Source organism: Carassius gibelio, chromosome B21, assembly GCF_023724105.1.
Source record: "Carassius gibelio isolate Cgi1373 ecotype wild population from Czech Republic chromosome B21, carGib1.2-hapl.c, whole genome shotgun sequence".
In the NCBI taxonomy this organism is placed as follows: Eukaryota; Metazoa; Chordata; class Actinopteri; order Cypriniformes; family Cyprinidae; genus Carassius; species Carassius gibelio.
In genome coordinates, this window is record NC_068416.1 from 6800857 (window position 1) to 6941279 (window position 140423).

At 36.2% G+C, this 140423-nt stretch overlaps 7 protein-coding genes and 5 non-coding genes across 17 annotated transcripts; 9 read left to right on the plus strand and 3 right to left on the minus strand.

The window, feature by feature from the left end:
• Nucleotides 1–2663: 2663 nt before the first annotated feature.
• On the plus strand, nucleotides 2664–18038 carry LOC127986452 (trimethyllysine dioxygenase, mitochondrial-like). Of its 2 annotated transcripts, none has more exons than XM_052588716.1 (8): nucleotides 2664–2749; nucleotides 6362–6524; nucleotides 7022–7198; nucleotides 10983–11262; nucleotides 11652–11771; nucleotides 14767–15003; nucleotides 16380–16518; nucleotides 16810–18038. In XM_052588716.1, exons 2-8 carry the CDS (start codon nucleotides 6368–6370, stop codon nucleotides 16939–16941), a joined length of 1242 nt encoding a protein of 413 aa, XP_052444676.1. In that variant the 5' UTR covers nucleotides 2664–2749; nucleotides 6362–6367; the 3' UTR covers nucleotides 16942–18038. The 2 variants fall into 2 exon arrangements, with proteins under 2 accessions (XP_052444676.1, XP_052444675.1); XM_052588715.1 differs by lacking the exon at nucleotides 2664–2749 and adding an exon at nucleotides 6040–6230.
• Nucleotides 18039–18618: 580 nt separating this feature from the next.
• On the plus strand, nucleotides 18619–27928 carry LOC127986450 (H/ACA ribonucleoprotein complex subunit DKC1-like). The gene is made up of 15 exons (XM_052588711.1): nucleotides 18619–18726; nucleotides 19358–19413; nucleotides 20289–20375; nucleotides 20701–20792; nucleotides 21596–21780; nucleotides 21882–21946; nucleotides 23278–23404; nucleotides 24277–24407; nucleotides 25160–25303; nucleotides 25382–25502; nucleotides 25701–25819; nucleotides 25904–26007; nucleotides 27020–27068; nucleotides 27154–27309; nucleotides 27583–27928. The coding sequence occupies exons 1-15, from the start codon at nucleotides 18648–18650 to the stop codon at nucleotides 27649–27651; spliced, it is 1584 nt and encodes a 527-aa protein (XP_052444671.1). The 5' UTR covers nucleotides 18619–18647; the 3' UTR covers nucleotides 27652–27928.
• Nucleotides 20419–20627, plus strand: LOC127986713 (small nucleolar RNA SNORD17). The gene has a single exon (XR_008160920.1). It is a non-coding gene; the product is annotated as a small nucleolar RNA SNORD17 (small nucleolar RNA).
• Nucleotides 21434–21510, plus strand: LOC127986752 (small nucleolar RNA SNORD83). The gene has a single exon (XR_008160955.1). It is a non-coding gene; the product is annotated as a small nucleolar RNA SNORD83 (small nucleolar RNA).
• On the plus strand, nucleotides 24128–24204 carry LOC127986754 (small nucleolar RNA SNORD83). The gene has a single exon (XR_008160957.1). It is a non-coding gene; the product is annotated as a small nucleolar RNA SNORD83 (small nucleolar RNA).
• On the plus strand, nucleotides 24430–24566 carry LOC127986758 (small nucleolar RNA SNORA36 family). The gene has a single exon (XR_008160961.1). It is a non-coding gene; the product is annotated as a small nucleolar RNA SNORA36 family (small nucleolar RNA).
• On the plus strand, nucleotides 25547–25622 carry LOC127986753 (small nucleolar RNA SNORD83). Its single transcript, XR_008160956.1, has one exon. It is a non-coding gene; the product is annotated as a small nucleolar RNA SNORD83 (small nucleolar RNA).
• Nucleotides 27929–32116: 4188 nt separating the features above from the next.
• Nucleotides 32117–62224, minus strand: LOC127986453 (PDZ and LIM domain protein 4). Its single transcript, XM_052588717.1, has 7 exons — nucleotides 62058–62224; nucleotides 55937–56088; nucleotides 47467–47548; nucleotides 37492–37691; nucleotides 36701–36858; nucleotides 34752–34905; nucleotides 32117–33652 (listed from the first exon to the last, which is right to left on the minus strand). The coding sequence occupies exons 1-7, from the start codon at nucleotides 62199–62201 to the stop codon at nucleotides 33448–33450; spliced, it is 1095 nt and encodes a 364-aa protein (XP_052444677.1). The 5' UTR covers nucleotides 62202–62224; the 3' UTR covers nucleotides 32117–33447.
• A 10177-nt stretch (nucleotides 62225–72401) lies between these two features.
• LOC127986451 (protein phosphatase 1 regulatory subunit 36) lies at nucleotides 72402–81943 on the plus strand. Of its 3 annotated transcripts, XM_052588713.1 has the most exons (12): nucleotides 72402–72572; nucleotides 74732–77359; nucleotides 77932–77996; nucleotides 78131–78223; nucleotides 78305–78393; nucleotides 78489–78558; nucleotides 78689–78787; nucleotides 78932–79063; nucleotides 80411–80462; nucleotides 80605–80813; nucleotides 81366–81572; nucleotides 81658–81943. In XM_052588713.1, exons 2-12 carry the CDS (start codon nucleotides 77336–77338, stop codon nucleotides 81920–81922), a joined length of 1305 nt encoding a protein of 434 aa, XP_052444673.1. In that variant the 5' UTR covers nucleotides 72402–72572; nucleotides 74732–77335; the 3' UTR covers nucleotides 81923–81943. The 3 variants fall into 3 exon arrangements, with proteins under 3 accessions (XP_052444673.1, XP_052444672.1, XP_052444674.1); XM_052588712.1 differs by having other exon boundaries at nucleotides 74732–78223; XM_052588714.1 differs by having other exon boundaries at nucleotides 74732–78223; nucleotides 81366–81563.
• Nucleotides 81944–82705: 762 nt separating this feature from the next.
• On the plus strand, nucleotides 82706–87785 carry sra1 (steroid receptor RNA activator 1). Of its 2 annotated transcripts, XR_008160878.1 has the most exons (6): nucleotides 82706–82871; nucleotides 83791–83907; nucleotides 84418–84632; nucleotides 85486–85594; nucleotides 85962–86181; nucleotides 86267–87785. XR_008160878.1 is itself a non-coding variant. In XM_052588719.1 (5 exons), the coding sequence occupies exons 1-5, from the start codon at nucleotides 82847–82849 to the stop codon at nucleotides 86123–86125; spliced, it is 630 nt and encodes a 209-aa protein (XP_052444679.1). In that variant the 5' UTR covers nucleotides 82706–82846; the 3' UTR covers nucleotides 86126–87785. The 2 variants fall into 2 exon arrangements, 1 of the variants encoding a protein (XP_052444679.1); XM_052588719.1 differs by having other exon boundaries at nucleotides 85962–87785.
• Nucleotides 87786–88365: 580 nt separating this feature from the next.
• LOC127986448 (calcium/calmodulin-dependent protein kinase type II subunit alpha-like) lies at nucleotides 88366–127799 on the minus strand. Of its 2 annotated transcripts, XM_052588709.1 has the most exons (19): nucleotides 127515–127799; nucleotides 126157–126251; nucleotides 115962–116021; nucleotides 114217–114271; nucleotides 112556–112621; nucleotides 112123–112195; nucleotides 108293–108395; nucleotides 104801–104884; nucleotides 103875–103969; nucleotides 103654–103776; nucleotides 103007–103090; nucleotides 102258–102300; nucleotides 100382–100422; nucleotides 97226–97258; nucleotides 96858–96906; nucleotides 94813–94888; nucleotides 93896–93990; nucleotides 91535–91774; nucleotides 88366–90375 (listed from the first exon to the last, which is right to left on the minus strand). In XM_052588709.1, the coding sequence occupies exons 1-18, from the start codon at nucleotides 127574–127576 to the stop codon at nucleotides 91542–91544; spliced, it is 1470 nt and encodes a 489-aa protein (XP_052444669.1). In that variant the 5' UTR covers nucleotides 127577–127799; the 3' UTR covers nucleotides 88366–90375; nucleotides 91535–91541. The 2 variants fall into 2 exon arrangements, with proteins under 2 accessions (XP_052444669.1, XP_052444670.1); XM_052588710.1 differs by lacking the exon at nucleotides 97226–97258 and having other exon boundaries at nucleotides 127515–127797.
• Nucleotides 127800–135229: 7430 nt separating this feature from the next.
• LOC127985417 (homeobox protein CDX-1-like) lies at nucleotides 135230–140101 on the minus strand. Its single transcript, XM_052587422.1, has 3 exons — nucleotides 139537–140101; nucleotides 136801–136949; nucleotides 135230–135771 (listed from the first exon to the last, which is right to left on the minus strand). The coding sequence occupies exons 1-3, from the start codon at nucleotides 139949–139951 to the stop codon at nucleotides 135574–135576; spliced, it is 762 nt and encodes a 253-aa protein (XP_052443382.1). The 5' UTR covers nucleotides 139952–140101; the 3' UTR covers nucleotides 135230–135573.
• Nucleotides 140102–140423: the final 322 nt, after the last annotated feature.

A 140423-nucleotide genomic window follows, 5' to 3' on the forward strand; every position in this document is an offset into this window, starting at 1 on the left:
TAGATTTTGTACTTGGGTTAAGTAGTTTTGATGTAAACATGCAAAACAGCCTGCAGAGTTTTGGAGTGGGAAAATAATTCATGCAATTTGAAAGATTTATAGTTATTGAATGCATTTGGTGCATTTGTAATAAATTATCTGGTGCTGTGCTCACTGTGTGAAGGGTTTTGAAAAAAAAAAAAAACAGTATGTATCAGGATGGAGAGGTCTGAATAACCTAATACCCTAAATAAACAAGTTCATTTATAAAATATGCTACCTTTAGAGAATTAAGACAAGATTGAGGTTATCCAACAATTATATAGTTATATATATATATATATATATATATATATATATATATATATATATATATATATATATATATATATATATATATATATATATATATATATATATATATATATATATATATATATATATAATGATAATTATTATTCTTTTTTTTTTTTTTTTTTGGAAGATTATTTTCCAGAATGTGAATCCTTCTCAAGGTTGATCCTAATTACATGCATAAATTTTGTGAAATATACGTACAATGTATAAACACATATGTAGGATATACAATAAGTGCATTGCATCAAACTGAGGCCACGTAATATAAAGTGGGACCTAAAATGATTATTATTGGGGAGAAGAGCTGTCAAAAGAGCAACTTTCTATGTAAAAGAAAGAGCAACATTTCTATATAAAAATATGCTTTAAAAATTTCCTTATGAAAGGAAAATATATTTACCAACATATTTCTTAAAATATATTGTAATATATTATTTTCCCTTTTTATTTTCTAATATATATTTGAATACATTGAATAATATATTGATGATACATATATTATATAATATATTGCAAAATATACAAAATGAATGCCGCTTTCAATTTATTGCAATATATTGGAAAAAATAAATATTAAATCCCATATATAAGATATGCTTAATATATTACATGATATTTTCCAATATACTGCAATATATTTTTGTTTCATAAGGGTTGGACTGCAAAACCAAACTATTAAACGTTTCCACAGTTATTGCCAAATTTGTCGTCAGCAAAATTAAAACAATATGAAGATACAACACAAAATGTGTTATTTAATTGACTGTAAACTAGTAAACTAAATGCCTTCATACAGGTGGTAGACTCTTGTCTTAACGTCGTTACACCACAATGTTTTAGTTTAGGAGACAAACTAATTTCTAATTTCAGAGTTTTAGTTGTCTAAAATCAGAGAAAACATAACATTATGCGTTTGTCGGATTGAGACGCGCTTTTAAGTCTCTCCAGCTCAGGTCTCTCCTATTGTATAAATACTCCAGACTACATAATTCAGGTCAATCAAGCAGTATCTTACCCTCATGCGGCTGTGCTGTGTTCATAGTGTGTCTTTGGCTCTCTCTCTCCGAGCGCGTTTCTTTTATCAGCGCCGGAAAAAAACAAAAGGTGTCGCCTCCGAGGGCAGGACATATCAGGCTTCATGACGAACACAGACTGTTTCAATATCATCCATTCCTGACGTGCATTCAGCCCAGTGTCAGTGTGTAGCCTATAACCATTTATTATATGCATATGTAGGTATATAGGCTAAGTGTAGACTATGCATGCATTAATTATGCAACAGAGAAAACTAACTCCTGTAGTTTTAACTGTAGTCTGTTTTTTTTTCAGTTTCTTTTTTTTTTTGCGCTGTTTATCAAACATTGATACATTTTTTGTACATTTATCTATAAAAACACTACAATTAGCCAATTCTAAAATAGGCTATGTGCCCAAAATTATTTTATACTCAACATTTTGTGCATTTTGTTAATCAGTTAACAGTTAACTAATCAGTTCAAACCTCCTTTCCCTAACCCCACCCTATTTCGTTTTAAGTGTTTAATTCACAAAATGTAAAACTGTATAACATTTGAGCGCCAATGTTTCAGCTACAAATGAAACTTCTACACTTTTCCACCAGGCAGCGCCATATAACCAGAGTAGTGTGTATGGCTCACGATGGGGGACAGAATAATAATAATAATAATAATAATAATAATAATAATAATAATAATAATAATAATAATAAAACGATTTCATATGATCATTCCATATTTATTATTTATTTATGTATTTATTTATTTTACTTTTTTGGAAAACATATGAATGTGCAAAAAAATCAGATTTTTGTTGACAAACTGAAGGCCTGGCTGCATAAATACTAGCCGTGTCCCAAATGAGGCACTATGCACTGACTGCAGTATACTTATACATTCATTATGCACTCAACCGTGTTGCGTATGAATTATATAAAGATATTTTGTCGAGTCTGATAGCCACTCTCCCTTACAAAAGAATTTAAGTTTGCAAACAAAAATTAAAGTATTGAGAAAAATAAATGTGCTTTATGCAAACAAATATAAAGAATTGCAAAAGCAAATGAAGTATTGCAAGAAGACGTTTTGCAAACAAAAATAAGAAATTGCTAAATTTAAATGAAAAAGCGTAAAAGTAATGATTTTGCAATACATATTTTCCATGGCCACATATATTAATTTATTTGCCATGCTGCTTTTATTTTGCATTTCAATCAAGTTGGTGCTTACAATACTGTTTTTCTCTTTGCGCTTCATGTTTCTGTGCATCTCACTTTCTTACACTGTTTTGACATAGGGGTAGAGTCAATGGAAAGGGGCTTGTACAATAGGACTGGGCACACCTCCCTGGAAGTGATGTAATTGGACCGAGACACAGACGCAGCTCACTGATTCAGGTACTGTCATGAGCAGAGGCAAGCGGGTGGATTGTTTCCTTTTATTCGCTAGAATAAAAAAATGACTTGACTTGACTCGGGGAGATCATCTGTGACTTGACTAATCTCGGGGAGATCAGCTGTGACTTGACTTGACTTGATTCAGGGAGATCAGCTGTGACTTGATTCAGGGAGTTCAGCTGTGACTTGATAAAGGGAGATCAGGTGTGACTTGATTCAGGGAGATCAGCTGTGACTTGATTCAGGGAGATCAGCTGTGACTTGATTCAGGGAGATCAGCTGTGACTTGATTCAGGGAGATCAGCTGTGACTTGATTCAGGGAGATCAGCTGTGACTTGATTCAGGGAGATCAGCTGTGACTTGATTCAGGGAGATCAGCTGTGACTTGATAAAGGGAGATCAGCTGTGACTTGATTCAGGGAGTTCAGCTGTGACTTGATTCAGGGAGTTCAGCTGTGACTTGATAAAGGGAGATCAGCTGTGACTTGATTCAGGGAGATCAGCTGTGACTTGATTCAGGGAGATCAGCTGTGACTTGATTCAGGGAGATCAGCTGTGACTTGACTAGTCTCTGGGAGATCAGCTGTGACTTGATTCAGGGAGTTCAGCTGTGACTTGATTCAGGGAGATCAGCTGTGACTTGATTCAGGGAGTTCAGCTGTGACTTGATTCAGGGAGATCAGCTGTGACTTGATTCAGGGAGATCAGCTGTGACTTGATTCAGGGAGATCAGCTGTGACTTGATTCAGGGAGTTCAGCTGTGACTTGATAAAGGGAGATCAGCTGTGACTTGATTCAGGGAGATCAGCTGTGACTTGATTCAGGGAGATCAGCTGTGACTTGATTCAGGGAGATCAGCTGTGACTTGATTCAGGGAGTTCAGCTGTGACTTGATAAAGGGAGATCAGCTGTGACTTGATTCAGGGAGATCAGCTGTGACTTGATTCAGGGAGATCAGCTGTGACTTGATTCAGGGAGATCAGCTGTGACTTGATTCAGGGAGTTCAGCTGTGACTTGATAAAGGGAGATCAGCTGTGACTTGATTCAGGGAGATCAGCTGTGACTTGATTCAGGGAGTTCAGCTGTGACTTGATTCAGGGAGATCAGCTGTGACTTGATTCAGGGAGTTCAGCTGTGACTTGATTCAGGGAGTTCAGCTGTGACTTGATTCAGGGAGATCAGCTGTGACTTGATTCAGGGAGATCAGCTGTGACTTGATTCAGGGAGTTCAGCTGTGACTTGATTCAGGGAGATCAGCTGTGACTTGATTCAGGGAGATCAGCTGTGACTTGATTCAGGGAGTTCAGCTGTGACTTGATTCAGGGAGATCAGCTGTGACTTGATTCAGGGAGTTCAGCTGTGACTTGATAAAGGGAGATCAGCTGTGACTTGATTCAGGGAGATCAGCTGTGACTTGATTCAGGGAGATCAGCTGTGACTTGATTCAGGGAGTTCAGCTGTGACTTGATTCAGGGAGATCAGCTGTGACTTGATTCAGGGAGTTCAGCTGTGACTTGATAAAGGGAGATCAGCTGTGACTTGATTCAGGGAGTTCAGCTGTGACTTGATAAAGGGAGATCAGCTGTGACTTGATTCAGGGAGATCAGCTGTGACTTGATTCAGGGAGATCAGCTGTGACTTGATTCAGGGAGATCAGCTGTGACTTGATTCAGGGAGTTCAGCTGTGACTTGATAAAGGGAGATCAGCTGTGACTTGATTCAGGGAGATCAGCTGTGACTTGATTCAGGGAGATCAGCTGTGACTTGATTCAGGGAGATCAGCTGTGACTTGATTCAGGGAGATCAGCTGTGACTTGACTAGTCTCAGGGAGTTCAGCTGTGACTTGATTCAGGGAGATCAGCTGTGACTTGACTGTTTATTTTGAATGTGTTTTAATTTCGAGACAATCACAATTAATATATGGACGAAAGGGTACCTCATGAAAATGTTGGCAACTCAAAAGGTTTAATATGTGAATAAATTATTTTATTTTTAACTTACATCCAAGTTGTGTTGAAAGCCAGGTCCCCTGAATTATTTTCTGAGTGCATCTCAGTAGTTGTGTCCCAAATGAAGTACACTATATTTAGCCTACTCTGCCATCCAGTAGACTATATGGTAATTTTATAAGCTTATTTTGTCAAACATCTGACTTTTTTCAGTTTATTAAGTTCCTATGTTCTTGGAGGCATAACTATTTTTTTTGTGATAATTACATTTAAAGTAAACTGTACTTTTAGAGGCCTTCAAGACAAAAGAAAATCTTGTTAAAGCGTACTTTTTATAGCATATCTACAAAAACAGCATGCTTGTTCATTCTGCAATGTTAAATTTGTACCACTAGATGTCAGTAGCCACGCAGGCTGTAAAAATAATACTGCTTTAAGGAAGAGAGAGGGAGGGAGGGTGAGAGAGTTTTTGGTTGCACTTTATTTTACAGTACGTGTACTTACATGTACTTATAGTGTACTTACTTTCAGTGTATTTATCTAAGAAAGTGCTGGTAATACAAGGTAACTACATGGGTTGGGGTTAGCTTTAGGGGTAGGTTCAGGGTTAGTACATAGTTGTTACATAGTTATTGTAATTACTATAATAAGTACACAGTATTTACATGGGGAACAGGACTGTAAAATAAAGTGCTACCGAGTTTTTTATTTGTATTTTTAAGGTGTATTACATGGTATTAAAGTTTTCTGGAAATATTCGGGATGTTTTATTCACATTTTATTTGTCATTAAGAAAATGCCTTTGTTTTCTAATCCACTATCTCCCCAAAAAATTAAAAGTACTAGTATTTAAGGAACAAATAGGCTTATGCTTAACAATTTGGAAAATAAAATAAGTAGTAACATACTAAGTTGTAAGGAAGAAATGTGAAAGCGGCTTTTATTTACAGATGATTATTAATGTACAATTATTTTTGAAGTGCTAAGAATGTGTATAAAATGTTAATGTTATAAAATAAATATAGTTTTAATGTCGATAGTGTAAAGTAAATAACGTTCAATAAGGCATTAACCCGGAAAATATTTGTAAGAAGAATAGGCAGATATTTTCTATTAAAAAAAAAATCGGAAAATCCTACTATGGTAAAGGCTTGGCTTTGCTTATTAATATGAATAAATCCGATGTGATGTTGAGTGGTAATCTTCTGGTGAAGTCTTTGCTGACGACTTGTTAATATTAATTACGTGATGCAAACGTTGCTCGGTAACCTCCAATGGCGAAGCTCTGGTTCATGAATATTAAGTAGCAAGTCTTCACCATAGTAGAATCGGCGGATTTGAGCGCCTGCGTGGACGCCTCATGGAGACAAGGGCGGGGATGAAGTTCAAGTTTAATGATTAATGCTAACAAGTACATAAGAAACGTAAAAGTTCTTAAATTGAAGTTCACCGAGGCTCCACGATTGTCAGCACCGCACGCGCGAGCTTGAAGTCCCGGATCCATCTCGCGTGAGAGTCGAGCGCATCAAGTAAAGCGCGCGCAGACACTGATATACTGTATTACATTGTTATTATCTGTAGTGTTATCCAGTATGAGGCTTTCTGGCTGCATGTGTTGGTGATTAATGCATCATGTGCACGGGTGCTTCTCTCTTTGCAGGTCACCATGGCTTTGATAAGATTGTTGACCAGACTGAGTGAATATGTGCACTTGAAACAAGGTTTGGAGTGCCTGGGAGCCAGTTCTCAGAGCAAGAGATTACAACAGCACACTGCAGCCCATTCATCTTCATGCAACTATCAGCTGCTGCCTGACTGCCTGGGTGAGAGACATGCATTCCCAGACAGCTGCATATACCAGAGTTTTGACATGTGGAAAACTGCCAAGGATCATTTTGTATCTCATTCTCAAGCATATAATTAAAGATAGAGACAATGATCAAACCAGGGTTATTCTAGTTAACTAAAATTTGAATTTGCAATTTATTGCATTTGCAATAAAATTATTGTGAATTGAAATAGAATAAAATATACATATAAAACGTCTAAACTAGTTATATTATAGCTAGTAAACAAGATAACATTTCTTATTTTCGTTACTTGATGCACTAAAAAGGAGTTTTAGATCGAAAACTGGCTGATGAAGATATCTTGAGAACTACAATGTCCATTTATGTAATGTAATTCATGATAGCATGATTATTTTATTTTACACTGATATATGCGCATCATTGCACAATTATATTAAAATGCATGCATGCATAATTAAAGTGAATGCTTGTAAAGAAGTCTACCGAATGCATGTACTGTATTTCTGCAGAGCTCAGCTATGGAGGTCTCGTGATGCACTTTGACTACGTGTGGCTGAGAGATCACTGCCGCTCGGCTTCATGCTACAATGCAAAAACGAACCAGCGTAACCTGGACACTGCCAGCATTGATCTGAACATCAGGCCGTCGAAGAGCAGAGCGGATGAGAACAGCCTCTTCCTCACATGTAAGTGCAGAACAAGGCTTGATCAGTTAAACTGCAACTCATTCAAGAGTACCACTGAATATGGAAACTAGTTCACCAAAGCAAAGTTATTTCTCAAAACATAAAAAGAGCAGAATACCACCATAAAAGTAGGCTGAAGTCATTATTTAGTCATTTTGTCTCCTTTTTCCATGACTATATATTTATAACAGCAGCTCATATGACTCATTCTGCAGGAACCAGCTCAATATTTAGTTATTATGCACTGATGAACCTAATCTAATTCCAAAATTCTGATTAATTTTCTCCAGGTCTGATGTGATGCCACGTGTGTCTTTACTGACAGATATGGATTAGTGCAATTTTTGTTATTGTTGATTTTGCAGCTTGAAAGTAAAGTAATAGTAAAAAATAGTAAAGTAACCATTATACATAGAATCAGTGACTGTATTTACATTTTTTTTTTAAATGCAATGTTTATTTTTTGGCAATGATCATATGAGGCTGAGAAATGCGCAGTCTTTGGAGTCAGATGCACCATCAGTTTCCATCTTTCGCTTGACTGACTCTTTTTAGTTGAGATCGAGATCCATGCGATTTTTTTAAAAATTATTTTCTTGTCTGACTCGTCTAATTGGTTAAGCTCTCATTTATTTATTCCTCATTTCCTGGTAAACATCCTTTCAGAATTGATTCAGAATCACTGAACGTGTCACCTTTACATAGCGTTCACGGTTTTCTGCAAGATTGCTTAATGTTGGCTTTGGAAGATAAGTCGACTTCTTCATGTTTCAGTCCTGGTCCCAGTGTGCTAAGATAAGTTTAAAGCTCTTCCCAAACAAAGATGGATATCTCTTTCTTAAGTAAAGATAAAACTCTGTGAGAAACCTTTGACTCTTACGAAACTCAGCAGACACTGGTGAGATTCACTTTTCAGGCAGCATAACTTTATTATAACACTAAGTTACATAGTAACAGCATTCCACCCTTTCTAGTGACTCTTGTGTCTGTGTTACTTTGGCCCTCGATTGATTGTGTCCGTCGACTGGAGAAATATTTGGTGTTAAGAAGAGGTGTTAACTGTCCTGACATTAGCTTTTTATCAATATTGCAATTTCCCTTTTTTAAGTTGATATAAGATCAAAAAGGGCCCAGTTTACTTTCTTAAAAGCTTCTAATATTACTGTGCTCAATTAACTTAGGATTATACCGAAGAAAAACTTGGCTGCATTCAATACAACAGCTCTTGCATTAAACATTTTAATTCTTGTCAAATAATTTTTTGTGGTCACACTTTAGTTTAGGGACCAATTCTCACTATTAACTAATTATTACTATGACTTTTGCCTAAATAAACTCTTAATTTGCTGTTTATTAGTGAGAAAGGTAGTTGTTAAGTTTAGGTATGGAATGGATTAAGAGATCTAAAATATGATCATGCAGAATAAAACTTTATAAGTACTAATAATCAGCCAATATGCTAGTAATATGCATCCCAGTAAACAACTAGTTAATAGAAAGAATTGCTCCCTAAAGTATAACCGTATTTATTTGTATAGCACTTTTAACAAATAGTTTAAAAAGCAGCTTTTCGGAAAATCACATAAAAAATTTTTTAAAGCCCTGTTTGGACAGGAATTTGGTGTACTTTGAGATTTTAATCCAATCTTTGTTTGTTTATGTTTCTCTCATCTAACCTCTGTTAAAAAATTGCAGAGCAAAAGACTTACTGTTTCTGTTGTAAATATAATAAATATCTATATAAATATTATAAAAATGTAAATATATTTAAATATTCGAGAGCCAAATCACAGGAGTTTAAAAACTGGCCCTTTTAATATCAGCATCAGGTAAGATATTATATGCCTAGATTTCTCTAATTATTTTTGTGGGTTTATTATAAGCTGCCACTTGAAATGTGTTAAAAAAAAAAAAAAAAAAAAGTTAAAATGATGTAATAATTGTTGACTTAAAGATATCTATAAAAGCACACTCCGACCTCTGCTGTTCCACCAAGGGATAGTTCACCCAAAAATGATCCAAATGTTGTTATGTAAGAAATATTGAGAAATGTCTCTGGTTCTTCAATACTCTGTTTCTTCACTGGTGTTCTGTAGAAGAAAGAAAGACATGCAATCCGTGTGATATTATTAATTTGAGCTTTTAAAGATAGTGTGCTAACCATGATGACACCCAAACTTTTAACCTGAGAGGAAGGACAGATTGCAGTATAGTCAATGTGTAAAGAGAAACAATTAGATTTAGACACAACAGATCTAGTTCCAACAAGCAGGGTCTTAGTTTTATTGCAATGTACTTTCAAATAATTCACTGAAAGTCAATCTTTAATTTCAGCAAAACAGCTCGACAAAAATGGCGGAGGAAAAGAACCGGTGGGTTTGGCAGACAGGTAAAGTTGGGTGTCATCCGCATAACAGTGAAAATTAATACCATATTTCCTTAAAATATAGCCAAGAGGGAGCATATATATAATGAAAAGAAACGGGCCCAAAACAGAACCCTGAGGAACACCAGTGGTGACTGTAGATATTCTTGAACTAAAACGCTGACTGAGTCCAGATAGATATGACCTAAACCAAGACAGAGCAGTGCCAGTAATACCAGTGGAAGCTAATCTGTCAAGAAGTATGTTATGTGAGACAGTATCAAAGGCAGCGCTCAAGTCAAGAAGGAGTATAGTTAAAAGCCCAGAGTCAGCTGCCAACAGTAGATCATTGGTTATCCTGACAAGAGCAGTCTCAGTGCTGTGGTGGGGACGAAAACCAGATTGGAATTGTTCATACAAGTTATTATTGGACAGATGTTCATGAATTTGAATTGCAATACACTTTTCAACTACTTTAGAGATAAAAGGTAAATTTTGAATTGGACGAATATTTTCAAAAATTAAATGGATCACCCCCTGGTTTCTTAAGTATGGGTGTAATAATAGCAGATTTAAGAGAAAGAGCTACAGAAGTAGAGCTGGTAGAGGGTCTAACTGACTGTCAAAGATTTAGATTTACCTATCAGACCAACTATCTCTGAAATAGTTGGTAGTGTACAGTAGGGAGGTGTGTGAGTGATAGACTGACAGGAGTCATTGTAAAGAGAACCAGTAATTGGCGATTTAAATTTCAACCTTAGATGTAAAAAAAAGTCAAAAAGCGATCACATAAGTGGAATACATATCATATTGTATTGTTTACCACCAAGAAAAGAGAGTAGACGTCCCATAGCTAACTCCAATTACATTGGAGTATTAATTGGATTTAGCTTTAGTCAGTGCATTTTTATATTTTTTAATATGTTTAGCATACATTTCTTTATGAACAGTAAGGCCAGACCTGATGTACAGCAGCTGTAACCTACGGCCTTTAGTTTTAAGTTCACACAGTTCAGGTGTAAACCAAGGAGCTGAATGTACAATAGAAAGTTTTCACAGGTGCGAATCTAAAATCATGTTCAGCCCATCATCATATTATTTTACCAGTTCATCAACAGTAGAGAAATCAGATTTACTGGAGAATTTGGCAAGTTCATCAGCAAATCAATGTTCTTAATATTCCGAAATGTAATCGGGCGACACAGGTTTACCTTAAAAATAGCCAGTCGGCACAAAATGACACCAGAAATTGATCTGATATGGATAGATCCGAAACAGTACAATTAAACGGTGTTATACCAGAGCAGCAAACAAGACCAAGAGCATGCTAGTGCTCTAAAGCGGTTTAAAGCAGCATTTTTAGCAGCTTTAGGGTTTCATGATGTATACTGTATCTCCTACTGAAGTCATTTCCTCCAGGGCCAGATGGACACATCACACGGTACACTCTCACATGGCTGGCCCAGAACAGCTACGAGGGCCAGAAGAGGAGCGCGGTGCAACCTCGTATCCTGTGGAGCGCTGATATCTACTCCAGCGCTCAGGTGCTTTCTGCAAGCTGGGACAAGTTCATGAGCTGCGACGAGGAGCTGAAGAACTTCCTCAACAACTTCCTGCTTTACGGCATTGCCTTCGTGGAAGGCGTCCCACCAACACTAGAAGCTACTGAAGCAGTGACCCAAAGAGTGAGCCTCATCAGGTCAGGGCCAGTGGTGACGCCTCTGAAATAAGTCAATTAAATCATTCAGACTTGAATGTTATAGATTGTTTGTCATCAGCTTCACATCATCCATTTTTTTACTTTTGTGAAAACCACAAACAGCTAAGAATGTTGTACACAAGCCACATACGCTGGTTTTATGATGCATTCGTGTTTTAGTGTGTGTGTGTATATATATCTGTCTGCTATCTCTTTAATATAAGTATTCAAATCACTGAGTTATCATAAGTCCTTGTGACATGCAGATCGTGCAGCCCTTGTTTCACTGTAACAGGAAGGAGAACCACATCATTTCTTTTTTGATGATTAATTTCGAAGGTTACAATAATAGTTTTCCTCATTAAGATGAAGCAACTCTTTGTTTTCAGGGAGACTATGTACGGGCGGATGTGGAACTTCACTTCAGATTTCTCTCGTGGAGATACAGCCTACACAAAGCTGGCACTGGACCGCCACACCGACACCTCATACTTCCAAGAACCCTGCGGGTAAACGGGAAAATCAAAGTTAGGCTTCAATTAGCCACGAAAAGCCAAATGTGTGTCTGTCAGATCAGGTTTCTGTAGTGCATGCTTAGTCAGTCGGCAGGGAGTCACATTCACATCCTCTCTGTTCTGTTACAAGAGCTTTAATCAGCTAATGACCACACGAGGAACCTAAGATAACCCCTTTGACAGATTTGCATTTATTTTTTACATTTTTCTACCTTTCACTATAAACGGAAAACAAACACTATAGTACTTATTATTAGTTTAATGTTATCTTAATTTTTTGTTTTCCACAAATTGTTAAACGTGTAACAGCTACTCTTTGAAATGTTGCAAGAAATATTAGACTCGCAGCACATAACAAGTATTGTTATGATTGAAAAGACACAATTATTTGTGACTCTGGAGCACAAAAGCAGTCTGAAGCAGTCTATATTTGTAGCAATATCCAACAATATGTACATTGTATGGGTCAAAATTATTGATTATTCTTTGCCAAAAATCATTAGGATATTAAGTAAAGATCATGTTCCATGAAGATATTTAGTACATTTTCTAGCGTAAATATATCAAAACTTTTTGGTTTGTAATATGCATGGCTAAGAACTTTATTTGGACCACGTTAAAGATGATTTGATCAATATTTAGATTTTTTTGCTCGCTCAGATTCCAGATTTTCAAATAGTTGTATCTCAGACAAATATTGTACAATCCTAACAAACCATACATCAATGGAAAGATTATTTATTCAGCTTTCAGGCGAAAAATTGACCCTTATGACTGGTTTCGTGGTCCAGGGTCACATTTATTGTTGGTATCTATGATTTAGTTATTATGTCAAGAAGTAGAAATAAAAACAAACTGAAAAATTCCATTTGCATAATGGTTAGAAGATAATTAACAAAAACATTTTTATTAATCTCGGATGCAAGACAAAAAATACTGGCCGATCTCTGAAATGCATATATACTATAAATCTTGTCAGATTTCAGTTTGAGGCAGTGTTAATTTTGACACGAAATTTTAATTTAGTTTTAGTCTTAGTCTTTTGACTATAATTCTTTTTAGTTTTAGTCAAGTTTTAGTCATCTGATTTGTTTTAATTTTAGTCTTATTTTAGTCGACTAAAATTGCTTGGTATTTTAGTCGACTAAAATAAGACTAAAATCAATAACAGATTTACTAGACAATTTTTTACAGCTGGTATAGGAAACAAACTTAACCAAAATATATAAAACACAAATTCAACTTTATTTCAACACAACTGTGTCTTTATTTCGATTCAAAAGCTTTTATGCAGCAACAAACACTGTCATGATAATGTAAACAATAACTAGCTGCCAATTGACCATCAATAAAAGAAAAATAAAGTTAGGTCCAGGACCTTAAAGCTTACAGCTGAGCTGAACAATAAGTGCATACATTTAAAGTAAATATTTAATAAGTTGGCAGCTAGGTGGATAAAAAAAGTAACAAGATTTTATAAGGTATTAATTTGTCTAGCAATATTGTATGTTTTAAATACTACAATATTGCTAGATTTGTATGTATAATGATAGGATGTGAACATTCATGTTTCACATGACTAATATAGAAATATTTGTGATATTGTCAACAAGTAGAACGTTATAAAATATACTAAACATTAGTATTAATCAAATGTATGTATCATAATATTACGTATTAGTATTGTGCTCTCATCTAACTTGAAGAAGGGGCTATTTTACAGTACTTTTCAGTTCGTAATATTTAATGCTACAACATCTACGCACTGCAGTCTTCCAATTTTGCTTAGCTCAATAAACAAAACAACATCGTTGTGAAATTACATTTGAGAAAATGTCCGGGTGGCTCGTCAGTAAATGTCTTTTCAAATTGGTTGTGTTCTTGCCACGAATGAGCGCTCCGCGTGCTTTACGCTTTGTTTTGTTTTGTTCGTCGTCAAACGTGAAGTGAGCTGTGGACATTTTGTCGCTCTTTTAGACATCACGTCTTCGAATGCCGACTTCCCGGGAGCTCATTTAAAAACTGAAAACCTTTGCTTCACGTCTCAATAAGTCAGGCTCTGATTGGTTCTCTTCTCTCATGCAGTCTGGCCTGTTCTGTTTTGCCGGTTCTTTTGTTCATTCCTCGCATCTCTCCCGTCTGCTGATTTGATTTTCGTCACAGTCTATTTTCGTCTCGTCCTTTATTCGTTGACGATAATGTCAATCAATTTAGTCATAGTTTTAGTCTCCATCAGTGCCTTCTATTTTAGTTTTCGTTTCGTTTTCGTCCGCAAAAATATATTCGTGACGAAAATAATGACGAAAATATTTAGTCAACGAAATTAACACTGGTTTGAGGAGAGGTGAAGCCAAAAGAGTAGCCCAAGAACAAACTGCATAATTACTTCTTTACCATTTCATTGTTGAAATAGTGTGAGTGGTGTTCACAATGAAAATTACAACAAGAGCAAACACTTCAAGTACCCAGATGATGCTCTTATCCACCCGAAACAATCAAGTGTGATTTTATATTGTGCAAGCAAAATTTGCCCGTGGAGACATTTATGAAATTCTGTTCAACTTCGCTAAAGCTAATGTGTGTTTAGACATAATTTGTCCTCAACTGGGAAACTTGCAAAGTGGTGTATAGCATGATATTTGGGATGCATCATTCTGTTGAATAAAAAATGCATGTTATTTCTGTGCCATTAGCAACATTAAAACATGATTGCAAACATGGCCACAAACTGGCGTGAACTTCTTCATGTACTCACCTTCACCTTTTTGTGACTTTAGTTGTACCATCATGGGATGTAGAGCTCTGAGTCTTTGGGATACTTTACCTCTTGATATATGTAATATTTCTAATTTTGCATTGTTTCTTGTCATTTATTGTTTATGTACTGGACATAAATAAAACAAATAATTATTTGTATTATTATTTAATGGTGACTATGGTCCACTTCCTGCTCACATGCTGCTTTTAATATCTTGTTTTGCTCCGTAAGCATCCAGGTGTTTCACTGTTTGAGACATGAAGGAACGGGGGGCCGAACTCTGCTGGTGGACGCTTTCCACGCCGCTGACGCGGTGCTCCAGCGAACGCCCGACAACTTTGAGCTGCTTTCACACGTGCCCATCAAACACGAGTACGTGGAGAACCTGAGTGAGCATCGCAACCACATGATCGGCATCGGCCCCGTGATCAACGTCTATCCGTGGAACAACGAGGTGTACATGATTCGGTATGAGACCTGCAGCTGAAAAACTATCGTGTCATTCATCTTCCCTTATAATATCATGTTTTTTGCACCATTTTATTTGTGACCCTGCAGCACAAAAGCAGTCAGAATTCTCTGGGCTATATCTGTAGCAATAGACAACAATACACTGTATGGGTCAAAATGATAGATTTTTCTTTTGTGCCAAAAATCATTAGGATATTAAGTAAAGATCATGTTCCATGAAGATATTTGGTAAATTTCCTACTGTAAAAAATATATATCAAAACATAATTTTTTATTCGTAATATGCAGTGCTAAGAACTTCATTTGAAAAACTTTAAAGATGATTTTCTCAGTATTTAGATTTTTTTGCTCGCTCAGATTCCATATTTTCAAATAGTTGCATCTCAGACAAATATTATCATATCATAACAAACAATACAAAAATATAATTTATTCAGCTTTTAGGTGATGCATAAATGTCAATTTTGAAAAATTGACCCTTATGACTGGTTTTGTGCTCCAGGGTCACATTTTATTATTATTTTTTAACTTCTGCCATGCACCCTTTGAGCTGTAGTGCATTAGATGTAGTTTGTTATGTCAGTAACATATTTTATGTGTTTATAGTGCCTCTGTGGGTGCATATTTAGATGTACCAACAACATTTATTCCTAAAAGTGTGAGATAAGAGAAAGAGGCTAAATGCATTTTATATTATTACTTCTAGACAAATCTAACACACACACACACAGAAATCTGTATTTCATCCGGGTCAAAACTGACCCGAACACAAAAGGTGTAAGAATTTACCGTATTTTCCGGACTATAAGTCGCACTTTTTTTCATAGTTTGGCTGGTCCTGCGACTTATAGTCAGGTGCAACTTATTTATCAAAATTAATTTGACATGAACCGAGAGAATTGAACCAAGAGAAAACATTACCTTCTCCAGTCGCCAGAGGGCGCTCTGTACTGCTCAGTGCTCCTGTAGTCTACACTGAAGACATAGAGCGCCCTCTCGTGGCTGGAGACGGTAATGTTTTCACTTGGTTCTAAATAAGTGCGACTTATAGTCCGGTGCGACTTTTGTATGTTTTTTTCCTCGTCATGATGTATTTTTGGCCTGATGCTACTTATACTCAGGTGTGACTTATACAGTAGTCCGAAAAATACGGTAGTTTAAATGGTTATATCTCTTCTTTAAACAAAAAAAAGAAAAATAAGTTGTAATCCATTTGCAAAGTCTTTTCCTGTACTGGAAGGTCAGAACTGAACTGAATGCAATGAGGTTATTAAGTTATTAAAGGAAATTAATTTCCTAATGTTGTTAATAAACTTAAAGGTTCTGCTGCATTTCTTCCAGTTTTGTTTGAGGTGTGTTTTCTTGTTTTGCAGGTATAATAACTATGACCGTTCTGTTATTAACACAGTCCCTCATGATGTGGTGCGGCGCTGGTACACGGCTCACAGACAGCTCACCGCTGAACTCAGGAGACCAGACAATGAGCTGTGGGTCAAACTCAAACCAGGGAAGGTATGCTGCACATCTACCTGGGTCGTGTCTTATCATTTAAAAAAAGCATTACAAGCTTTTTGCATTTGACATCATGAGAGATAAAGACATTGCAAAGTACACGCCTGAAGTAGATTGAAACGGAAACCCTGAACTGTGTCACGTTTGATACACGAACATCCACCACATGTTTGGGAATCAGATTGGATAGTTTATGCCGCATCTAAACCGAACTCCCAGAATCAGATTGGATTTGTTCCATGTTGCTGAAAATCAGTGCATGTAAACATACCTACTGTTGTTTTCTCCAAGGTCCTGTTCATCGATAACTGGCGTGTTCTTCACGGCAGAGAGTCGTTCACCGGTCTGCGGCAGCTGTGTGGATGTTATCTGACGCGGGACGATGTGCTGAACACCGCTCGCTCTCTGGGTCTCCAGGCCTGAGCGCTTAATGCTACCCAACCATCATTTACCAAAAAACACCTTGATTTCTCAAGCGTTAGGAGAGCAGAGGATCACAACAGTATTACTTTAGTATTACCAATCATCTCAGCTCTTTGTTTGAAGGATTTTATGATCTTAATTAAATGAGTTTGTTGTAGAGGATGCATCCTTTGATCCATAATGATTTCTTTCCACAGAAAAACAGATGGTAGTACTTTAATTTAAATGATATATATATATGTTTTAGAAATGGTCAGGACATGCATTACCTCCAGAGAATATGAGGTGAAAAGGCACTTACTTTAAAAAGGGTTGTGATATAATGTCTGGTTTTAAGGTTTTGTTCACACAGACAGACTGAAAGATTAAACGCAGAATGATGTCTGAATCGTGGAAATGGTTCACACCAGCATGATAATGTCCTGATTATTTACTCACCCCCAGGCGATCCATGGTGTATTGTTCTTTCTTACTTCAGCTGAAGAGAAATTCAAGTTTAAGAGTAAAACGTGAAATATATTTTTCATCATCTAATGTAAGTGAATGGTGCTCATTGTATACCATTTTCAACGGACCACAATCCGTATCTAGGCAGATTCAAACTAATCCACATGACCCTAGCTGACCAACAAAAGTCCTCTCCAGTGAAGTGATCAGATAATTTGAGAAAAAAGATCGAGAATTATATACTCTTATCTACAAATGTTGGCATTGGCCCAGCTTGTGTGACACTTGCATGTTGTGAGGATCATGCATGAGAAAAGCAAAAAGTTGTAGTTTTTATGTCCGTTTAATTTTCACAATAATGTCTCAAATTAAACTGATACTGTGAACTGTTCCTTTAAATGGTTGTCAACGCTGGTTATTTCTTTAGGTTTGGGCCTTAACAAGTGATATGGGAATGCATGGTTGAGATAATGTTTAAATGCACATGCTGCATTGCATTAATCTTTGCGGGCGTTTATTTCTTTTTTTTATTTTTATTTTTTTTTATCTGTAGTATTCTAACATCCTGTATCCTATATAAAATGATCTCAAATGAATGTATGCACAAAAATACCAATGTTACCTCTAGAAAATAAATTCATCTCCTTGCATTGTTTGTCTTGTTGACTTTAGTCTTAGTTCTTTTTGATTATTTCATTTTAGTTTACACAAGGAACTTACTGTTTGGTTAACACTACACAATGCGCATAATAAAATACAATAAGTATAGACGAGTGCAGGAGGTAGAGGAAAAAAAATCTAATTTTAATATGTAAAGGTGTAGTTTTAACAAATATATGTTTTCGTTTAGTTATTGATTTTTATTCATATTACCTCCACCCTTCCAGAAGATATTTTCTATCTTGACTAGCCTACTACTCTAGTTCACCTGAAACACAAATTGCTTGTGAAATTCATTTTCAAGTTGATTTTAAAGACTTCTTTTATATGAATACAGCTAGTCAATGTAAATGTAAACATAATTTTTGAACGAATTTACATATTTTATAGACGTGTAATAAAACCTGTGATCTGTGACATTGAATTATGTTGAATATTAAAGTGGAAACGTTAACGTTTTGGATTTGTGAAGTTAAAATGTTTTCATTTTGATGGGAAAAGATTTTCTTGTCTCCTGGGAGGAGCCTCTACAGTTCTCGTCGCTGTGATATCGCGATGCTTCTTATCCCGAGATGTGAGATCTGTGCAGTGAAGTACGCATGCGCGCTCACTCACAGTCTCACACGTGCTTCGGTCTTCTGAAGCGCGCAGCAGCAGTGAAGATGGCGGACACAGAAAGTAAGACCATTTTTCACACGTTTGCGTTATTTTAATTAACGTTAAGATTCCTGTGATGTTGCTTAAAATATTTTACTTTGTGTTCTTACTTATAAGTATGATGGGCTTAAGAAGTGTAACTGTAAATCGATCGAAATATGAGTTTTCAACTTCAACCTACGCACGATTAAGAGAATCAATTTAGAAATGCAAGACTTATGTGTGTGCATCTAATTTTAGAACTGTGTTTTACTGACATAACTATTATTGCTTATTTAGGAGAAGTAGGAATTCTAAGTATATTTCCTAACCTGTCGTTAGTTGGCAAGTATTATGGAAAATACGTGTGTTTCTGCTCACGTGAACGCCTGATATCTTGCCCTTTCAAAAATTAAGATGAAAATATATATAATTAATGTAAAAAAAACGAATAAATAGCGCAATGTGGTCTGTATTAACGGTGCTTTAATGTAAAGTATTCGTAGATCAGGACCCGAGAGCCACGTGCTGTCCGCGCGCGCCACGTGGAGCAGCAGCTAGTGCTAACTAACATTACTACTAAAGCTTTGTGTGCGGTTTAACTCGCTTTGCTTTTCACTAAATTAATAATCATGACTAAATGATTTGTGACGGATATTTATTTCTTCCTCAGTTGGATCAGCTAAGAAGAAAAAGAAGACAAAGACGGTCTCAGAAGGAGAAATTGGGGTAATGCTTTTTAAAATGTGCATGCACGTTTATTAATTTTTTTTTATTTTATTTTTTTTAGGTTACATAGCATTTAACTTGCATGCATAGATATACCGTCAGTATAAATCTCTGCTGACACAAACGTTATCTCGATAATGTGATAACTAGGTATGCAACAAGAAAATGTTTACAAGAAATCTTTTTTTTATTTTTTTTTGTTCAAGATGAATAGACATTTAATTTGTTTGTGGTTCTAATGAAATATTTGCAGGGTTTTCCTTGATTTTTTTTTTTTTTTTTTTTTTTTTATACAAGTTAACCGATGACCTTATCTTAAGGTACTTGATTTCCTTTGTACAAAATGAAGATTATGAAATCTTGTTTTGAGATGCAGAACAAAATATTCCCTTAATTCAGAGTAGTTTAATAGAAAATAAGATTATTTTAAGTGTCTTGATTTGAGAACCTATGCTGAGAAAAAACATCCCATTTTGCAGTGCGAGACATTTTTGTGACGTTTTATCGTCCTAAAACCTGAAGAAACCCTCTATGATCCACTTGAATAGACCGATATTAGCTACTTGTTTCTAAGAAAAAAATATTTATGCATTTAACAGACGCTTTTATCCAAAGCGACATCCAGTGCATTCAGGCTATCAAATTTTACCTATCATGTGTTCCCTGGGAATCGAACCCCCAACCTTGCACTTCATAGTGCAATGCTCTACCAATTGAGCTACAGGAACACTAGATAGATGTATTAGTGTGATAATCTATTAGTTTTTGTCTTTGTTTCCAGAATTGATGACTTGTACAGAACTATTGTAGAACTGAATTTTGGTATTGCGACAACACCACTTTCTAATACAACATTTTTTATTTATCGCCATCAGGAGATTCAAGAAAGCGGAGACTTCCTCATCAAACCTGAATCTAAGGTCGCACGCTTGGACACGTCTCAATGGCCGTTACTTCTGAAGGTCGGTGTCTGTTTACCCACAGATCCTTTCACCAAGCGCACGTGTGGCGTGATGAACGTGTTTATCCATTCGCTGAGCGCCGCTGGTTCTGTCCCTCGCCGGCCGTGCGGTCCGTTCTGGGCCGTGGGGTAACAGTGGGCGGGTTTTCCTCGGCTTCTCCAATGTTCTATTGGGTCGACCGCGGCGGGATCTGACACACTGGTGCGAGGGTCAGGCCGGCTCTGACAAAGACGAATAGACGTGTCTGATCACACGTGCAATCTTGGGTTATTGTATAGTGTTTCTGCTTTGTGTTCTTGTGACCTATAAACCTGCTTATCTACAGAACTTCGATAAGCTCAACATCAGGACGGCTCATTACACTCCGCTGCCACATGGCTCCAATCCACTCAAGAGGAACATACATGATTATGTCAGGTAGGAAATCCCGGATCAAGAAGTTCTAGGGATGTAAACAAAAATGGTTGAAAATTGATAAGTGAGGATGTTAAACGATTCATGATACTGTTGGGTGTGGGGTCTTCAGAAGAGTTTAAAATAGGACTGCATGATAAATCAAAATGAAATTGCAATCGTGATAAGACTGTAGCTGCTATTTGCACATCTTTCATTGATGCATGGTTCTGTGTTCAGTAGTAAATCTCCATCCGAAGGCCAGAGGGCGCTCTTATGCTTAGTACACTATGTAACTACAGAAGAGTCTAGTTTTAAATAGGTGAAAAATATAGAAACTCTTCGGTCATTTGAGCGAGATGCTAAGTTAATGGGCTAATCAGATACGATGATCTATGCTAAGCTAAAAGTGCTGCAGCCAAACCCGGAGATCGGCTGAATGGATTCAGAAACGGTTAAACACTTCGTCTCTGCTGTTTCATAAGCATCACCTGCTGGCAGAAAGTGAATTTGCATATCTGAGAAATAAAGACACCTTTTCATTGGTAATTTGCCCTTTTATATAATTGTTAAAATTGTGAGAATCATCTCGAAATATTGTGTATCATATTGCGTGGGCAGTTGAGTGAATCTTTACATCCCTAAAGTATTAGTCATGACACGAAGCCACATGATGTTACGTAGATTGCATTAGCACTCAGTGCAAAGATGACCTGCTATCTATCACCCTTGACTGATGGCTTCTCCAAAAAATGCAAGCGTTTTGAGTTGAACCCTGATTTCCTGCAAGTTTATATAATTTATTTTTTCAAAATCCATCTGCCCAGGACTGGTTTCATTAATCTGGACAAACCTGCAAACCCCTCTTCCCATGAAGTCGTCGCCTGGATCAAGAGGATTCTTCGCGTGGAGAAAACGGGTCACAGCGGCACTCTTGACCCTAAAGTCACGGGGTGTCTGATCGTGTGTGTGGAGCGAGCCACTCGACTGGTCAAGTCTCAGCAGAGCGCCGGTGGGTCCTCCGTTACGCTAACACTTCGAGAGTTATGTGATTTGTTTATACACAGTAAAACTAGTGGCCTCTCCTTACTACTCTTGTGCCGTTGCTTTTAGGCAAAGAGTATGTGGGCATAGTACGGCTGCACAATGCACTAGAGAACGAACACCAGCTAGCGAGGGTAAGTAGGACCCGTGTTCGGCTTTAAACTAGTTCAGATGGGCAGAATGACTTTATATGCACTGGTGTTAGAATTGTTATATTTTCTTTAATTCTAAAGAAAGGTATTATTGTCTAAGAAATTTGTCCCAATAAAAGTTTTAAACTCTAATGAATAAAAATGTTATAGCAAGCTGATGTGTGTAATTGTGACACGGGGATATTCTATGCTCCATCAACAGCACTTGTCGCATGATGTTGGATACCACAATTAATTTTGACTGGTCCTTTAACCCTGTGAAGCCTGAAATATGAAAAATCAAAGGTTTATTGAGCCTTCAGGCAAAAGCTAAAATGTCTGCATATGTATTTTTTGATGCATGAGGCTTTAAAGGCTCATTTTATGATTAAGCAAGAATATGAAGCCCTATATGTGAGGAGTCGCGTCATTTTATTCAGAGGCTCAAAATGATCTAGTTTGGTGCATGTGCTGTTTGTGTGGGCAGAAAGATTAAACCTAATACAGTGCGTTTTGCATGTCTGGGCAGTCAAGTACAGCTAAAAAATCTGTAAATATTTCACAGCAAAAACATGCCATATAACAAGCACGCGTGAACATTTGTGCATTTATACAAAGACCTTTTTTCTTGATTTAAAAAAAAAAAAATCAGCAAAGTTTTGATTGTTGGTCTGTAAAGGTGGGTGGGATGAGTCCAACACAACTGTAAAAACTCATGCAAGACTTTTGTTAATCAGATTAATATTAAAATAAGATTGAAGAAATCTGAATGATTTGAGCACTTATTTTTTTTTTTTTTGTACCAAGTAGCGTTTTGCTCTCCTTACAAAAATATCGTTGCATTGACTGCATGCAACTGTTCAAATTAAAAAGTCTATGACACACAATGTCTAACAGGCGTTTAGTGTGGCACAAAAGATCAACCAGTGAGAAGTTCTTGTTTGTGGTAATTAACAATATGCTGCTAATTTAGTCAATATTGTGTCCCCAAAGACCTTTCTCCTTCAGACTTTGAGATCCTGATGTCTTGAATAAGTTTCTTAATTCGGCACATTGATGTAGGTGTCCTGCGCGGCGGTCCTCTGTTGTGTGTGAGATGATGAGCGTGTTTTATCCATTCTCTGAGTGTCTCCGGGCTCCTCTCTCTCTCTGGTCTCCGGCTCTCAGCTGCAGTGTTCTTCTGCAGCCGCTGGTCTGGAGCCTCATGCAGGTTTGGAGGCCCGGCTTCACCGAAGAAGAGCGGACACATCTGATCACGTACACAGGGACCGCCTGGCTGTAGATGAGACAGGAAGTGTGAGAGCGACTCTGAGTGTGTGTGCTTCTCTCTGCAGGCTCTGGAGTGTCTGACAGGAGCTCTGTTCCAGAGGCCTCCGCTCATCGCCGCTGTGAAGCGCCAGCTACGAGTGCGCACCATCTACGAGAGCAAGCTCATTGAATATGATCCCGAGAGACGACTAGGTAGAAACTTGCAGAAGGTTTCTGCATGAAATCTGCACCTTGTTTCTGTTATTAACTTTTTTATAAAAAAAATAAGGCTGGGTGATAATTTGTTTAACGATAATCTATGGACATTCAAACACGCATGACGCTCACTCAAATCTATAATAACATAATCTTTATATCTGTATCTGTCTATTATTTAATATTTATATTAAAATCTAAAGTGCTATCAAACACGCAACACATTTTTAATAGTTTTATTTTACACTCTGTTGTGCATCAAAAAAATCAATAATAATGAAGTGTTTTGTTGTAAAATTGTTAGCATATATTCTCATGGTCTAATAAGTGGAAAGCATTTCCTTCCCCCATTTATAAGTGTTGGGGTAATGCATTAGAAAGTTACATAAACTGTTTTCTTCAAGTGATTAGTAAAGCAACTCATTATTATTGCATGAGTTATTTTCTAATTAAAGAGTCTTTACAGTTACCAAAAATATAATCTTGTATTTATTCAAAAACAAATTGGCAAAACCTGCTCATGTGTCAAGTAATGCAATGCATAAAATGTAGCGTATGCAATGCAACATTTTAATGCATTACTTTTTAAAAGTAACTTTCCCCAACACTTCATAAGTAAATATAACTAGCATTTGATATGGAAAATATTGTGATTTTAGTTCTTAGTTGTATCACCCAGTTCTATTGTGAATACAGTTGGATGTTGACTCTGACTCTGAAGCCACATGATGAGATGTAGATTGCATTAGCACTCAGTGCAAAGATGACCTGCTATCTATCACCCATGGCTGATGGCTTTCATGCACCGCGATGACTTTGTTTGAAAAGTGTGAGATTTGAGAGTGATTGCGTGCTCTCGTGGCGTGCAGGTATTTTCTGGGTGAGCTGTGAAGCGGGCACATACATCCGGACTCTGTGTGTTCATCTGGGGCTGCTGCTGGGAGTTGGTGGACAGATGCAGGAGCTGCGGCGCGTCCGATCCGGTGTGATGGGAGAAAAGGTACGTCGAGAACTCACTCGCTCTCCAAAGTGTTGAGTTCAGTTCTGGGCTTTATCCCCGGTTCTGGTAATTTATCTTTGGTACAGAAACGGCTGAATGACATCAGAAACATGAAGTGGTTCTGCTTTGACCACCTTCATCAAACTTCAGCCTACATTAAACCTATGGGTGTGGTATATTCACAGAAAAATGATATTTTGCTGAGAGTGTTATTGTGTTGTCTTTGAGTCAAGTTCTTGTTTAATCAGGGAATTAGATTAATAAGATATTTGGCCTAATACCAAGAAAATTAAATCTGTATTAACAAAATTTCATCTTTGCAATACAGAAGCTGCGTCTTAAGTGGCGTTTAGATGTTTTAACACGCTGTTTAATGCAGGACATGAATGCATTTAACCTGCAATTACAAATGCATGAAGAATTTATTAATGTGTTAAATGTGAAACATTGAATACTGATGTTTGAAATTAAATAAAATATTTTTGAATGGGAAATTAAATCCACCAGTAGGTGGCAGCAAGTCATTGCGATTCAACTGAATTGTTTAAAAAGTCGATTCATTCAGGAACTAATCATTGTCATGTGGCTCAGCAATATGGTGTCGAAAATGCATGAACATACAATATTTACTTGCATATAATGCAAAGGTTTAAATGTTTACATCGGAAACTCTTAATTCATCTGTTGCAAGACGTTTGAAGCCCACATTTAAAGCTTATTCATTGGCTGATAGCGGTATTTGTTTCTCCTAGGATAACCTGGTGACCATGCATGACGTGTTGGACGCCCAGTGGCAGTTTGACCACAACAAAGACGAGACGTACCTTAGGAGAGTGATCTACCCTCTGGAAAAACTCCTCATCTCCCACAAGAGGATCGTCATGAAGGACAGCGCGGTATGAAACTGGTTTATGAGTTCTGTATTCCCGACTAGTTTTGTTTGGTCCTGTCTAATGAGGTTTTTTGTGTAACAGGTGAACGCGATATGTTACGGCGCTAAGATCATGCTACCAGGCGTCCTGCGGTATGAAGATGGGATCGAAGTGAATCAAGACATAGTCGTTATAACCACGAAGGGAGAAGCCATTTGTACAGGTGAATGTTAAAACATCTCTCCACCCCAGCATGCATCGTTTGAAGCCACATGATGTGATCTAGATTGCATGAGCATTACTGCAAAGATGACCTTCTATCTATCACCCAAGACTGATGGCTGTGTGAGAAACCTCTTCAGAGGAACCGCCGTCGTGTGGCGTCTTGCAGATTTGAGTAATTGGGTTTTATGTTTCTCAGCGGTTGCTCTGATGACGACAGCCGTCATATCCACATGTGACCATGGTGTTGTCGCTAAAATCAAGAGGGTCATTATGGAGCGAGACACGTATCCGCGCAAATGGGGCCTTGGACCGAAGGTGAGAAACCGTCAGAGAAACCTCGTTGCTGATCTCGGTGAAATCAGTGTTTACATGCTTTCTAAAAAAAATCATGCATTTCAGGCCAGTCAGAAGAAAATGATGATCCAGAAAGGACTTCTAGACAAACATGGGAAGCCCAACGGCAGCACCCCTGCAGACTGGAAAGAGGGCTACGTAGACTACAGGTACTCTTACATCTGAGACCGTATTTAATGCTTTACTTCTAAATAAATGGTGCATTTCCAAATGGAGAACCTAAGGGAGTCTAATAGATTACATTTAAGAATTTCCTTCTGTTGCATCAAAAAAAAATTGTGTAATGGCATGATATAATTACTTTTGATGTCAAAATAGACTGGTAGGATGTGTTAAGGTCAGTAATGTAGTATTGGCACAAATTACAGCTCCATTTTGGTGGAAAACCGAACATTTGTTGCTAAACAGAAGAGAAGCATCACACTAAATAACGTAAAAAGTGTTTAGATTTAACGCACTTTTGAAGACTACTTTACTGAGGTGCATTTACACTGCATTAAGAATTGCATAGTGTTTATTTTTCATAAATTTTTATTTTTTGCATGGTGAATTTTCATAAAACTAGGCAAATGTTGAAAAGGCTAATTCATCCAGAAACTAGGCAAGAGTCTTTATGAATGAGTCTCGCAATCATTGACTTGCATGACAGTGTTGTCAAATGAAACGGTTCATTGAATTGTATAAAATCACTTTTGTAATCGGGTAGATATTTGGGGAAGAACAACCACACTCTTGCTCGTGATATTGATAAATTATATCATATGATCTTAATATAAGTCAAACCCATATAGGAGCACTTTAGCTGGCATATCTTGAATTTTATGGCATTTTAACTGCATTCAGTTGGTTGTCCTGTATGATGTTTGTCAGCATCTGTGTCGATGTATGATGACGTACAGATCTGGGTTGAAGTGGATGCATTAATGTTAATGTGAGATTCGCCTCACGTCTTCTGCACAATTCTGCAGACTGTTATCCCTCTTTGGTCTGCGGTGACCCTAGAGGGAGTCTGTCTGCTAAAGCCAAACCCTGAGCCCAGGACCGTGCTGTCTGCAGCGTGCCGGACAGCCTCTGAGCTCGGTGGACAAACCCTCACACTTCCTGCACACTCGTCAGCTGCATGTGTTCAGCACTAAATGAAGTTTATTTCTCCTCTCCTAGCACACCCAAGGTGAAAAAGAGTGCAGAGGCCGAGCCGACGGCGTCAAAGGTATGATCTCTGGAGCGCTTGGGTACATATGCACGCTTTCACTTTGGTTTGGTATTGAACTAACCACGTGTCTGTGCCGTTCTAGAGGAAACGAGAGGAGAGCGGAAGCGAGAGTGAAGCGGCGGCCGCTCAGGAGACACAGACTGAAGAGGAAATCAAGAAGGAGAAGAAGAAAAAGAAGAAAGAAAAGAAACTGAAGCTGGCAGAAGAGGCTGAGGCTCCAGCAGAGGAAGAAACTGAGGTGAGTGATGTTTCTAAAAAAACCTGTTAAATATGACTGTTAGAATTCAGTGTTTGATGGCTATAATTAATGACACAAATTCAGGGAAAGATGCATTTGAGACAACAGTAGCAGTGGCCTTCAGTAATAGTACGCTAGTTTAAAAAGATGCTAACTTTTAGTTTAACTGAAAATGTAACCAGATATATTAATAGGCAATTGATGTTGAATATAAAAGTTTTTTGTTTTGTTCGATTGACTGCACTAATTCGGAGCATACTCCTTCACACACAGGTTACGGAGAGCGCAAAGAAGAAGAAAAAGAAGAAAAAGTCTAAAGATGCCGAGGCTGGCTCCGAGTGAACAGAGACTCATTGCAGCAGTGGATTTAACAGTAGACTTGTCCAGTGGAAACCTGTTCTTCCACCTTCACCCAGCTGTCAGTGTCCAGAGTTCACGAGTCTGACTGAAAAATGGTTGTGGTTCAGGTTATATATGTATATGTCCAAATGAAACCCATATTGCCTGGGTTTCATTCATGTATTTGAATGGATTTTTTTATTTTTATTGTAAATACAGAAATTGTAATGAAATGAAACATATCTGACTTTGTACAAAAAAAAGAGCCTTATTTCCTTCAGTGTGTATTCAGTGGTTGCTGGCACCCATTCATTTATACGCATTACTTGTTTTATTGAAAATCGGTTTAGTTAATTAAATTTATCTCCATTTCACTAAAGAATTTATAGCTTCCCCCCCCAAAACATATAAATACATTCTCATACAGGAGAATATAGAGATCATATTTGAAAAAGAATATAAATACGGCTGTGAAGTTTATATGGTTAAGAAGTGAGATTAATTTCTACTGGCTTGTAAATCAGTCAGGTCTTCATGCATTTAATGCAGTCTGATATATAATATTAATTGTCATTGATAATCAGTGGGGTCTTTGTCCGAACCATAGGCTTAAAACATTAGTTATCTGCATCACAGAAAATAGACTGTTAATTGCATTGAACCAAGCCAAATAACTGTGTACCTCTTAGTCTAGTTCAGAACATGTAACCACTATTACGGGAGACACTACGGACTTCACAGTTGTCCAGAAGATGATCCTCATCATCACCATCCACAAGGAGGGGAAGCCACAGAAGGTAGTTGCTGAAAGGGCTAGCTGTTCACAGAGTGCTGTATCAAAATATATTCATAGAAAGTTGACGAAGGAAAAAAAAAGTGTAGGAAAAGTGCGCAAGCAACAGTGATGACCACAGTCTTGGGTAGATTATTAGGAAAAGCCGATTCAAGAACTTGGAAGAGCTTCACAAGGAGTGGACTGAAGTCGGAGTCAGTAATCAAGAGTCACCACACTCCGATGTCTTCAGGAAAAGGGCTGCAGGTTTCACATTCCTAGAACCAAGCCACTCCTGAACCAGAAAAAAAATCATCAGAAGCATCTCACCTGGGTTAGGAGTTAAAAGAGCTGTGATCTCACTTATAAAACTAGATTTCATCCTAAAATTTAATGTAGGCACAAAAGCTAGATTTTGCGTACGTCCGAAAGTTTTCGGATTTATAAAACCATACATACACCAGAACCTGCGCAAAAATCCGTCAATCCCAGTCAGGGGAAGATAGCGTGTGTGCGTCTCCATCTCGACTCCTCCCCGAAATCACCATATATGGAGCTTACAATGCCTTGTTTTACCATGCGTAACCTCATCTGCATATCATTTACATTTTTACGTGCATAAAAACTAAATGGTTTAAAGCAGTTCTAAGATATTTTTTACACTGGCCAAAGAGTGTTTAAATTATTTCAACCATGTTGCATCTGCAGGCATGATTCTAGAGCTTTTCTAACAAGTAACAACACGTCTCTTGAGTTTGCAGTTACTTTTTAACACCAACTTAGTGTGAAAATAATCATGTTAACAATCATATAACCTCTGTTTGAGCCCCTATAGTTGTGTGTGTGTGTATCAATGGTGTGTTTATAGTGTCCTGTGGAGTTGATTATGGGACAGTGACCTCAGTGTAATGTCTTCCGTGGAGCACACGGTGGCGCTCCATCCTCGTGTCTCTCGGGCTAATGGTTTAACATACAGCATGAATATAGCTACTATATTCTACTACGCCTTATTCGACTATTATATTCCACAAATGATAACACTTAAAGGATTAGTTTTATATAATGGAGCTGTACCTGCTGTAACAAAACATGTTTATGAATTATGTGTCTTGTGCATAAGAAAGAGACTTTATTATATGGCCCTTCATTTAGCAACTATTTGAAGCCCAAACAGAACAAAATTCTACATTTTCTAAAAGCACACACACACACACACACACACACACACACACAGTCCCTCTATTTGCAAAACCGTACTCTGGGAAGCGTGCATGTTCATGCAAACATTTCGATCCAATCTGTGAAAGAAAAACTGAGTTTAAAAGTTCTGCACTTGGCAACCCGTGTGTCTGGCTGGTTCTGGCTATGCATGAAAGAACATTTATTGTTTTTATTATAGCTTGGAGAGCAGGGGTTTCCCTCCTATTGCCTCTAATGACCTCGGTTAGCACACTTAGGGAACTTTGTTTAGGAAGACCATGACATCAAGAAGTGTTTTGAGAAGCTGCTGGATTCTGTGAAACCACTAATTATACAGCGGTTTGCTCTGCTATAGGATTGCCCTTTTGTCACACAAATACAGTAAAGAAAGAGAAAAACTCAAAGATTGTGCCTTTGGCTGCTTTAGTAGAACCCTTTCTTTTCACCAACAAATTTCAGCGATTTCCACTCACTGGTGGTGGAAAAGATTGTCTAAAAATGATCAAATAGACATCACTGTGTTGGATTTCCAGTTCTATGTCAGGTACCAGATGTTAAAATGAATAATGAAACTATTTTTACATGAAACTACATTAAAGCAAGGAAATACTCCTTTCTCACTTTCTATTTAATGTATGAAACATTCTACTATTGCAGTGATTACATGCAAGAACACATTATGAATCATATCTGTGACGTATGAAATGTTCCGGTATATGCTCATAATTCACTATATTCCTGATTATTCGTTGAATGCAGATATGGAGTAACTTGGAGCTGGCCTTCAGGAGTTTTTGGAGACTCCTTCTGATGGTTTTTACAATGCACAAGGCTTTTGGTTTATTTTTAGTCATGTTGCACAGAATGATCTTCAGATGTCTGCTTCTATTTTTCTGCCCTTAATCGAAACCGTACTCCATCCCAGCCCTCTCCACATCTGCCTTCCACAGTTTTGTCCAAACTTGGTCTTGAGAAGTGTCTGCCAGCACAAGAGAGATCTGCTTCTGTGTGCATGCCTCTGGATCTCCCAGCGAGCTTTTTACCATGCTTCAAAACTGAAATGACCATACATTTCCATGCTGGATTTTATAGAAGGTGCAGCGTGGTCATACCTTGTTTTCCTGGTGCTTCAGAAGTCAGGGGATGCATTTATGGACATTTTATTGAGGAAGAAGGAAGAAATTATCTGAAGAGAAATTCATAAGATATTATTTGTTTATCTAGCTAAGCAACCACAGATTTTCTACTATTGACTTACAATTGGAGATTTTATGCACTTTTGACCGAAAAAAAAATTAACATTTTGACATTTAAATTATTTAATGAAATGATACTTGCTAACTTTTGCTGGATTAGCTATGAGAATAATAATAATAATAAAAAATCATCAGCATGGGATGCATTTGGTAAAAAACAACCGACATAGGAAATTAATGGGAAATGTGAAAGAATATTTAAAATAATAATAATATTGGTAAAAATAGCTCATAAAATTGTATAATATTTTAATATTGCATAGTATCATAAAACACCCCCCTCCCCCAATTAAAAATAAAGATGAAAAATATAATCGACTAAAATATATTAGACTCATTTTCCTGAAAGAATAAAACATGTCAGATGTGGCCCACAAATGAAGAATCCCAGAGGGATACGATTACATTAATACGAATTATGACCCAATGCTTTATTATTTTTTAACAGTTATATATTTTTTGTCAAATGTGAGGGTGACAAAAGTGTTAAAAACTACACAAGGGTCCTACATCGACACGGTGGGAGAAATCTCTTTAGCAGAAACCTATCATACCTGATCATTTCATTTTTGGTTACACCTTTAACGGCAAAGATTTGAGAAGAAAGCCTCATTATTTAATACCAACATGCTGCACGATATTTTTAGCATGACCCGACCTGAAACATTCACTGAGTCAAGTTTGGCAAAAGCGATGGAGAGTCTGAGGGTTTGCCGCAATATTAACCACTGCGTGTTTTAGACCGGGTCATTTTATCACACATGTAGGAACTGCAGGAGTCCTCAAGATGGTGAGGGGTAGAGGAAAAGTAGAACAGGAATGTGAAAAGCAACTGCTTCTGATTATGAGGAGGCCACTGAGCGAGAGCAATGCATCAGAAGTGCAGCTTGACCCTGACAGCTGAAAACACAAACCCTTCTCATTTTACATTCAAACCTCTCAGCTGGGAGAGAACGTGCTCCGTTCAACCATGGAAACTTCTGACTGCATGACCTGCTTTGAAAAAACAAGCCAACTGCAGTGAAAGATGTTTTTAAAACTGACTATTTGCTGTTTTCCAAATGGTTGAATTTTGGCAAATTTTATGAAAACCAACGGGGTTCAATTGAACCTTATCACTTCAGTGCGTCGAAACTTTGCATGCATATTTATGACTGTAAATGAGACACAAAATTCCAAGAAGAAATAAATAGTTTAAACCAGTTTTGAAAACTAACCTGCAACACAATAATGACTACAATTTTGGTGTTTTCTGCACACAATTTTATCATACGGTTTCTCTCACAGGGCAGCACACAAGTCATACAGACTACTTTAATAATACTTTCACGCTGCTTTTTTAGTAGCTTGTACACCATGAGGATTATTCATGTGTGTTCAACAGAATAAAGTCAGAAGAGGTTGGAATGACAAATTATTCCATTAATACGACTATAAGCAACTGTTTTCTGTTTTCTAGAAGATCTGTTAGCATTCAAATTATTTACAGAAGGTCCTTAGTACAAAAAGAAGTCGAGTTATGAGTTACACATTTTTAAAACCCACACATATATATCACTCAAAACCAACATTTTACAGAATTTACAAAAGCCTCATCACTTACAGAGAAGCAAATAGAAGCATATCTACTTCACCATTCTGGTCATCCAAACCATTACAATGAATCTAGTTTAAATCACGTACTGTACGCAGATATGCAAACGCGGTCAGAATTGCTTGCCGACACGTTTGGACCATGTGGCGTTTTTTTTGCATTACTCAAGGAGGTGCTATATTTGAGTTATCAAGAAACATCTAAACCAAATGTTCTCAGGTAGCTTGCTTTATGACAGAAAACACCAAGAAATACCTAAATGATCAAAGATGCTGGTATGTGTGGCCTGATTTAGCAGTATTGTCTTCACCATGATGATAGCTGATGAGAAACCATCCCTAGACATTTCTCCTGAGAATGCATTGCATATTTGCCACAGAAATTGACAGAAAATGATCATTAGGTGTCAAATCATATGCACACACAACATGCACATAGCATAAATTTGCTCAGAGCCAATCAAATGCAGTTTTCGTAATGCTGTCTCCTTTTCTTCGGTTTACAGCAAAGATAAAGTTCGATTTGTTGATGGAAGCAAGAGAGAAAAAAACACGTCTTGGCTTCTCAGCCAAAGAATAAACACAGTGTCCCAAACTTTCTGAATAAATGACTACCATTTCCATTTTCCACATGGCTCGGGACATTCTTCGTGGTCTTTTCGAGCACCTCAGTTCACCACAGCTTTCAGGAAAATAAATCGCTGGTGTGCCACTGGAATGTAGGTGGACAGATGTTGTTTTGTCTATTCAGTTATCTTGCGTTTCAAACTTTCCTCTTAATAAAGCAACACCAAACTGCTCTGTATGAATGTTAGGGAGGAATAAGGTTAACAATCTACAGAGTCTAGGTTAAAGTTGAGCAGGGGCTGAAGAAGACATTTCAGTTTGTTATTCTCATTTCCACTTGGCTGAGACAAATCCTCATGGAAAACCTGTGTGTGTGTGTGTGTTTGGGTTAAAGTGTGTGTGTGTGTGTGCTTAGACCAGTTCCACTTTGGAGTTGGGATACACTGCCACCACGTCGTACCCCTCCGGAGGTTGCACTCGGGCTTTGGCGTGCGTCTCGCAATACAGATTCTCATCGATGAAGAAGTATCCTCTCTGCTTTAGATTCAGCCCGCAGTCGTCACACATGAAGCAGTCGGGGTGATAGAGCTTGTCTCGGGCCTTCACGATGGTTCCCCTGTGATAAGACACTTAAAATTAATCTTGTGAAAACCATATTGAAATTGGACATTGCGTTACCTTGGAAATGGTATTTAAAAATCTTCTGGAGGGCTCCTCCCCCTTAGTGGGTGGAGTCAGGTGTCATGTTACAAAGTGTATTACGGTCTTTTAGAATCAAAACTTTTTATTTTTTTTTGTCTTGACAAAATACATACGGTCACAAAAGAGTCCTAAGATTCGATATTTGGTGGCATTTTTAATATTGATATAGATATTTAGATAGTTGTAAAAGAAAAATACATTAAAAAAATTCTATGGAGTTTTGATGGCACCCAGTGGCTGTTTGTGGTATAACGCCCTAAATAAAATCGATACATTTTTTAAGATCAACTTCAAGTTTGTAACATAACTTATTTAGACATAAGGCATTCATTTTATAGCAATTTTGGATTAAAAAATATTTTGACAAATATTTCTTTTATATAAAATGGAATAAAAAATGGCACATTTTCTTTACTGTAATTTTAACTCCTTCAACTTTTTGATGCTTTTATATTTTTATTTATTTTTAAATGATGAAACGTTCATGAATCATAACAATTTTAATTTGAATAGTGCACTTTCACATCCATATTCAAAAATGGGGGTGGCACTTAAAGAGTTAAAGAAAATGTTTTCAGAAGGTTTATTTTTTATTATCAGCTGGGAATCCACTTCCTTTTATTAATCTCTATGAACAGTCCCACATTTGAAAGCTATAATATCAGTCAACAGGATTTACAGTACAATAAACACACTGTTTCACTCTTCTGTGGAACTTCCTTATCATATGACCTCACTGTTTACTCAGTTTTAGTGGAAACTGTGGGAAAGTGCCAACAGCGCTAGAGTAATATCTGGATCACCTGTGCAGCGGGAGGAACACATGCTTCATTAACAGGTTCATACTCAGTGAACGTGCCACTATTGTTAAAGTCAAAGTTAAAGCTTGTAGGCTCGTGTTCAAAGATATGGAAACAAACACTTGCAATATTGTGCATCTTCCTAAATGTTTATTCAGGGGCTTTTCTCTATGCATTTAAACAAACGGATAAGAAGCACAAGGCCAGACTTACACAATGCCGTTTGCGCAGCGTGTGCACTGCGGCAGCTTCTGTAAGCCGGGGATGGGTGCCAGAGGAGCTGCAATGGGGCTGCCCAGCTTTGGCACGGGGGATCTGACAGGGGAACGCAAGCCTCTGACCCCGTGTCTGTCCACCGGTGAGACCCCTGCAAGGAAAACAAGCTCAAGTCAGGTGCACAGAATACGATATGCTCAAATACAGTGAGTAATCAACTATTCTTCTAAGACCAGGAAGGTTAAAAAAGAGAAAAAGCATGATAGGATCACTTAAAAAAAAGTTGCAGATGTATGAATTCAAAATATTTGAGCAAAATTATAATAATTCAAACACTCAAATTAAATTTTGTTTCTTCATAATGAGGCAGCATAACTGTATGGAGTCAAAATAACGCCTTATTTATACGCAAAAAAAAATTATATTTTGCAAACAAAAATTTTTATATTGAGGAAAATAAATTAGCTTTTTGCAAGCAAAAATAAAGAATTACAAAACATAAATGAAAATAAAAGCAGCGCTGCAGATAAATTAATAGATATGACCATGGGAAATATGTACTGCAAAATCATTGCTTTCGCGCTGTTTCATTTATGTTTTGCAATTCTTAATTTTTGTTTGCAAAAAGCAAATTTATTTTCCTCAATACTTTAATTTTCGTTTGCAAAACTTTATTTTCTTTTGCAAATCGTAATTTTTTTGCGTATATATAAGGCGTTATTTTGACTCCATATAACTGTCTAACGCAATATTGTAAGGCATTACTTTTAAAAGTAACTTTTCCCAACATTGTCTCCAACTATGCTGTTCCATTGATTCACATACAAATTCGCTCTTCTGATAACACTCTTTTGTTTTAAAAACTGAAATAACTCAAAATGTGTGCTCAGCAGCTGTCCCTGGAACAAGAGACGGACGGAAATGAATGTCTTTCACATTTCAGTCCCAGATCAGACGCTGTTCTCCACGCAGGCGTAGCTGAAAATCACAGGTGTGTGTTAGATTCAGGGCATACAGACACCAAGGCCTCCTCCTGTCTTCTCCGTTTCAAGCCCAGAATGCATGAGCTCAAAACCACCCTGCTGCTGGATGAGGAAACATCGGAGAACAATCTGACGGATTAATGTTACAGTGGTGCATCCTCCATCATCTGACTGTTGCTGTGCCAAAGTGAGGTCATTAACTCTGTTATTCCCAACCACTGATGGGACAGGTTACAACTCCAAACCTGTCAACGAATACCACTAATTACACACTTACACACTCGATCTCTGAGTCCTGAGGCTCCGCGGGGCTTTAATTCAGTGTGCGAGAGAATGTGAAGTGTGAGTATAGCGCAGTCTAGGAGCCTCTCTACGGGATCAGGCTTAGACAAAGCACATTTATGGGCTCATATGACATAAAGAACAGCATTTTGGGAGCTTTTTAGCCTGTAAGAGACTACAGAATGATCTGGGCCAAAAGAAAAATCATATGCATTTACTGAAGGCATTTTTAAGGAGCATGATAATTTCAAAATAGTGTGGCATACAACAAAAACAAACAGCAAAGCATCACAGTTTTTATTGTTCCCTTTGCACATACTGATATGAAAAGTTCATGTAGATTCATGTCAAATTTGCTGCATACATTTCTCTAATTTCATTAATTATTGTGTAAAAACAGTCTCTGTTTATTTGCATGTTGTTCCAAACATGCATGACATTATTTCTATCAGAACGGTTATTAAAGCTTGAATATTTGGAAGTGCAAATATTAGTTTATTTCACATGACCAGAAAAATGTGAATTATTAAGACTTTAACAAATACAACTGATAAAACTACAGAAAAAAAAGAAATATGATATATCCATTTTTTAAATCACATTCTCAGAAAAAAAGACTATATTGTAAATAACAATTTCAACATACTTTAGGAGAGAGAAATAAAACGAAGTAACACTGACCGCCGTCCTCAGCTTCCAGGATTCCCTGCAGGTATCTGAAGGAGCCAGATTGTTTGGGAGCTGACACAGGTTCCTCGTAGTCCTGGAGCATCCTGTAGACGTCTGACTGCGTGTCGAAGCCGTTGCGGTTTCCTGATGAATTCACTGGCAGATCAGGGCTGAAACGGAGAGGAAAACACATGCAGATCTCTTCCTCTTCCAGAAACATCTGCCATCCTCAAACACTTTCTCAGTGCATCACGCTATTCATAAAAGCTGAAGGAATGGAAGCCAGTGTCAAACGTTTAAACACAGTAAAGCTGCATACTGCACTAAACTTGCGATTCTAAAATTTGGAAATAATATTTATTACAATTATGTTTTTTCCTGCTGGAAGTTTCCATGAGAGAGATCAGTGTACAGGAGGAATTCATAAACACTGGATTTGTCATCTTCAGAGTAAACAGTGGGATATTTGCTAAATAGGAGTGCAGCAGATGTTCCCTGAAGACTTCACTCACTACCCCGTTCTAACATGAACTATAGTTTTCATAACAATAGGCACGAAGAGCTGTAATATCTTTCAGTCTGACGTGTTTATTGTTGTGAGGACAGGACCTGTGCTGTAGAAGCTCACAATTGCTTCCTTGATCAATCATAAATATCAGTTTCTGGCTGTTGCAGGAGCAGTGTGGTTTGTGCTGGCTTGAAGTTAGCAGTGTACAGTTAAAGTGGAAGCAGAAATGACCTAATTTAGCTCGCGTGATTTTTCTAAATGTTATTCCAAAGAAAAATGCATGTGTGAAGAGCACCTGTGAGGGGAGCCCAGGCTGAGGCCTGCCATCTGCTTCGGTAGGGCACCATTTCCATTATTGTGTGAATACAGGCCGGCTGGATTGTTGTAGGCAGGTCTGGAGGTGCCGTTGTTGTAGGGCACAGCACCTGTGATGGGACTCTTCGGGGACGGACTCTTGGGGGTGGGGCTATAGCCGCTGCTGATTGGTCGAAAGGTCTGTGAAAAAAAAAAAAAGTGATTTGAATTCCAAAAATTCCAAAATACCAATGCAAATTATTAACTGTTTTGCTAAGAAAGCAAATCCTGTCTGAATTAGGGCTGGGATAAACGATTATTTTTTTCGATGCATCGATTAATCTAACGATTAATTTTTTCAGACCGATTCGATTTCAATTATCTCCCCATTAACTGACTACTAACAATTTATACATGTTGATTTACATATCTGAATGAAAAAAAAACATGAATTCCTTAACATTGCAATATATGTTTATTGCTCTTAAAATTACAAAATAAAAGACTGACTAAGAATGCATTACTTTGCACTTGTATAGAGATAGCATTCAATAAAACCTTGAAGCCTTGAAAACACATAGCTTACTGAAACAAGCTTACTGAACACTTAAGGCCTAGCTTACTGAAAAAAATTCTTTCAGATGAAAATATCAACAACTTGATGTCTAGCATTCAATAAAAAAGGTCACCCAAAATACTTGTTTAGAGCAATTGAAAGAATACAGTAACCAGGGCTTTAAGCTAATACAGTGCTTTTCCAAAAAAAAAAAAAAAATTAACAGTGGGAGCCAGCAGCCTGTCATGGAGAAAAAAAAAATCTCTGAATGCTCCACGTAAAATTTTGGCGTTCCGCCCTTTTTCTATGTGTCTAATGATTTTGGTTAATATGCACGAGGGAGAGAGAGAGAGACAGAGAGCAAGACAGTGCTCGTGTAGTTTGAAGACTGTGAGTGCACGAGCGCGCGTGAAACTTTGGTGTTTCGCCCTTTTTCTATCGTGTTTAATGATTTTGATTAATATGCACAAGGGAGAGAGAGCAAGAAGCGCTCGTGTTGTTTGAAGACTGAGAGTGCGCGCGCAGCCGGGGCTCTCTCTCGTATGCGCCCTGTCATCACTCACCGATCAAATAAGGCTCTGACAGCCGCCAAAAAAAAAAGATCAATGCAGAAAAACCCCTGGATTGGTTATATAACGTTGGACAGAATGTTGATCCGGCCATCGCGTATATTCAGCGCACATAAGGTAAACGTTTTGCAAATGTTTTTTAGAGAAATAAAAAAAAGGTCGACGAATCGATGCGCATATTTTGCGTTGACGTATTTTTTGCATCGACGTCATCGATGACCTCGACGGCGTTGTCCCAGCCCTATTCTGAATTGTAGGGACGTTATGATGTATCCCCGAGCCGGTTGAAAATCAATGAAAATGTGGTGATTCAAGTCGGTTGAGATGTTAAACGAATCGTGATGTGAATGTATATGAATATGAATTTAGAAGACTCTTCAGAAGAGTTTACATGGTATTTTCTTTCATTTCGTCTCTGTATAATGCATATTAAAGTAGTTCAGCATTGGTTTGTTTACAGTCGTAGCCAAAAAAACATTGTATCTCTGCTGGTCCATAAGCGCCACCTGCTGGCAGAGAGTGAATCTGCGTCTCATTGAGCCTGTGTGCGTTTAGCATAATTTCATAAAGATAAAGTTGGACTGTTCTGTTTTTGCTTTAAATGCTTTTTTTCTCTATAGGCCCATTTTCTGATGTAAAATGTGGGCATGCTGAAATTTCTTAAATAAATAAATCCAAGCTTTTATTTGATTGTATTTTGGATTTATATGAAAATGTTTCTTTTATTTTTTCTATTCATTTATATATATATTTAATTAAGGATTTTTTTTTGTAATTTTACAAAGAAACGTGCAGCATTTTGACATCTTTTTTAATTTTTAATTTGTCTTAAATTGCGATTTTGTTAAAAAATCATGATAAAATCGTATTGTGAAACCAGTATTGTGAATCGTATCTCATTGTGAGTTGAGTGAATCGTTGTGTATGAGTCCAGCACGATCCATGACTGGAAGAGTAAAACAGCCTTTGACAAGTCTGACATGCACCTAATAAACAGCTTACTTACAAATATGTAAATATTGACAGTTGCACACAATTTCCCATCATACATATTACCTTCAACGGTCAACACAACACTTACACACAATCTATAGCATACATTTTATGACATCAGCAATCATTTAAAGAAACATATTTGTGTTATTGTTTGCAGACGGAGTAGAGATGCCTTTTTTTTGGTAAACAGCTTGTCTGAAGTAGCATATCTAAAGACTAATTCTGAGAAAAGAAGAACTTTTTCTCAGTATGAACGTCTGCCAAATTCATAAGTCTGCATGCCAGAAATACCAGTCCAGTTCATCTACGTCCAGATCAAACAAGCATTAACAAATTCTGATGAAAATTCTGAAGAAATATTTCTATTTTTACTATACATTTTTTTTTAAGTATGTATTTTTACAATATCAGTAATAGATTTTAAGAGATGCATATGATGTGTATATACATTCTTCCTAAAACCTGTAAGTACATGTAAAGCACTTTAGACGGACATGGATTTATAATATTACAAAATGTTTTGTATACATTTACATTTATTCATTTAGCAGATGCATTTAACAAAGGTATACATAAAATATTGTTGCCATACATAATTGCTGCATATAATACCATGTAAAAAAAATCATCATATAAATATTAATGTACTATATGTACATGCATATGTAATACAATTAATATTTTAACTGAGATTGATTTTATGTTTTTTATGTGATTTATGTATTGTAATATATGTTTCTCAGGAGATATTAATTCTCCTGCCAGGCTGTCATTATCTTGTTTTTTAATTAACCTGCCTTGTTAAATAAAACATAGAAAACTTGGAATATTGTAGCATCTTTTCACAATTGTACTGTTTTACTGTATTTTGGTGAGCAGAAAAGACTTCTTTCATAAAATTAAAAACCTTTATTCCAAACATTTGTCTGATAGTGTACCATTTTTTAAATGAGGAATTTTAGCCTGTTGTTTAGTGATTGGTGCAAATCAATTACTGGACCAGAACGAATCAAGAAAATGAATCGGGAATCAACTCTTTAGAGTCAACTTCAAAATGCATGACTTAGCCGACTGTGTTTTACCAAAAAATGACATTTTTATGGGTTTGGAACGACATGAAGGTGAATAAATAACGACAGGATTCTCATTTTTTGGGTGAATAAACGTTCACAAGAGTCAAACTGTGGCTTTCATCTCCACAGCAGGAGGCAGAAAGATTCATCTGCAAACCACATTTTCATCTCTTTCAGGAAGAGGCTCAGTTTTCTGTTGACAATGAAAAGATCTCACAGTACATCCCTCTGTTTTATGGTAAGAAATGTTCCTAGGGCAACAAGTCAGTATGAAAATTACATTTCTCTTCTTGAGTGGACAGAAGCCAGCTCTTCTTAGCAGCTCATTTAAAACATTGAACAAGACTTTTCTATGAGTATGAACGCTATTATAGGTTCATATGCTTTTTATCATGTTATCTGTTCCCTTGAGGACCACTTATAACGTGAAAAACAGAATTCTTTGTCATCTTATCTGTTTAAATAGCCTCACTGAATATGAATAGAGTACATGAGTAAGTGCAGTTTAAGCTCCAACATCTCAATCCAGCTTCTGTGCAAAAATGCATGGCATGCTCTCAAAACAACATAAAGATCAGACTGAAATGATCAGGGATAAAGATAAGCTTGCTAATGGATTCATTAAGTTAACATCAGAATGAGTTGTTTTGAATGTTTGTCTTAATAAATGAATGTAGAAATAGATTGAGGCTGCATCCAACCCATTTCATAACACTATATATATGTACTGTCAAACAATTAATCGTGATTAATCACATCCAAAATAAAAGTTTCAGTTTACATAATATATGGTGTGTGTACTGTGTATATTTATTGTGTATATATATAAATACACACACATACAGTATACATTTTTAAAATATTTACATGCATTTACATGCATATATTTTTATTATATATAAATATATTTTATATATAAACAGGTTATTTGTCTGACATATATACATGCACGTGTTTGTATTTATATAAACATAATAAATATACACAGTACACACACCATATATTTTGTAAACTGAATGTGATTAATCACGATTAATCGTTTGGATGCACTAATATATTATATATATATATATATATATAATAAATAAATACAATCTATTAAATCTATTTTTGCAATTGAAAATATATTTAGTTTCAACCATCATATACCAAAATATACTTCAAAATGTATTTCGGGGCAAGAAAATCTTACACTAGCTAAATGCTAAATGCAATTTGTGATGAAATAGCCTACTTGATTATGTTTTATATGTTTGCACATGTTACAGACAAAAAATATATATTTATATTTCTAGACTAAAACACAAAAATGGCCTAAAATATATTGGTAGAAAATATATACGTAAATGTATTTTGAAATATACTTTAACAAATATGGAAATACTTTTAAATATATATTTTGGTAATTATTTAAAGGGCAAACTTTATTTTAAAATGGTTTTAAAAATATATTAATATTTTTAGACTATAAAACAAAAATATATTGGTAGAAAGTATATTTTAGAAGATATATTGAACCTTTAGAAATCTTGGAAAAGCATGAAGGCAAAACCTCACAGAAAACAAATGCTCAAATGAGATCAGACGCCACAGATTTACAGACTGTGGTAAGATTGGTTCGACCCTAACAGCAGATCATTTATCATCAAACATAAACATTTGTTATTTTATAATTATAAACACTGTTTGAACAATAATTCTGCCACAAGCTGATGAACACTGAAGTGAACAGAAACATTAGGGTTATCTAAAGCATATAAAAATGTTAATATTTGAAAACAATAACAATTCAGACCAATGTAGATTGTTCTGACTATTGCTTGTAAGCAAACACAGAGACTGAAACCCTCGGGGAACATAAATTGAACTAGACCAACACACAGACTGCTCGTCCTGCTACAGATACTGTTTACAGCTCTACGGAGGACGCAGCATCCAGAGACAAGTTTGGCAGAAATCATCTTGTTGCTAAAACCTAGCTGTTAAGGGCCTCTGTGTTGATGCACGCTCCTTTACTTCACGTCTGACTCTAAAGGGTGTAACTGCAATAAAAATGTCAGATTTACTAGTCTACACATCTGGAGTATAGCTTATAAAAGTGCCAGCTTTCTAGTCTAACACTGAAAACCATTCATTTGTACCTCTGTACCTTTTTAACCATAAATTTCCACTATATAAGCTTACATTTTTGTTATTTAATAAATCTGGATGAGGCTTTTGTCTCATTAAATTGATTTATTTAACCTATTCTGCAGTGCAGTGATGTAGAGGAGCAATGAAATAGGAGCCGTCGAAACAAAAATGTAAAAAAAAAAAAAAATTAAGATATATATATATATATATATTAGTGCTGTCAAAATTAGCGCGTTAACGCATTCGATTAATTTGAAATATTTAACGCGTTAAAAAAAAATAACGCAATTAACGCGGTTGCAGTTTTTTTTATTTCCAGTTGTGGCCTATGTGTGTTCAACGTGCAAAGAAATATGGATAAGACCAAGGAAGGACTTTTAGACGGAAAGTTTCAGTATAAAACTCTTCAGATTACTCTTCAGTCTGCCACAAGAAACATTAGGCTACTCTTCATTTAGTCTGCCACAAGAAACAGCAACATTAAAATCATGAACTCAAATGTCATTGTTTAAAAAAAAAAAAACAATGACTGTAACAGTGCGTAAATCAGACCTTTCTGTAACGCTAACGTTAATAAGCTTAAACGAAAATAACGAAATAATTGTGTAGCGGAGTATTTTTTGTACACAGTGCCGCGAACTGTCAATCACTCCTGTACGCGTGCATCACTGTCCTCCTCAGCTGCAGCAACTTGCGCTCTCTCTCTTCATCAAGCTTTAAAACAAAAAGGGGACAAAAAGATCATATTGTCTTTGTGTATAGGCTATAGATTAATTAGATAAATGAATATCTAAATTTGTGCCTTGCCGTCTACGGTATTTTTTTAGAACTTAGAAAAAAGATGCTGCAGCCAATGAACAGCCAGCGGGGGCTGCAGGACGACTCAACCTCCGCAGACAGTTTTTAATGTTTATCAGACAATAAATACTCAAGATTTTGCTTTAGTATAACTCACAACGAGTTTCACACACCTTCTCCGGCCACGTTGAGTTGTTGACACTTAACAGTGGGAAAAGCGACACATGCGCTATTCACTTGTATAACTTAAGGGTGAATGGGTAATGTAGTTTCTGCTCTGAGTGGGATGAATTAGGAAGCTTGCATTGTGAAGGGCGCTCTGAAAATCGGCAGTGCAGGTAAAAGATTAAAACCTCTATTAAAACAGATGTCCAAATGTGCATACCGGTACGCTACAAGCAGGTTCTGGGCGCACAGAGAGGTGGCGGTACGCTCAAGAGCTATATTTGGAAGTGGCGGTACCAGTGCGTACCGGCCCACTTAAAGCACTGGCAATGACTATACTTTGGAATTTTTTTTGCAGTCCATTTAGAATTCAACATGGAAATCATTTTTGTTTTTTATTGGCATTGATTGTTTTGAAATTCAAATGGTACTTACATGCCTGTGTTTTTATTTCTGTAATAAATATGGCTTTCAAGCCAACAGTTAATTTGGAGGATATTGATGGTTTATTGCAGGTATGTTGTTTACATGAGAAAATCTGTGTTACAAGTTAAACAAAAATTCCAATAAACAATCATATTTTGAATTTAAATAGTTTCTTTGTCTTGAGTTTACATTAATTATTTACATTTTACATTTACATATCCAAAAAGTTTCAGTCTTTTAATTGCGATTAATCGCGATTAATTTTAAAAAATTGTGCGATTAATTAGTTAATTTTTTTTAATCGATTGACAGCACTAATATATATATATATCTTATAATATATATATATTATTACTGCAATTTACTTTTACTTTCATTTAAATTACTGCAATAGAATGCAACGGAATGCAATGCAAAAAAAAATATAATAATAAAATACAATAAGGTCCTATTATTTAACATTAGTTATTCCATTAGAGCCTTATAGTCTAGTACAATAAAATAACTTTTTATTTGAATAATGTATTAAGAAATGTTGAAAATAAGCATTGACTGAGATTAATAAATGATTTAGAAGTATTTTTCAATGTTAGTTTGTGTTAACTGTTAACAAATGAAACCTTTTTGTACAGGGTTACTAACCATAAGCAGTATTTGTGGTATTGCATTTAATTTATTAATGCAACTATTATATATCTATTACATATTTAAAAAAAGAAAAGAAAAAAAAGCCAAATTTAAATGCTTGTTTTTCTTTTTGAAAGAAATATGACCTGGACATATTTCTGTGAGATTGAAACGGACAGCAATGACTTTCCTAAAGTAAACTTCGCAGGGTTTCCTCATAATCGTCAGTGAAGGCCCAGCAGAAACACAGAAAGACCAGGGAATTATTTACGGGGAGTTTTTGTGTCTGCTCATAAATCCTGACCATCATCAGGTTTCACTGACCTGTTTTACAATGCTATCCCAGCATGCCCTTTGGTTCTGGGTGACTGCCCACATTCAGAACCATATAAACCGCTCTGCCACTGCCACAAACCGCTAGCAGTGAACTGAATAAATCTGAAACCAACCCCAAACCTACTTTCATTAATTAAGCTTTGCTGTGGGGAAATGACCCCTGATTTATGGAGACTGATATCGACCTGAGCACTGCAAGAGAGATACAGAAGTTAAAGGGAGGACCTGATGGAAACCATATGGCTTCTGTTGACAGACTAAGAAAACACTGCCAGCATTACAAAACCTCACCACCTCACCAGCACATAATACAGAGCAAACAACTACAGATACGTTCACAAATTGACTTATTTGATTAGATTAAAAAAATAGAGGTTACAGAAACTAAATGCACCAAACATTGCGAGATATTTGAAATATATTTAGTTATATTAAATATTCAAACACACACACACACACACACACACACACACACTCTAATATGCTGATTTGCAGCTCAAGAAACATTTCTGAATATTATCAGTGATTAATGTTGAAAATATCTGAGCTGGTTAATATTCATAATTTTAATATTAATATTATAAATATCAATTATTATAAATGATCACTGGTGGTCAATTATGGTTCTTATTATTATCAATGATAAAAAACAGATCTGCTTAATATTTTTTTGTGGAAACTGTGTAAATTACCAATTAAAGATTTAGGATAAGTACGGTTAAAAAAGAAGAAATTAATGAATACTTTTATTTAAGAATGCAGTAAATTAATCAAAACTGTAACAAAAAGATTTCTGTTTCAAATAAATTTTAAATAAATTATATTTCTAAACAATACTTTAAAAGTATCAAAAATCAGTTTCCATCACTGATTATAAAAAACCCCATTATTAATAATTGAGAACCAATGATAACTGATTATAACTGAGCAGCAAATAAATATACAGTATTAGAATGATCAAACTGTAATTACACTTTACAAGGTTTTACTGTATTTTTGATCAAATCATGCATCATTGATGATCAGAAGGGACTATATTTAAACATTAAAAATCAAATTAATTCCAGACTGATTCTAAGTGTGACTTAGAATAATAAACATATATTAGAATAAAGATTTATGGTTTGTTCGGAGGACAATATTTGTCTGAGATGCAACTATTTGAAAATCTGGAATCTGAGGGAGCAAAACAATCTAAATATTGAGAAAATCATCTTTAAAGTTGTTCAAATGAAGTTCTTAGCAATGCATATTAACTAATCAAAAATTACGTTTTGATATATTTATGCTTGGAAATTTACTAAATGTCTTAATGGAAAATGATTTTTCCTCAATATCCTAATGATTTTTGGCATAAAAGACATACAAACATAACTGTGCTACTAATGACTGCTTTTGTGCTTCAGGCTCACATTTGATACTGGTTTGGTAATGATTACTCAAATGACTGGAAAAGTACAAATAGGAAAGTTAAGCACCAAGATTTAAACCCAATTCAGACTCAAAATAATAATGTTAACGTATTTAGTAAAAAAAAAAAAAAAAAAAGGGGATCTATAAAAGAGGGCCTTAAAAGTCTGGCGAATCACGGGCGATGGGCAGTTTTGTTCCATTCATAAAATAAATATTACAACTCTGAGGTAACAAGATCAGAGCAATGGAACAATACCTCAGTTATGCTCGGACCCACACCGTCTGGTTAAAACTGCCTCTGACGTGACTTGTTCTTTCACTTTTCTTACAGACTCTCAACATTCATACTTTCCAGTGCCATGGCAGAAGCCACAATGACTTACATCTCAGCATGAGGCACACATCTGCTCTGGAAATCACTCAAACACACTTTATAGACGTTATGACATACAGCCCCCAAATGTGAATCTGATTTTACTGAAGATTTGTGTAATGCCCGACCGATTCCTGTGTCAGCGCCAAAAACCATTTCAGACCATCTGTCTCGTTTACCACAAAACATTCGCTATTTTTCACGACACGACTGGATAAAAAGAAACTTTAGCATCATGTTGAAAATGGGTTTTAGGTTGGATGAACTGGAGGAAAAATACTCAAATGAAGTCACACCAAAATACCTTTTATAATGTGACCCCCTTTAAAAATGAGTCTAAACTTTCTGTTCTCATATTTATTAAGCGAGTGACATTATTACTCTTCATTAGAGACAAAACAGAACGAATTGGAAGAAAACCAGTTTTCTAAATTCAGCATTTTGTCAATTAAAATGTAACCGAAGCTGTGAGGGTTTGAAAGCATCTCATCTATGCCACCGGGCTTTATACCTGTGAGTCAGACTCCAGTGTGCCGGTGTATGGACTTGTCTTGTTTTCTTCTATTCCAGTTGGAGACCAAACCTTTCCAGATCTAAAAGACAAAAGCAGTGAGGTGAGTGAAGCCATATACAGTAGCTGCATACATGAGAGGAAACAGTCTGCTTGTTTATCTGCAACTGAGAATGATCAATGATCAATGTGCTCGCTTGTCTTCAAAATCTCAAACTGCATAGTGGTAAAACTAAAGGGATATTGAGCATCTTTAGACCGAACAAAGACGGCGGTTTTCCTCCTCTTACACCTACATGCACACAGCCATACGCCGATCTGAGCAACAAAGAAACCTCTGTGGTCCCTCCATCGCTCTCATGATGGAAACTTCTTCACTGGAGCATGAATGCACCCCTGTCTGAGCTGGCTTGGATGAGGCAGGGTGAGGCAATGGTTTAGAAATGAATGTCAAAGTGACTTAGGGTCATCTGGATGTGACAGATTAAAGGATGTTTTCCATATGAAACCCACTCGAATAAAGACGCTTTCAAATGGTCGTGTTTTATGACTGGGTGGTATGACAGTACAGAAACCAGCAGAGAAATTGTTGTAGCTTCATATTATTTACTCGTGCTGTACACAGAGCAGGAAAACTCAAGACAAAAGCATCCTCATGAGGTTGAATATGTTAGGCTGTGTATACATCATCAAGGATGTCCTATTTAAGAAAAGTAAGCATAATACAATTGACCTTTACTCGTTGTGAGGTGTGAAATACAGTTATTTCTTTCTTTCTTTGCAGTCTAAGGGTTGCTTTTCTTAAGTGAGTCCAAATATAAAAGTTTGGGTTGCCAAGTAATGTCACAGCTTTCCAAATGAATATGAAACTGAACTGACATGCTGTCACAGGTGTGGGTATATTTTACTTTTTAACTTTGAATATATGATTTTCAAGTTTGAAACTTGGAGTCTTTTTAATGTTTTTAATGAGTCTTTTTTAATGGTTTTTGTGCTGATACAGATCGTTTACTGATGAATACCTTTTGGTTTGTGTCCATCAGATTTCAAAATAACAATAAATATAATCAAGCACATTTTTTATTGTAAAAGTATTTTATTGGATTTTAAAAATCATACTTGTATATGTGTCAAACCTATTTTTATATTGCATTTTCAAGATAATCAGAGTATGTTTTACAATAAATTGTATTTAATTTGATAATTTAATTTAACGTCTTGCTTGCCTAATTTGTTGAAATTGAAAACCGCAATTTCTTCATAATGTTTTGTGAAATTCACTAGCAATTTCTGGCCTGCTGTCAAATAAATAGTCATACTCTTAGGACATCAACAACGTGAAGTATTGTGTGTTTGGGAATGAGAGGAACATGAGAGAGGCAGATGCAGTGGGCGGTAATGACACACACAATGTACCGTTTTGTTTCCACTCTTTCTCCATTATAATCTATCAAGTCATTCCAGAATGTGGCACATGATTATGCATCAAAATCTGTCTTCTATCAGCACGACTCTGACTGTAAGAGACTGACCTCCTCATGAGGACAGATGGGTTTTTATGAGTATTTGTATGTATTTTACTAAAAAGTGTGGCTCTATCATGCATACATTTACTTATAGTTCCATAGATAATAAAATCTAAAATGTACAACTTTATAGATATAAATATATTTATAAATCATTGTGAATAATTTTTTTCTATTGCATTTATGTTTTCGTTTGCATTTGTTTAACACATTTACTTAATCTGGAACTATTACAGATTGGCAGAACAGAATGAAATGTTAATGTTAAACCAGACGACACTTCAAAACCTTAAAAGGAATAACATTTATGTAACTGTTTAACCATTACTTTTTTCGCATTGTTATTTGGACTTCTTTGGCACTGCCTTTTGACGTTTAAGCAATAAACACAGCTGTAATCACCATGATTTGTTTTTATATTGTATATACTTCTAAGAAATAGTGCTAGGGTTTGGTTTAGAGTAAGATTAGCAGCTCAAAAGTACTATATACAGTAGGAATAATAATAATAATAAAACTCATCCCATTAGCTCATGTTATAAGTGGGTGTCTCAGCCCTGTTGCTAAAATAAAAAGTTCCTGTCGATCATATTTTCCTTCTGTTTGGGATTCCTTGAATGAGTAACTGAGTTGCAATAGTAGAGGGTTTGCTTTGGCTTTGCTGCTTTGTTTCTTTTCCATTTTCAGGAAGATGACTAATGCACAGATGTTTCCAGAAAACACAGCGATGAACTGTTCAAATACAGTTTCCAATCCGTCATGTCATTTTTCATAAGACCCCCGCCGTATGATCAGTGAGCATCTGTACTTTGCTGTAACCCAGTAATGCAAAACAGATGCTTATTTACATTTGTATTGTGTATGCATTTGTATCTGAGCACTGTTCAATTATTTCAAGTCGTTTGGGCCTCATTCACTAAAACAGGAACAGAATTATTCTTGCATGTTATATTTTAGGAGTCTGTTTTACAAAGAAAATCATTCTATATTAGTAACTATATTAGTTCACAAAGCACTAATTAATCTATTTAATGTTGATTTCAACATTTAACATGCATAATGAAAAAAAACAGTTATGAGTTATGTTTTTGCAAATAAACTCTTCAAATATATATATATACATGGATTTACATATTGAGGTAATTATGTTCTAACATAATTTCTGATTTAAATGTATGTTTCTGTAACTAAACGCCTAGTATTAATTGCTTTACTATAATTGCTCATGTGTAATGGACTGATGACATACTAAATAAGCATCGCTAAAGGCCTAAAGCATCAATTTTGTCTTGTTGAAAACTGTTCCAGTTTCGGTTTGCAATCTCTTACTCATAATATAACTCTAAAACCCAACTAATACCTTGCTTCATGGGACTGGCCATGTTTAATAAGGGATGGAGATCAAACCTCCAGGACAGTGTGCATTCCTGCTCTAGTATCATGTTAATAATAAATTGTGTTTCTTGGAAAAAGAGTATCATAATAGCATGCTGCTCAAAGAAAGAAGCAGGATGTTCTAGCATGTCAACATTTGGCTCAACCACTATGTGTCTTTGGTCGGGACGTCCTGTTTGAATTTCTAAACTATATATATTTTTTAATTTCAAACACTAACGAGGGCTTCTCTTAGAAATCCCGATCAAGGAATGGCAAACATAGCTCTTTCCCTCTCTTTGTTTCCTCCTCTAAGCTTTCAAATCCACACACATTTCTTCGTTCGTGCGTCATTGTCCACTAAGCACTAAGTCCTGCCCTGTTTTCTCTGTGCCTTAATTCCTCTTTTTTATATTCTCTGCTCCCCTGCACTTTCATGACCCGTGTCTTATGACTCACTCGGCTTCAAGTAGCTGGCTCTTTCCGACAGCTTCATGACTTGTGGAAACAAATCTTTGTCATCCGCACTCCCCGCCTTTTCTAGACTGCAACTTTCCTTAAAGAGGAAGATCCGGAGAGATTCCCAGCAGCTGTTCTCTTCCTTCACAGTGGCTGAAGGATACGCCAGGGTGCGTCTGTAAGACACGTTCAACCTTTCGTCCAGCGCTGACTCAGAGATCAAGCGGGAACACATCCGGTACATAACCACACATGACACCACCAAATGTTGCAGTCAGAAAGAGATGAATGAGGGGAAATTCACCACTGGAAACACTGGCTTTTATAATACATTGGCTGTCTATACAATTAAACAATATAATGACTAGAGAAATCTGAGCAAACAGGTTTCTATTTGACTAAAAGGTAGGAAAACTTCAATACCCATAATGCACTTGGCTGGATCCAACTGTTCGTGAATGCGGAGCCAAAAATCCGAAAGTGCAATCTGTAGTTTTTCTAGACTATCTGGGGGATGAAATGTTCATTTACTGTACATCACACTGTATTCTACTGTATTACAGGGTACTGCGTTACAAGTAACACAAATTACATAATCTGATTACTTTTTCCAAGTAACTATTTAAGTAATCTGCAAGAAAATATTTTACTTTTTCAAATAAGTAACACCAGTTATTTTTTTTTTCCCATTTATTGACTGACAGCTCTCCTCTTCACATTCTGAGAGAAATTGGGAGGCTTTTTAATTTAAGTAACGCAACATTGTAATGCATTACTTTTAAAAGTAACTTTCCATTGTAACAATACCAAGCTGGTTTGAAGAATGTTGCTAGTCAAACAGCTGATGGAAGCCACTGAAGTCAATGGACACCATCAACTGTTTTGCTACCAACGTTTTTTAATATATCTTCTTTCTATGTGTTTAGTAGAAGATAGAAACTCATACAGGTTTGGAACAACCTGAGGTTGAGTAAATGATGACAAAACTGAGAGGTCAATCAACCCCTGGACACAAAAGCGCTCAATAATATGACCTCAACCAGACATTGGTTTCTGGAATTGCTTTAGTCAGCGACCAAATATGTTTATGCAAGTACTGAATGCTTTTCTACCTCAGAATCCCATGCCTTCCTGGTCATTTGGGCTTTAATGTGATGCTCTAATTTCACACCGTCAGCATCTGTGTGTTATACCCAACCTCATTTCTCAAACACTGACATGTTTGGATAACAAATTCATCTGTTTAAGAATTTATGGCTGAACAAATACACTAAAGCATGCATCAAGTGGCATAAATCAATTACTTAAAAAAATGAACTTATTATGGTAGGAATTCTAAACAGAGCCATGTGCATGTAGTGTATGTCACACTGATTAAATGTAATCACAATATTTCAAATATGTGACTTTTAACTTTTTTTAAAGATTTATATATTTTATTTCATCTGAATTGTTCATCACCACCAGTACAAATAAAAAGCAAGAAAACTACCATGCTGTAGATAATGTGAAGATATTTGCTAGTTCAGAATTTTACGCAGAAGTTTATCCCCATAATGCTCAACCATGTACATTTTGAATGATAACCTGTGATTTATTACAAGACACACCAAAACTTAATCAGTGTTGGGGAAAGTTACTTTTAAAAGCAATCTGTTAACAGATAACTTTACTCCATAAAAGTAACTAATCATAATACTTAGTTAGAAAGAAATGCATTACATACATTTTGCATTACTTTTTGTCACCTGGGCTGGGTTTGCTTATTTGTGTTTTAATAACAAAAAAGACCCAACAAATATATTTTTTGGTGACTGTGGAGACCCTTTCACAACAAAAGTGAAATGAAGACTTTCTGTCTCTGCACCTCACTCCCAGTTTCTCTCATCTGAAGAGTTGTCAGTAAATAAATGTGAAAACTTGCATTGCTCAGTTGAAAAAGCAACTCTAAAATTAAAAATTAAGGTGTTAGTTTACTAGTTACTTGAAAAAGTAATCTGATTACGTAACTCGTGTTACCCCCAACACTGATTGTAATACTAAATGTCTTTCTGTGACATTGCTAAAATAACATAGATACTAGTTGTTATAAAAAAATGTTGATACTTCACAAGGTAATAAACACATTTTAGCATTATAGGTAGTAGTTTAACAACCAACCTGAAGAACTCATATTTGTTGACTTGTACTCTAAATGTTATGGGGGGCACATTTACTGTATTTGGTGGTACTGTATGTAGCAGTTGTAATCCTGGTGGGAAAATATGATTTCTTGAACGTAAAAAGAAATACTTCCCTTTGGCACAAATAACACAGTTTACTGAGAACAATCCAGTAATGTTTTCTCCTGAATCTTAAATCTTGTTATTGAATCTAAAGTGACATGGACATTTGATTTAACTGGAAGAACCTGCTTTTTTAACACGGGTTATAAAGCAGAAGTGTAGTTTTTCTGAAAAGGCAGTGCATTCTTTGGTTACACCTGAATTGGCTTATTTATAATGTGTCACTCAATTTTTTTTAATTCTTCATCTATGCATCTCTCGAATGAAACAACAACCAACATATGACTTGCTTATAACTCTATTGCTTCATTGTCAAAGTCTTAAGAAGAATATGATTCAATATGATTCTGGGTGGCATGTTTGAAATATTTCCATCCAAACACATGGGAAACAGAATCTCTAGTCTGTAATCAGTTTCCCCGCCCTGCTTCAGTACATCCATGCACACTGGAATGAAACGCTGCTTATCGAGCCAACGCACAACTCATTTCAAAAGCAAAGACTAATACAAATGACTCATTGGCATATGCTAAAGGTCACATACCAATAGATAGAGGGGGCCATGTTTTTGCATTTACAATGCTGTCATGTGACCTTCACAGGGCCATCTATGCAGGCCTTAAAAAACACCTTTAAATACAGCAGAGATCAGATGTTGAAAGCAAAAAAGCAAGGCTGAAGGTTTTGAAATGTGATCAGCTGTGGAGGAAAACTAAAGGAGTCTCTAAAGTTCCCAGTCGAATGCTGAGTATAAACAACCCAGAGTATCCTTAAATAAATTTACTACTCCTATGTGAATGTACCACTTAATGTCAAAAGATGATATATGAGCAGGTCTACCAAGAGTTCAGGGCTTTTCCAAATAACAAGAGCAGCTCGCTCTGAGAACACACACCAAATATGGCATGATGAAGCATGTGATGCCTCCGGGTTAATCTCACACTCACACACAAAACTTCTGTTGGTGTGAAAAGGATTGTCTTTTATAGAAATGGACACAAAAATCAACAGAGTTGACTATAGAAATGGGGCAGAACTGTACATGGGCTTGGGGCATAAATGCACCAAGATGAATAAAATTGCCTTTCAAGTTCAAGATAACAGCGCTGAACAGTTAAACATCATTTATTACTGTCATGATTACAATGAGATGCCGTTTCAGATGCGTAAGCAGAGCGGAAACAGTGGAAACTTCTTCATACTTTTACAGAAACAGGAATAAAGTATTGGAAGATTTCTTGGAAGAAATAGATTAATTGAATAAAGACCAAACACTGTAAAAAAATGAAACTGCTCATTTTCCAGTTTGCGAAACCTTTTGAGTCTCACATACTAAAAAAAATGTTATTTTCTTGAAACTACATAAAAATCCTTGTCAGACCAACAAAATTACCCCAAATGTTGCCCCAAGTAGTCAAACACAGTTGTCTGAACATAGCATTTCATATTGTTGAAATGTTAAGGCTTTGTGAGTTCCCAGCATGCATTGCAGCATGAATAAATTATGCAGTTACCGTATAGCATTATTGTTTTGCTGTTTGCTGACTTCATTTCAACTTTAATTGTTTTTGTTTTATCATTATTGTTAGTTATTTGTTGTACTGTGATGTAAAGAGCTCATCTTTTTAAGGTGTTGGTTGTCACTGTTCTTGAGGTTTGTGCGTCTGGTTTTGAGGCCTAGGGTATGTTCAATCTCTAATGTCCATTTCCTGGATATCTTAGTCTTGTAAATTGTCTAACAAACAAAGACAGTGTTGTCTTTAGTAGACTAACTTGGCCTTTTGTGTTTGATATTTGTAAACAAACATTAATTTGATAATGTGGTGATGTTGTTGCAGGAAACTCAGCTGGCAGAAGCCCCTCCCATGATGTGAACTTGCGTCTGTTGTGAAGTTAATTTCATACACGAATGAAGCGGATAAACTCAAAATGTTCAAGTGTCCAACTACGCGTGTGAGGTGTCTTTATTCTTCTTCTGCTTTATGGCGGATCACAGACTTATAAGTGCATTACTGCTACCTATCTCTGAAATGGACCATTGACACTATATCTATAATCTCAATTAGGAGTGTCATTTGAAAAAACGATATAAATACTGTTCAGTTTGTTGGACTGACCGATCGTTTTGTGTTTTTACACATCAATGTATCGTTACGTTAATTTTGTTTTGTTTGTGTATGTTTTATGACTCTCAAAGCCGTGATTCCCATTCACTTGCATTATATGACTGACAGACAGCAACGGTTGAGAAAAAAATCGCATTTTGTGTTTTACTGAAGAAACAAAGTCACCTACATCTTGGATGCCCTGGGGGTAAGCAGATAAACATCAAGTTTTCAGGCATTTGCATGTGTGCTCCACATCAGAACTGCATGCATTGAAACGCGTAAGAGAATACATTGCTGAATAAAGTCGTTAATTTGTTTTCTTTGCGCACAAAAAGTAGCTATTTTCAGAGTTTCATAAAATTACGGTTGAACCACTGATGTCACATGGACTATTTTATCGATTTTTAAACGTTTCTGTGCCTTGACCATGGTGGTAACCTTGCTGTCTATGGAGATTTGTGTTCTGAAGATGAACGAAGGTCTTACAGGTTTGGAACAACATGATGGTGAGCAACACAAAAGCTTTCACTATGGCACTACCCTTTCAAAAGCTATTAATATATTCCATCTAGGTACTAAAATGTAGACTTTAGGTACTAATATACACTATATATATTCAGGGGTTAATAAAGCACATAAGTGTATCTTTTAAAAAGATATCACCCCAGTGACAGCTCTTGTACTTGCCTGTGAATGTATGGACAGTAAGGCAGATTACCTGATGACGGCCAACACAAGCTGATCTGTGCAGGCTTTAATGCGGTTCTGAGCCTCCATGTGTGTCATGGTCTCTGTGCTTTCTCCATTGATGGCTAGGATGGTGTCTCCAGGGCACAAATCACCCAGCGCTGCTTTACTCGCAGGTGTTATCTAACAAAAGACAAAGAAAAGAGAGGTTAAGGAAGCACCACACCCAAGACAAACACTGCAGCGCAGGCAAGGTACTGTTACTGACACTGGAAACTATCAGTGACACAAAGCACACAACTAGACAATCACTAATGTGAAATATAATGACTACTCAACGTGAAGCATCCACACTTCTCAGGGAGCTCCATAGTTACTGTAGCTCGGATTAGTTTCACTTTTTTGAGGTTGCAGGACCTTGACTATTAATATTCAATTCATTATGCTTAGTGTAAATCTCGCAAAGAAATTATTAATTTCATTAATTTCATCAAAAATAAAAAATGCACAATGATCCAAATTTAAATTCTCATTACTTTAATGTGGGCGAAAAAGTATTATGCTAACATCAATCAATCAATAAATAAATACATCAATAGTTCACAACATTATTATTGCATTTTGAAAATAACACTCATTTTCATTACTACAACTCAGCAATTAAAAACATCTTGTTAAACACATTTTTAAAACACATCATGTGACAACTCAATGTGTCATTAAATTTAGAATTTTAAACTAAAATCCCAGAGGCTATAGCAAGTAAATATTTTATGTTAGTAAGGAACAGTCATGTAAGCTAGATATTATACATTTATACTCTGTTAAAAGAAGTGTTTCACAAAAAAACTCCTTTATAAAGCATTAGTACATGTAGAAATCACTGACCACAATGACAATTTGTTTAAAAAATGGATGCAGGTAGAATGCATGATCTACAGCAAAATGTTAATTTAATGTTAATTGCTAAAAAATTACAGCTGGGTGATAAACGATATTATACTGAGTCTCAGTAAAATGTATGACAACAGCCAATCAGTGCTTCTCACTAATAAGTTCATAATTTTATTAGGGAAAACTACCACACTGAACGTAAAACTAAAAAAGACCTTCACAACAATCTTTCAAAATAAAAGTCCAGTCTAACATGAAGAATTTATGGCAGAAATATATTACTATGCTATACAAAAATGTATTGTCAAGTAATAATAATAATAATAATAATAATTTTAAGGAATATCATACAACTAATGTATTTTTGATTTACACAATTCTACAGTAAAGCATATTATCCCATTAAAAGAATTATGCAATGTTTTATTGTAAATTATGCCTTAATTTAATTACATTTTAAAATGTGTTTAATTAGACACCATTGTTTTTATGATACATTCATATTAATTCATAAAACACAGAATCTGCGAAAAAATAAATAAAATGGAAAAACAGAAAAAAAGATAATTTGATGCTTATTTGATATTCAAAGACCTCCGAATGCACAACAGACCACTTTGGAGGTTTAGTCAGGAAATTGCCTGAAATTTTTCCTAAGTACAGAACACTTGACTCAAGCACCGAGGGCTGTTGTTATTACAGTGGGATTTAGCCTATAGCTAAAAGTCATTAACTACATGACTATATCAGCAAACTGCCTATAATAAGCCAAACATATATGCACAACCCTAAATATTTAGCAAACAGAAGCTCCTGACTTACTAATAAGACTAATTCATCGCATTTAACAAGCTTCACTTCCATGTGTGTCTGTCCTGAGTCACACTGAGACACAAGGTGTTTTATCTTTAATGGCTCATATGATGCTGCTAAACGTTATTTTGTGAATTTGGTGTAATAAAATGTGTTTATGCGGTTTAAGGTTCGAAATAGGGCTATGTATTGCCAAGAATCTGGGGTTGAGATACGATATGTTGCGATACGTTGCGATACTGTCAGCAAGGCGATATATTGAGACATTTCTTATTTTAGGAATAGGATATATTTTTAGGAAAGCTGTCACTAAGAACACAATTCAATTCAAGTTTACTTGTATTGCACTTTTTACAATACAAATCGTTGCAAAGCAACTTTACAGAAAATTACGTTTCTACTATATTTAGTTAGACAAATCAATTATAGACGTAATCAAACAGACGATGAACACTATTAACAGCAATTATATTATATGTTGCAATCAAACTTATAGCAAAATTTGGTATTTCTATATGTTGTAAGAACACACCACCATATGCAAACCTTAGCAACAAGTAAATAAAAGTTATTTAACCAGAACACAGTGGGATCTGCATTTGCAATAATCAGTCCTTGTAACATTCAACATTATTGAACCCATTTTTGTGCCGTACGTGTAAAGGGCGGGGGTGTTGGGAATTAAATACATATATACAGTTATTTTATAAATACACCATATAAATACAGATCTTCTTTATGCACCAAGAGCTTGTAACACTCCGAAGAGAAAGGAAAATTTTAAATTGCATCATATGACCCCTTTAAAACATCTTGGTTTACCCTGCTCAGAAAATGACTAGTTGCAAAGAATCATTTATGGGATGTGACCTCACTGGACTCTCAGAAAAAAAAGATGACACTAGGGCAGAACCTTTTCAAAAGGTACAAATATGGACCTAAAGGATTCTTATTGGAGCCTTAAAGATAAATATTAGTACCTAAGGTATAAATGTGTATCTATTGAAGAAATACCACCACAGAGTTACAGCTTTTGTTTTTTCTGAGAGTGTGAAGACAAATTTTTCACATTGATCTAAGAAAAATCTAGTTTGTTTTGGCCAATAAAGCTAAGCTTTACAAAGAAAAACATTGGAAATACATTATCAGAGCATGACAATGTAGAGAGAATGATGAGGTGAAAGGATGGAATAGTTGTCAAAATAAGAAATATGTGTTTTATATCCCTTAAAATGGGTAATGAATATAATGGGAATATTAAAAACCATGTTTACTTGGTTGCTGAAAATTCACTGAGCACCCACTGAAAATTGGATATAAAAAGTGGTTTTCAACAACCTATTCTGAATGTTTCACAAGCATTCACTGCATAACTATTTATTTTTTTATCCTTCCAGACCAAACGCTTTACATTTGTGATAAACACAGTAGAAAAAACATCAACGATTACTCTCAAATTCTTATGAAACAAGGATCCAAAAATGTTTTTGTTTAGATTAAAGTCACTGTTCTAAACCTGTTTAGGATCCAGATTTTACACTGATTACCAAATACGCTTACCGTGCAACAGTGAATCATGCTTTCATTGTGGTCAGCACAAAATATGTTTATCTTTGTTTCAACTGATCCCATGTTTATTATAAACCGGAACATATTTTCTTGAACGTTAGTTATTTTGTATTGTTTTTCAAGGATTGGTGCACGTCACGAAACCTGTCAGAGCTGGCATCTGTCTAGCACCTACCATCAGAAGAATTCACATCGAGTTGTTTGGGGCAAGCATTGTTTGATTAGACAATCCTTAGCATTTAAGCATTGTTTTTTCCCTGCCGTCCATGACCCTGTCAGAATAGAGCAGCAACCAATTTTGTTTTTAGCTGCAACCGACCAGTTGTAAAGAGCATTTGAATAGACACTCAACTTGAACAGTGTTGCTTGGCAATGCTCGCCCATGACGCTGAACAATTGTGAACTTTGATTTGTCCTGTGCTTGAAAATCGGCTATTTGCTACTTAACCTCAATCTGAATACTGTCACATGGCTTCCTGGAATGTGGCTGTGCTATGAATGCAGATCTGCATGACAATGAGCTGCAGCGGGCCAGCATTACTGCACGCTCTTACAGAGCAATAACAAGAGCTAGGCCCTGGATGCAATACATTAGACTTGAGAAATCCACAAGGGAGCCTGCCAGACACCGATTAACAGAGTAAATATGTTTATAAGATGGTGCATGCTTAACCTGTTCTGACAATTTGAGGTTTATCATAGAAATGAAATGAGATTCAGATCTTTTCAGTTATTTTGTATTGAAGAGCAGAGAAAGCATTGCTCAATTCTGCGTCTGTATGACACGGGGCTGTGAATTCCTGTGAATGGATGACCACATTTGTCAGTCTGGACAAGTGCTGACAATTTGTTATGTATAGCGCTTGGCAGTGATTCAGTCAGCTTTTACCTCACAGCTCTCACATTCTCCAGGAAAACACCAAATGTTCAATCCATTAGCCCAGAAGCGAAAGCATTTTACAACAAGGTTGTGGAGAGACCCTACGACTATTGTAACCAATGCATTACTAATGCATCCCAAATCAGCTGTCCACACTCATTTTACTAAAACTGCATCTTGGGTTTTGTTTAAACTGTTACCTCATTGCCATTTGGAGGTTCAACATCACAGTACAACTTCACATCTGCAACTCTAACAGACACTTTCCGTAACAAAACCTGTGGCTGACCTATTAATCTCAGCCTTTACTGGGAAATCTATCCAGAGTGCCAGATGGAAACCTTCATAGCACGTGAATGCAAAATATCCGAAGCTGAGCCTCCACTTTCCCAGTTTTGTGCTCAAACCCGTGGTGCTGATGAGCCTTTCACCAGCGCTCAGTGCGATCAAGCTCCGATCTTTACAAGTTGCAGATGTTTCTTTGGCCTGCACAACATCAAAAGCATTCAACACAAGGTTTTTACTCTGCCTAGAGCTTATTTTATTTGTATATGATCTGGATTTTTATTAGCTAGAACAAACAGACCATACCATCCATTCATCCACTAGATTGATGGATGATGGTTGGACTAGACTAAACATCCACGGCCACTTCATACCACAGATAAAGCCCAAGTTAGCTGTAAATATTAATTGGTGAAAACCATCACCCGTTTTTCTTAAGCACGGTAAGTGGAAGGCAGCTGAATAAGATTTCTTCTGGCATAGGCATTTACTGACCACAAATGTGCAGTAAATTATAGGGTTTGTCGAGCATGATTCAGCTTTTCATTCATTTGAGAAGCATCGAAGTCAGTGCCCAAAGAAATGTGAAAATCACAAAAAAAGATATACCTCTTCATAAAGTGGCAGATTTCCCAAAAATCTAAATTCTGTCAGTATTTACTCAAGTTGTTCCCAACAAAAGTTGAACACAAAAGTAGATATCTTGAAGAAAGTGGGTAAAATGCAAAACAACTTGATGACCCCTTTAAGTGTTCAGCCGAAGAAAGAAACTCGTACAGGTTTGGAACAGCTTTACAGTGAGTAAATGATGCTGTCATCAATATCATTTTTGTGTATACTTTCCCTTTAAACCTCTTGCTTTTTACATTTTTCTCCTAAATCTCTCATCTTCTAAATCTCTCGACTGGGTCTTAATATGAACTCAAATATTTCTATGCATAGATTCTTCCAAGATCAAATTATCTGACCAATGCAATTAATTTTACAGCTATATGCTCAAACTGTAAATTAACTCTCTGTTTCTCCTGTTGCTTCTCTGAAGAGATTTTTGAAGATGACGTTGTTGAGATTTCAGCAGAACTGAACTAAGGACAAAAGTTTAATGTTTAATGAGCGTAAAAGACACAACAGTGAAAAACAAAATCATGAGAAGTTTAAGGGGAGACACCGAGGGTAAAAACTAAGTTTTTCATGCACCTGTCAAGTTTGAAATGTATGGCTTTTTTTATTTTAAGACTAGTGGAAAGAAAACATTCAAAAGACACTGTATATGTTTCTTTTATAACACTCTTATCTATTTGTGTCAACAGATTTCAGTTACACCTACAGATTTTCAAAGGACATTTGCTCAAAATGAGTTTTTTTTTTCTCTGAGCCATTAATCTCCACTTCAGTATAGCACTTACACACCAAACTTTACATTTGTATTCCTGTCTGTATACTGAAGGTTATTTATTCACATGCAGGGTCTCGCCTAATTGCAAATACAGTCACCCTCTTGCTACAGAACTGACACAACACAGAATACAACGCAAAACAACAACAAAAAGAGTTGTGAAGTAGTTCATCTATCTTTAGAGACGTAAATAAAACATTTCATGTTACATCTTCACAGTCAAAAAAGCACGCAGGGTTTAAAGAGACCCTCGCCTCCACTGCATTTAAAAAAAAAAGAGTTCAGAATTAAAGAGAAGAATAAGAAAAGACGTACTCTTGAAATGGTGAGGGGTGTGCTGAAGTCCCGTCCTCCCACCAGACGAAACCCCCACGGCGAGGGACCGGCGAGAGTCACAGTGTGAGACATATTTGATCCAGACAGCATCCCGACCACAGCAGAAGAACTCGCTCTCCTCATTCACTCTTTACAGAAAACTAGCGCTGACGAGGGAGGAGGAGCTTCAGGAACAGCGCCACACACCCCGCCCACTACAACACTACACTTACAAAAACAAAAACGTTTAAGTAATTTATTTTAGTAATTTATTTTAACTGTGTTAAAATAAAACCAGCGAGAAATCAATACAAATATACAAAATAATAATAATAATAAACTGCTTAATAAAAAACACAATAATGAAGAACAATACTGTAGATAGGTATTTAAACACAACCATAAATTTGAGTATCCTTAAAAGGGATATAGTTTCAAGGCTTTACAACAATCTTTAGTATTTTTTGCATTAGCATTTGACAAAGCTCAAACTTAAATCGCACAAAACCAGTGTATTTTTGGCCCATCGAAATTTATGAATGTGGTATTTCACAAACATAGTAAACAAATTAAGTGCAAAACAGATTTTCTTAATTAAAGGCTTCAGTGCAACAGGACACACATTATTCGTTCAGAATCGTTCAAATTAACACAACATCATACGCAATGAAAACTTTTTAGAGCGAGAAAGAACGATTTAAAACCATAACCATAATTTATAACAAAACCGCTCAATTGCTTTTTAGTGACGCTCTTAAAAATAAAGGTTCTTGTACATATGATGTCAAAAAATTAGTTTTAGATTTCTTTGTTTCTGTTTTAAAAATTTGTAAAAGATTTTTTTCTTAATGATCTTCACATAAAAAAAAAACACTTTTGAATTGAAGTGTAGCTCCGCCCCCTTTTCAGCGCTTCTCGTTGTCTTCAGTCTTCCGTTTGTATTTTCACAGCATGAAGCTCGTGCGAATGTATGAATGACATTGTGATGACATCTGCTTTGAACATCACAATGCTCATTTTGATAACTTTCGTTAACTCTTCAACAGGCCAGCGTAAATCCACTTCACTAGCTCATTATGCTACTCTTAACCAATTGAGCTAACCACAAAAAACACTCCAGAAAACACTTGTAAATTACAAACGAAATGCTCAGCAGTGCTCATGAATGAATCACGGGCCACGTTTAACCAACATGAGCAATCTAACTTGAGATAAAAATGAGATAAAAACCAAACCATTAGTTTGGTAAAGCAGCCAAACCCCACATACATAATCCTCATCTTTCTCAACATTGCTAACATCAATCAAAACGTAAAGATAAAGTCGACACTGTTCATCCATTTTTCCTTGACCTCAACTCTTCAGCACATTGTTTTCCCAAACACCTATCCAAATGGCAGAAACTCAAAATTAATATTTTGCTTTACTGTATAAGATTTGGAATGGTAATATAGATCAGAAAATTGGACTGTTTTATTCATGTTGTTAGCATAATGCTATATGGAATATTAGTAGCAGATGTATTTGTAGATGACGTGATGTGCAATCATGTCCAGCTTCTGAGTACAGCAGGACTACATGTGCTTCATCACACTGTGTGGAATAGGGAAAGATCAAATCTAGGGGCTATTCAAAGGCTTCACATACAAAACATAATAAAATATGTATCTATTGATGGGCTTTTCATTGATTGATTCATCCTGCCTTATTTCTGCCCCGGGCTCACTGCATGTGAAACTTTCTTTGACTGAATCTTGTCTCTGTTTTGACTTACACAAGCCTTCAGAACGGAGGAAAGTTGATACAGTGCGCTTTCTGGCATGGGAACCATTGTGAAGAAGAAGTACACTTTAGCGTACTATTAAAGCAAATCCTTAATAAACTTTAAAAATATGGTAACATTTTAGTTTAGGGAGCCATTCGCTCTATTAACTGGTTGTTTATTAAAATGCATATTGCTAGCATATTGGCTGTTCACTAGTACTCATAAAGTACGTATCAATGCCTTATTCTGCCTGAACAGATCCCTTAAACCTACCCTACACAAACTTAACAACTACCTTAACTATTATATTACAAGCAACAAATTAAAGGTTTATTCTGGAAAAAGTTTAGCTAATAGTTAGTTAATAGTGAGAATTGGCCTCACTATTAGAAGTGTAACGTTTCTCGAGTGTGAACAGAACATTTTTTGACTCTTAATTGCATGTAATTTACAATTAAATTAAAGTGTATTATAGTTCATAAAAAAATTATGACAAAAAAACTTGTGGAGCTGATGTGTGCAAGATGACATGTAAATTGCCTTTGAATCATAGACTAAAGCATACAGACACGTGGAGAAGAGAAGAACCTGGCATGGGAAAAGAGGGTATTGGATCAAAGGTTTAAGATTAACCAGAACAGTCATAAATGCTTACAAACCGTGACTCCTTTGTCAGGTCACCTGACAGAACAAGGGCTGAATCTGCTCAGGACGCTTTTGCAGATTTCTGCAGAAGTCATGTTTTGGCCAGTTTGATGATAGTATAATTCTGCATTATCTTTTATCATTGATTTTTGACTGTGCTTTATAAAAGGTCAACATCAGATACACTTCGAGAACGTAACAAATGTGTAGCTTCTTACCTGAACATCATTGTATTAATCATTACCACACAAATAATGTCATGTCTATTATTATTCCACTCCCTGTTAAATGGATGTGACTTTACACAGACATTCAGCTTCACAATAGAGAGTTTATAAGTGTTCTGACCGAGGGCAAAGTCCAGCAAACACAAGGCCAAGATTGTTAATACATACAGTACTTAGTGAATTTCTGCATCTTCCTGTTTTTGTCTACTGTATTGCAACAAAATTACCAAGAGTTCCTTCAAATTAACAATATCTTTTTCACACACACCATGAAAAAAAAGTTGCACTTTTTTCATACTTATGTCCATAATTATTTTTATTTTTTTCATAATGTTATTATTTATTGTTTTTATGTTTTCAAGCTTTTATTTTGGCGGGATGCATGTCAGTGAATGAAATGATGAGCAAAACAGCAGAGCATGCAGTAGCCTAGATTTATACTTTCAGTTCAGATGGAAATATTATACAGTATTACAGTTCATATTTTTATTTTGGTCACACATACACACCTGTTATGTGCATCTTATACACACACACACACACACACACACACACACACACACGTTTTTGTGAAAAGTATGTCCATCCCATAGGTGTAATGGTTTTTATTCTGTACAAACTGTATATTCAATGGCCCAACACCTAACCCTCACAGGAAACTTTGTGCATTTTTACTTTCTCAAAAAAAAAACAAAAAAAAAACTCAAGGTCCAGTTGTTGCTATTAACAAGCCATGACTTCTACCTCAACAAATTCCCATTTCACTGCTTATTAATAGTTAGTAAAGTAGTTGTTACTTTATTGGTATATTGTATTGGTATTGTAGAATGTGCCTTATAAGTACTAATAAATAGCTAGGAGGCATGCTAATAAGCAACTAGTTAATAGTGAGAACTGGTCCTTATCCTGAAGTGTTACTGAATCGCACAGCCTCACAATGGTTAAGCCGTATAACTGATAAACAATTATACAGTATCACACTGATAAAAGTCATTGAAACTCAGATGAAGTTTCACGTTTACTCATTTGTCAAGTAGCAGGACAGATAAACTCCATCCCGATCTCACTCTTGAGGCTTGTTTTGTGGTGCTATTCAAACATCTCAACAATTCAACAGATGAAGGTCATAAAATGTGCAAGAAAAGAGCCCTTAGATTTGTATACTGCTGTACATAGACTATAAAGTGATCCATCTTCCTTACCAATGCCATTGTGTGGCCCCAATCAGGGTTTTGTTTGTTTTCTGGCATGTATGTTGTGTTCATTGGGCTATTCTTTGGTTTGTTTGGCCAGGATAAGCTTGAGGAATCTTGTTAGGACAATCCCCTGTGCTACTTTAAGAGTTAAGAGAAAGGCAAACATCACATCTTGTTTTAAGTTAAAGTTTTACTAACGTAGTACCACATGAATGCCTTCAGTCCTGCACAGAGATTTTTCCAGTTGTTGTTGTTGTTGGCCAGGATAAGTTGCAAACTAGCCCTGACTTAATGCTGAAATCTGGCAATCTGAAACCAACACTAACATTCAAGGCCAATATGGGCCATGTAGTCAAAATTGAAAAGGTTTCTTCATATTAAATGTGCTTTTGTTTAATACTCTTAAGGTTTGCTACTCTAAGACATTGGCTTTTTCTAGGAAATCCACAGGATATAAGAGGGCTGCTGCAGAAGTTATGAAGTTATTATTATTATTATTATCATTGGGAACAAAACATATTTTGCATGCAAAAGTAAATATACTCAAACATATATCTTTAATAGACTTATACATAATTACGAAACATGTTTTTAACAGCTACAAAGTTCTAGCTTTTAAGTTTTTACTTTTGGATATTATTTCCAAATAAATATATTTTAGTATCAGTTTTAGGTTGTTCAAACATTTGCATTTTTTAATTCCATGAAACATTTTGAATACAACAATGAGCAATTCAACTAAAAACTAAGATTTTGTGTAGCCAAAGAAATAACCGAATGGGAAATGGTTAAACATTGGCATTTTTTTTATTACTCCATTGAACTTTAGGAATATAACAATGAGAAATTCCTACAGTGTTTAAAAAGAAAGTAGCATAGGAAATAACAGCATGTCCTTTATAATGTCTTCCAGGTGATGTCTGAATTTCCTCACACTTCTGCAGCTCACGTGTCCCGTGTTCAACTTTTTTGTCATTTCACCATCAACACACCATTGAAAACTAATTATAATCACTCGAGTTTCCTTTGTGCTCATCATTCCTTGTGTTTTTGCATGCAAAGAGGATTAGATGTTCTGCTCCACTTATGTGTTTGAAACAGATCCATGTCAGACAGGAATAATAATGTTTATTGTTCATAGCATGCTATAGATCTGTTCAGACATATACAGCACATGGAGTTTGGGCTTAAATTAATAAATGCATAGAGGATGAGTGCTCTGCGTTTCATTCTAGCTGCCCTTTGAAGAACTTAAACGTCAGCAGTGCTGACCCCTGATGACTCGAACACATGCAGGACGTTTTTCTCACATGGTGCAGGTCACGAGTCTATTGTTCAACTCGGCTTTCCCTCTGAACCTAGATAGCATTATTCTCTACTTTTGCTGACAGCACGAAAAATGCATAATTGGGCCAAAACATAGTGATGAACAACAGCATTAATCCAAACATTTTGATGTAAATTGACATAAAAGAGTGCACAGAGACTTGAATGAGTAAATTCATCTTCTGATTTCTTATTAAACACTAAGGAAGCATGTTTGATTATCATTGTGAAAATGTAAGAAGGCTTTGTGCATTTAGGACGCATCCAACGCTACAGTCCTGCAGTAATCCTTCGCAAAACAAAGGAGTTTGACATTTCGTCCACATAAGCGTTCAATTAGGGACAGTCAACCAAAAATAAAACATTCTGAACACAAAAGAAGATATTTTTTAGTCATTGACTTCCATAGTATGAAAAAAAAACTATGGAAGTCAATGGCTGCCGTCAACAGAAAATAAGATATTCTGAAGAATGATGGAAACCAAACAGCCATTGACTTACATAGTATTTTTTCTTACTATAGAATTCAATGGCTACTGTCAACATTTTTCTAAATATCTTCTATGACAGTGAATGGCTACCAGCAATTCAGTGTTTACCAAGATTCTTCAATATATCTTCTTCTTCTGTGTTCACAGGTTGTGTAAATGATAACAGAACTTTCACTTTTATTTGAACTGTTTCATTAAAATGATGTAGGCTCTGAAAATAATGTCAGCAATAACAGATTTCTCCTGTGATGCATGTATATGAATGGCTAGGTTAATGAAACGGATTATTAAATAAATCAGGATCCAAATAATGTATATAGAATGTCTCTAGAAATATTGCGCTTTGGCTGACTGTAGCCAGACTGAAGGAAACAAAGAAACAGATCCCGGAGCTCTTTATCAGTCATTTTGTCTGTTCAACAGTCCGTGACCTTACGGCCCTTCGCTTGTGCACGACTAACAAGCCATAAACCCCAGAGTATCGCATTCATCTGGAAGCAATTGTACATCTGGAAAAACTTTACTCTGGACAAATGAATGCACAGACAGGATGGTGATTGTCCAGCAGTTCACCATAATGTGTGTCTCTCACAGAAACTCGGACACAACTGAACTGTGCATGATTGTGATCACCCAAACCCAACATATTGTAGATCATTTAAAATCTACATTTTAATATTCAATGTTGAAATGTGTCATCTCTCAGTGTTAAAAGACTTCTCTTATTATAATATGATCTAGAATTGGTATCTGATTCCACGACTTCTCAAGTTTTAAAAATATCCAATAAAAACAAGATAAAAAAAATAAATAGAAAATGATGTCAATAATAAACATTTAGACCTTTATGAAACTTTCATAGAAATTATAAAACAGCAGGGTTGGGTAGGTTACTCTTAAAAATGTGTGTTCAGATTACAAAATACATGCTTTAAAACATAATTTGTAATGTATTTGATTTGATTACAGAAGTATTGTATTACTTCTTAGGGTTTTTTTTTCTATCGCTGGAGTACTTATAACACAAACTCCTATAGAGAAAAATGACATCCATTTTTATCAAGCATGGTTTTCCACAATATAAATTTAAACAAACAAACTGCTTTAGTCAGAAAACAGCTGATCAGTTACTGAATCGAGCTTACCATCTTCAACATTTGTTTTGAATTGATACATATTTGGAGTTTATACTGAAAAAATACCTGTTTTATAGGAAACTTATGATCAGTTTTGTGACAGGAACTGTAGGATTCAGTTAATGTGACTCTATCATTTCTGTGCTATCTGCAAACAGTAATTATAATTGACTTTAGATCTTGTGGATGGACTGAGGGCAGTCTGACATCTAGTGGACATCTAGTTATGTGACCCAAACAGGCCAAACAGAAAAGTGTTTCAGGAACAAAACGGTGCAGTATCTGTCTGATAGCTGTTGCTTTTTTATTTTAAAAACTCATTGGGCTGAAAACATATTTGTTTTACTACAAATAAAACCAAACAACCATCACACACAAAAAGTATTCACACATTAGCTTTTCTCTGGGCCAAGGCTCATTTAAAATGGACTGTGGTGAAGTGGAAAACTGTTCTGTGGTCAGACGAATCAAAATTTGAAGTTCTTTTTGAAAACTGGGATGCCATGTCATCCGGAGTAAAGAGGACAAGGACAACCCAAGTTGTTATGAGCGCTCAGTTCAGAAGCATGCATCTCTGATGGTATGGGGTTGCATGAGACCACATACTGTATCAATTACAGCATCATGGCTGCGTAGAAGGAGGATCCGAGTCTTTAAATGGCCAGTCTGCAGTCCAGATCTTTCACCCATAGAAAACATTTGGTGCATCATAAAGAGGAAGATGTGACAAAGAAGACCTAAGACAGTTGAGCAACTAGAAGCCTGTATTAGACAAGAAAGGGACAACATTCCTATTCCTAAACTTGAGCAACTCGTCTCCTCGGTCCCCAGACGTTTGCAGACTGTTATAAAAAGAAGAGGGGATGCCACACAGTGCTAAACATGGCCTTTTTGAGATGTGTTGATGCCATGAAATTTAAAATCAACTTATTTTCCCTTTTAATTAAACATTTTCTCAGTTTAAACATTTGATATGTACTCTATGTTGTATTCTTAATAAAATATTGAAATCTGCCACTTCACATCATTGCATCCTGTTTTTATTCTCAATTTGTACAGTATCCCAACTTTTCTGGAATCAGGTTTGTCACTGATGTCACATGGACTATTTTATTGATGTTCTTTGTACCTTTCTGTTCCTTGATTGGGGTAGTACTGTTCCTGTCTATGGAGGGTCAGAGAGCTCTCGGATTTGATCAAAAAGATCTTCATTTGTGTTCCGAAGAGGAACGAAGGTCTTACGGGTTTGGAACAACACAAGGGTGTGTAATTAATTACAGACTTTCGGGGACTCTGGACTTGATAAAACACAATGGACCAGCACCAGCAGACCTCACAGCAGCCCAAATCATCACTGGCTTTGGAAACATCACACTGGACTTCAAGCAGCTTGGATTCTGTGCCTCTCCAGTCTTCCTCCAGACACCAGACCTTGATTTCCAAATGACATGCAAAATTTACTTTGGAGCAGTCCAGTTCTTTTTCTCCTTAGCCCAGGTAAGATGCTTCTTATGTTGTTTCCGTTTCAGAAGTGGCTTGGTAGCCCTTTTCCTGAAGATGTCTGAGCCTGGTGACTCTTGATGCAATGACTCTAGCTATCTAGCTCAATCCACTCCTTATGAAGCTCATCCACGTCTTTGAATCGGCTTTGTTTGACAGAACACAAACACAAAATTGATGGTCACTGCCAAAACTTTTGGCCATGACAGTATTCTGTCAGTACTCTGTGAACAGCAAGCCCTTTCAGTAATGACCTTCTGTGACTTCCACTCTTCGTGGAGGGTGTCAGTGATCGTCTTCTGGACCATTGCCGAGTCAGCCAGTAATGTGGTTTCAAAGAACAAGAGATACCCAGAGTTTATACTGTAAGGATGGTCATTTAATGAAACTAAGATGTCAATATTCTAATATTTTGAGATTCTGTATTTTTGACTTTTTGTCAGCTGTAAGCTCTAGTCATAAAAAAAAAAAACAACAACAACAAAAAACTTTTGAAACGTTTTATTAAACTTGTAATTAATCTATAATACCTTAAGGTTCAAATCATTCAGCAATTTGACTGCATATGTTAAAATACAATGACAATTAACCACCACACTAAAACAGTTTGAGCACTTTTTTATGAACAAATAAACAAATTAAAAGCATTTAAATGTACACTTTGGAGAGAATAACAGCAAAAATTAAAAAAATACAGCCACTCATTATTCATTTAAACCCAAATGGTTTCATGAAAACCAAAAGGAATGAATTAATTTCTGAGACAATCCTGAAAGAAGGGGAAGTCACAAGATATTTCATAATTCCCTGTGATGCAACTCCAGACGTTTTCTACACAGAGCAGATTGTGCTACTTCTGCAGTAAATCCAGCATGACAGAATATTGGGCCTTTTTATGTTCAAGTCTAAAGGACACAGCTTCAGTGTATATTTTGCACTTTGCTTGTGATCATTGCAAGCGAAGAGAGAGGACTTCAGGAAGGTTAATCTATAGTAAAGAACGTCCTCCAGTCAACATTGTCCAAAGAAAACGAAAATGTTCTGGCTCTTCCGTCTACAGAACGTAATGTAAGCTTGATTTACAAGAATTTGCAGGCAGAAAAACACTGCACTTAGCAGGAAAACACTGCACTTAGCAGGAAAATTCTAAAATGCTTAACGTAGCCTAACGTATGTAAACAAGGACCAAGGAAACCCAAATATTGTCAAACATTACTTGTAATAAACACTAACTAGAGTCAAAGGAATGAGCCCTTACGCCACAGATAAAGTGAATAATAATTAAGCGTTTACCCCCCAAAAGAAAGTCCACTATAAGGAAACAGCTTAACGTGGTTTAACGTACCTAAACAACAACCAGGGAAAAACACAATTCTGTCAAATTTTACTTTAAAAACACTTTTCTGTGCCTGGACTGTGGTAGTACCCTTGCTGTCTATAGAGGGTCAGAGAGCTCTTGGATTTCATCAATAATATCGTAATTTGTGTTCTGAAGATGAAACGAGGTCTTACTGTTTGGAAAACATGAGGGTGAGTAATTAATGACAGGATTTTACATTTTAAGTGAATCATCCCTTTAATGAACAGACCTTAAGCGCATCACCCATCTAATAAATCACAATATGCTTTGTGTTTTGTAACTTTTGATATGAGAAAAGCCTCAGATCTCAAATTCTGTGCATTTGAAAAATCTGACTGGACACCAATTTCCTTAATTTCTTGCATTAGTAAAATACAAGAGAGGTTTGTGTTGAAGAAACTGGTATACTGGTAGTTGCTTGCAGAATGATTTAGACCCATAATCTATCTCTTTACTCTTTTATCCTTTTTCCTTCTGCCATTGTTTTGAAAACAGTTACAATATTTGCATTATTTTTTTATGACAGCAAAGATGAAATATTTGGGGAATTTATTTAATTACATAAAATGTGAAAGCTAATTTTAAAAAATGCAAATAATTCTTCATTGAAATCGATCTACCATCCGACATGTGGAAAGAAATAATTTAGAAAAGCGACATTGCTCTCTCAGTGGGCACAAGGTTCAGAAGTCTGGAGAGGAAGTTAAAATGCATGAGGTTTTAGTAAATGGTGTCATCACACCTAAGCCAGTTGTCCTTTAGTGTTTCAGATTAGCAGACCAGTTTTTACCGGCCATAAGTCACAAAGATGAACAGAAGGATGCTCTGTATCGCTCTCTTCATTGCTGTTCTGCCCTGTATGGCCGAAGGTAAGTCCTTTCTTTCCTCTATGCTATTTTTTTATATAGATGTGTACTATTAGTCCTTCTGTTCCCAACTGCGTGTTGCATATTCATCAAGAAATCAAATCATAGCCAAGGAATCACTCAGATACACTTAACTGCCAAAAAGCATTTGCCTACAGGGAATATATTTTTTATGTCTAGTTGTGAAAGGCCCAAAAAAAATATTTGTAACTTTTATATTTTTTATATGTGCCTTGTACCATTGTTTATTTATTTATTAATCGACTTAACTCAAGTCAAATATCTCTCTCATATAACTAACAGAATTGATTCTATATATGTGGTAGTTTTATATATACATCTATTATTGTTTCAATAATTCCAAGCACTTCAGTTTTCTTTGTTTTTTGGTCCCACTTTATATTAGATAGCCTTCTATGTACTTACATTGGAATTATTAATTTAATGCAATGCACTTATTGTGTAAATACATGTTTTTACATTGTACTTATTTTCCATTCAAGTACATAAAAGCCACCTAAAGTGACATTTTTTTTGGGAAGGATCAACATTGTCTTTTCAATTGAATTATTTAAATCAAATGTCCATAAAAAGGTTTTAAAATTTTAAATCTAATTTAAATTTGGATTCTAATTTACTAACCTCCTTCTCACAGCAATAGACATTCTCTTGATTTGAAATCTTGTAGTAAACTTTAGTTTGATGGTTCCCTAACACACATTCAACTGACTATAAATAATTTAGCAAGTACATGTCAAGTAGTCTTCAAAGGTTTATTCTGCAACAATAATCCAGTGCATTAATTAACTGTTGCACCACGTCATGTATAAGAGCACAAACCCAACGGTATGCATGGGAAATCAAAGGTTTTTCAGACAGGTGTGTTATATTTGTGGCGTTGATGGCTGACTTTGTACCAGTCCTGTCTAGCTATGGTGTGTCCTGTACGACACAAAGCAGAAGTGAAAGTGGGAATGGGAAACAGACCCCTGGGATGTGGCTGTGCAATGTGTTTCCTGAGGGACCCATGCAGTCAAAGGGGCTGCTTCTACAATGTTTCAGACATTTCCCCACTTCAAATAAAGCCTTTCTCTCGTTTCCCCTTTCTAAAGTTAAAAATACTGTTTGGGCCCCTTCTTCAAAAAAATGACAAGACTCTCTTCATATAAGCTCTCGCAATATCTGCTTTTTCACACTTCATGCTGGAAACGGCCTTACATTTTGCACAAACCCCATCCATACCTTACACTTTTAGTGATGTACACACTATTAGTATATGTTGTTGATGCATAATATCCATAAATGTCAAGACTCTAATAAAAAGTGTATGCCTGTATGCATACATTGCAGTCCCTGATATCTTCTAAAAGAGATCGTTCACCAAAATATATAAAAAAATATTTCATCATCATGTTATTCCAAAACCACAGAACGTTCCTCCATATGTGGAGCAGAAAATTAGCTATGTTAAGCTGTCTCAATCATCATCACTTGCTCCTCTGCAGTGAATGGGTGAGGTTTTTATCAGCTGTTTGGATTCTGATTCTGACGGCACCCATTCACTGCAGAGGATCCATTGGTGAGCAAGTTATGCAATGCTACATTTCTCCATCTACATTATTTTTGTCCTCATTAAGAGACAAACTCATTGATACCTTGAATGGAATTTTTGGATGAACTGCTTCTTAAATATGAGGTCATAAAAACTCATGCAAACAAACAAACTAACAAAAGACATGTAAAATGCTGTTCAGGGGTTCGTTTCTCAAAAGGAACTGTGGTTGCAAGTTCCGTCGTTTCCAATAGAGTTCAATTTAACTAACAAGCATAGTTAGCTAATGATGCTTTTTGCTTTTTACAATGTCACACCACCGAACAAAAATGTGTTCCCAAAAGTATTTAATGTCCACTACCATATCATTTCATAAAATTCAGGGCTCCTCAAATCCCGTCCTGGAGGGCCACTGCTTTCAGAGTTTGGCTCAAATCATGATCAAACTTACCTACTCTTTCCTGATTATGTCCCTCAGGTGATGACAGTACTGGAGTTAAACTCAGGTGGCAGTGGCTATCCGTGTTTGGTTTTGAGGAACCCTAACATGCATTCGTATAACTTGTTTAAGGGGAAATTTTGAAGCCTGCTATATGTGTGCTCCCTTTAGCAAACGAAGAACTTAACAGCCCATATGATATGACAATGAGTCATTTGGATAAGGGCTCAGCCCCTGACACCAGCAAGAAAACCCCCGAGGTGTCACCGTCTTCACCATGCTGTGGACTGGATGAGCTCAAGCATTCGCTCGCCCAGCTAATCCAGGAAGAACAGGAGAGCAGGGGCTGGTACGGCGAAATGGTGAAGATCCTAAATCAGATGGTGCAAGAAAACAAGGAGGTGGCCAGCGTTCAGGCCGAGATCCTGAAGGTCCTGCGGGCCACGAGCGACCAAGGCGAGCAGCAGCTTCTTCATCTCCAGAGCTTGGCTCGTCTTCAGAGCCTCCTCGTGGAGAACCACCAGGCGTTGCTGCTGCAAGTGTCTCGCATTGCTACCACACTGCAGGATTCGGCTAAGAGACAGGGCAAATAAATGCATGGGCAAAACGACCATATGAAGCATTTCAAGGGCATATTATACTTGTACTAACAAAGTCACTCAATAATAGGTAAAAAAAGAAATTAATAAATGAAATGAAGTTGTTGTTTTGTGTTACTCTCTCGTATATAACCTCACACTTGAAAGTCCTGCATTCTGGAATGATTTTTTTTTTTTTTTTTTTTTTGTATTGTTGTGTTTTATGTTTCATCTAACCTGTTGCATGAAGAAATGTCAATAAACAAGCTACTGATGACACCTCTGTTTGGCTTCAAGAATCATTGACTTCATGAATCAGTCAATCCGTTTCATTGTTTATCTATGCACCCCATATATGCATGCATGCTTTTTCACTTTTCTTGAGTTTCTCTGCTCTTCTGTGTGTCTGAGCAGAGCTTCCCGCACCAGTGATAAAACTAAACTCCTCTCCGCTGAGTCGATCTGGTCAGCAAATACAAACACACAAAATAATGCTCTTTTTAGCAACGTCACATGACCCCTTTAATATGGCTACCTTTTTTGTGCTTGTCCCTTTAAATGCAAGAAGAGGGCGAAGCTTCAAGAGCTCAAGCTTCGGCAATAGTCTATGGAGACTCCTATGTTCCTTGGTACATCCCAAAACACAACACTTGTAATGCCTCTTTAGCGTTGGCAGTGTATATCTCCAAGCAGCTAATGTTATACAGCAAGAAAACAGTAATGGCAGACTGCTGCTCCTCACTCAGGGTTGTGTTTATGCTAACACGGCAGAGAGCATCACAAATGGGCCGGACTTTTGTTTTGACTGGCTGTCAAGGTGTAAAAGAATGAAGTAAAATGCGAACATTTTGTATAGGTGTGTCCCAATGGGCATTGTTATGCACTATTCAATTTAATTTTGTTTAGTACAAGTACTGTGAGTGGTGTGTTTACACTGACAGTACATACACAATTTTACTAAAGACGACTCAAAATTATCTTCCCACAGCATCGTATACAACCATAGAGCAATGCCTTGTCAATGCATATGAACAGCTACACGACATAATTGTTGTATTTACGTAGGAAGTAAAAGCTTCTTCTTTTCAGCTGAACAATGAAGACCTGCATCCAGAGCTTCAGAGGCAGCTGATGGAGCAGTTTGGCCTAACATATAAACCTGAAATTCAAAACGCCTGTAATTAGACTTAGAGCTAACAAGATGAGCAAAATTTCTTTATACTCCTATGCATTCTGTCTTTATAATGATGACTTTGTAAAATAATGCTACTGTATATCATTTTGTGATTCTTTTGTAGCAGATCGTTTAGTTTTTTACTCTACATTTTTTTTTTTACTATGGCAGCTAACACTTTATAACTTAAATGTTTGCAAACGTGTATTCCTCCTTTGTGATTTTTATTCTTTTTCCTGGCTTTGTAGATGCAGCAACAATTTTGGTAGACTCATGAAGAATAAAAAATCTGAGTATATTTCTTCTCATATTGTACATCAAATACACCTCAGTGATTAAGAAAACAAGTGGAAAAACTGTTTCTGTTTGATATAAATAGGAGGTGAAAAACAGGCTAATCATTATGGTCTTATAATCATCTTATGGAAAGACCCGAGTATAGACTGTTGAGCGGCACAAAACAGGAAAATGAAAAACCCTTCATTTCCACCATTAGGTCAATACTAAGATTAAATGACCTAGAGACTTGTAATATGCATACTTATTGTAACTTTTTTCAGTGCAGAAGCACCTCAACCTGCATAACCAAAAAATATGTTCATGCCAAAAGTGTCACATTATTACTATATTTTTCTGACTCTAAAATTAAATAAAACCCTAAGGTTAAACGTAACTTTAAAAACAAATATCTTGATGTCACTTTTGTGGCATTGTAGCACGCACGCACACACACACACACACACGCACACACACACACACACACACACACACACACACTGTAATATCTGATAAGATTTCAGATATGTTACCTAAATTTTCCAGTTTAGTGACAGCTTCGCAAACGCGTCGGGTTCATAGGGTTCATAGCAATAAGTATTTGTGCGTGGTGGGCGTGGCTTGCCGCAGAAACGTCACACGTAGTCCCGTCTGCCGTCAGTCACCGGTTGTCGCTAGGATACCGCAGATGCCTCCAGTTCCGGAGTTTACGGGACAAGTTTACGGTGAATCTATTTTGAGTGAGTTATGGCAAAATCGCCTTCTGAACCGGTAGGAACTCATACTTATGTATTCAGCACTGCTCTAGTAAACTATTTCAGCGATATGAATATGAACAGACCGAGTGTGTGTTAGAATAAGCAGCCGTTTGCACGCTAATTACTGTTTTTCCCGGTTTGATTAACTTTATTTGATGTGTTTAACTTAATTGTAGATGAAAGATCACGGAGATGTGCGCTTATGGATCATGTGTAACATTTAGTTATGAGTTTAGCATGTACATGACGATCATTTAACATATTATTAGAGAAAATAAATGTAATTATTTGCTAAATTAGTTTTAGCAAGATATGTACAGTATGTTTGGATGTATTTGTTTGGTCTCATTAGTGTAAAATACAGAACCTAATAATTATGTAAAGTTATACTGTATATTATGAACATTTAATATGTAATATTTGTAACAGTAATAAGGACAGACAAATCCCTCACTCTAAAAAAAATCAGCTTATTAAAGTAAAACATTCTTTTTGTTATTGTTAAAATGTTAAATGTTAAAAGGAGACCATAGTCTAATATGGTCAAGAGAGAAAATTAACGTTGTACCAATTATTGCATAACAGATAACAATGCCTTCCTCTGGACGCTGGGACTGGAACGATGAAACAAAAACCCTGGAGTTCATACGGTAAAAACTGACCATGGTCTTATTAACTAGTGTTTTGCTATGATGTTTTTAACAGTCTGTCAGCGTTTGGTTTGGTTTCGCCTTTTTTCCCCCCATTTTTATCAATCACTACTTCAGTTTTCTTTTGTTTGCAGTTTCGAAGCCAAAGAAGAGGTGAAAGAGAAGAAGAAAACAAATACGTCTAAATCCCAAGAGCAGTCCAGGAAGCCTCTGGAGAAGTGGCAAACGTACTCTGTCTTGTTCGAGATGGTCATTATGCACGAGGTCTTTTTCTGAGCAGTTGATTTACTCTGATGTATTTCTCAAAGGAATACGGTGCGTCCCGCTCAACTGGAAGCCTTCAAGACCTCATTAAAACGCTCACTAATGGAATGCGTCACAATTCAGGATGTTAAATGTAGGTCCATGCACTTTTCTATATAATGAAAACAACATGAGCCATTAAAAATGGTCTTTTCCTCATAAATTTAATGTACATTTAATGTGTTACAGTGGCAGCAGTCTGTTTGCTACACAAGAACGACAGGTTTCCCATTCCTCCACGTTTTCTGTCCCTGCTAAAGTGAGTTTTTTGTTTTAGTACTGTTTGAGGATGGCTTTTACATGTTTATACATCATTTATTACTCCTTTAGTTGTAGTTATATTAGCGCAGCTGATTGATTCCAAGTATTTTTGTCCAAAATATTCACAGGAGCAAAGAGCTGGATGAGCTTCTCGCCAAACTCCTGCTCTACTTTTCTTGCTACTTTGAGAAGAAAGCTCTGGAGGAGAAACCGACGTTTGTCATAGCGTGAGTTTGGATTTGGAGCTGGGTTGGAAGCCTTGTGAAAAAGCATGAGCTTATTAAAGGAACAGTGCTTAATTACTGAAAACTATTCAGCAACCTGTCACAGCTCTTTTTAATCTCATTCGTCTGTGACGTTTGCTTTCCCAGCGGGCCATCATTACTCAGTGACTCTGAGATGCAGATGAATGCTAAACTGGAGCTGGCACAAAGGCAGTTTGCCGTCTGTTACTTCAGTCTGCAGCTGAAGCTGCTCCCTCATCAGCACCAGATTTCTGACAGGTCTGAACATTTTCTGATAGCATATCTGCCATATAAAATATGTGTGTTTTTGCTGTCCTAAAAGGAGTGTTCATCCAAAAATGCACTGTTTTTATTTACCCCCAGGCCATTCTAGATGTAGGTGATCTCTGTCTTCAGTAGAACAGAAGTTTTTGAGCTGAAACTGAAAATGAAAGCTATCGGTTGCAGTTTCTGAATAAAAAAAGGAACACATATCAAGGAACACAAATGTAAAACCCGTAATGATATATATTAAAGGTGCAATATGTGATTATCTTCAGAAAAGTTTTTGTTACACTAGTTGAAAGTCTCTTCACATCCCGATAGCAATCATTAAGTTGAGTGGTCTAAATGTATTTATCTGTATTTATATATTCTGTGGAAGGCATAGGACCAAGACATGTACGTCCAATCAAAACGCTCGGTCTGAGAGTTTTAATTGGCTTTCCATTTAGATGACCAACGCGAGCTATGTGAATGAACTGTGTTCCAATCGATATGATCCCTACACCGTGTTCATTGCTCTCTACTCCCTGAGCAAGCAGGCGTTTACTCCACTTTGGAAAAAAATGGACTTGAACTGGGAACCGCTGATGTAGCCTATTATAGTAATGTTGTCTCTTGTATTCTGGTCTGTGAGCATGACTGCGTTCAGGGGGCGTGGCTTTGGATGGTGATCGCAGGGAGGTTGTGATGTTCGCTATCAGTGCTATCAGGCTAATGTTAGCCTTTTCCATTTCCAAGATCTCCTATTGTACCTTTAAAGTCTTATGAAGCTAAACAATCGGCCTGTGCAAGAAATTGAAGATTATTTACAACATTGTTACCTGTAATCCAGGGCTTCAGGGAACAGGGAAATTATGTTATTTTACACAAACTGGTTCTTTCGGAAAGGCTTTTTTCAATTAACTGTTTCAATTAAAGCACCAAAAAATGATGTGAAATCGTGAATGTGAAACATGGATGTTTTACACATCTAAAGGCCTTTCCACACTGAGCGCCATGCGGAAAAGCATCCATAGACCCATATTCATTTAGCTTTATCACTTTTGCCTGAGGCTCTGGATTACAGGTGATACAATAATGTTCAGTTTCTTGCACACAATGATCATTTTTACTTCATTAGGCCTCAATATATCACCAAGAGCCAGGGGTATTCATTTTGTGTTCCTTTTTTATTTATTCTTGAAAACAGCCGCTTAAAATCTAAATATTCTTTACTGTTTGATTTAATTAAAAAAAAGTCAACTACAGCTTTGACCTGAGGGTGAGGTTTTCATTTTTGGGTGAAATATTCCTTTAATGACCGATGTGATGGATGAGAGCATGCGTGATTTATGTCAACAGAATCAGGATGTCCTTAAACGCATCCATTGACCGTGACATGCAACTAAATGAGGTTTGTGCACGGACACCATTTGTGATTCATGAAGATGCGAAAGTTAAATAGAGATCTTTGAATATCATGTATTTCAATATCAATCTCAGTCCTAAGAGTATCTTTCCCATGAATCCATTAGTGTGTGTTTGCTCTTCCTCAGTGTCTCCTCAGATTTTACAGCTATGCTGCATGGGTGACCTTTGAGAGGCGGGGCCTAAAGGGCATTCGGATGGAGATCGGACGCTTGTTTGGCTCAAACGTGTTTAACCCTGCACCGAATGAATCCAAAAATGAATGGAAAGACCAGGAGAGTTCCCAGAAGAGTCCGTCTAAGTTTCTGAACTCCCGACAAACATCACTGAATACCTGGTGAGGAAGGAAGTGGCATAGTCTGACATACACAGGAAAACTGGGTGACATTATAATGCAGTCTAATAATGTTTATCTAATTAAAATAAATTATTATGAATAATGCAAATGATTTCATATTATTTTGATTGATAAATATAAATATTTTACTATTAAATAATATTATATTTAGAATATTGAGTTGTGTAATTAAAATATTTAATTTTTATTAAACAATATGATATTTAAAATGTTAGTCCTCATTTATAATTTCAGATTTTTTGCAAATATTACATTTTTAATTGTATTGTTTTAATTTTGTAAAATATTGAATTATGTGTAGAAATTCTTTTTTATATTATTAATAATAAATACAATAAAAGTAACTCTTAATTTATTTGAAAAATGCACCTTATGTTATGTATGCATACAATAATGAAGAGATTTTAGAGGTTCTGTCATGCCTTTGTGAAGTGGTGCAAATAATTTGATGCAACATGTTCGACTTTTGTGTGCTAGCAACTTTAAGATAAGATTTAGTCTTCTCTCTCTGTCTCCTGACATTTAACCCAGGAAGTCAAACCGTCTTCCACCCCTGAACAAAATCATAACCCAGCGTTCCCCGCTGATGGTGTCTCTGCTGCCGACTCCACAAGAAAAGGCCCCTCACCTGTTTGAGCGCTCCAGAGGTCCTCAAGTGCCCTCGACTGAAGACAGTGATTCAGAGGCGGTGATGGAGGAGCTCAAAGAGCAGCTTAAAGAGCAGCTGAGGTCTCTGAGGTAATACTTGATCATGCGATGGTTGAATAGCATGTGATGGTTTCGTCTCCGGTGTCTGATTGTATCTACTTTGCTTTGGCTTTAGCTTTGGAATCCTTGGAAGGCCTTTGAGCCAGTTCAGCCCCGAGACACTGAAGCCTCAGGAAAGCCCGAGTGAAGAGGAGACTGAGAACGAGGAAGACGAGGGTAGTAACAGCAAAGTGGTGAGCGCTGACCCACGCGTACTCATCAAGACCTCCGTCACTGGCCAAAGATCGCTCACCACAGCTGCAGACAAACGCATGCGCTCCAGCCGAGCTGACTTAGTCTGCAGAGCCACCACTGAAGCGGTGTCCTCAGACACAGAATAAACCTGAAAACGCTGGAAACTGCCTTGTGTTTTATAGTTTCTTTTGTGTTGTACTGGTTATTGTACGCGGTGCTTTACATGCCACGAGGGTTGTTAGCTGCAATCATATTTAATAATGAGAAATAACAATACGGCCACTAGATGGCACTTTTCAATATTGTTATTCAGTTCAAGCCTCTTTAGATTTATGTGTCAGAATTAAAAAAAGTGCACCAGAAGTATATATATATAATCAAAAATACATATTATGTTTTTCCACTTTCACTGACATTAACCATTTAAATATTAGTTTATTAGGGATTATTACAGTCTTGGATAAATCTATGATATATATATATTATGCAGTGTCAATTGTTTTTAAACTACCATTCACACATGCACAAATTTCTTAACAAACACACACAACCACACTCTGATTTTGATATTAGATTTTTTATTTATTTATATATTTACCTTGTGTAAAACACTTTTATGAAAGGGAATAAGATTGTATTAGAAAAAAATGGTTGCATGGCTAAGGATTTGGAAACGAGTTCAGTTAATCTTATTGTCTATGGCACTGTTTATGGCACTCTATCAGGAAAGAGGAGACAGTCGTGCCCAGAATAAGAAAAAAGATGAAATGGAGAGATGACATGAGGAAAGAAATGGGAAGCATAGGAATAACAGGACATGGAGTAAAGAACATACTGAAATGCTGTGGGTAAACAAGGCAGCAAAACGCTGAACTTTGCCTAATAAAAACAGCATTAATAGTGCGAATGTGACACGCTGTTTGTGTAGGAGTTAACGAGCTCCAGTAGGTGGCAGTAGCGCTGCATCACGGATGCGAGCTGCTGTTAAAATCCGAAGAAGAAGAAGAAGAAGAAGAGCTAGCAGAACGAAGAGACTTTTCCTCAGAGTTGATGTTTGAGTCTAGTCTGCGATGAGCGATAGATTTGTAAAACCAGGTAAGAGTTAATAGATATAATATCACTGGTTTATAAAACGTGTCATGTAAATCTTCCGTGTGATTCTCGTGTGAGTAAACAGCTGCTGAAGCTCATGGCTCGTCGGTTTCATTCATTCGGAAGTTTTCAAGACATTTAAACGACGACAGAACAATAATAAACCCAAGACTAACTGACCATCAGTGTCTGACAGCTCATGCTCTGAGACGTGGCAGCTAACGCTAATTTAAAATATATCTAAATTAAATCATTTTGACTTCTAGTAGACAATTTCATCCGTGTTTGCCTTTTGCCTGAATGTAGGCTAATGTAAAATTGGAAGTTTATTTTCTTAACCCTGAAATACACTTTTGATTGATTTTACAGTGATGTAAGGGCAATATCTGGCTGAGAAACGACTATTTGAAAATCTGGAATCTGAGGGTGCAAACAAAATAAAATAAATAAAACAATCGCCTTTAGAGTTGTCCAAATTAAGTCACCAGCAATGCATATTATTATATATATATTCACAGTAGGAAATTAACCAAATATATTCATAGAACATGATCTTATCCTAATGATTTTTTAGCTTAATCGATAATTCTATATACATTCTATATAGTAATGTAATTCACATGATACATTAGTCTTGCTCTCATTGTAATGTGAAAGAAAAAAAGTTGTGATTTTACACACATAACTTACCAGTTGGAAGCATAAATGTGCTTAGGACCAGTATCACATTTTCACTCTGTTGTCTACAGTCAAACCTTTGCGATCACGGTGTTTGGGCCTTGGCTTTGTCTTTATGTGAAAAATGAAGAGAAATAGCCAATGAATGTAACCCCTTATAATCACCTTGCACACCTTTAGAAAACGTAGATGGCTAGATACTTTACACACAGATCCGCGCACATTCATGTTGTTTTCTGCACAGGTAATCAGGAGCACGGGTGGAACGACCCGCCGCAGTTTTCATACGGCTTGCAGAAGGATTCAGGGGGACCAAAGCGAAATGTTCTCAATAAGAGGGTTCACGCACCACAGTTCACAGGTCAAGCTCTTCCCACTGTTCAATCTTATCAACATCTATCTTGATTCAGCTATTTACAGTACATGCATTTTTGGCAAACTGTATGGAACGTATTTTCAAAGCCTTTGAATTGATTGAGAAATTAATCTAAATCATCATAAAGGTTTTTTTTTTTTTTTAAGATTACCTCTATTCATTTGTATTGCAGAACCACCAGGTTTTAAATTCCCCCTGCTTTACTAAGTGTTGTTATTGTATAATTGACATCCTAGGAAATTTCTCTTCTGAAATGTTCAAGCGTATGACCATTTAAGCTCTGGAGAAATCGGAGCATATAATCTGACCTCCTCCTTATGGGTGTATTTTGAATTAGATTTTTTTTTAGCATCTGTAAAGAAAATGCATATTAAATATTAAATCATGCAAAAAAATATAACATTTTTGTGTAATGCATCTGTGACGTAACAGCACTTTAACACAAATTGATATGAACACAAAATGAATTGTAAATGGTTTATTTTCCCGCTCTAGGCTCTGGATCAGAGATGCCATCCCCAGCAGTGGCGATGCCAACGCCGCCCCGGGGAATGAACCCTCCTCCGATGGACAGCAGCACCCCGCCCTCCGTCTGTCCCAAAACTCCCTCCGACGGACAGATGGAGGCAGAGCTGGAGACAGAGCCGTCCTTTGAGGATGTGCAAGAACCACTTTATGGAGCGCTGAACGCATGCAGACATACTGTAAAGGTAAGGTCAGTGTTGAAAATAAAGTTCAAGAGCCTGTAAGATTCAGCCAGTGGGAAACAAGCAGGAATGATTAATGGTTTAGCATAGTTTCAAAATAAGGAGGAAACTACCCATTTTAGGATTTTACTGCGAATAAATGGAACCAGGGTTATTATAATTTAACTAAACCTGAAACCTTAAAAAATGTTTAATTTTAAATTAAAATAAATGTTAATTAAAGTAAAATAAAACAAACAAACAAAAAAAACTAGTTGACAATGCAACATTTTTCACTTTCATTTAATTTAAGTTAATGTACTGGAAATTTTTTTTTATATAAAATAAGATTTATTTAAAAACTATGGAAGACTGTTTCCAAAACTGGATTAAAAAATTTTTTTTAAAAGTTTATTGCGCCTTCAATCTTGAATCTCACAATTCAGACTTTTTTTTCACAGAATTGTAAGATATAAACTCGCAGTTTTGAGAAATAGAGTCAGAACTGCGAGTTAAAGTGTAATTTCCTTTTTTATTCTTAAAACAACAACTCAAAAATAAATAAAATCACACAACAGATTTTATAAGATTTGAACTATATTTAACAAAAGCAGAAAACAATTTTTTTTAATGTAAATCAAAACATCAACAAAAACTGTAATAGATAATATCCAACACTAAATAGAGATAATGGACTCAACAGCATAACATAAAAAAACATGCAAATAATTCTCACACCTTCTAATTGGCCAAACCTTATAAAAAAATAGTTATTAGAGCTTTTTTTTTCTTGCCATTCTATTGATTTTGACTTGTCAGAGTGGAGAAATGGACATATATGTTCCTGTTGTCACCTTTGTGTGTCATGGTTTTTCAGAAACAGATTTGTGATGATGTGGAAAGACGTCTGAAGCTTTTCGAGGACATGTGGAAAAGTGGAAAACTTTCTCCTTTGGTTAAACGTAGGATGCATAGATTGTCCCAAGGTGAGTCGTTTTCAGTCTTCAGAGTGTTGTTCACTTTCACACGCACTGGTTCTGTCTAAAGGAGATTGTGTGTCACTACTATACATCAGAGCAGAATATAAGTGTTGCCACTAAGTGTGAAAGTCACAGCGTTTGCCATCTTGAGGTTCGGCAAGAGGAAAAGCCCCTTTAAACTGAGTGTGAAAATGATCAGGCACAAAAATTAAAAAACGACACACATGGCTCCTGATGATATTTTTTGTGGTCTTATGAAGCGAAACAATCTGTCTGTGCAAGAAATTGAACATGATTTACTACATTATTACCTATAATCCAGATACTTAGGCCAATGGGGGGAGAAAAATAAGCCAGATGTGCTTTGTTTCAGACCTGAATAGAAAAAACTGGGATGCAGCGGATGAGATCCACAGATGCCTGATGGTGGACCACGTTGCTGAAGTCAGTCAGTGGATGGTTGGAGTCAAGCGTCTCATCGCTGAAGCTCGGAGCCTGAACCCAGAACAAAACACCTGCACTGATCCAGGCTCATGAGGATCTGCGATGTCCTTTCCTTTCGAAACCCACGCTGCATTATAGAAGCTGCCAAAGTGATTGGAGTTCCACTTGTGTATTATCCTTCTTTAAAAATGTGCTCATTCCCATCTACATCATCTAATATTACTTTTTTTCTAGATTGGTGCTGGGCAAAAGTCTTCATTTATTATTCAACAACAATTGAAAATAATGTAGGTATGAAGTGTTACTACTGTATATAAAAATTCTGCTTTTAAAAGGGGTGATTATGAATTATTTTAGCCAGTTGCACAGATTATATATATATATATTATCTGGTATTATCTAATTGGCTGTCCTGGCATGTTATCTTGAAAAAGCTTTCCATTGTGATGTGCAATAAAATAGGCAAAAAAAAATCTAACTGTTGTAGCCAGTATCACATTATCCATAGCTCAAAACAACAAAGGTAAAAGCATTTTTGATGTTAATGCATTCCTGACATGTGTAATAACATTTAAGCCACCACAATTAAAAATTGTAATTATTGGTATATATGGTAACACTTTAGTATAGGGTCCAATTCACACTAATAACTAGTTGCTTATTAGCATGTGTATTATTAACATATTGGCTGTTTATTATTGCTTATAAAGTACATATAATGCATAACATCCATAATCCTATCCAATACCATAAACTTAACAACTACCTTATAAACTATTAATAAGCAGCAAATAAGGAGTTAATTGAGGCAAAAGTCATAGTTAATGGTTAGTTAATAGTGAGAATTGGACCCTAAAATAAAGTGTGACCATATATGTAAATAACACTAATACAGTTCTATTAAAAAGTGATTTTAGACCAAGTTATTAAGATAAGCAAAGTTCCTAACACTTGTCTTCCTTGAGACACCAAAGAACCCATAGCACTTAGGAAAGAGGAGGTTTGTCACATAGATCTCAATCTGACTACTACTATCAAATTTAAGACGGTCCAAATTAATTATGGTATAAGTTTAGGCAGATGTGCTTCATTTCATTGGGTTCCATAGGGTGTCAGACTTCAGTCCAGGGGGGAAAAGAAGATGAAATGTAGCAATTTGCAGAAAATTATTGGGGCTTGAGCATAATTGGGTACATTTTGCAACACATTGAGCATTATACGGACAGTATGCACCAATATGAGACAATGCATGCTACATTCCAGGGCAGTAGGCAATGGACTGGAGATATAGCCCCACCCCTTAACCTACTGTCACTATGACATCAGCCAATCAGGTTTCACGGTCTAAAAACACCCTGATCTCGTTACTCCCATTACTTTTCTGCAGAGACCTATACTTGGTTTGGAAACAGCGTTTTCTTGTCTCCTCAGACACGCACCTTAAACCTATAAATGATGATTTGTGTTACAGGTGTTACAGTCTTTTGAAAATATTAGGCACCCCACATCATTGTATACTGCATGTTTATTCATTTATTCATAAGAATGTTTTTCAACAACAGGAAACACATTTCATCTAGTGGAAATATTGTGTTCTACACCCAAACAAAATCTTACTGAAAGCTAACTTTTCATGATATCAACCCTAAATTTGGAACACAGCTAACTTAAATTTTGGATTTGATTGTCACGTGATTTTAGACTAAAACATGTTTTGGAAAATATGTTTAACATTAAAACATTTAAAATTGAATAGTATTTTAGTGCATTCTTCATATTTATTATCCTTTATTTATTTTTGGTATTTTTATTTTATTTGAGCAATCATCTGTGAAGTGGCTTCTTTAAAAAGAGACCAAACTTAAGTCTGTACTGAAAAGCATGCAAGAATTAAAATTGGGAAGTTTCATTCTTGGGTCAATGCTCAAAAAGTGATTAAAAGATAATGCATGCATTATAACTATTCCTAAAATATAAAATATTAATTAAAAGACATTATTAAACTAAAATGTAGTACATTCATTTCGAGATTGGTCATTTTCGACTACCTCTCAACAGTCCCAGAGAGTACTTATTTAATTGCAATGAATAGATTTACACAACAAAACAATTGCCTGTTGTAAAAAGTGTTTTTATGCACGTTTGAGCTTACTTTTCATTGCCTCACCAGCATGTGGCATTAAGAATACCAAAAAGTTGATCGTTTTGTGAAGCAATTGGTTCAAAGTTTTGAAAATTACTAGCAAAACCCCATTTCCCATTGACTTCAATAATAACATGCACTTCTTAAAACTGGTCACCAACAGAGTAGTACACAATGACAACTACAAGACTTCGTAAAGCACTTTTATTTATAAGCCCGGTTGCATTAGAGCCAAACTGCAAAAAGTACATTTTACTCAGAAAACGATATCGTACCCACCCACTTTTTGACAATAAAAACAGCATGCCTCAATAAAACACATACGTCAAAAACTATCAAAATATGCTGTTAGGCCTTTCATAAACTGTGCTGAAACGATAAAGAAGACAAAAACAGGCCACAAAGCAACTCTCTTTCAGTAGCCGTTTACAATGAACCACATTACTAGAAGACATAGAAAAGGTTTCCATGCATTTTATTTCTTTCAAGTCTAAATGTATTTCTAAAGAGGTCAATAATGAGGAAAACTTTGGATTTCTGTAATGACGATTGAATAGAAATTCAATATTAAGAGCGGATCTTTGTCAAATGTGCCACAAGTAGCCTGAAAGTGTTGAAATAGAGCCAGAAAAAGAATGGTAAAGTTTACAGTTGGTTGTCTGTTGACGGCAATGATCACACGATTCAACCAGACGACGAGCAGCTTTTATACAGCCAAGGCAAAAAGTTTGATAAAATGAATCGAACAACAAAAAAAAAAACGTGCATACAATCATCACGTTAACATTCTTGCTTTACAAAATAAAACAAGAAGCAATATATTTGACAAATCTGACTAAGCTTATACAGTTTTACTAATAGAAATGTAACTTGTTTAGTAGCCTAAATCTGAACACGCATTATTAATCTGTTGCAAAACACATTTTAATATACCTTACAAATGTTTAGATAAGACAAGAGATCGATCTGAATAGCAGTCACTCTGCAGATAACAGATATTCACCAGCAATAGTCTGAATACAATATCAAATCTTTTTGAGCATCACTATATAGAGTTAGCAGCAATGTCCGCTTTCTCGTTTTTAAATAACTTTGATTGTTCGCGTTAATATGAATGTGCATTGGTTGACCGTCGCAGTGAGACTGATCAAGCAAACAGAGCATCTTAAAAAGACATCAGTAGATAAACACGTCAACACGGAGTATTGAACGCTCTCTCTCCAGCAACACGCTTCCATTGAGTTTGAATAGAAGTTAAGCACAAGCATCAAACAGAGCTTTCAAGAGACTTCCTTTTGCGATAAAAAGAACAAATCCCTGAATCCTAAATACAAAAGGAAGAACAAATACACCAGCTCTACTGGAAGAACTTTATCAAAGTGCTCTGAGCACACCACACCAGACCCGGATCTCAAACCCTGTACGACAGAAAGAAAGATGCTTTCACATGCATTTAACTCTTCCACTGCCTCCATCAGCATCCACTTTAACTTTAAGCAACAGTTTGTTGAGTGGGTTGCTCAGCTCCCTTGATCCATCTGTTCTTGCAGTGCGGATCATGTGGGTTCATTAGATTGTGTGTGTGTGTGTGTGTGTGTTTTGTGCCATAGATGCAGCTTTGATTTCAAGGGCTAAATGTATACTGAAATTCACTGCTGTTCAATGTGCTTCGCTAAACTCGGTAGAAAATGTCCAATGGCGATCGTCTGGAAATCGGGCAGTGGAGAACAAGCTGTGTTGATATCTTACCTAGCACTTCTACTTTGTTTCAGATATATAAACAATCAGATTACATTCGAGTTTATTACAGGTGAATAAAGAGATTAATAGACTAGTAATGGATAAAAAAAGAAACTAGATGTCCGTGTCATTTTTAGGAAACAGGATCTCTTTTGGAATGTAGTCGCCTTCCCAAATATCTCATGTGTGTCAAATATCTGCAAATGTAGCACTTATGGTCGAAAACATGGTGGCTAATCTTGTATACATAATCAAGATTTCAAAACATTGATACCACGCGGCGGGGTTGCAACAGCATCATAGTTTATCAGTTAGAAGTGTTCAGAGCAATGAGAATAAATGCTAATGTGAATGTGATGACACCGTGAAGCAGAGGGCCAATGAAGTTCAAGGAATGAGATGAGAAGCTGGGAGCTTGTACATCCTCAAGACGGTGATCCTGCAACTCGGGGATTTTCAACTAGGATGGAAAAAGAAAGTAAGGTTAGTGTGCAAGATGATACAGAGCAGGTCTAAAGAGGAATGTTTTTATGAGCATGTTAGAAAATTCCAGTCCTGGAGGGGTTAAGCTTCAAGAAATCCTGAAATTTTTACAGTGTGTTTGATTTAAAATGGAAATCTGCAGGATGTCCAGGACTGGGATTGTCCAGCGTGTTCACAGATATTATTTAGTCTTCACCAGATATTCAATATATGATGACTGTTATCAAACACGTTTCCTGAAGTTATCTTCTGCCTTTAGATGACTGGAATAGACTCCCACCAGAATGAAAAGATATTAAAAGGCATTGTGGTTTCCTTAAAACATGTATAGGGATTTTAGTGTTACAAATGTCGTTTCTTGTAAGTTCTGTTTTTATTTTATTTTTATTTATTTTTTATTCTTTAAATATCAACCTGTTTATTCGGCAGGAACTCTGGCACACTTTTACATTACTCATGCATTGTTAATGTGTATTACAAATAGAAAAGCAGGCCTAAAAATCTGATTTGTTTATTTTTAATCTGCTTATTAATTTTTTTGTGAATCTGTTCAAATAACCTATTCATTGGATTTTTCTATTTGTGTCACAGTTGGTGTAAACAGTATTTTTGAGCATTTTTACTATGACACAGTACAGATATTTGAAAAAGTATTACTTCTGTAGTGTGGAACTGAAGGAGACGTGACAATGGCACCATGTGATCTTTGCTTGACCAATCAGGGGAAAGTTTAATTCCCGCCCACACATGGAAATAAAAATGCAAGCTATTTATCCATGTCTACCCGTGTGTAAAACACAAACATCAAAAATTATTATTTTTTTTTACTAAAAAGCTTACGTTTTCTCATGTTTCTGTTTTCCATATAAAAAATATAAAAAACAATGAATGCAACGAACATGGACCGATGTAGTCACTGAATGGATTTTGCAAAATAATCCACAGTTAAACCAACACTGTGTGAAGAGTTTAGAAAAAAGTGACTACAATATAAAAAGAAAAACTGGTCCCAACAATTGCAAAAAGCTCTAGTCTTAATGTTTACCTTTTTAATGTAAGATAGTATAAGATTGACTGTTGAATCTGCCTCTGCAATCATCATATTCACAACAACAATTCAGTTTTCGATTGGTTACCTGACTCTTATTTAGTGATGGCAGACGGGGAGCCTGAGCGATGGAAGTGGACTATCTGCCACTTGCCGTCTTTACGATGCCAGATCCGTGTCTCCTCTGACTGGGCAGTGCATGGCATCCCGTTGGTGTCCAGATACTGTGTGATACGAATGTAGGCGATGCAGGCGGCGTCCTCGCCGATCAGGTGGATGTGAGGGTTCAGGATGGTGGTGTGAACCGGCTTGCTATTCTTCGACCACACTGTTAAAAAATATAATTTAAAAATCAGCTTTTCATAAATATATCTCTAGGTTGCTATAGAGGTGCCACAATAAAATTAATGAGCAACATTTCTTTAAGTAACGTTAATAGAACCTTTGTTCAAACTTTTCTTTTTTTTCAGAACCCATATACAGTACAGAGTAGACCAAAAGTTTGGAAACATTACTATTTTTAATGTTTTTGAAAGAAGTTTCTTCTGCTCATCAAGCTTGCATTTATTTGATCAAAAATATAGAAAACATGTAATATTGTGAAATATTATTACAATTTAAAATAATTGTTTTTAAATGTATTATACTTTAAGTTATCATTTATTTTTTGTGATGCAAAGCTGAATTTTTAGGATCATTATCACATGATCCTTTAGAAATCATTCTAATATGATGATTCATTATCAAAGTTGGAAACAGTTCTGCTGCTTAATATTTTTTCAGAACATGTGATACATTTTTAGGATACTTTGATGAATAAATGTAAAAAAAAAAAAAAAAAAAAATGTTATGTTTTTAAAATATAAATATTTTGTAATAATATAAACTCCTGGTCAGTAATTTGGGGTCTGTAATTTTTTCTTCTTTCTTTTTTTTTAAATAAAATCAATACTTTTATTCAGCAAGGATGTGTTAAATTGCTAAAAAGTGATAGTAAAGAAAATATATTATTAGAATATATATTATTATAATTTTTTTTTTATTTTGAATAAATGCAGTTCTTTTTAACCTTTTATTGATCATATATATTAGACAGCAGAACAGTTTCCAACACTCATAATAAATCAGAATATTAGAATGATTTCTAAATGATCATGTGATCGACTGATGTTACATGTGACACTGAAGGCTGGAGTAATGATGCTGAAAATTCAGCTTTGCGTCACAGGAATATATATATATATATATATATATATATATTTTTAAGTATATTCAAATAGAAAACTATTATTTTAAGTTGTAATAATATTTCACAATGTTACAGTTTTTTTTCTGTATTTTTGATGAAATAAATGCAGGCTTGATGAGCAGAAGAAACTTCTTTCAAAAACATTATAAATAGTAATGTTTCCAAACTTTTGGTCTGTACTTAAAATACATTTTTGTTTGTTGGGATAGTGCTACCATGTGCTACCTCTCAAAACAGATTTTTAAAGAACAAATGACACAGCCAATAGAAACTGACAATGCAATGCACACAATCTGTCGGTGACTGTAGTTTACCTTTGAATACGATTGGTACGACATTGCTAAAACGCAATGTATAAATTAATTAAAAATAAAACACCTGTGACAAATCAAAAAGGAAAATTCCTTTATATAAACTGAGCTGATTTTTAAATGTATTTATAATCATTTATTTTACTTTTTTTAAAGTGCATAAATCATTAATTTCTGTAAGTTACAATAAATATATCCTTAAAACAAAAGTTGCATTTAAAAATTATTTTGCACAAATGGGGCTACAGTATTTAAATTATTCAAAAGATGAACAGGCAGCAGAAAGGAGTCTTTATTTGATACTTTCATATTTTTCTGTATTGTTTTGAGCAAATGAATCCCAAATCATTTTCTGGATGTCACAATTAAACACCACATCACTTTCTGCTTTCACAACTTAGAAAACGTCACATATTTTGGATCAGACAGTATCAACTATTTGCATATTTTCTGTTTGAACCATGCCTGGTCTTAAATAAATCTTTCTCACAATTTAGAGTTTTTCCTCACAATTGTGAGTTTATATCTGAATTGTCATATATATATATATATATATATATATATATATATATATATATATATATATATATATATATATATATATATATATATATACTCATAAATCTGAGAAATAAAGTAAAACTAATAATTGTGAGTAATAAGGGCAGAGTTGCAAGATGTAAACACGCAATTCTGGGAAATAAAGTCTGAAAAAAGTTGCAATTACCTTGTTTTATTTTTTAATCCAGTTGCTGAAATTAGATTTCATAGCAACTAATATTCAACCAGCATTAAAAAGGCTTGGGGTAAAATAGCATTAGGCAGAAGCTAATTGGAATTTTGCTTTTAATTGTCAGAAATCAGAAAACAGGTACACATGGCATCTTACAGTTTTCAAAGTAGAAGCGATGGAAATCCAGCCCCTCCACCAGGTTTCCCAGGGCCTCAGGCTCAAACGCTGTAACACTGGGATCACACATCTTCCTGCACACATAACATATCATAATAATATATTAACAATATATCAGCCTTGACATTATCTTATTGGTCTCTGAATATGGTGATGGTGATATATACCTACTTTAATTTGACTATCGATCCTAGGAAATATGAATTATTTTGATGATAGCTGGTTGAGGAGCTCTTAAAACATTATTTCATAATCAGCCAGGAACCAGGCACACCAGCATTCAGACTGAGAGGAGAAGCAGGAATGTACAAGTTTCCTGTGAGGAATATATGGAATGATAACTTGTTCCTGATCAGGTTCTGTGGCGGGGATACAGCTATGGCCAGAAACTTTCTCCTATTAGATTGTGTTTTAATAATGTCCACACCTACCCCGATCAACTTAGCTGCTGTCATACAGTGAACTTTACATAATGCATATCGGACAGGAATTCTGCCTTAGACTTACTTTAAATCCAACCCAAATTATTTAAGATAAATTGCACAAAAAATACATTAAAGAAAAAAAGGTGAAATAATGCCCATTCACACCAAGAACATTAACTATATTTGCATTCATGCCAACACATAATAACATTCTGTTTATTATAAGCATGCACTGTAGTTATATTGTCTGCTGCTTTAAATGATTACAATGACTTCATTCCACTCTGTCATTATCCTAATCGTTGAGGTGTGGACGCTATTCTCATGAGAATGGTTAGTAAAACATCATAGTTATAGTGATGTGAACAGGACTTTACAGATGATAAAGAAAAAAAATGTTATCACTGTTGCCAGTACATTCATATGTGGATAGTGAAAGACCGGATGAAAAATGAACGGTCCCAAACTCACGTGTAATTCTCAAAATCTCCATTACTGATGGCTTCAATGAGTTGCTCAGTTACTTTGATGATTTCTTGCTTCCTCACTGCAAAGATAGCGATTTAGAAGTTGTTTCAGAGGCTTAGAATATGATAAATGTGTCTGTTTGTTTGTGGCTTTTAATTGTTTAATTGACTTATAATGTTAGTGAAGTTTGACAAAATAATTCCTTAACCAGTAATGGTAAATAAGTGTAACATCAGAATAAACAATAATGTGCTTAATTCAAAAATTAATCCAATAATAAATCCAAAAATGCTAAAAAATAAAATAAAAAAATTTACTAAACGTTGAACCTTGAACATTAAAATTTGCTGTTATTTTACCCTCAGGCCATCCAATATACTGTATAGGTGCCTTTTTTTCTTCAGCAGAACAGTAAAGGAGATTACTGCAATTAACTTTGAGAGTCAAAAAAGCAAATACAGGCAAGACACAATTAATATCTGTGGCTCCTGACAATATATGGAGGTCTTATGAAGTGAAACAATCTGTCTGTGCAAGAGGAGGATTCAGTCTGATTTAGTGAACTGTTCACTAAAAAGAACCGGTTCAAAAGAATGATTCATTCGTATTCCACCAGATATCCATCCAAGCATCTGACTGAAGCTCTGAGTTACAGGTATTAATGTATATAAAATATTGTTCAGTTTCTCACACTAATGTTCTTTCATAAGGTTTTAAAGGTCTCGTTTTTCGTGCTTTTTTGAAGCTTTGATTATGTTTACAATGTGCAATATAACGTGTTCATGTTTCGCGTGTAAAAAAACACTGTATTTTTCACACAATTCACCTATCTGTATACCGCTGTTTTCACTGTCATAAAAACGGGCTGATGACTTCCCTCCTTCAGAAATTCGTAACGAGTTCTGATTGGGCCAGCGGTTCCTGTGTTGTGATTCGACGGCAGCTGAGCGCAGGCTTCCCTACTGGAAACTTGATTGGAGTAGTTTTGAGAAGCAAGTGGGCAGGAGCATGTGCAGGAGATGTATTTATAGTCACAGGAGCGTTTTTACTGACGAGATGCGCATGAAAATCGCATTTGTTTTTTTGCACAGCCCTAAGATCTAGTTAACAAAGCTAAACAGCGTTGCCCTTTGTGCAATAAGTTACAGAAACTGTTACAACTTAAATAATAAAATACACTTACCGGTTGTGGTCCATAAACAACGCCTTCTTCAGACAAAGAGGGAACTGCTCCATCTTTCAGGAATAATCTTTTTGCGGATCCGGCATTAAACTGATTGAGACTGAGAAAGCTGTCCTCAGCAAAATGTGCTGCACATAGTTTTACATGTGGATTATAATTTTCCGGAACCGAGTTAAACATAAATTGTAACCATTGATCTCCATGTACAGCGTCCCTGGGAAGCCCAAACAAAGATGATTGGACTCTGAGATTAAAATAACAGCGTTTCGACGAAATGGCGACAAACACAAATGCAGCTCTTCCTTCTTCCCCGTCGGAGCGCAACAAGGCCACGCCCGCTTTTTGTGTGTTCATGTGGGCGGAGGTTAGTCAAAAAACTGTTTTAGTGATGTCATTACTGCAGGAGCTAGAGGGATGTAGTCCAAACGGGTCGTTCGATGTAGGCAAATTCTGTTAAATAAAATATCTCACTTGGCATTGAACTTTGAGATGGGATCAAGAAGAACGGGACCTTTAACATATCGTCAGGAGCCATAGATATTAATTTTGTGTTCCTTGATAAGCTTTTTTTTTTTTCATTCTCTAAAACCGGTAGCTGTTGACTTGCATTTTATGAATCACCAAGGACCACAGTTTCAGCTAAAACTGTTTTACTGAAGATAAAAGTCACCTACTCTGTTCATCCTGGATGTCCTGAAGGTGAGTAAATTAACAGCAACTTTTCATTTTTGGCTGAACTGTCCCTTTAATGCAAATGAACCTCGTTGACAGGAAGCTCCTGCTATGGTGTGTCAGAAACTGGAGGAAATGTGTAATGCTCTGAGTCCCTAAAACCAGAAAAAGACCAACAGACAGACAGTCTCACCTCTAGTATCCTCATCCTCAATTGTGGTGCTGGTACTCTCTGACGATTCCTATAAATGACACATTAAGATTCAGTATTTTTATTGGCCAAGATCACATAAAACATAATCAGAGTTGACCGGCTGTGCCTTCAAGAAAGAAAGAATTAGTGAAAATCAGAGGATTTCAAGTCAGCAGCTTCGGTCCTGCAACAATAAATGAGTCAGATCTTCACCAGCTTTACAAATGTGATGTAACATCAATAACAGAAGAAAAAAAAGAAAGTCCAGCTCCATGGCATCCACGTTTTGCACTTTGTTGGGTTGCGGTCTTTAAAGGTTGCCAGTTTGTGGCAGATTGTCAACAGGACAGAGCCTGTTTCACACTCACCATCAGCTGGGTGCTGGAACTGGACTTCCTTTTCTGGAAGAGAAATGAGAAGAGATTAGACAGAAACAAACATTATGAGATGGAAAGAGGGCGATGAGAGGAACAGCTGTGATTCTGAATTCTCTGGCCCAGCACTCTCACTCATCTAACACATCAGATTCAACTCCTCAACTCATTAACAGAGACTTGAGTTCATTCTGACCTGACGTGGGTCAGAAAAGGTCAAAAGAGTTGAGAGAAAACATGATGCATGTCAGATACGCGTCACGTTCAGCAGTGGCAGCTCTTAAAGTAATAGCAGCTAAAAAAACTAAACAATAAACAGCTGCTGTGATGTCTATTAATCAAAGTACAAAGAAAAAAAAAGAAGAAAAAACAACTTTTATAGATTTAAGGATTCATCTATATTTCATTTAGAATTTCTGCTGAAGTGCACAGATAAATTTGACATTTATTATGTTTTTTTTGGCATGTCAAGACTCAAACACATCCACCACATTTTATTCCGATGGGCCTTAATCTGTGTAATAGCAGATGATATCTTGCAGATGTAACATTTCAAGATAAATCATAAAGTATTTAATATTACTATACTGTAGTGCCACCGACTGACTGATCCACATGAGTCCTCGAGTCCTGAGTAGCAAGTGAAATCGCTATCAGCAGATAAGAGCTGCCACAATCGCAGTTGAGGGCAGAAATCGTTTAACATGCCAGTTTACCTGCGCAACACAATGTGAGGAGGTCCAGAGTGGATGCATGGTGCTGTGAGACAACAGACAGGCCCAGTGAAGACAGGACTAGCTTATGATATGGCAGATATACTACGAGTGGTGTGCTACTCTAAAATGAGCCATGGTGTTTTGTTCTTGTGTTTTCAAAGAATCGGTTGATTGAATGATTCAAAGACTCACTCACAGATACACAAAAAACTGAACTGGTGAATATAATATAATATGATATACAAACCCGATTCCAAAAAAGTTGGGACACTATCCAAATTGTGAGTAAAAAAGGAATGGAATAATTTACAAATCTCATAAACTTATATTTTATTCACAATAGAATATAGATAACATATAAAATGTTGGTTAAATGTTATGCCAAATATTGGCTCAAAAAGTTTGGACAGGTAGCAATAACTGGCTGGAAAAGTTAAATGTACTTATAAGGGATAGCTGGAGGACCAATTTGCAACTTATTAGGTCAATTGGCACCATGACTGGGTATAAAAAGAGCCTCTCAGAAGTCAAGATGGGCAGAGGATCACCGATTCCCCCAATGCTGCGGCGAAAAATAGTGGAGCAATATCAGAAAGGAGTTTCTCAGAGAAAAATTGCAATGATTTTGAAGTTATCATCACCTACAGTGCATAATATCATCCAAAGATTCAGAGAATCTGGAGCAATCTCTGTGCGTAAGTGTCAAGGCCGGAAAACCATACTGGATGCCCGTGATCTTCGGGCCCTTAGACGGCACTGCATCACATACAGGAATGATACTGTTATGGAAATCACAACATGGGCTCAGGAATACTTCCAGAAAACATTGTCGGTGAACACAATCCACCGAGACATTCACCGCTGCCGGCTAAAACTCTATAGGTCAAAAAAGAAGCCATATCTAAACATGATCCAGAAGTGCAGGTGTTTTCTCTGGGCCAAGGCTCATTTTAAATGGACTGTGGCAAAGTGGAAAACTGTTCTGTGGTCAGACGAATCAGAATTTGAAATTCTTTTTGGAAAACTGGGACATGTCATCCGGACTAAAGAGGACAAGGACAACCCAAGTTGTTATCAGCGCTCAGTTCAGAAGCCTGCATCTCTGATGGTATGGGTTTGCATGAGTGTGTGTGGCATGGGCAGCTTACACATCTGGAAAGGCACCATCAGTGTTGAAAGGTATATCCAAGTTCTAGAACAACATATGCTCCCATCCAGACGTCGTCTCTTTCAGGGAAGACCTTGCATTTTCCAACATAACAATGTCAGACCACATGCTGCATCAATTACAGCATCATGGCTGTGTAGAAGAAGGATCCGGGTACTGAAATGACCAGCCTGCAGTCCAGATCTTTCACCCATAGAAAACATTTGGTGCATCATAAAGAGGAAGATGCGACAAAGAAGACCTAAGACAGTTGAGCAACTAGAAGTCTGTATTAGACAAGAAAGGGACAACATTCCTATTCCTAAACTTGAGCAACTTGTCTCCTCAGTCCCCAGACGTTTGCAGACTGTTATAAAAAGAAGAGGGGATGCCACACAGTGCTAAACATGGCCTTTTTGAGATGTGTTGATGCCATGAAATTTAAAATCAACTTTTTCAAATTTTCCCTTTTAATTAAACATTTTCTCAGTTTAAACATTTGATATGTAATCTATGTTGTATTCTTAATAAAATATTGAAATCTGAAACTTCCACATCATTGCATTCTGTTTTTATTTACAATTTGTACAGTATCCCAACTTTTTTGAAATCGGGTTGGTAATATATAATATAATATAATATAATATAATATAATATAATATAATTAGGGATTCATGAAAAATGCATTAATCGTGCAATAATTTCCTGACATCCATTACAGTAGTACAGTTGTTACAGTACTAAATGCAGTTGCTGACAAACGTGATGCAGGACGATCGTAATGTTGCAAGTTGTATATAGCAGCTAAGTATTAGTTTGATGAAGAAGTTGAAGTTGAAGAAGTCACAAAAGAATTGACATTCACATTTCAAAAGACATAACTTGCTTCTTTTCCGAATGAGTCAACATTCTGAACTAATTGGCTGAATGAATGACTCGCTTAATTAAGATTGTGACTTACCACCACCTAGTGGTAGTTTAAGTAATTTAAGTTTAATCAGAGTACAATAATAATAATAATTTCATATTTTTATTAATTATAAAGATTTCTCTCTAAAGCCAATTTTTGTAATGTCTATTCAATGCTTTATTCATCTAAAACAATAATGACTATCTTTCGGAGAGTAAATTCTCAGCGGAAATTGATGTGCAATTAGCTTAAAAAATGTAATTGCTTGTTAGCCCTAAATATAATACATAATGTACAAAATTTAATTTGTAGTGTGCAAATAATAGACTTAAATCAAAGGAGTATCAATTAAAATCACTCAGTTATTTCCACCCTACCTTCACACCATCTGTCTTCTTGCTGGTCCCACTTTTCCCTCCTGAATGAGAGACAAAGAAAAAGAGTGAAATTGCTATAAGAAAGGGCACAAAAGCCCAGAAAAGCATAGTGAGGGGCATAGCACTGCTCGTCTCTCCAGCTGCAGCTGGCTCTGGAGGATCTGTTGACTTTTTAAAATAGGTCCTGGGAGTTTCCAGCATGCATAATCACATGCTCCCACACTCCAGGAAGGCTACACTATTAAAAGCTGCTCTGAACAACAATCAGGAAAACTGAGCAAATATCAAATGTAAAAAAAAAAAAAAAAAAAATCTTTATTAAAAAAAAAGAAAAAAAGAATACATGTAGATTTAAAAAATGCATGCACAAATTAGTCCAAAACTAGAAGATGCATAAAAATAAACTATATTTCCTTACTTTTCATTATTTTGTTTTTATTAAAAACCTGTATCACAATTTAATGGACAGAGAGAGTAACTAAAACCTAAAAGTGCACTGCTGACTCAAGCCGGTATGTTTCCGCTGGACATTATCTTAAAGCAGTTAGTGGAGAATGACCACTCTGAGTAAAAATAGACAGGAAGTGATGAATGATCGAGAGTGTTTGGGAGTGATAGAATGGCCTGTGAAAACGCTACGGCTGCTACACTTGAACAGGTGGAGCAATCTATTTTAGATCAGACATTGCTGACCTTTTATAGACCCTCAGACGAGGAACAGAATTCTTAAAAAAGAAAATAGGATCGGTTTAAGGTATCGGGAGTCCGTCATCTCCTACAATTTGAAAACATTTTTACAGACATGCATGGTGCCTACATAAAAATAAAAGATTGTATGTCTAGCAAATGCAACTTCATTTCAACAGTGTGGCCTTATGAAGTGAAACGATCTGCCTTTACAGGAAACATAACATTATTTGGCAAAAAATATTATTTTTCTAGTTTTAGTGAATAAAAAAGTCACCTGTATCTTAAGGTCAAGTAAATGTACATATTTGAGTGTACTTTCCATTTAAGGTGCAGCTACATTTACCTTTGTAATGGTGAAATTACAAAGACAAAATCTCAACCAGAAGGCTCAAGTTTTTAGTATTTTGTACACACTTCGAACATTCAAATCCCTGCATTTACCAATAGACCCAATGGGCAATGGAAGGAATTTCAACGAAGCTTCACTAATGTGACCGCACACTTACACCTGAAAAACTTGAAATATACCTAAAGCACAACGGCATCATCTTCATCTTGCAAATGCAATCTGTCCTTGGTTTGGGCCATATATCATCAATGCATTATGAATGGTGAGAGAAATACACATGCTCTGAACTTTAAATGGACCTGGTGTCCCATACACACTGTGGAACTTCTGTGATCACTCGAATTGACATAAACTCACATTAAGGTAGACTGATCTCTCTCTAGAGGAATCAGAGTTTACACTGTGAGGTGCTTATGTATAATAAAATTAGGATATGTTATGAGTTATAACAGTTGTACTGTCATCTCACCACCAGAGGTCCCCTGTATATTGAGAACTTGGGACTTTGCATCTTACATGGGTTTCTATCTTTAGTACAAGGGTTAGACAAAATAATGTGAATGCCTAGGAAATAGGGAAATATATGTTGTGCCACCTTAAAACAGCTTTCTACCCGCCAGATCTGATTCACAACTTTCTCCAATGAAAGTCATCTATCAGAAAATCAGTCATTTTCTACAGAGATGTTGAAGAAGGTTCATACTCTTCTGTATATGATTATGTTTTTGCTGATTTGTCTGGCCAGGCCAAGTCTCTGTGCAAACATTTGTTCCAGTGTAAAATAATCTGTGGTTTCTGATCAAGACAGACTGTTCTTAAGAAGATTATTAGAGTTACCTGAGAAGTTTCTGGTGGCCAGCATAGTAGTGAGAATAGCACCCTTAAATAAAACACAAACAGAGGATCTTTTAGCAAACGTTTCTTAGTAATAATGGTGAATTGCTATGCAAAATTCAGAATTGATGAACTTTCTCCATTTTAGTTTATTAATTAGATTTTGAATTGAATCTACACCACAGGAAATTTAAATGGAATGACAGAAAAAGTGTGTGTTCTTCCACCTTGGTACATAAAAGTTTTTTAATTTCACTAATAAATACAGTGAATGTTATTATGTATAAATACAAATTCTTTAGATTAAATTTCTATCTGTCCTTAATGTCTTTAAACTTTATTTGACCGTTTTTTATTTATCTTTTACAAACAAATATTTGTCATACTAATATTCAAAGCTTGTCTTTTCTAATAACAAATTAATTCATGAATAAATGTCTATTTTTACACCAAACGTTCAAATTCAGATTGCAGTTCTGCATCTAGTTTGCTACGTCTGTTCAAATTCTGGAACTGAATTAGAATTCGAAAGGCATTCTTGATTCAGAACGATGTACACCTGTGATTGCTAAGAACCCAAATAGCCTGATTTCCCCCCATAATTTATTAAAGTGAAGTGTGTGACTCTGTGTATGATGATGATGATTATTATTATTATTCATGAAACAACTCTTGTGCAAGCTTTCAGTTACCAGCCCAGAACTTTAAATGCAACTCACAGAAGAGTTTCTCTCAGCCTTACGAGAACTTACCTTGAGCTTTCTTCTAGCGTTGAACTTCTTCAAGCATTCAACAGTCTCCTGTCTGTGCATGCAGGACGCAACAGTGGAGCGATGCTAAAAGAGGTGAAACGAGAGGTTATTTGGAGAACATTACTTTTAAAAAATTACAGGATTTTAACGGTAAAAAACTGTGAAAATACAACAGTGCAAATCTGTTAAATGGTTAATGGTTCCTGTAAAAGTTACTGGGAAAATAATTCCCAGAATTCTCTGCATTGCATTTCAAAATTGGCTTGAATTTGATGTTTTTTCTTTGAAATAACTATGTTTCTTCTTATTTTTTTCTTATCTGTGTTATGTTTGTTAGGGGGTTGTATGTTCAGTACTTCAAATGATTGGTATACTAACATAATATCAGTTAATTAAATTACGGTATTTAACTGTAAACTTAAGGTAAAATCGTCACACCTAAAAAGTTGTTATGGTACAGTCGAAATGGGGAAACCACAGTTTCCAGTTTTTTTACTGTAAATTTTACAGTGCAAATATTATTAGGGTTAATTCATTTTCTGACTAGATTAACTGAATTCAGATGTACATATAAGTGATCAAAAGCAATGATATATTAACTATTCCCAAAGATAAAACACGTAGTGGTGTTCCAGTAGTGAACTCACGGAGATCCACGGGTGCTTGAGTGCCTCCGCAGCACTGATGCGTTTAGCTGGGTTGATGGTCAGCATCTTATTAATAAGATCTTTCGCCTCAGGGGTGACTGTGTCCCACTCAGGTGAAGGAAACTGTGGGTGTAACAACGTGATCCAAGAGTGAATCAGACATCCATTAGCACTTCTGGCATGATTGTCATCAATATTATATGAAGGATGCATAAACTGACATCATAGGCGCCAGCTTTAATTTGCTGATAGAGTCTATGCTGGTCTTCATCCCAGAAGGGTGGGTATCCGACCAGAAGGATGTAGAGGATCACACCTAAAGGAAATTAAGTTAGGAGACGTGATTTCGCAATACTCTGTTAACAAATGCACAGCTTTGATCTGTGCAATACTGATGCAACTGTGCAAGCTAAGGAAGACCTAGGTTGCATTTATTTATTTATTTGACTATGTGTGTCAAATGTGCAGGGTATTTTGAAAATGCATTTGCAGGAAAGATTAGAGCTGGAGGTTGTGATTTTGTCCTACTTTTATAATGTACCACGGCTGCTCAAACATTTATAACATTTATCTGTAAACATATATAAAAAAAATAGATTGTTTTACAGAATTGGACTGATTCTTCAAAATACAGAACATAGAATAAAAATTTATTTCACAGCCCTTTAGAGGAATCCCACAGCTGTCAACAATGATTGGACAAAGAGGAAAGAACTGGGCAAGTTCTGATTCCTTTTGGGTGAGTTTTGGGCTGGAAAGCTTTTCTGGGATCTGAAAACCCTGCATTTAACAAGTGCATTAATAGAGTGCTGGTGTATATATAATACTGTATATATGACTGCAGAGATTTGCTCCCATTTAAACACAGGAGCATCAAGGCACTGATGTTGGGTTGATGTGGCTTGGCATTAATCCTTAATGGATCTCACTTAATGTTTCTCTCCCAGAACAGAAAAGGACCTCCTCAAACTGTCGTCACAAATTGGGAAAATCATTTTCTCTAAAATGTCACAGTGCGTATTGTTGCTACACAAAATAAAAGAGCGGATCTTCATTAGTGATCACATTTGTGAAGTAATTCTACCATAAAACACACACGACATTAACATGTATCAATGTTTAATGCAAAAATATGAAATAAACTAACCACATGCCCACAGGTCTACAGCTTTTCCATAGGGGTCCTTCCGTAAGACTTCTGGAGAGAGGTAACCAGGAGTGCCAGCAAACCCTGATGTGAAGAAAAACAATCATGGCTTTATTTGAGTCTAAATGTATGAAACTGAAAATGTTTCATATTAAAAATAGTGAACACTGCAGCATAACACTAGCTACATATAATACATAAGATCACTACTGTACAAGATTTTACTATTATAATATAGCAAATAAATTAATGGCAAATAAAATCTCACACACTTTGTATTCAAAATTAGATTGTTAAAACAGTGTAAGTTTTTTAATTTGTTGTTCTAGGCTGAGCAATTTCATGAGTGCTATAGACACTTATTAGGTTCAACAATTTGTTAATGCAAATATGCAATCAGTCAATCACATGGCAGCAACGCAATGCGACGCAAGGCAAGTGTGTTTGCTAGTTTCAGTCCGGTGCCGTTTGCAATTTCCCATCCAGCGCCACATCGTTTAATTTGCAAATGCATTTGCGCTCATTTGTGCGCCCATGGGGGTGCTGGTCTAAAAAAGAGGTGTGTTCAGGTGCATTGCTATTTTAAAGAGCTGAAAATAAACTGCGCCATAGACCAACTCAAACCTGGTCTAAAGTCTAAATTCATAGGCGCAACATTTTTTTGTTATTTAAAGAGCGCTTTGGTAGAAAATGCGCCTCTGGGCGGGTCCACAGTGTGTGTTGACTTTGCTTATTACTCACAGGGATGCATTACACAGGTATGCCAAATATTAAAAACAAAAAGATTACAGTGTAAAACAATATTATTGTGTAGGCTACATAACTATAAAGATGTAATGATGTATAGTCATAGCGTGTATTAGAATTAGGCTACCTATTTGCAATTCAGCCTATTACTACTTATAATGATGAATGAAATTGGCGAATTAATTGAACAATAATGCCAACACACACACATATTTATAAACTGACTCATCGCGCGGAGCTTTGGTGGATTCCTTAAGAAGCGAGCAGCTTTTCCGCCAACAAATTCCACTGGCTGACAAAGGCTGGTATATGGTGCGAGCACATCTCACTCTTAAAGGGAATGGGAGATGACACTCTGATTGGTTTATTGAACATTACACCCATTACTCATTAAGAGAATAGGGACAGACAACCCATTCCAAAAATGTGCCCTGGCGCACGGACTGTTTTCCACTTTACACTTTGTGTTTAGATCATTAAAATAGGGCCCTAGGTGTGTAGACATGGAGAAACAACATAGAGAAAGAAAGTTCATTTAAGTGACTTTGAACATGGTATGATTTTTGGTGCCAGACAGGCTGGTCTGGGTATTTCAGAGACTGCTGATCTACTGGGATTTTGACAAATAAACCATTTGTAGAATCTACAGAGAATGCTCTGAAAAACTGAAAATATCCAGTAAGCGTCAGTACTGTGGGCGAAAATGCCTTGTTGATGCCAGAGGTCAGAGGAGAATGACCAGACTGGTTTGAGCTGATAGAAAGACAACAGTAACTTGTTTCAACCGAGGTATAAAGAAGAGCATCTCTGAACACACAACACGTCAAACCTTGAAGCAGATGAGCTTCAGCAGCAGAAGACCACACCGGGAGCTGCTCCTGTCAGCTAAGAACAGAAAACTCAAGCTACAATTCACATGGGCTCACCAAAACTGCACAATAGAAGAACGGAAAAGACCTGGTTGCCAGGTCTAATGAGCCAGATGGGTCAGAACTGATCATAAACAACATGAAAGCATGGATCCATCTTGCCTTGTATTAACGGTTCAGGCTGCTTGTTATGTAGTATTGTGAGGGATATTTTCTCGGAACACTTTTGGCTCCTTCATACTAGGGATGCACCATCGGTATCGGGCCGATACTGCCCTCCTGTACTCTTACTCGTAAAAATGCCCTGATACCAAAATCCGAAACCACATAGAGTGTGAACAGAACGGTGTCCAGAAAGACAAACACTGACTACAGAACAACAGAGAGTAGAATGAAGTTATTAGAGATTAAGGATGTCTATGAAGTACATGTAAGTAAGTAAGTAATTAATTAAACGTGAAGCATACACGATTACAGAAAAAGTGAAACTAGCAGACTGTGTGGAATGCGGTAGGCTGGAAGTGTCTTCTGCACCAATGCAAATGTGTGAGCGCTGCACATGTTTGCTCTAAAATTATGGTCCGCGTACAGTGCTCGCAAATTAGATCACCAAAATAGTATAATGTTAAAATAAGGAGTGGTTCCCCGCATTACAGTATTGAGCTGCTGCAATGCTGCAATGTGCCATTTAAATGAACAGTGAAAGTAACAAAAGCTTATACAATACTTTTTAACAGGTATAATTAAATGTGGAAATAACTGAGGTAAATATCGGTTTGCTAACTGAAGCCAACTAACATGATTGTTGTTGCTAAAATAAAAAATACAAATAAAAAAGACAAATGATGTGAAAATTACTTGTATCAGTATCGGCCTATCAACAAGGAAACCTCCTTTTTTTATTAAAAAAACCTCCCTGTCCCTGAGTTATGTAATGTAATGCTTCACTTTCAGGCAAATGTTTCTGAGCCACATAAAATAAGGGGTCTTGTTGTGCACAGAGGTGGGTAGAGTAATCAAATACTGGACTTAAATGAAAGTACAGCGACTTATTAGAAATAATTACTCAAGTAGAAGAAAAAAACATGATGATAGTAATTACTTGAATAACAGTAAAAAGTATAGAGTGCAGACTACTTGACTAGTCCTGTAGATCTGATTCAGAACATGCGATGTCAATTAAGGATACATTACATAAGGGATGTTTTGTCTCCATTATGTGTGAAAGAGTGTGAGGCGTGTTAAAATCCACTCAAATCTGAAGAACATGGTGGTAAGGTGTAATGATTTGCACATCAAAACATGCATCCAGAGGGGCAGAGCTCAAGTTCACATACCACCAGCTAATGACGCAGCACTGAAGTGACTCATATGAACGAGAACATAAATTCATATTGTTCTGTTTGTGTGTGTTTGTGTGCGTGTAAAACACATGAAGATTAAAATAAGAACCAAAACCGGTGCAGCTATTAAAAATCATTTAAAAGTGAAAACAATGGCACTGCATTTCATATTCTTAATACGGTAAAACTTTAGGAACCATTTCTCACTATTAACTATTTGCTTGCATATTACTAGCATATTGGCTGATTATTAGTACTTATAAAGCATATATTAATGCCTTATTCTGCATGAGCATATTTTATATACCTTAATTAAATCCCATACCTAACTTAACAACTATTAATAAGCAGCAAATTAGGAGTATATTGAGGCAAAAGTCATAGTTAATAGCTAGTTAATATTGAGAACTGGTCCCCAAATTTAAGTGTGACCGTTAACATTATATAAATACATCTTTGGAGTTTTAATCTATCTTTTGTGCAATTACAGAATATATGAATGCTGATTGGTGGTATAATAAATAGGTCTTTACCAAACCAAGCCTGTTGGTCTCCTTCAACCTCAATGGCAAGGCCGAAGTCTGCTAACTTCACAGCTGCACCTTTGGATTTGGAAGCCAGAAGCAGGTTCTCTGGCTAAGAAACATGGAAACAAATGCAACAAAAAGGGAAAAAGATTCATTGATAAAGTGCAAATGAACATGTAGTTGTTTTGTCCTCCAACATATAAGAACATACAAATATTGGAGTGGTATTTCACAAAAGTTATTTGTTAAAAAGCCAATTCGGATGTACATTTTGAAATCATTTGTAGTCATCTAGTGCAAACTAGTAGAACATATTTTAAACATTATACAATGTCCAGATCTTAACATATGCAAACTGGACTGCACATTTTATTCTTTAGCTTGGATTAAACAAATCAATTTTGCTTGGTTGGAACAGCAGCTACGCTAATTATGTCTCTATTTGTTTCCCTCTTTTTGCCACGGGACTAGGATTTACAAAAGCTTCAGTGTGGATCCAGAACACCTGAAAAGAGATGATGCCCATGCCAACCCCTCAGAGGACGTCAGATGATATCAACCCTGTAACAATATACAGAACTACCACATTTTGCTGTAAGTTTGATTGCAACATATAATAATTGCTCTTAATAGTGTTCATTGTCTGTTTGATTACGTCTTTAATTGATTTTCCATACATATCTGCTGAACAACATCTGCTATGTGTACATTAACTGACAGTCACCACTGATAAGGTATACTAAATATATTATAGAAACAAAATTTTCTGTAAAGCTGCTTTGCAACGATTTGTATTGTCAAAAGTGCTAAACAAATAAAATTCAATTCAATTCAGTTCAATTAGAAGTATGGTAATGCCTTGCTTTTATATTCTCTTGGGTTTAATTCTGTAAATTGCGTTGCCTCAGTGTTATTAGATATTAGTAGATGCAGCTTTTTTGATACTATTAATTATGTCTCTAGTAATAGGCAGTGTATTGGCATTCAGAGCTTGGTCCTAAGTGTTTCCCATATTATTTACAGCATAGAACATGTTCACTTAGAATTAAGAATGGCTTATCATCACCTGTTTACATCAGATGTGGGGTGCCCCAAGGCTCGGTCTTAGGAACTATTGTATTCTCTCTACATATGTTTCATTTCAGACAATTAAAAAAATTAATTACTTTTTGTTATATTGTGAAATACACCTATTAGGCAATTTCTTCAGTTATCCCATTATGTTACCATAGCTTTCAGCCATAAATAGATGTCATCAAGTGGTTCTCAACCTTCCTTGAGTGTTTCAACCCTTACCACAACACTCTCCGGTTGGTGGGTCGGCAGTGGTGCTCATGGCTTCCAGCTTTCCTCCTCTCTCTTGTTCCATATTCAGCATCAAGCTCGCTCACCCTCCTCTGTAATCCTAAGAGCTGCATGTTTCTTGTTCTTTTCGTCCATGCCTAAAGCTGACATCAGCCTCTTTACTGATTTGACAGGGAAGCCTCTACACCCTATTTACACTTGAAACAGCAATGCATGCCATCCTTTTGCTTTACACTTCTGAATTAAAGGCTGATACTTTAAGGCCTTCCTCTCATGAGCCTCTTCACAACCCTCCTCCCACAGCACAGTCATCTTCATTAGAATTATTATATGATCTTTGGCTGACCAAAAAACTATATCTGAGCGAAGAGCTTTGTTAACCACTTCTGGGAACTGCAGCTTCCTTCCAGCATCAGCTCTCATCTCCCAAGAGCCCATGGCCTGCATCAAGAATGGTTTTGCTAATGCCCTAGTTGTAAAGGGCCTGGCTCCCTCCTTGATGAATGTGATGGTTTCCTTGCCTGTGCCACTTGGCCTCTTCTTGCACTTCTCTTGCACTCCCTGGGATGCTTGTTCCACTGCTCTGGACATATGCCTCTGCTTCTCTTGTGCTCGGATTTCTGCCTGAACCATACCTCACCTGCTTGTGGTACTATCATTCCCAAACTGTTGGAAATGTGTTGACCCAAGGCCTTTACGTCCTGTGCATGTGTTGCCAATGATGTCGCGCAACTTCAGTGAGCTTTGTGCCTGTTCAATGGCTGCATTGGCTGCCCATTTACAGCCTGATATTGTTGGGATGCCTGCTTGCTTTACCGGTGCATCTTTAGAATCTCTCAGACTCATTGTGACTCTGCATTTTGCCACTTACAACTCCTCTACAACAGATGACAGAGGGAGTTGCAGCTGCCCTGATTGAATGTACAGTAGAGGCCCATTGAAGAAAAGCTTGGGGGAATCCCCAACCACCTCCACAGGTGCTTGTCAATTTTCCTCTCCGTGCCTTCCACAACTGTTATAGGGAACTCATAGACTTTAATGAGCCAAATAAGTGTGGGCAGAATGCCATGCTGGTACAGACAGGATTTAAATTTCCCAGGGAGTCTGGACCTATCGATCTTCTTCAACCACTCCTCTGTTTGCTTCACAGCGTCTGCAACATTGGCACCATCTTTCAGTGATGCATTGAACAACTTCCTAAGCACTTTATAGGGCTGTCCTCAGTGGATGGAATGACCTGGCATTGAACTTGGAGGCCAAGCTTACTTGTGACTCTGCCCTGCCTTCTGGACTTCCTGGCCTTAAATAACAACCTCGCCCAAGTGGCTATATCATCAAGGGTCAATCTCACTTGAACGTGTCACAGTGGTTATTGTTAGATCATCCATAAATCCCTGCAGCACTGGCTGAACAATACTTGACTCCAGAACGGGTCACGGGTTTTGCCTTCTGCTGCTATTATTAGAAGATTCATGCCCATGATAAAGAGGGCAGGGGAGATGGTACATCCCATTGGGATTCCCTTCTGGAGTTCCTGCCAGTTGGTTGTTCACTGGGCTGACGTAAACCTCAGTTTAATCCCCCCTAGATAGCTAATGATCAGTTCTTGAATAGCAGCTGTGATAATGTAATAATGGTCAAGTCTGAATTTGATGAGGTCGTGCAGAATCGATCTGTGTTCACTAAATCCAACCAGACCACTGTTAAATTGCCTTTCTTCTGTTTGGACTCTGGTTGATCATTGATGTGTTTCCCAGACAGTCTGAAAAGCCTGGGATACCACCTTTCTGAATGGAAATACTGATGAAATCGTTCTGCATCATGTAGGTGGTCAGCCTTTTAGCAAGCACTGAGATCCCTTTTTTTCACTGATGCTAAATGTTAGTTAGCTAATAACTTTCATCTGTTTTGAGTCTATGCAGTGGTAATAAGCACTCCAATGTTAAAAATATGGATGTCATTTTTGATTTGGGTTTTTATTTTTTTCTTCCCATTTTCAAATGTCCCAAAGCTGAAATCTGTCCTCGCTGTTAATGACTTGGATGCTTTCAGGTCATCCTATCTGAACTACTGAAATGCTCTGTATTTGAGAAGCATATGAGAAATGTTTCTGTGAGGCTGTTAATACCACAAAACCACCTGTGCTGACCTTTTTTACACTTACAGATACAGATAACCTCTTGTGTTTTTGAAAACACTTTATAAATAAAGGTTAATTTGACTATAGAGAACATGCAGGTGATTTACATACCATACGAGCAATCGAGAATCCATTTGCTCTTTTTTTTTAATGTCACTGTTCAGAGTCTGAACACTTCAATAATATTGTACTGCATGGTATTAAATGTAAGAAAACAGTTTTTTTAACAACTGCATAATATATCACTTGCATAATATGTTTTTCATGATAAGTTTATGGTGTAATTATAACTGAGAGTTTGAGATTGTTTTGAAGCAAGTGTTCTGTCTGGGTGCCACAAAGAGATGAGAGTGCTAATGACAGAGGTTTAACATGAATCATAATGAAATACCTTTAAGTCTCTGTGCACTACACCCGTCTGATGGCAATGAAGTACCGCCTCCAAAATCTGCTGGATGCAATGGCTTCAGAGAGAGAGAGAGAGAGAGAGAGAGAGAGAGATATAGAGAGGTTTTAATCAAAAGCAGTACATTGGAATATACTGGACACACAATACATGACCATGTGATGTATATATTTTGTGATATGTCAATTGTACACAGTCAATTTAATTTTTTTTGCTTGTTGTGGAATAATAAAAAGCTATATTCTGCATCATTAAATTAATGTTATGTAGTCTGATTAAATTTAAAATGATAATTTTGGCTAGTTTTGTGAGATACCTGGATCTTGTCAAGGCAAGGATACTTAACTTTTATTGTCCATTACTCGTGTAATGCTTTTATACATATAGTCCATTTGTGTTGTGCTGATAGCCCACCCACCTGGCATCTGCTTCGCTGTAATATTCCCTGGCAACGATGTCTTCAAACAGCTCACCACCCGTTACTCTGAACCACACGAATGAGCAAGAATGAGCATGTAATGCCACTAGTTAAAGTATCATTTGACTTCAGACAGTTGTTTTATGGGTGTTTATTCAAATGTAGGTACTTCTGGCTCTGTGAACTTTTCCCTTTTGAAAAGTTGGCTTAATTTGTCTCCTAAAAATTTCCTGCAGTGTACACCGGGACTGCTTTCTATGAGGAGGCAGTGCCTCCCCAAAACTTTGGAAGAGAAACAACTGCACAGTACAGTAATAAATAAATCATATAATGTAGCAATTATTGGGCCAAGCACACCAGAGGATAAAATGAGATTGCATATAAGTAATTTTTACATACAGTATATAATTTTAATAGTAATAAAGGCTGCATTTCTTTGATAAAAAGAATTGTGAAAATTGTCTATTGTGTTATATAAAAAGAATGGTTTTCTATTTTAGTATACTTTAAAATTGTATTTATTCTTGTGATGCAAAGCTGAATTTTCAGCTTCATTGCCCCAGTCTTCAGTGTCACATTTATCATCAACGTCAGAAACTGTATTGCTGCTTATTTTTTGGAACTTGTGATTCAGGTTTTTTTCAGGATCTATTAATGAATAAAAAGTAAGCATTTATTCAAAATATAATTATTTTCTAATGATATACACAGCTGTTTGAGTTTAAGGTCAGTATTTTTACAATTTTTTTTTAAGGATTGATAGAAAAGTGATATTAAATCCTTATATTGCTAGGAAAGATTTCACTGGAGTAATGGCTAACGAAGATTTAAGTTTTGTATCACAGAAATAAAGAATATTTTAAAATGTTTTCAAATAGAATTTTTTTTATTTTAAATTGTAATACTATTTCACAATATTACTGTTTTTTTCTTCTGTATTTTTGGTCAAATAATGCACTCTTGATGAGATAAAGAGACCTCACAAAAAAAAAAAAAAAAAAAAAAAAAAAAAAAACACATTACAGATCTTAAATATTATTGGTCCAAAATTACATACAATAATTATTGCTACTTTTGACTATAAGTGACATTTTCACTAAAATCGAGTTCAATGATGCCCTAAACCACAGTAACTTTAATGTGATTGTGATTAAAATTTTATTTGACTGTTTCCTTGTTAATTAATATTTATATTACTCAGTACTTACATGCAATTAAACTGTAACAAGGATGCATTAAAATAAAAAAAATAAAAATAAAAAAGCTGAAATCTGTTACTTCTGAATAAAATCCCTGAGAGACTGAAATGCTTTAAGTTGAAGAAACACCCTTATACTTCTTTTTTTAACCTCAAGCAATTTTAAGAAGACAATGGTTTTATGAAGGTGTCATCCGGTACAGTAGGTACTATAATTATTTCAATATGAAGAAAGATATCTATTGTCTCCCCCTGCGCTATAGCAAAAAATGAGCCTTTATTACCATTTCCCCCACAAAACCTGACATTAGCAGAGGAAAGGTTTTTCTCCGTTTCTGAAAACAAATCATGTTTTTCACTCTCTTGGGCCTTTGTTAACCTACAGCAGCATTTGAGTTTATGTTTTGTACTTTATTATAGTATAAAATCCTTTTATCTGGGATGTTTGGTCAGAGAAACTTACAAGTCAAAGATGAGGTAATGGTGACCTTCCTCTGAGATGCTGTCATGCAGACGCACTGGTGAAGGATTGCCGGTTGTGGTTAGGATGGAGAATAAAAAAAGAGAGATAACATGATTACCAAGTCATTTTTGTTTCATTACTGTTTTCTTACATATACTGTACCATGCACTGCCTTGCAAGTCTTCAGACTTTAAATATTTCTGGAAATGTTTGTGCCGACAGATTTGCTACAGACATTTCAAAATAGATCACTGAGAACAGAGCTTTAAGCTTGAAGTCATTTGGCTGATTCTCAACAGGCTTCTGGCACAAATTTAGCAAAATAAAATGCATTAATTTAATCTAATTTAATATGTATGGAAGCCCATTTCCACAGCTAAATTAAAAAAAAAAAGGTAAATCGGACTTTTTATCTCACAATTAGTTTTTCTTTGCATCTGTGAGATATAAACCTGCAATTGTTAAAAAAGGGAAAAAATACCTGATTTTCTTTTTTTTTTAAATCAGACTTTTATTCTGACTTTATAATTTGTAATTGCAATTTTATATCATGCGATTCACAATTCTGAGTTTATATCTCACTATTCTGATTTCTTTTCTCATGCAATATCATGTTTATATCATGCAATTCTGAGAAGAAAAAAAAAGCCAGAATTGCAATATATAACCTCACAATTGTGAAAAAAGACGTCTGAATGATAAGATATGAACAAGTCAGAAGTACCTTTATTATTATAAATTATTTTCATGTTGGGGAAATGGGCTTCAGTAGATATGGGCTGAAACAGTGAATGTTTTTTAAGAGTCTGAGGGGTTCCCCACATCCAGCATGGCTGCTACATCCATTGCATCCATTTCCACAGACTACACTGTAAATGGATCAGAGTGATTTCTTCAGATAACACTGTTCAGATCATAGGGAATAGATTTCACTCAAGTCAGCAAGTAGCCATTATTACCATGGCAACTGCATAGCTACGCTCTAGCAACCATTCAGAGCAGACTAGCAACCGCATAACAACATGACCCAGTCATATCTCTGCAACTGAACATCAAAGAGACATGGGGCTGGTTTCGTTTAACGTAAAGCAATTGAGCCTGAGACTCAAACAAATGTGACATCGATGAAGAAAGTACTGTCACAGCAGGCATTACGAGCAATTTATCTTGTTATTATTCTCTCATAGTTTAGAAGTTGTTACTACATCGGCCTGTGAGGTCATTAACAAGCGTCCTATATTATTGAACCAGGAAACAGCGGTGACTAGTTGTTAGTTTCTTCAGCAATGCATCTATCATCACCGCTGGTGTGTGTGTGTATCACCTCAATAACCAGATAATGAGCACACTAAAGAGTAGGCCTACATGAAGCTATATTTTGGGAAGACTTTGGGATATTAAAACTTGGTCATGCCGGGAAGGTACATTTGGGGCTTGTGAAATGAACCAGAAAAATGGCTAAAAGTTAGGTCTAAAATAATAAGGCTAATCACAATTGCAGCTTCACTCTAAAAAATGCTGGGTTGTTTCAACCCAATTTTGGCTCAAATATAGACTTACCCAAAGGTTTTTAATACAAATTTTTTACCCAAAGTTGGAATAAAACAACCCAGCATTTTAGAGTGTGTATTTATAATTAGCTTTATATAAAAAATAAGTTCACTTCATTTAGATAGCTAAGTAAACATTTGTATGTGTGTGTGTGTGTGTGTGTGTGTGTGTGTGTGTGTGTGTGGTGAACTTACCAATATTGGAGTGCTTCAGCAGTCTGCAGATCCTAGCCTCCCTGTCCAGCTTCTGGTGGTCTAGAATATATAATAACAGATTTTTCACATATTTTTTTTGAATGTTTTCAACATTTTTGAAAGTTGAAAAGTTCAATTTTCCCGGCTATGGCCATTACCAATGTCAAGAGGTGAAAATAATGCTCGATGATTTAACAGATGACAGTTGAGATGTCCATTTTGTAATGATCTCAGCTTAAATGATTGTCCAAAATCACCAAGTGCAGTAATTATTTGAATAATTTCACTGGGTGACACCACTTCAACATAGGCTACTTCAAAAGCCAAAAATCAAAGCCACTTGCATTAAAAGCTTTAAAATCCATGACACAGTATATAAGACGTTTGCTATTCCAACACCTATGAACAACATCTTAACATCATGCAGCACAGGTTTCTACATTAGTGGCAACATTTCCTTGAATGGTATTATTGTGTACCATATCACAGGTCGGAAAAAAGTGCACTTCCATAATATACTTAAAGTGCTTTATTTTCGCGAACTAATTTTGTACTTAATATACGCTTTCAGAAATAGGGGTACAGTAGGAGCCATTTCTGTCCCCCAATCTACACTAACATACCCCATAGGGCTTTTTATTGGACCTCAAGGTACATGTATGTTCCCAAGCAATGCCAAGGGTACAAAAGCTGTACCCCGGTACAGCCCCAGTGACAAGCCATTGTTACCCTAAAGGTACAATTGTGTACTTTATTGTCTGAGAGTGTACTAAAAATGATTTTTAGGACTCCGTACGATAAACTTAAGATCAACTAAGTGTACTCAACTGTGCTATTTTAGGACATTTTAAAATGTACTACAATTCAGTTACAAGTGTTTACTTCTTTGGTTACATATTATTTTGATTAGCTTTTTACAGTGTAATTATGCATTTAATTACTGAGTAATATTAATTAACTATACGTATACTTATATGGTTAGTGTTAGGGTAATTTGCATGTAATTATGCATAATTATAATAGTAAGTACGTGTTACAAATACGCCTTAAAATAAAGTGTTAGCTCTTTTTTTAAATCTGATGAGGTAATCAAGATTACATGTATCAAGCCCAGCTCAGGTGAGAAAAAGTAATGCAAAAGTAACGCAATATTGTAATGTGCTACTTTTAAAAGTTACTTTCCCCAACAGATTTTAAATATTTGTAATATAGGCCAACAGCAGCTTCTCAGCATAAACCCAACATTTGGAAACCACCCATAAAGATAACAGTGGATTCCTGTGAAATTAACTGTGCTTTTCACAAATTGATACACATTATAATTCCTTCAAGATGTTTTACCTGTGCAGAAATGTATGCTAAAGGTAAATATGCTCAGCATTAAGGAAGATAAAAGGAGGAACCTAGAAAAACCTGCACAATCTCAAGAAAGGGTGGAATCAATTAAAGCTATATGCAGTATAATAAGGCCCCAGGGTCAGATGGTTTCTGTGTCAAGTTCTACAAAACGTTCTCCTCACAACTGACCTCACTGCTTATTAGCATGTTTAATTATTTTTATGAACGATCAGGATTACAATCAAGCCTCACAGATGCCCCCATTACAGTTTTCCTAAAGCCAGGCAAAGATGAACTAGATTGTAGCTCCTAAAACCTAAATGTATCAATTAAATGTAAAATAAATATATATTATAAAAAAAATCACAATATTTAATAGAATTTTATTTTGATTTGGTCCAAATTTTAATCACTGGACATGGCCACTATATCTTTCCACATCTGCAGCCACAAATAAAACATGTTCAAAGTATTTCCTTTGGTCCGGGGCGACACATGGATGATGTCCCAGAGTCCTTTTGCTATTCATTGTAGCCATAGAGCTTCTGTACTCAGAATGTCAAAGTCTATTTAAGGGAATAAACAGTATGCATGTGGAGCACAATGTTTCTTCATGCCTTTTACACTATTTCCCTGATCCATCATCTTCTGTCTGAAGTTGTAAAAATAATGACCATCTTTTTAGGCTATAAACTTAACCTTTCAAAAAGCATATGTTTCTCATTATGATCTATGTGCTTGCTTGTTTACAGCTTGGAGACAGGTTACATAACCTGTCTAAAGTTATGCATTTTTTCTTGAAAGTATGTGTTGAGGAGGTAATGTTGCTTTATTACAAATCTATCTATCTATCTATCTATCTATCTATCTATCTATCTATCTATCTATCTATCTATCTATCTATCTATCTATCTATCTATATTAAGCCTATATAGTATTAAAATGAGCTGCAATATAAAATCAGTTGTTCAAAATTAATGTATGACCTCTAAGTAACAGCTATGTACTAACAAGGGCCAAATGGTAACACAGTATTTTAATGCATTACTTTTAAAGTAACGTTCCCCAACGCTGTCATTAATATAGTGCTAGTACAGGAATGTGCCAAATGCCAGAAGCAGCATCAGAACAGTGCTTTTCTTTTCTTTTCTCTGTGGTGGGAAGGACTTACTGTAATATTTTATTTAACTTGAAATCTGCAGTGTGTTGGCTGTGGTATCACTGGTGTGTGCCAGCCTGTAGGGAGTCTGTGCTGCGCATATGGCTGTGCGTTCTCCTTTAACTGGCTCTGTTTTAAGAGCTCTGTGCTCACCAAATTGCATTTAACAAGCTCCATTGTGGATGCTGTGTCTCAGCTTAATAAGTTGTTCCCACTTTGTACACCAGATGACATAAACTGCGAAAGTGTACAAACGTCATTTGTATGTTGTGCTCACTTGAATTTGGCCAAGCAATCTAAATGACATCAATATAAAATTCTACAGCCCATTGTTTATCGACACTTTCTCTCCCATTGGCAGACTATTTGTGAAGGCTCGTTGGAACGATGGTTTCAGAAAGCACTGAAACATTAGTTGTTGCTAACACTTTTGGGAAACACATCCCTGAATCATCTGGGTGAATATGAGATCGGATATTAACCCTAAACCAGGTGAACTTCCCTGGAACTGACAGAATTTTCCGGCAATCCGTGTTTCCACTGTTATACTGTAGGGGGCACTATCACACATCTTCTGAAATAGTAAAGAATCTCTGGATCCAAAAACAAGCAAAGAAGACAGAAACAAGAGATAAAATCACTGATTGTGCATATGTCAGCTACCGTGAAAATCAAACATTAAATAACATTATTCAAAACGGCCTAACATTACAGAATAAAACATTGATCCAGGAAGTAGTATAGGATTGTGAAGCTTTGGGAGTGTTGATGGAATCGATCTACTCTGTATATGTTTTGATCATCATCCTGAATCTGATCTGGATGTGGTCATTGAAAAAAAAAATATGTGAACAATGATTTTATTTTATTTATTTTTTTAAACAAAACTTACCCACATTAAAATTTTGATTTAAAAAAAAGAGAAAAAAAAAGAATGCATAAAGCAAGAATAAAAGGGTTTGATTTGTTTAAAAGCAGAGTCTCTGTTATCATGTGTTTAGATATTTTTATGATAAAATATTCTGGGGTCTGTGAAAGATTTGCATAAATGTTCAAAAATGCTGGCAGGGAAATAAGTGTAAGTTAATAAGGAGTTAAACAAGAAGTTAATAAGCAGGCAGTATGATATACTATAATACGATAGAAGTCCACTTGTTCTTTTAATTCGAAATACAAAAAAGACAGAACACATAAAAATGTATTAGTTTGACGTGTGCATCCAAGTTAATCAAATGTTTGAATTTGTTGAATGTGGTTTTAAACATGTCAGTTTATGAGTGTTTAGTTTCATCTTCGATGTAATAATACCAACTTTTTGGAAGACTATTCTGAAATCTCTACTTTGAAAACAAACTTTGATTTGGGTGGGCTAGTTAAGGTCATTTCCTCTCATTTTGATGCACTCTGAGAGCGATGAAATCCCAGCTTTCAGTCGGCCCACTCATTTGGATGATGCACAAATGAAAACTCTCTGGAGGATTCAATCTAGCTATCCTTTTGAGTCGGTGTGTTCGTCGAGCGCCTCTGACACAATGTAATGGTTTTCAATGAATAACACTTGATTAAAAGAGAGCAACAAAGTAACTTTTGTATTTACAGAAACTGCAAACTCTCGCCATTATGGAGCGTTATGAGCATATCTATGTTTTCTTAAAGGCATGCACACATTAAAGAAACTTGACTAAAAGAATGTAAGAAAGACTTTTTAGAACATGTTTTGTCTTAAATGCACAGTTAAGTAAAAAGTGACTGGAGCAAGGAAAAATGCCCCCTTTCACTGGACAAAAATATCATCTTTTCTGTCCTGTTGTTGAAAGTAGAGTAAGTGTGTAGTATATGTCATAAATATAATGAGAGTATCCGTTTACTGTCCACAACTTGATGTGATATATAATCAGTGCAGACGGTGTCTATTGATAACAACATGATTTTGACATGATGTGACAGTAGACAGAGTGTTATAATAGTTACAATCCATGCCAGCATATACTTTTGACTCAACTCATTCTGTTGCCTATAATAGAATTTCCACTTTTTAAATAGTTCTCAGTCATCTGAAAATAAAGCAGAAATTTATATACAACCTCTCAACATTATGTGATCAGATAAATGCAACATTTACGTTTTCAATGATCTTTGGTCAGACAGGAAGTTATGTAAACAAATAACAGAATAACCTACGAGGTCAAAGATTAGTTACACCCAACTTCAAGTCAATTTTAGACATGCATCTCACTCTCAATAGAGTACTACTACACTTTGGGTTAGTATGAGGCTAGAATTAGTTTACCTGTATTTGCCAAGCTACTACAGTGTGTGTTGGAGACCATCAAAATAAAATGTGAGCAGATCACTCTACTGATATTCTAATGGCAGCTAGTTGACATGGAGTGGCAAAGTTACCAAATAAAGTGTTACTCTTAAGACTTGTTTGCCAAATATTGTACAGTCTCATCTACGGTTTTAAATCTGTCCATTATCTGAGCTGCTTGTCCAATGCAGGGTTGTGGGGACGCTGCTATCTTGGGCCAAATGTAAAAACACCCTGAATGGATGATCAGTCCATCACAGGGATAACAAACACACTCACACCTACCCGGGGGCTTCCTGTCTCAGCTGGGATTCAGAAGTCAGCAAAGATATAAAACATTTAAGCACTGGCCAAATTAGAGCAAGGAGTTGTAAAAACATTGCAAATAGGAAGTGGCTCATCTCAGGAAAAACAGCACCCCAGTGATCCATTTTCCATTTGTAGCAACCTCTTCAGAGAATGAAGGGACACCGTCAAATATGCCAGTTGCTTCCAATATTAGACCCCCATTAACCTAGAATTTCATAGTTTGGCTCTGCTAGGGAGACAATTGATGTTCATTGAGAAATGTGAACATCGCTGGCAACCGTCAGACACAGAGCTTGTGGCAACGCTCGATGTTGTTCTCCTTGGACATGCCCAAAGCTGGTTAATATCTACTGTAAGAGGAACAAGATCCTTAGCATTCCTTCCAACCGAATATCTCACAAAAGTAGAAGAACAACTCAAGACCATGATGCAGGGTCCCCGGCAAAATATTAGAGACTGTGTCCAATGTCTATAAATCATTGAGAAGCATCTGAAGCAGAAGAGGAAGCATCTGACATCTGAATCTTATTTGATTGCATACATACTCTCTGTAGATTTCTATATGAGGATTGGGATATATATTAAATAAATTAAAATTAATGGATTTAATGGCAAAAAGACGTACCTATATGTATGAAATCGCAGCAGTTTCCAGTTGGAATGAACACTTGAGACAGTAAAAGTCAGACATTGCAAAGTAAGGTTTACTCGGCCAGAGTTTCGATTAAAGAGGTCATGAACTGCCTTTGTTTTTTATTTTGTACTGTTCTCTGGGGTCCACTTACTATGCTATCACCATTCTTCATAGACACATGCTGCTGTGATTTAGGTGAAAAACTTAAATAATGCAATAAATAACAAGCGATCTGTAAGAAGAGACAACGCAAGAGTGACAGCGAAATGAAAACAGTTTCTCAAACTTGTGTTGCAACATTACTGTCGGCACAGCATTGTGTTTTAGTTTCAATCTTTTTGAAAATCCAGAATCAAATTGTACCTTGTTTGTAAACGAATCAACGTTATGTGAACAAAAGACCAGGTTCTTACTGACGTGGCCTGGTTCTTCATTAAAAATAAAGTTAATCCACTCTTTCCTAATGTTGGGATCAGAAGGAAGGCAATGCAAAGACTGTTTTTCCCACAGCTTGTCATTTTGTAAACTGGCTTCAATATAAACTGTTTTTAGACTAACAACAAAGATTTAAGTTCTGAAACATACAGGGCCGGGTTTCCCAAGAGCTTCGTAAGCTTAAGATGTTCGTAAAAACGATCGTACAACTGATCTTAATATTATGGTTGGTCTGTTTCCCAAAAGCATCGTAACTCAAGTAGCACTTAAAAATCATTGTAGATGCTCTGGAATAATCGTAAAGCCCTAAGTGCATCGTAAGAAGACAGATTTGTGCGGCCACCTGAAGGACAATCAGCAGATTACTCCTTTAACTTGCTTTATTGTACACTTTATGACTCGTTTTCTTTTTTTTTTCCTTTTTTTAAATTAATTTATTAATGAAATTATTAAAAAGGGAAGAAAAAAAAATTGAAATACACATTTAAATGAAATGACTGGGAAAAAAACGAATAAAAGAAGTAGTGTAATGTAGGAAATGCTTCAAAGACGCGGAAAAAAAATATGTCTTTGTATTGGACCCAGAAATAACGTCTCTCTGTTTCTCTCTCTCTCTTTCTATGCTGTATATAAATAAATCAATTTAAATAAATGTATGCATTTAGCAGACGCTTTTATCCAAAGTGACTTACAGTGCATCCAGGCTAACATTTTTTTACCTAACATAATATATAAGTATATAAAGTATATTAAATATTTTTATGTCAAGTATAATATTGTACACTAATATAATATAATATTGTATTGTATTATAGTTAATATATCCAAGTTGTCTGTCTGGAACGCAACATTAGGTTAATATCAATAAAAAATTGTTTACTACAATTAAGAGCATTTAGAAATTTCAGCACTTGGCAAACGGATAGCGACTCCTAAGTAGCACTTAAAGCACAGCTACGTGCTTTTGCTTTACGTGCATGCATTGTTGAGAAACGCACGTGAAACAATACCGAACGATCGTAAAATTACTCGTAGAAAACGCTCTTAAGCTCTAAGATCAATTGTTATCGGGAAACCCGGCCCAGGATGTTTTTTTATATAGTATAATGACCTCCTAAATGTCAAAAGGTCAAGGGAATTTGGGTTTCTCAGTTCATGACCCCTTTAAGAACGATTCATTTTTGCATAATTCCTTGCACAATATTATAACATGCTCTGAGATTTAAAGATAGATAAATTCATTGTTGGCCACTCTAAAACAGTCGAGAATATTTTCTGACTGAGTGCTTTTTGACGTGCATTTAGGATCAACTAAAAAATGATTGGAAGATTTGCAACTTTTGATAGAGATCGAACTTTCTGACACCCTTTCTGACAATATCTTAACAGACAGCTTAAGAAACTTTGATTACAAACTCTGAAGTGAATTTATTTTAAGAAAAAAAGACAGATCGTCTTTCAAGCTAAAAGGCTTGTGTGAATTTCCCGCAGTATAAGTGCAGAACCTGCAGGGATGTGTAGATATTCCTGCAAAAATCCGCACAGAAATTCTAGCCCTGCACACATTAAAGTCACGCAGTGGCAAAGGCAGCAAAGCATCCACAAAACATCAGTGAACCACCTCCATGTTTGACTGCAGGGAAGGTGTTCTTTTGTTAGAAGGCTTCATTTTGTTTTCTATAAATATAGAGATGGGATGGTTTACCCATCTGCCCTCAGGACATTCTTTCATAAGTATGTTCTGGCAAATTGCAGTCGGGCTTTCTTATATCAGTCGGCGGGGTCCTGGTGGATTTCTTTTTCCAAATAACTCCCTTTCTTTGAGTTTTGGACAGATGATGCAAGTTGCTGGGTGAGTGCGCTGATGCGAGAAACTGGGTCATCTTCAATCTGGTGGAAGCTGACAGATGCTGGTGCTTCCTCCACCATTTGAATAGTCCCTCACTGAGATCTTCTCTCACGTCTGTGCTGTTGGCTACAATGCCATGAGCCCTAAACATCTTGCTAACATGAAGTATGGTGGAAAGAGGAATACCGAGATCTCTGGAGCTGCACGTGTAGCTTTGTCCGTGGTTGGTTTAATCTTGTGCATGACCTTAGATAGTTCTCTGGTTTTCTTTCTTTTGTTCGTGCTCATTGCGGTACACAGTAACACAAACAGAAGAATGACTCATTTTCTCTATTCAGACTGGTTGAATGCATGATTATTATACTGCACACACTTTCATCTTGCCACAAGAAAGTTCAGTTTCAAAGTAAAAAAAAGGAATCTAATTATTTTTAACTACCTCTAGAAGATGTCAGTAATATTGACCAGGCTACTTTAGGATTTTTCTGTGGAATTTGCTCTTTTTTTTGTTTTCTTTTGTTCACCTGCACACTTTTTTTTTTCAGCTGCACACTTACATATATGGATAACAAATGTTTTCATTTCAACAGTTTTTTTGGAAGAAATTGTGCAACGATGCCAGCATTTTTGGCTGTGTACTGAACAGAAAAAAAAGAAGAATGGTTTGTCATTTCGTCTGGAAATCTCACATTATCTTCTAACCAAACGTTACTACCTCTGTTTTCACATACACCGAAACTGGTCTATTAAAATAGAATAGAATAGAATAGAATAGAATAGAATAGAACAGAATTGATTTGAATTGAACAGAATAGAATAGAATAGAATAGAACAGAATATAATTGAATGGAATAGAACAGAATAGAATAGAACAGAATAAAATAAAATAGAATAGAACAGAATAGAATAGAACTGAATAGAACAGAATAGAAAAGAACAGAATAGAATAGAACAGAATAAAATTGAACAGAATAGAACAGAATAGAATAGAACAGAATAGAATGGAAAAGAATAGAATTGAACAGAATAGAACAGAATAGAATAGAACATAACAGAATAGAATGGAACAGAATAAAATCGAACAGAATAGAATTGAACAAAATAGAATAGAACAGAATAGAATTGAACAGAATAGAATAGAATAGAATAGAATAGAATTGAACAGAATAGAATAGAATAGAAGTGTCTATTCTCAGAATATGCATTACTATTATGAAGTAATAAAAAACGTAATGTGATTGAATCGGTCAGCTGTTAACAGACTGACAGAAAAACTGTTAGATGCGATGATGGATCGCTTACACACTGCATTGTTTAAAAGCCCATTAAAACAACAATGCAAGTACAGTAGCTACTATTTGAAGCATAAAACATGATGTGTGCCTGGCAACACGGTGTGGGAGGTGTGCGGCTGCCTTCAGGGTATATCACTGCCTCCTACTGCTCTACTTGACTTTCAGCTTTTACAATATCAGCTTCCAGGGAACAAAAACCTTCCTTTCTCAGCTATGACAATCATACAACAATCACCATTTGTAAGGACATTTCTTAAAAGGCAAATGCATAAATAGCAAAATTTTTTGTGATACGAACCCTCCAATTCAGTTATTTTCAGCTTATTTTCACAATGAGAAATGAAACAGCATTTAGACCCACATTGCAAAAAAAAACAACACATTTTTAACATTCACTATAACTAAACTGACAAAAAAATCAATACTTATATAATCTATTAGAAGTTTATAACGGCACAAACACTGTATTTGGACACTTAATTTGCTTTAACCTCAACACAGCATTCACTAGTCACCTTAGTGAATGTAATTTCTAAAAGTGCCCACCTTTTTTTTCACAAATTAAAATGAGTGATCGTTAAAAGACTTGGTCCTCAAAAGTAACATTTTTGTTCTTCACAGACTTATTAATGACTAATTAATGATGTAATTCACCTCTCATATAAGATGCATAGCTTTGAGCCTACAAACAAATAAAAGTAACTGGTTTTGTAAATAAGGGCTTAGGAAAGACTGGTAATAAATCAACTATAGATTGACTCCACTGCTGATGTTCTGTAGTACCTAATGATTGCTTATAATTCCCAACCTTGATTACGTTAATAAATCGTTTGGACAGTTTTGTTGGACTGATCTGTGCACCTACCCCGAGTAGACAGCTTCTTCGTGTTGATGATCTTTGCAGCATACTCTTGGCCTGAGAGAACTTTCACACATCTCCGCACCACAGAAAAGGCCCCCCTAAAAACCAAGAAGAACGTGGATGCAAGGTCTGTATGTTGAACATTTAGTGCACTTTTTATGTAAAGGTTTACCTGCTAGGCAAGCAGTAATATATTAAATTATGCAATATTTCAATGTCTGAACTGAATTGCCACCCACAAAAGCAATTATGTAAGCGGTTTGACTGCCCACAGGAAAAGACGTGTGTGTGTTCAGTATGAGGGTGTGTGTGTGTGTGTGTTCAGTATGAGGGTGTGCGTGTGTGTGTGTGTGTGTGTGTGTGTGTGTTCAGTATGAGGGTGTGTGTGTGTGTGTGTGTGGGAGTGGAGCAGTGGGCACAAGGCCAGATGGAGTTGAAGACCCGTCTCTGTAGAGGTGTTACATGCTCTCAAATCAAGAAAACAAGTATACAGTGCACTCGCGCAGGATAAAAAAAATAATATGCTGTAGTACAGAGTGGGTGGATGGAAAGAGGGAATCAAACAGATTTTCTTGTACTTCTGCCTCAACATCTCACAGCATTGTTACTGGCACTATATGCATCAACGTACAGGTATCTGGATTTTAGTATGTAACATTTATGAATGTAATTATTCATAATTATAAGCTGGCTCATTTTATTGTAACGAACCGTAAGGTGTCTTGAGATATACACACTACACTATGTGTGTGTGTGTGTGTGTGTGTGTGTATTCATATACTGTACATACATGCATAATGTATCTTCTTACAGATCAAGAATTTGCCACAATGCATTTGGGTTGTCACTGCGACTATGACTATATTTAAATAAACTGTATGATTGTGCTACTACTCCACATTGTGATTCCTCTCGCTCTCTTTCTCTCTCTGAAAGCATGAGATTGGCATGATGTTGGAAACGCTCTTCAGATGTGGCCGCTGAACTTTGAAGTGCTTTCCTCTGTGGATCTCCTCCACCCAGTGTCTGCTCGTTATGTAATGCAAGTTGTGCTATGTGCCTTCTCAAGTTAGTACATACTGATCATTTCTACACGATCTGAAATCATGCTTCATTCAAACCAAACCCTACCAGATTTGCCTCACAACCACTTTCAGATCAAACTCAAAGTGGATTTGCATCTATCGGGGAGATTTTCCAGCTACGTTGTTCTTATTCTTTAATACATAAACTGTCTGACAGTTCTAATGCTCTTAACATACGCTGATATGGTACAAAAGCATTGCATTGGAATGAAAAGAACATCTCGGGCCACTGTGCAACTCACATCAGTTTAAAGAAATGCATCGATTAGGACTTACTTCCCCAGTTCCTCAAACAGCTGGTATTCCTCTGTGAAGCGCGTGCAGGTGATGGTTGCCATCCTGGAGACGTGTGCGTTTCCCGCGTCTGATGAGAGTGTTGTGAGGTGAACGTTTGGAGCGTCAGGCAGGAGGAACAAATCAAACGTCTGGTCCACAGATCGTTTTCTATATCGCAAAAGTGGAAGTGGAATGAGGAAAAAATGTGGATGTCTGCGACTGGCTGCTGTCCTCCATACACAGCCCTCGTTACCATGGCAGCCGCATCCTCCTCCTCTCCTCACATGCTCACACACATGAAGCATGCAGACAGTAAAACACACCCACACACCTTCAGTGTGCATCACACTTTTACTTCACAGCGGTCTGCATACACTGTATGAAGAGATGCTATTTTAAATGCTTTCAGATAAAGCGAAGCATACAGTACTTTTTTAAATTCGCATTCAGTCAAAGTCCTTTCGTTCAAACGCAAGCATTGCATCAAAGATTTTTACACATTGGGATGATCTGCTATTGCTATTAGTAGAAATTCCCTTGCATGTGGATTTAATGATGTCTGTCTTTTTCTCCATCTATAGCGGAAATAATAGAAAAGAATCAATGCACAATTTGCCCAAAGTGGCTCATTAGGGACAGGTTAGGGACCAGATCTGAGAACAGGGCTGGTGATAGATGATCTATTGAGATCAGATAACATTTATGTTGATAACGATGATCGGCTATGGACATTTTTACTTTATGGAGACATAAATGCAATAACAGCCAGTCAGTGCATGTCTCTGATAACTCTGCATGTTCTGTGTTTCTCTGAGTAAATGAATGGTATAGTTATATCTAATGCATAAACTCAAACACACGTGACCCGCAAAGCGATTCCAGGATCTGCAACATGTGATCTTCATCTCCAGAGCTACTCTAAAAGTCACTTTACACAAAAACAGTCGCTGCACTGATATTCTAAGTTGTCAGGTTGCATTCATTTTATGATTAATATTTTATTTTGTGCAGTTCTTCTGCATTTGTACTTTATCTCTGTGTATTCTTTGGGGATTACACTTCAGAGTCAGACTGTATATGAACTGCATTGTTTAAATCTGTTACTGAAGCCTTCACTAAAGTATTTTTTGTTTGCACAACAGTTGCTAAACCTCATACTTTCTTTGATGCACAATGGGTTAAAGATTGATTAAATCAACATTTTATCAAGAAGAAGCATATAATATTATATATATTATGAATGACTCCTTTTAGAACATTTTAGCAAATGATTATCACTATTGTAAATTAATCAGTGGACTGAGATTCTTTACATTTATAAAAAGAGCAACAAATCTATGGTAAGTTAATTGTCACTATAGTTGCAATTTATTAGTACTTGTAGACCTGTTTATTAATACTTATAAAGCTCATATTTATGGCTTATTCTACATACTTTAGATATCTATGCCATACCTAAACTTAATTAATAACTCACTAACTCTTAATTAGCCACAAATTAGGAGTTCATTGAGGCAAAAGTCATAGTTCATGGTTAGTTAATAGTGAGAACTGGTCACCAAATGAAAGTGTGTGATAAAACAGTTTACTAATCTAGCGGTATATATGCCAAAACTGAAAAAAGTGTACAAACCTGTGAGTACAGATTGTAAACTGAGGGTAAGCATGAAATGATGAAACTGGGCAAAGATTAATGGATCTCAAAGACTCCTATGTGACCCGATGGGGCAGTTTGAACATGAAACGGATGCAATATTTGTCAGATAAACAGATTTCGAGCTCATGAAGACCCTCTGGAGGCACTGTGCTGTTGAATTGCTCTTGCAGGACTCTGATGATGTCACATTTGATATGTTTACATGTTCAAAAGAAGCTCATTCTGTTTAAGAAAAGACCTCCTTTTGCATTGAACTTTGCAGATGTTATTTGTGCTCAAACAGGAACATTACAAATTAACTAAACTTTAAAAAGTGTTTTAATTTAATTATTATTTTACATGTTTTTTTTTATTTAAATTTTAAATGATTTATGATTTAATTAATTGTTAGCGTTTTATTAAACTCACAAACCCCCTGCAGTTCTTTTCCGGACACCAGTTAACCTTAGTATAATATAACGTTTAGTACACTTCATGTTGTTAATTACAATGAATGGACTATATTTTCTGACTCTTTGTATTTTTCCATCATTATGGTAAAAGGTTTTCCTATTTAAATCAATGTGATAAACGAGTTAGGACAGATGTAATCTACAGTAGTCTGATTACTGATTACTGTACTGTTGTGAGCAAAATCATGCATTCATCTGGTGCATAGATTTGTGAATTAAGCATGTGTGGAGATGTTGCATGTATTTTTGGCGCATTTGTAATGTTGTGTGCATATGTAGGATGATCATAATTTCTGACTAGACATCATCAGAGAGCGTATGCAGTCATGTGCATGCATTCACGCAGCTTGATTCATGTGATTTCTGTAAAAGGATCTGTATAGAAATTTCCCTGCACTACAGTGAGCACACACTGTCACAGAGACACATTCAGCTGCATGTCCATTCATGAAAGTCAACCTACTGCCACCCCAGACACAGACGATTCATACCACATTTATGTGCCGAGCTTGCCTAGCTTTTGCAGGATATAGAGCATAGATAGAAATCCTCTTCACTGACATAAAAATTCTCAACAAGGATTTTTGTCCTTCAAAACTGGTTTCCATTAGGACCCCAAGCGATCTTTAGCGCCTGATTACTTCCTACACAATCACTGTAGGAAATATGTAGTTTGCACTACATTATAAATAAAAACAATTAATGTCTGTTTTAGTTAGCTTATGTTCAAGCATAGCATACAGACCTGGTTGGTATGAATATATAAATATATATATTCACTCTTCAGACTCAGTAATAAATATACAACTAACAAGCAGAGAAAACATTTTAATAGGCTTTACTGTATGGAAACATAAGCATGACCAATTTGACCAAATTTGAAAGAATCCATGCTGTGGGTGCTGGCGTTAAAGTTCAACTTTGTCTCTTAGTATCCTGTGGCTCCCTCTAGTGAATAACATTAATATTACAGCTAGCATTTGTGATTCACAGTAGAGTTATAGCCATTCCTCCAATTATGGGACCTCTGTTATTTACGATTTCTGGTGCCCAGGTGCTCTAAAGACAGAATAATAATGATAAAATATACAATAATAAATAAATATAGCAACAAGTGTCAATTATCAGGGTCCAAACACAGGGAGCACCAACAGCAACAGGTGACGTATAGTTGTCTTTATTTTTCATATATGTTTTACTCCCTAGTTAAAGTTTAATGAAGCTTAAAAAATTGCATGTTTAATACAAAAGTAAATTGTTCATCCTCGTGATGTTGAGTTCAGAAGATATTTTGTAGAATGTTGATAACTAAACAGTGGTTGTTAGCCACTGAACTTTTTTTTCTTTCTCCTATACTGACAATTAGTTTTTCAGACCTATCTCTTTAAAAGAAAAAAACTATTATCCCTACTCAGTAGCCTAAATAAACATCCATTTGACTTTTTATGTTTGTCTTGAATAAAATAAAAAAGAATTGAGCTGCTGGGGCGTTTCTGGAATGAGCCTGTAATAACTGATACCATTATACAGAAATAGAGGATATTGAATAACATGGTTATACTCCACAACATCGGTCGAGTGCTTGAAATAAGTTCATTTTGTGAGCTGATGTGCGGTGTTTGTCTCAGAACGAGGCAGATGGTGAATTCTGTTCTGTAATAAAGGCCATGTCGATTCGCATTGGGTTGTAATGTTTGACCACCAGGGGGCGCCGTTCCCAAACTTTCCTCGTGAATAATGTCGCTATGATGCATTCTGCAGATCAGGTTTCCTCTGGATATTGCTGTCCTCAAAATGCTCAGGTAGCCTACCTCGGGAAACGATGGTGATGATGACAAAAAATCTTGTGATGATACAAATTTGTCGATTCGGCACATGAAAACACTTGCTATTCACTCCAATTTAGATTTCCGAAAAAAAAAGCTAAGAAAAAGGGTGTCTATGCACTAAACCAAAAGGTCTCTGCCTCAAATATCAATATGTAAAATAGAGACCCTTTAGTGCTAACCCACTCCTAGATTAATTAAAATGTGACTACATAGTTCCCATCTACCTGCACTATCTTTGAAATGTGCGTTAATTATGTGACACTGTAGTTTTTTTCGGTCACATGACATTTAGCATTGTGCAGGTCAGAGTTCATTTCAACAAGCTTTATGTCTTGATGTGTTTAAACTGAAATCTGCGATCACACTTTGGCTTTTACGTGCACAATGACTGAAACCATTCCGCTTTAGTGCTGCGTGTGTTATTTCATCATTTTTAGATCCTAATTAGGATTGTAATTAGGTATTAGTGGATTTAACACGCATAGGCTACATGAGAACAACAGGGAATCCCACTTCGCGAGCGAACGACAATAATAATTTTTCTGTTTTTTTTTTTTTATTTTTTTTTTTTTAACGAAATGTATTTTTAATTGTAGGCTAGTCATTGGTGCAGCTGTTCCATGTTCTTTATATTAGTCCATCTGATCGTGATTATTCATCTCTGGCTCTTGACTAAATCAAGCGACAATAATACATAGGCTAATGATAAGAAAACATAGCCTTATAAAGATGTAGGCCTATTTTTTTTTTTCTTTTTCTTTAGATTTGTATTTTATTGACAAGAAATTGTAACGTAACGAGTAAATTGTTTAGATTTACCTGCGTCGTGACGTCATAGGACACGAGCTTGGAAACAGCGAACATTAATTAAATTTAGTCAGGATCAGGAACACTTTTCTTACCGCGCATCACAGCACTCTTTACTTTGTTCTTTCTGTCTCATGTGATGTATAAAGCAAATGAATGACTAAATGAACAGCTACTCTTGTGAGAATAAGTAGCCTACTTTGTGCGCGCGCGTGTGTGTGTGTGTTCAGGTGATGGGTGAATATGGTTATTGTTTGTATCATCTGTGTTGTGACAGCAGCTCTGAGATTAGTTTTGAAGGAGGAAGGATCCAGTCTAAATCAAATTAAATCTAGATAATGCCATAATTCATGTATGAAGATTAATGAGGCCCAGGTTTTGGATGTTCAGCATGTTGACACTTGAACTTTGACACAGGAAACATTAGTCAATTTAAAATACGGCACCTGAAGATGAATATAGAGCAGTTATTGTCTTTTCTTGGGATATATTGCACGACCTCCAACCCTTTAACTACATTTCTAATTTGAGTTTGTGGAGTTGCATTTAAAGATTGTACCTTTAAAACATTTTTTTTACAGTAGTCCTGTGGAAATGATGCTCAGAATGACAGTTGAAATCATACTGCTATTATATGGATGCTAAAGTTGACTGAGCATTCAGTGTGGGTTAATCATTCACACTTCACATCTCAGGACCTCAGGTTTGTCTCTTGCACGTCTATCTTGGATTGCCAAACATGAACTTGTGTTGACATCAATACACTGTCATGTTGAAATGCTCTCAATTATCAACAAAGGCAAAGGTGGATTATGAGGGTGAAGGATGAGGCCTTCAAAGAGAACCAAGAAAATGAACTCGCGCTATCAAGTGTCTGGTATTTGATATCAGGATATGCCACAATGATGCAATTTAATAATGTATTTCATGCTCCCTCTGAGCCGCTCGTCACTGCTGCCAGCTATTGTGCAAGAACAATGACCCGGTTTATTCCATTTCCATTTGTAAAAAAAAAAAAAAAAAAAATTCTCAAAAATGTTTTTTCCAACAAATTGTTGTTCATCTTAAAAACATGATGTTACATCATAAAAAAAGCATAAATGTTACCAATAAAATTAACTCTGTTACACATGTTTGCATATGTTTTTGTTTGATAATAATAAGAATTGGTCAAATCATGGCCAGCACAGGTATTTCATTGAGTATGTGAGTAAATTCCTCTGGGTTCAATGAAAAGGTGTCATTGGGCACTTAACCATATCTGCTATTTATAGAGAGTCACTAGAATCATTGCTTTACAGCTCCAGTGTTTATGTAGAATTATTCTCGCCATTATAGAGATTATTAGTGGGTATAACTATTGTAATTGAAAGTTTATGATACAATAGCCTCGTAAACAAGCAGCTGTATAAGTAATATAGAGACTACACAGATGATGAGTTTGCTTAGTGATTTAAATGAAGATGGACAATTGGATATACCTTGTTTTACACTATTTACCCTAATTAAAATTCTATTGAATATTTAGTTTAGTTATTGTTGTTGTTGTTGTAAATAGCAGACTCAAAAAAAAAGTATTTTTAAGATTGGGTGGAAAATATATTTATCTTCAAACATAAATTTCAAGAAAATCACTAGTAATCGGTAATACTTTGTTAACCAATTTTCTTAATTTACCAGAGGGTTCTTTTTCGGAATCTGAATCATTTAGACACAAACAGCTTTAAATGCATCAAGAAATCATCATTATTATTTGCGCTTCCTAATAAAAAGTTCTCATTGTACTTCATATAGAGTTACATATGAAGAGCATTACCAACATGTTCTTGTTACTGTGAGGAGAATATTTTTACAACATGCCCCTCAATAAACTTTATGGCCTCGGAGGCAGCTATCAGCAAGCTTGTTTATACAATTCTCCTCTTACCAGAAATAGAGCAATGATAAAGAAACATGGAACAATACAATGTAACAAGACAGAGCTTAAGAATCATTAACGCCTCTTTATTAGTTGCATTATTAAAATGCTTTTTGTAGAAACATGGCATGCCACTATGTTTGTCTCATAGGGCTATTCATAATCAGGAGATTACATTTTGAGTTATGAGAACTCATAGTATACCGGTTTTGTAACTTGAACCATTTAAACTCATCAATATGTCAATATAATTTAGGATTAGACAACAAAAGTTCAAGTTCATGAATGGGTGTTATCGCAGTATTGAATTTTTGATTAAAAATGTGTACATACATGATATGCACTGCAAAACCGAGTTATAAGCATCAACACATCAATTAAATAGCTAAAATGTGCCATCGTTTTAAAACATCGCAATTCAATCAGAAAATGATTTCTATTTCTGCAGCATGAACATGTGGTGTGGCCATAAAGAGCTAAAGATCTTCTCTTAACTAAATACACTGTTCACAAAGATGAAGATGAAGGTTCAGTATGGACACTCTCTGTGAATGGACATGTATGCAGACAGATGCATATTGTTTGCTCAACAGTCCTTCGCCTCGGCCTTTGGACGCCACACCCTGGCTTTGTTAACGTGGTCATAAAACAGGTCCTGTTGCGGCGACGCCATCGAGGAGATATGTGCTGCCCGTCAAGCTGAGCTTCTCTGTCACACCGTTGATAAGAGAGTCCAGAGTGTGCTTGATAATGAAATAGCTCACAGTTCCTCAGTGTGCACTCGTGTCTTATCCAGCGATGCCGTTACACTGTGCAAACAGCACCAGCTCCTGCTCGAGTGCACGCTAGCCGCTCTTCTCCGATCTCCATGAAGTGCTGATAAAACACATCTGACATTTCCCTCAAAGTCTCCCTCGAGTGAATATGAAAACTGACAAATCAGTTCTGGACACAAACAGCTCGGTTTCTGAAATCTGTGGGAAGACACGGGTTGACAGATATGAAAACGGACGGCTTTCCTCGGCTGAAGTCTGAAATGAATCACTTTGCCACGATAAAACGTATATTTTATTAATGCAAACTACTTTAGAAATATACAGTTATTTGAATTCACTTTTACAATCTCAAAACGTGTTAAAGTTTACAGTGATGAGCGAAACAACAGCAGGAATAAAGAAACCGACATGACCGGAGTTATATGCAACCTTTCAGATACTTCAAATGCTGCTGCATTACTTTTCAATGCTTCTTGACTACTTTTTATTCCTACAGTCTTTGTCACGGTTGTCACATTCGTGTTGTGTTTTCACTGATGGGTTGATTTGAAAGTACTCTGTGTGTAAAAGTGTGAAAGGGCTCTCTATAAAAACAGCTAACAGTCCTAGTCTGGCCGTCTTCAGTACTCTTCTTTGATAGTCATTGGTATAGATGGTGACACCAGGCCACCGCTGCTGCTGGACACCATGGGGACACTGCCAGGCAGAGCTGAACCAGGGGGGGTCGGTGTGGTCGTGGATGCCGGCTGCGGCTGTTGCATCTTCTTTTTATTGACTTTCCTCTCTTTTGCACGCCGGTTCTGGAACCAGATCTTCACCTGCCAACAACACGCCAGAAGTCGTACTGAAAAAACATTGTTCCTGGTAAAAGCTACATTTTATGTTTCATCTGCTGCATTACACCCCATTCTACACGCTTATGAATAAAGGTTCCCAATGGGAGGGTTTCACAGCGATGCCATGGTGGAAGAAACATTTTTGTTTCTCAAAAGAAATTTCCAGTTACTTAAAATAAAGTATTGTGGAATAAAAATGTACAGAAAAACACTTTATTGGCATCTGTGCTTCTGTCAAGAACCTTTAACATTCATGGCACCTTTCCATTCCACAAACATTTCCACTTAAGATCATTAAAATGTTCTTGACATTTAAGAAGTAAATGCTTCACTGAAAGTTTTGAAGCCTTTTGAAACCTTTATTTTTAAAAGTGTACCATGGATATTAAAGGCGCAGGGAACCAGAGATGTCAATAAAGAACTATTTTACAGTATAAAGGACCATTTGTTAACCATTAAAAAGTTTCCATGGATGTTAAAGATACAATTCATTCCAAAAAAAAAGAACCTTTATTGTTAAGAGTGCATGAAGAACCTTTGACATCCATCTTTTTAATAAAAGATTATTTAAATGTTTCCATTCAAGAATGAAACGCTTCTTCTAAGAATTGTTCTTTGAAAGGTCCTTCAGGGAACCCAAAACCCCTTTTTTGAACCTTTATTTTTAAAAGTATACCATTGATGTTACAGGTTCTTCATGGAACCAAAGATGAAGAAACGTTTCTACATTAAAAAGCTCCATGGATTTTAAAGATTCTTCATGGAAAAACAAACCTTTATTTTTAAGAGTGCATGAAGAACATTTAACATCCATGGAATTACCTTTCCATTCAACATAGGATTCTATAAAGTGGATAAAGTTTCTTTAGATTTTCAAAATGTTCTTGCACTAAAAGGTTATTTTAAGAACTGCTGGCTGAAATGCTCTGTAGGGAACCAAAAGTGATTTATCTGTGGCTCCTGTTGGAATATGTATTTTTGGGGGTGTATGTGAAGAACATGGAGACTGACCTGTCTCTCTGACAGACCGAGGGCTGTCGCCAGCTCTGCCTTTCTTCTGATTGTGATGTAACGGCTGTAATGAAACTCTTTCTCCAGCTCCAGACGCTGATGATCCGTGTACACCACCCGGTATTTGTCTTTCGTTCTGGTCTTCCCTCCTAAACGACAAACGGCATAAGTCAGTTTTAAACAAATAATTGTGAATCAGTCCTTTTGAGAAATATTTTCTACACGACTCTCTCCTTTTCTGAACAGTATTTTATCACACGATAGAAAACTCATTGTAGTTTACTTTATGTATTTAGCAACCAACTGTTTGGCATAAATGTGAATGTATTCGGCGTAAACCTGGTTCCTTTCCAGGCATTTCTGCATTCGTATTTTAAGTAGTTTTTTACTCACTAAACGCACAGACTGTACTTAATTATAATGTGATAGAAATAAAGAGTAATTATTTAGTTAATGTCATTGTGTTTATCATTTCTATTAAAAAGTAACTATGAGAACACAGTGTTTGCTCCCTTAATCAAGCCAATCGTTAAGAGCACACATATATAAAACACCAAGATGTCCATGTTATAAAGGTCTTTGGAATCGTGTCTCTATATTTCAAACTTAGTTTACCCTGTCAGCGGCAAGAGGGGACTTAAGTGGCTAGCAGGTTAAATATTAAAACATGAGCGCACAGGGAAGGACAGCAACAGCCACAGAGATAATCAGGCTTCACAACCATAGCATCTTCACCGAAAATCTGTCTAAAGGCCATAATCTCTTGGTATCATTAACCCGGCCAAGCAACTCTCACAATCCCCCGTAAAAAAAAAAAATGTAGGTATTTAATTGTGTTAAATGAAACACATAATTTGGGCCTGGCTGCAGACTTCTTAAAAAGACCATCTTGCTAATGAGTTGTATGTTAATGTGTTGCACTACTGTACAAAACTACAGTTTTGAGGAATTGCCTCAAGATTTAGGCATATTAATTTGCCATATTAATTTTTCACATGCATTAGGCCTATAAAACTGAACTTAACGTGTTTGCTCAGAAACAGGCCACACTGAATATATGATTTTTCTTCAGCTTGCCTGTGATGTCACGTTATGGCATACATTTGAGGAGGAATTGAGAGTTACTTGTTGCTCCCTGTTTGAGTATTCATAAGAGACGAGACCCTGAGCTGACAGAAGAGAGCGCGTTTGCATGCAAGATTATTCTTAATAAACCGAAAACGCACGTGGTCATGTAGGAATAAGGTCGTAAATGGCGTAAGCAGAAACCGGTCGCCTCTTACCCTGATTTCGCGCGGCCTGTAAACGTGCGCGTGTGTGATAGGCTACGTGACAGGAACGCATCGTTAGTGCAGGTTTAGCGCAAGTAGTAAAAAAAGAAGGAAATATATCACAAAAGCAGACTGTTTCGTGCCTCAGAAAACGATAAAAGCGTTCTCATCTCGTGCAGCAGAAGTAGAAGTTTTTCAGTCAAAAGCTGCATTTATAACTGCATGAGAGGATAATGTGAGCTGTAACATGCGAGCTTTATTTAACATCACAGCTGACAAACATACGGAATACGTGGAGTCATATAAATGATTAGCTATATTTTGACGTCTCTAAAGGGAAATAACCTGCTTTATTAATAAAGTCTTGTAAACACAGCTTACTTGCTTTGTTACATGGTTTTCCTACAAATAAAACCAAAAAAAAAACATGGTTACTATAGTTAAACCATGGTAACCACAAATTAACCATGGTTTTGCTAAATTAACCATAGTTTAACCATGGTATTAGTAGTAAATCTGTGGTTATACAAATGGTTGTCAACACGCAAAAAAAAAAAAAAACATTGGTTACTACAGTATTACTATAATAAAACCATGGTTATTTTTCGTAAGGGCAGGTTACTGATGTGCGTAAACGGGGAAACCTGGTTATTTTAATATGCTGATATTTGTGCGTTCTCAGCTCACTGGTGTGCATGTAAAGGTGCTCAGACAAATACCTTGTGAAATATTAGAAGTTATTTATTTGTTTATTTATTCATTGAATAGAACTTGCAGTATAGATAGGAGGTTAGCTACAATAATTCCAAATCTCATCGTTTAAAATTGGGCGGAAGAACTGTATAGCCCCAACTGTATATTAACAATACATGTTCTTTTCATATTTTTCCCAAGTTTTCATAATCAGTAGGATCCACAGTATTTAAGCTTTAAGAGCAGGCTTTTGGTGACATTTCCTCCAGTCCTGTGAACTGCCTTATTTTATTTTCTGTTGCATATTATGCTATTTTCTAAAAAGGCATACCATTATGAATAATCAATCTTTTAATTTTAATTTTTAAACTTTTTCAAGTTTATTCATTCTTTCTGCTATTTCAGTAACTATTAAATGTTAATTAGGGTACACACGCGCATCCGTGTATTCAACAACTTCACAGCATCCGGGCAAAAAAGAACAAAGAGTGACTTCAAAGCAGAGAAATTCACACAAATCACTATATTAGCATGACAAACAAGTGAATACAGAAGAGCTTGCTTCTGAACCTTTGCGGATTGAGTTTAGCACTAGTTTTCCCGTTAGTTTTCATAGCAGGTCTTTTTAAATTTTTTATTAATTAATTAATTTATTTATTACCTTTTTATATATAATTTTTTTGCGATCACGATAGTTAATATTCTCTATAATAATTATTATATTGTATTTTTTATAATAAAATAATTTAATTTGTAGTTTTCAGAAGCGCACCTGAGTTTGGCGGCGGCGCGCTCCGACGCATCCAGTCGTAGGGGTTCCGTCTCTGAGAGTTGGGCGACAGCTGACCGACTGATGTGTTTATGGAGGATGGGAGAAGGCCAGGCGCTTGGACAGACGAAAACTCTGGAGGACTGAAGCCCAGCTGACCAGTGCTCGAGGTCGAAGGTCCGGTTCCCGGGCCGTAAGGTGTCCATTCCTCTCGCGGAGGAGGATACGCGGGATTCCAGGCTCCTGTCTGGCTGTGGTGAGGGTCGCTGCTAATTCCAGGGACGTGATGGTATCCTGTGAAGTCTGGATACTGAGGAGGTGTGGGGACAAAATTCTGAGGGTTCAGGTTTAGGGTTGGGTGTCTTACGGAATTCGGGTACATACTGGTGTCCTTCTCCAAGAGATAACTCACGTACATGTTTCCGCCTGATGACTCCAGTGCATAATATGCACCCAAACAATTGATCTTGGCTCCTTTGACCCAGGTTTCCCTATAACCAACCTGTCGGTTCCTCTACCTGGCCAGGTTCTCTGAACCCTCAGCCTCGGTGGCTGCTAAAGGGTGCGATGCTGACGTCACGTTTATGATCATGATGCTCACCCTCCCACGGAATCGAATCTGAGTGATGTTCCAGTTCCCCACGAATGAATGAAAACCTATGAGTATAGGCCTCTAAATACGTTACAAGTGTAGAAACTGCCATGCAATTTCAAAAGACAACACAAAAATCTACTGTTGTAAGAAATGTAGTAAAGACAGTAAAATATGATTTAGATCATTACTTGCGGATGAAATACAAATTAGCCTATTGTATTTAACAAGGGATCATAAATAGCCATTTTAAAGGTAAATTGTGCTTTTGTTAAGATATTATTATTATTATTTTCTT

Bases quoted from the DNA above. Each gene is read 5' to 3' on its own strand.
- LOC127986452 (XM_052588716.1), top strand. From the start codon at position 6,368: ATGGCTTTGATAAGATTGTTGACCAGACTGAGTGAATATGTGCACTTG. The intron at 6,525-7,021 runs GTGAGAGACATG...GTATTTCTGCAG, and splicing joins GCTGCTGCCTGACTGCCTGG to AGCTCAGCTATGGAGGTCTC. The intron at 11,263-11,651 runs GTCAGGGCCAGT...CTTTGTTTTCAG, and splicing joins CAAAGAGTGAGCCTCATCAG to GGAGACTATGTACGGGCGGA.
- LOC127986450 (XM_052588711.1), top strand. From the start codon at position 18,648: ATGCGCGCTCACTCACAGTCTCACACGTGCTTCGGTCTTCTGAAGCGC. The intron at 21,781-21,881 runs GTGGGTCCTCCG...CGTTGCTTTTAG, and splicing joins CAAGTCTCAGCAGAGCGCCG to GCAAAGAGTATGTGGGCATA. The intron at 27,310-27,582 runs GTGAGTGATGTT...CTTCACACACAG, and splicing joins CAGCAGAGGAAGAAACTGAG to GTTACGGAGAGCGCAAAGAA.
- LOC127986453 (XM_052588717.1), bottom strand. From the start codon at position 62,201: ATGAGGAGAGCGAGTTCTTCTGCTGTGGTCGGGATGCTGTCTGGATCA. The intron at 47,549-55,936 runs GTAATCTGCCTT...TTTGTCTTTTAG, and splicing joins CTTGTGTTGGCCGTCATCAG to ATCTGGAAAGGTTTGGTCTC. The intron at 33,653-34,751 runs GTAAGTCTGGCC...GTCTTATCACAG, and splicing joins CGCTGCGCAAACGGCATTGT to GGGAACCATCGTGAAGGCCC.
- LOC127986451 (XM_052588712.1), top strand. From the start codon at position 78,036: ATGATGTTTTTAACAGTCTGTCAGCGTTTGGTTTGGTTTCGCCTTTTT. The intron at 80,814-81,365 runs GTGAGGAAGGAA...CATTTAACCCAG, and splicing joins CAAACATCACTGAATACCTG to GAAGTCAAACCGTCTTCCAC. The intron at 81,573-81,657 runs GTAATACTTGAT...CTTTGGCTTTAG, and splicing joins GAGCAGCTGAGGTCTCTGAG to CTTTGGAATCCTTGGAAGGC.
- sra1 (XM_052588719.1), top strand. From the start codon at position 82,847: ATGAGCGATAGATTTGTAAAACCAG. The intron at 84,633-85,485 runs GTAAGGTCAGTG...ATGGTTTTTCAG, and splicing joins CATGCAGACATACTGTAAAG to AAACAGATTTGTGATGATGT. The intron at 85,595-85,961 runs GTGAGTCGTTTT...GCTTTGTTTCAG, and splicing joins GATGCATAGATTGTCCCAAG to ACCTGAATAGAAAAAACTGG.
- LOC127986448 (XM_052588709.1), bottom strand. From the start codon at position 127,576: ATGGCAACCATCACCTGCACGCGCTTCACAGAGGAATACCAGCTGTTT. The intron at 104,885-108,292 runs GTAAAGACCTAT...TCTTCACATCAG, and splicing joins AGACCAACAGGCTTGGTTTG to GGTTTGCTGGCACTCCTGGT. The intron at 103,777-103,874 runs GTCAGTTTATGC...TTACACCCACAG, and splicing joins TTAAAGCTGGCGCCTATGAT to TTTCCTTCACCTGAGTGGGA.
- LOC127985417 (XM_052587422.1), bottom strand. From the start codon at position 139,951: ATGTACGTGAGTTATCTCTTGGAGAAGGACACCAGTATGTACCCGAAT. The intron at 136,950-139,536 runs GTGCGCTTCTGA...TTTGTCGTTTAG, and splicing joins CGCGCCGCCGCCAAACTCAG to GAGGGAAGACCAGAACGAAA. The intron at 135,772-136,800 runs GTCAGTCTCCAT...TGTTGTTGGCAG, and splicing joins TCGGTCTGTCAGAGAGACAG to GTGAAGATCTGGTTCCAGAA.